General features: G+C 43.2%; 2 protein-coding genes across 5 annotated transcripts in view; one reads left to right on the top strand and one right to left on the bottom strand.

Annotated features, from left to right (window-relative positions):
* Positions 1 to 35,661, top strand: part of slc16a10 (solute carrier family 16 member 10) — a 69,899-nt gene extending 34,238 nt beyond the window's left edge. Inside the window, exons 2-7 of one of the 2 annotated variants that reach the window (XM_070549754.1) lie at positions 6,994 to 7,138; positions 19,799 to 20,222; positions 26,059 to 26,202; positions 26,382 to 26,610; positions 32,607 to 32,712; positions 34,231 to 34,404. In XM_070549754.1, coding sequence (XP_070405855.1) covers positions 6,994 to 7,138; positions 19,799 to 20,222; positions 26,059 to 26,202; positions 26,382 to 26,610; positions 32,607 to 32,668 — 1,004 coding nt within the window. In that variant the 3' untranslated portion in view covers positions 32,669 to 32,712; positions 34,231 to 34,404. Of the gene's footprint in view, positions 1 to 6,993; positions 7,139 to 19,798; positions 20,223 to 26,058; positions 26,203 to 26,381; positions 26,611 to 32,606; positions 32,713 to 34,230 lie in introns of both variants that reach the window. The other variant, XM_015958250.3, reaches the window with a different exon arrangement.
* A 7,115-nt stretch (positions 35,662 to 42,776) lies between these two features.
* cnih3 (cornichon family AMPA receptor auxiliary protein 3) lies at positions 42,777 to 121,454 on the bottom strand. Of its 3 annotated transcripts, none has more exons than XM_070549760.1 (7): positions 120,895 to 121,454; positions 99,717 to 99,785; positions 81,870 to 81,917; positions 79,272 to 79,384; positions 54,863 to 55,009; positions 49,881 to 49,936; positions 42,777 to 44,736 (listed from the first exon to the last, which is right to left on the bottom strand). In XM_070549760.1, exons 1-6 carry the CDS (start codon positions 120,973 to 120,975, stop codon positions 49,906 to 49,908), a joined length of 489 nt encoding a protein of 162 aa, XP_070405861.1. In that variant the 5' UTR covers positions 120,976 to 121,454; the 3' UTR covers positions 42,777 to 44,736; positions 49,881 to 49,905. The 3 variants fall into 3 exon arrangements, 2 of the variants coding, with proteins under 2 accessions (XP_070405861.1, XP_054589571.1); XM_054733596.2 differs by having other exon boundaries at positions 54,863 to 55,006; positions 120,895 to 121,107; XR_008559627.2 differs by lacking the exon at positions 42,777 to 44,736 and having other exon boundaries at positions 54,863 to 55,050; positions 120,895 to 121,107.
* Positions 121,455 to 134,938: the final 13,484 nt, after the last annotated feature.

Below are 134,938 nucleotides of genomic sequence, written 5' to 3' on the forward strand. Positions count from 1 at the left end.
TAAACATCTCCGACCCTTACCGTGCCCCTGGGATACTTTTTAAAAACGCCAGAAGCTGTCGGAGCGGACTTCTCACCGGCACAACACCGGACCTGGCCGGGGAACCCCTTGGGATTTACCCGGAGGAGCTGGCTCCAGCGGCTGGGGAGAGGGAAGTCACGCTACTGCCCCCGCAACCCGACTCCGGATACGCGGATGAAAATGGATGGACGGACAAATAACAGATTTACACGTAAGTAGTCTCGGTGAGACAGATAATAGCAATCCAAAGTGCTTTTTATGTGTGATCTGACAATTGATCAACCATTGCTTAAAAATTAAATACAGCTTAGCCGGTTAATTGCTGTGATCATAAAACACGTAAACGGCAGCACGCAGAACTCACGAGGCAACGTTTTACGTGACGTTTACTTGCTGCTATGAGTAATAAGACAGAAAAAGCCACGCCAAAATAAGTTTAGGAAGCCCACTAAGAATCGTGATAAAAGCATTTAAAATAAATACCATACACAGTTGAGGAAACGTTGGTTTAAGTACCTGATATGAAGCGGTCGCTGCATAAGCGAAAACCTTTACTCTCGGGATCCCACAGCTTCATTTTAGCCCGGTCACTAGCGCGTTTTATTACAATGATCCAACGTTTGCGGCGCTCCGGATCTTGGGGAATCCTGTAGATGACTCATTCCTTATGTCGTCCGCGTCTGTTCTGCATCCTGGGGCACAACAGGAATCTACCATATTTCCCGTTTGATTGAGTTTTCTGACAATAACAAATAGTCCAGCTGCCGGCTTCTGCATGCCAATATGGCGCCGTTTCGATTTGAACTGCTGCATGCCGGGAGAAGTGACGTCAACTCCCGGAGCTCTATTGGGTTTCGATCCCCAGACTCCCAGGTGAAAGTCACGTGCACTAACCAGTCACCCAAACGGAGCTCTCCCTTGTCCAAGTAGCCAGGGCGCATGATCAATCGGGTCACAGTGACAGGACACACACTGTCCCAGACACATGATGTTCTGTCTCAATCTGTCCCCCTGCTGATATTCTGCATTCCGTATTCTGCACTACAGGCTGTGTGTGTGTGTGTGCGCGCGCGTGTGCATGTGCGCGCGCGCAAGGGTTGTCACTGTAACCGGTGTAGCGGTAAACCCCGGTAAAAAAGTTGACAATAATAATAACCATCTTGTTAAAAAAAAAAAACTATATTATCTCGGTGGATTACCGTGGCTGCGGTGTAGGCGCGGTGACCCTTACCAGCCACCGTATCATCTGCTGAAGTTGCCGGCGGCACATGCACACTTTGTTGTTTACAACCAAAACTTTCTTGAAGCTAAAGCTGAAATAATGGCCAAAGGAGGAGACGGCAGCGCTCAGGACATTTATTATCCCTCAAAGAAGACAAATTGGGAAGTACGGGCATCTTTTGGATATCTGAAGAATGTCAAGGGACAGTTGATAGAAGACGGCTATCCTGTTTGCAGCACGTGCAGAAAAAGTGTCTGTGAAAGGCAGCAACGCTTCAAATCTCATGACACATCTGCGTGACCATCACCCACAACTCTACAGTCAACGCAAGGCAAGCTAACGTTAGCGTTTTAGCTAAAATGCATGATCCGAGGATTTGGGTTAAGGGAGAATGCAACGAGTCGCTATATAAAGCAGCCGCAGCGCCGCTACCTGCATATAAACCGTGTCGCGGACACCGCCATGTTGAAATGACGCTATGCATTACGGGGCTCCCAGGGGCAGATAAGAGTTGGTCTCTCTCCGAGAATAATTATGAATTTAACAATGATTAGGGCCTTCTTCCGGCTCTTGGAGGGTGCAGACGCTTTTTTCCTCCTCTCCTCCATATCTTATCCTCAAGGCCTTTGTCTGTGTGTGCTGGGTGCACGGCTGCTTCTGCATTTTTTCTGGAAACTGGAAACTGAAATACATTTAAATGGATCTCGTCAGTTGGTCACTCAACGCGATTGATAACATTTTTAACATGAGAACGGGGTAGGGGCTCCCGGATGCCCCTCCGGGACAGACCAGCTGTCTGTGGAGGACTCTGAAGGTGCGTGGATATTCGTGGTGTTGGTGTCGGGTTTCCTGCTCATTGGCCTTGGAGGCTACCTGGCTTACCGGAAAATTAACGAGCTGTCGAGGAATATTGGCCTGATCCCGGAGCTCAGAGATGGTTTGCACCGCGCTGTGAATTCAGACTCACATAATTGTCGAGATGAATCGTAAGCTTGGAACTTTGGCCGAGATTCATTCTTTGGCACAAAGATGGATGCCATCAAGGATAGAGTGGACGAATCAGCACGGATTGGGATAGGTTAATGTCCATTATTGGGATTCTGAGAGGTTGAGGACCAACAAACTGTAAGACAGAGAGGAAATTATCTCTGTCTGGCCCCAAAACCATTTCTAATCAGAATCTGGCGTCCTTGAGCCTGCAAGGCTCCAACGAAAACTCCCCCCTCAGAAGATATGTGGAATGTGCCGTCGCTATGGAAACTCAACTCTGTCTCCTTTCCCAGCCTGTGGGAAGGCCGCTGAATCGTTCCAGGGTTACTGCAACCCTCCAGCCCTCAATGCTCCTCCCCCTATCCACACTGAGGTGACATGCGCTGCTTTTCGTGGCTGCAGGAACTGAAGTGTTGATAGTCCCAACCCACCACCCCACCTAGTGGACACTTATGTTGTGCTGTCTGAAGTCTGTTGCATATATGTTTGAGGTGTTTTATTTGCAGAGCACAGCTGCCCTCCTGGTGGAGGGCAACGCTGAAGTGCCTTTTTTTCCCTCCACCTGAACCAATCCTCATGTAACCCTCTGATCTCCATTAAGGTAGCGCGACTCAGGGTTGTGAATGACCACAGTCACCAATTCTTGTCATGTGTCTTGCCCATGTATGTCTGATCTCTGAATTGTGTGTACTGAAACTCTAATTTCCCCCTGGGATTAATAAAGTATCTTTGAATTGAATTGATTTGATGACATTTTCCCAAATCTGCAAAGCTCACTGGAAGGAGACAAAACGAGGACAATATTTTCCTGATATAGGCAGGGCCGTTGCTAGCTACTTTGGAGCCCTGAGCACAAAGGCTTAATGGTGCCCCCCCCCCCCCCCCCTGCAGATAAAACAACACAATAACACAGTATGTGCAAGCGGTTCGCCTTAAATTCTCTTTAATTCTCTTGTATGCACAAACTGCTAATTATTTCCACAAAGCAGGATCGATATTTACATAATATAACACTAAACACTAAATGGCTGAAGTGAAAATAGTGAAAACAGAATTAAAGTTTTGTCGATTGCTAAAACACGTTTTTCAAAACTGCACACAAAAAACCCCAAACATCACGCACAGATTTCTAAACCCTGACATCCCTTTGTAAAAAACAACTCTGCCATCAAATCTCATAACATGTTCCCAAAATGGAACACGTGTTCTCATTTGGCAAACACAGCCATATTTTCACATGACGCACACATACCATTCATTGAATAAACACAAGTAGCTTTTGGCTTAACACTACCAAGCATGGAAAGAACACTGAAGAGCAAACTGAAAACATAATTAGAGAAATGGAACACACTGAATGCATGACAGTGCCCACTTCTCTCATGGACAAGCAGTAGACATTACACAAATTTTGAGACAAAACATTTTATTTTTATCAGCTGCTCAGACTCAGCCCAGCCCTTCTGAGTTAGCTTGCTCTATTGTAGTTTAGAAACATCTTCAGATGCGTAGAAAGTTGTCATTTAGACTTGTTCCTGGAACCAGCGGTCCACAGCGGTTCTGGAGGTCATGTCAGGGTGAGTGGGTTCATCCCAGCAGAGCCTCTGACTAAGCAGCCAGACTACTTCAGGTGATTCCTAGCATCCAGTGAAGACCCCGGGGTGCTGATGGATGTCACTGTGTTGGGGAAAACCCAATTATTATTATTATTGTTATTATTATTTGTCTGAAGCGTAAATGCTTTTGAATGGGGACAGCCAACAGACCACAGCAGCAATTTCCTGTTGACTCTGAGGCAATATTCCTGATATTTCCAACATTATGCAGCTTAAAGCAGGACATCTCCACAAATATGAGAGGAAGCAGACGGAGCTCCACTGTCGTCTCGGGGTTATGAGTCCATCTGGGTTGTCTGGACTGCCTCTGAAGAGGCTTTAACCGATTATTAGATCACACCAGGGGCACAGATAGGATTTTCAAACTGGGGGGGACAAAGTTCCAATGTACCCTCCCCCAAACACACACACACGTACACATACACAAGAGCCTTAACTAGAGCTCAGTTTGTGTAATTTCATCCAATGGTTTACGAAAAAACACTTTTATATAGCCTACATGTTTGAAGCCATTGTTCAATGGAACGCTGGCAACAAAGCTCTGCCTGATCAACACTATCCAAGTCAGTCATTTGTTATTCTCCCAATTAATTACTAACCAAATCCTCATGCTTTACGCAAAACATTAAATGATTTTCAGCATACCAATTTTTACAGAAAACATAAAAGCCCTAAAAAACTGCACATAAAATATATTTAAAAATGTACGAGATTACTATATTTTAATTAATGAGCCATAAGGCGTGGGATTCCATAGCAAATATAGAATCCACCTTACGGATCGAAGGGTTATTTAAACCAGAAGATGGGATCTTTTTATTGCAGGGATTAGGTAACCGTTACGTATTCACTCAGAGACAACAGAATAGAGAGAGTCGAGCCTAAAAGTTAAGAATTTTATTACTAACAATTTAAACTAGCCTGACTTTAAACTAAATGTATAGTGTAACTAAAAATGGATGAGGCGGTGAATGGATGACGTGTGATGTAAATCAGAACCAGCAAATCCGAAGAAGCGATTAGTTCTGACGGGAACTGAGGATGTTGTTTTGCATTAAGCTTTGGTTAGCTTCAGTAAAACATGAGACACCATTTGCCGGTCTACCTTTGCCTTCGGTGGAAGTCCTCTGTAGGTCAGGAATATCGAGGTCCAGTGAACCCTCTCTGGAAACCGAGCCGGTAGAAGAAGCCACGGTTCCGATCAGACCCGTCTCGAGTTACCTCCGGCATACGACACTTTATTGGCGTCTGTTCAGACCCAAGCCTGGGTCGGTGGAGCTTTTGTTCTGAAAGGAGCTGTTGTTGCCGCTGGTTGTTATAGCGACTGGATTTTTCAGCTTGTCGAGGTTCTTTCGGTTTAAGAGTAAAAGGTCAGGATTGGCCACTCCGTCGCTTGCTCTGGAACGCTTTGAACTGGCGTTAGAGCTGACGTGGCGTAGTTTTGTACCTCGGATGTTATTGTTTATTGTCGAATGAAAATTACCAAACACCGTCAGAAGCACGCCTCCGTCAGATCTGTAAGGTTCTGATTGGATCAGTGAAAGGAATGTGTTGTGTGCTTTTAACACGACGTGAAATGAGTCCTGTTGGAACACTTAAAGTCACAGTACCTTTATATTCTATAGGATTATAATAAAGTAATTAATATTTTGATTTCACAGGTCGGTCAGATGGTATTTGTTGACTAACACTTTGATGGATTAGCTTTATTAAAATAGAGTTCTTTGATTAATTAAAAGAAAAGAGTTCACTCTTCATTCTTCTGTTGAGCTGAAAATAAGCAGGTTAGAAGGAATGCATGAGACCTTGAGACTATCTCTCATGCAGATTAGTTCTGAGCAAAGAAGGGAAAAATAAGAGTCATTTCATTCCTTTACAAAAAACAACTTATAGGGTTGGCCATCGTTTGATTTTGAACGATTCCGGTTCCTATCGATTCCCGATTCCGATTCCTTGAAGACATGACACGCTTTACATGAGCCAGCTAACCACAGGTCCTACTTGATGAAATAATCTTAACCTCAACATGAATTTTAATTCTATGAACAACAACACCACCTTCATTTAGACAAAAACATGTTTTGGAGACTGTCACGTTGAGAGCAGGAGGTTTGGACCCAAGATGCAGAAAACCAGAACGCACAGGCAGGAGCGGTTGAAAAAGTAAAATCCTTTATTTAGGAAGATAACCAAAAATCCAAGGGGAGAAAGCAAAAACCTAAAAACTAAACTCAGACCAAAAACCAAAAGCTCACTTACTGAGCAGAGACCGGAGAGCGGAGAGCGGAGACCGGAGACAAAACAATGCTGACCTAAGACAATGAACGAACAAACAGAGTGACAACAAGGCTTATAAACACAGAGGGAGGTAATCAGGGAAACAGGTGACAGGTGTGAGGAGTGTGAGCTGAGGAGAAGCTCTGAAAAACGTTGATCACAATTTGCAGATCACGGATTCCTCTTCCGGTCGGCATTCTAGGAATCGAAATAAAAATCTTTGAACGATTCCGGGAAAAACTAACAGCTGGAACAGGTTCCAATCGATGCTCGATGCCCAACCCTACTATATTCACTTATCACTTAGAGCAGTGGTTCCCAAACTTTTCAGCCTGACCAACAGATGTTCCTTCGTATTGTTACGTTATTTAGAAAGTTTCATTACATTTGGAAAGTTTTAATTTATATATAAATATATAAATCTAGTTTTACATTTTATATTTTACTTATTTTTATGATTATGTGGCACACTTTGACTTCCATACGTAATGCATAGGCATCTGCCTCTTTTTCACAGATTTTACCATTTTACCGTTTAGATTTTGTTTTCTTTCTGGCCTTAGTGGGGAGACGGAACGGGGTCGATCTGAATCTGGGGGGACAGATCCCCCCCCCCACTCCATCCCCCCACCCTAACTGTGCGCCTGGATCACACTCAAAACCAGAACCCTGATTTAGGAGAAAGAACTGCTGCTAAATATGGACACAGACCCAGGACAGGCCTGGACACACACACATAAACACATGGACCGATAGAAACCATTAGATTGCGTTAGGAGTTTGTTGCCATGGTAACTAGCCCTGCCCATTTTAGTGTTATAAAGAGATGTGTGGTTATTAACTGTTGTTTCTGTCTGTCTCCTCTAGCGTGGGTGGGCTCTCTCTCCATGGGGATGATCTTCTTCTGCTCCCCCATCGTCAGCATCTTCACCGACATCCTGGGCTGCAGAGTGACAGCTGTGGGGGGGGCAGCTGTGGGCCTTGTTGGCCTGCTGGCCAGCTCCTTTGTTAAGTAAGGAAGCACTCCTTTTACTAGATGTGACTGTTATGCGAGCTAAGATACTTCTGGAACATCAATGTCTCATTAATGTGAGAGAGACACCTGTAACTCATACTCTCATCGGCATCATTTTAACCAGGGAGGCCGGGGACACGTCCCCAGCAATATTTATAACTGACAGATTTGTTCCCACTGAGGTTTATGGCTGACATTTCATTCCCTTTACATTCAGAAACCTATAGCAAGTGGTGCAAAAGTGGGTATGCACTGTTCACAAGGCATAGGGGCGCTATGCTGGACAGGGTGCCAAAGCACGTGGAAATAAATGTTGGTCTCAATTCATGCGCTTAATAACAGGTGTGTACGTTGTTGTTCGTGTTTCTGCAACCAATGAATCACAGAAACACTTCAGTGATTGATTCCCTCCACACACACACACACACACACACACACACACACACACACACACACACACACACACACACACACACACCTCTGTCTCCGTGTCTGGTCGAAATTACAAAGCATTCAAAAACAATACCAGGCGTGACATTAAAGCAGAATCTTTGATGCTCCACCTGAGAGTTGTAATGATTTTAAATTACATGTTATTTAATGAGCCATAAGACATGAGATTCCATAGGAAATATGAAATCAATCTTATGGATCTGTGGGTACTGTTTAACCAGAAGACTGGAACTTTTTATTGCAGGGATTAGAAAACAGCTTCGTATTCACTCAGAGACAACAGAAGAGAGAGTCGAGTTTAAAAGTTTAAAGATTTATTACTAAACAAATTAAACTAGACTAACTTTAACACTAAATGTATGGTGTAACTAAGGTGAATGAGACGGTGAATGGTGTAGTGTGGAAAGACCCAGCAAATCCGAAGAAGCGATAAGTTCTGGTGGGAGTGAAGGTGATGTCTTCACGCTAAGCTTTGGTTAGGAGATTCATAAACACATTCGACGCCATTTGTCGGTCTACGTTCCCGTAGCGGAAGTCCCCGCTAGATCAGGAGGTGTAAAGGTCCAGCTTGACCTTATGGAGCCGGAGCCTGTAGAAGCAGCCGCGACAGCCGACCAAACATCTTGAGATACTTCCGGGTCGCAACAGTTTATTGGTATCTAGTGAGACCCAAAATGGGGTCGTGATGGTTCAGCTTTTATTCTGAAAGGAACCGTTGCAGCAGTTGGAACAGCCACAGATTTTATCCAGCTTGTCGTTGGTTCTTTTGTGCTGGAAAGAAAGCAGTTTATAGCAAACACATGAGACCTTGAGGCCATATCTCATGCAGACTAGTTCCGTGTCAGAGGAGTGTGTGTGTGTGTGTGTGTGGGGGGGGGGGGGGTGACTTGTGGTGGATAACAGTCATTTCATTCTGTTACATATCCCCCCTTTTCAATGGTATGGTAGATTGTCACCAGCATCCAGACATCAGTTCTGTTTGCTTCACAGCCAGACAGGACATGGAAAAAACAAAAAAGTAAGATTGGCAACCACTGGCGTACACAACGCCCACAAGTGATAGAAAATGAGATAAAATAAGCCTAAATATTTTTTCAACAGCTTTGCTGTTAGAAATAAGCAGAAGCCTGCTTCAGTTGGACAATGTCAAATGCCAGATGTATGATTTATTAATAATAATTTTATTATTTAATTTTAAAGTATTGGATGTCTGTGAACATTTGAGCAAAAATATTCTGATAGTGTAAAGAATAGATTATTTCAGAGCAGAGAAGGTTCTGGGGGGTTCTCGTTGTAAAATAAATTATGACCCTTAGGGGGGTCTTGGAGGGTGCGTGGGAGTTTGCTCAACCAATCCATGTGTTTTGTGGATTTGGAGAAGGCATTCGACCGCGTCCCTCGGGGGGCCCTGTGGGGGGTACTTCGGGAGTATGCGGTACCACGCCCTCTGATATGGCCTGTTAGGTCCCTGTATGACCGGTGTCAGAGCTTGGTACACATTGCCGGCAGTAAGTCGGGCTCGTTCCCAGTGAGAGTTGGACTCCACCGAGGCTGCACTTTGTCACCGATTCTGTTCATAACCTTTATGGGCAGGATTCCTAGGTACATCCAAGGTGTTGAGGGGATCTGTTTTGGTGGCCTGAGGACCAGGTCTGTGCTTTTTGCAGATGATGTGGTCCTGTTGGCGTCATCAGAACGTGATCTCTTGCTTTCGCTGAAGTGGCTTACAGCCGAGTGTGAAGCAGCTGGGAAGAGAATCAGCTCCTCTAAATCTGAGACCATGGTCTTGAGTCGGAAAAGGGTAGAATTCCTTCTCCGGGTCAGGGATGAGGTCCTGCCCCAAGTGGAGGAGTTCAAGTATCTCGGGGTCTTGTTCACGAGCGAGGAAAAACTGGAGCGTTAGATCAATAGGCAGATTGGTGCTGCGTCTGCAGTGATGCGGGCGTTGTACCGGTCTGTCGTGGTGAAGAGGGAGCTGAGTCAGAAGGTGAAACTCTCCAATTACCATTCGATCTACGTTCCTACCCTCATCTACACCCACACCCTGGTTCCTCCATCTAAACAAGTGAAGAACCTGGGTGTGATTTTTGACTCTGAGCTGAATTTAATTTCTCACATTAGAAACATCACAAAAATAGGTTTTATCATCTAAAGAACATCACCAGAGTCTGCCCCATCCTCTCTCGGGCCAATACGGAGATGCTGATGCATACTTTTATCACCAGTAGAATAGACTACTGTGATGCCCTGTTTTCTGGTCTTCCCATAAAGAGCTTCTCAGGTTTACAACTCTTACAGAATTCAGCAGCACGTGTCCTGACGACGATCAGGAAGCGGGAGCACATCACTCCGGTTTTAGACTCATTGCCTTGGCTTCCTGTACGCTTCAGGATCAATTTTAAGGTTCATTTAATGTTAGTGTCTTAATGGTCTTGGGCCTTCTTACCTCTCAGAATTGATTTTACCTTACAAACCCTTGCGGCCTCTGTGCTCCTCTGGCAGCCGTCTTCTTGTGATTCCCAAAGTCAGGACGCACACCCAAGGTGAGGCATCCTTCCAGTATTACGGCCCTCGTCTCTGGAACAGGCTGCCAGAGGACCTCAGGGACGTAGACAACGTTCATGTTTTTAAGAGCAGGCTCTAGACTCACCTTTTTCACTTAGATTTTACTGATTATTATTTATGATTTACTTGCTTATATTTTAAGACAGTTTTGTTACATGCCTGTTTTCATATTGTTTTACTATTTTTACAATTATAATGATCACTATTTATTTAATTTTATGTTACCTCTTGTTATTTTATTCTATTACTTATTCTAATAGCTTACAAAATTTCCTCTGTGGGAGCCCTTTGCCTCAGGGTCGGTGGCAGTGGCATCAGTGCTCTCCAGGTAGTGGGGGCCCTCGCCCTCCCTCTTCTGGTCGCCCTGTGTCGGTGCCCTAGCTGCTGCTATTGGGACAAAAGGCTCCCCCTGATGGCGTTTCCTTACATACCTGACATCTGAGCTCAGCCCAGTGTTTACCTATGTTCTCAAGTGTGTCGTGTGTGCATGTGGGTATGTGTGTGTGCATATGTGTGTGTGTGTGTGTGTCACTTGAGAAAAGCAACGACCCTAAAAACAGATCCCTGAGGGACGTTCCATTTCAAAGGAGCGTTCTTTGATGCATAAGTGCCCACGGAGACACAAAATGACCTGTCTGATAGGATCTAATACACTGCAGGGTATCTCCAGTGAGCCCTACCCATTGTTCTAGGTCAGGGGTCGGCAACCTGTTCCCATCAAAGAGCCATTATTACCCGTTTCCTACAGTAAAGAAAACACTGGGAGCCACAGCAGCCGCGGCGTTGTGGGCGGGGCCTACTCTCAGACAGCAGAGAGCTGCTTTAACCAATCACAACAGGTGACAGCAGCAGGCACCGGTCGCTCATGTACGTCAAAGTTATCTTTCATAAGACGATAATCAATAAAACGATTTATATAAAGTGGATCCAGAAGTTGTAGCCCGTCTCTGCCTACAATATTTTGGTATTTTTCACCCTGTTGGTGGTTTTACTGAGCAGGTGCCACTTTTGTCATACGTTTCTTTTTAAAACATGTTTAGACTGTTCAGAATAGAAATCCAGGCTCTGTCACGTTTGGTTGTTGTAATTAAACTTTGTAGGTGGGGGAGGTCAGAAAAGGATCCGATCATTTTGTTTTCCCCTCGTTTACAGTGACGGAGATACCGGCGCAGTGCTCCTGACTCTGGTGGTAATCAAGTTAAATTATATCTCTTTGCAACAATTTTCACAAGAAAACAGAACAGTTAAAAGCAGGGCTTGTGTTGACCGGATAGTTCCCGTGTTTGACCGTTTATTTTGACGGAGAAAGAATAGAAAGAATTACCGACGCATGTAGACGAACTGACACTTTATCCGTTATGCACATCGCAGATGTAGCTAAATCACTCAAGAAATGATTCCCATCTGAACATCTGAGCTGGACACTGCTCAGTGCAGTTCACTATCAGCGTGTACTACATAAGGTGCACAGCGAGCTGAAGATGTGGAGAGGGGCTTGGAGCGCGTCGCAGAACCAGAGCGCATGCGGGAAGATTCCTCCGACTGAAGCGAGTCTTGTCACTTAGAAAATGTTCCTGATGATGAAACTTTGGCTGAATAGCGCTTGTTCCTGTCTCCAATGTGGCGACACATCCAGGAGCCGTCTGAGGAGAATCCCAGAATCTCACATCCTCGTCAGCTCAGGAAGCGCCTATGATTACGCACAAGCGTGACGCGTCAACCCGGTCTCACAGTAAGACCGGGTTGGACCTGTTCAGGTTTACGCAGACAATCTTTACATTTAGAATTAGCTTACAGATGTAAAATTAATGCAGTAAAATATAAAGCTTTTTATTTAAATATCCATTCATTATTTTACAAGCACAGAGAGCCGCATCAGATGGATGGAAGAGCCGCGGGTTGCCGACCCCTGAGCTAGGATATTACGGTCGCTCAAGAATGACAACAGTTGTTTGTAAACTACACTTTCAATCATCTTAGCACAAAAGGGAAGATTAGAGATCGACCTATAATTAGCTAAAATGCCTGATTCTAGCCCCTCCTTCTTCAGTAATGGCCTTTGAACTGCGTGTTTCAGCTCTCGAGGAACCATGCAAGTGGAAAAGCTGTTTTTCACAAGATTTAAAATCACTGGGGCTTAAACATTAAAAACATCCTTAAAAAACCAAGCTGGCATAGGATCACACTGAGAGCCTGATGGTTTCAACTTAGAAACCAAGTCTATCAAATCTGAGGTAGATCTGCATTTTTATGGAAACTTGAAACTGAAATTCACTTAAATGGATCTTGTCAGTTGGTCTCTCAAGGCGATTGATAAAATCTTTTCAACAATGAGAACGGGAGAAGGGGCTCCCGGATGCCCCGCCGGGACAGACCCAGTTGGACACATCATGGACTCCTGGAAACAGTCTAACTTGATCTGTCTTTCTCAGCTGTCTGTGGAGGACTCTGAAGACGTGTGGATATTCGTGGTGTTGGTGTCGGGGTTCCTATTCATTGGCCTTGGAGGCTACCTGGCTTACCGGAAAATTAACGAGCTGTCGAAGAATATTGGCCTGATCCCGGAGCTCAGAGATGATTTGCACCGCGCTGTGAATTCACACTCACATAATTATCGAGATGAATCGTAAGCTTGGAACTTTGGCCGAGATTCATTCTTTGGCACAAAAGATGGATGCCATCAAGGAGAGAGTGGACGAATCAGCACGGATTTGGATAGTTTAATGTCCATTATTGGGATTTTGAGAGGTTGAGGACAAACAAACTGTAAGACAGAGAGGAAATGATCTCTGTCTGGCCCCAAAACAATTTCTAATCGGAATCTGGCGTCCTTGAGCCTGCAGGGCTCCAACGAAAACTCCCCCCTCAGAAGATATGTGGAATGTGCCGTCGCTATGGCAACTCAACTCTGTCTCCTTTCCCAGCCTGGGTGGGACTGCGGGAAGGCCGCTGAAACGTTCCAGGGTCACTGCAACCCTCCAACCCTCAATGCTCCTCCCCCTATCCACACTGAGGTGACATGTGCTGCTTATCGTGGCTGCAGGAACTGAAGTGTTGATAGTCCCAACCCACCACCCCACCTAGTGGACACTTATGTTGTGTTGTCTGAAGTCTGTTGCATTTCTGTCTGAGGTGTTTTATTTGCAGAGCAAAGCTGCCCTCCTGGTGGAGGGTAACTCTGAAGTGCCTTTTTTTCCCTCCACCTGAACCAATCCTCATGTAACCCTTTTATCTCTATTAAGGTAGCGCGACTCGGGTTGCGAATGACCACTGTCACCAATTCTTGTCATGTGTCTTGCCCATGTATGTCTGATCTCTGAATTGTGTGTACTGAAACTCTAATTTCCCTCTGGGATTAATAAAGTATCTTTGATTGATGGATTGAAGAACTAAATCAAGAGTATGCCCATGGTTATCAGTTGGAGATGTATTCCATAAAACAACAATAAATTCCCTAACAAGTGGTTGGTCTGGACAGCACACGTGAATGTTGAAGTCACCTATGATTACTGCATGATCATAATTAGGAAGTACAGCTGCTAACATATGTGCAAAACCAGCTAAGAACTTATTATATTTTGGAGGATGAAAAATAAGAATTCCTAGAAGTTTAGAGACAGTTCCAAACTCAAATAAATAACATTCAAAACTATCAGTAGCTTCTGGGGGAACTCTGTGGTTTACAATGAAGGCAGCTCCTGACAACGCAGAGCAGCCCACCACCCTTTCCACAACTTCTTGGAACATTTAAACAGATACAGTCCTCCGGTACTAATCCTGCAAACACTGCCATTTGCTCAAGGGAGACCCAACTTTCAACTATTCCAAAAAAAATCAAGTATCTGTGTTTTAAATCAATCATGTAAAATGAATGATTTGTTCATCACAGACCTTGCATTGAGAAGCCCACATTTTACAGTGGATATGGGCAAAGTAGCACCCTGTAAAGGTAAATTGCTCATTTTAATAAGGGCACTCTCATTTCTTTTGTTTAAGTTGCAGACGTAGGGCCTATGTCCATAAATTAGCTCAATCGGTATTAAGGAGCGAGTAGAGGAACATACAGGGTGCGCTTCAAAGGGAGAATTAGTTGCTCCTAGTCATTCTTGTGGATAGGATTGTAGGTTTGCGACTAGCGATACAACACCACCTTTATTCAAGTGAATACCATCTTTCATAAATTAGACTCTCTTCCTGAACAGCTTAACTGTATCAATAAAAACAAAGTTTTGCACCTTGCAGGCAGACTGAAGTTATGAATAAAGTCCAAGAATTCTGCTAAAATGCTCTATACCACAGCCACCTGGGGGATGGGGCCTGAAATAAACAAAGCCTTTCCTCCCTGTTTTGGAAAGTGAACCAAAATCCCGTTTTGTCAGTTCAGATTGTTTTCTGCTGATGTCATTCAAACCCACATGAATGATTATCCCTTTAATGGATTCTGGAAGGGATTGAAGTAAATTCAGAGTTCATCTAACTGGGACTGTTGCTCCTGGAAGGCGTAAAGTAGTGGCATTTAAAAAAATGCACATTTTTAACGATTGAGTCACCAATAATGATAGTAGTAGGGCCAAGAGTGGCCGAGTGGAATCGGTTAGATGCTGTGGAATATCAGTTATGGAATCGACTGGAGCAGGAACCCCATCCGAATACTCAAGATTGGAATCAACAGACCTGACACAGGGTTTCTCTTCTTTGGCGCAGGATGTAGGACGTTGATCCACGGAAATTCACATCCAGTGATCTCAGACGAGAGGAATCTCCTCCATAATTCCGTAAGGCCGCCGGTCGGTCACAGCGATGGTCTAGGCTGGGATGGATTGAGGCTCCAGGCATCAGTGCATCAAGTGAGAAACCACCTGTCTGGTTCAGCCATCTCTGATAACACGGTAAAATGGTTGGAAAGATCAAGAGGCTACGATTCGATCCTATCGGAGCTCTTTTTTGTGCCTCGAACCACTTCAGACCAGAGTGGAGAAAACCCTGAAATGGGATGAATTGGAATGGAGCTTTTAATGGGGACCTTCAGCCTGGCCCCAATATATTTCCATTCATCAGCACCAGCAGGTGCTTTCATCCTGGACAAGGATCCACCCACACAACATGCTCCCGTGCTACCTGCTAGCATCCCTGGGACATCTGGATTAGCTCTTCTATGATCCATATTTACCTTAACATCAGACCCACCACCATTTCCAAGCCATAGTAGCGTGGCGCCAAGATCCTCCAAGTCTGGACCGGATCACATTTGTCCAGGAGAGGCAGCCAACACACACAGCTGTGCCTGTGAGAAATGCTTGGCTTGACTCATCAATTAGCCTATTTTTCTCCTGGATTTCATTTCTTAGTCGCTCAACCGTCTACATTAAATGTAAGTAGCCTGGTTTACACTCTTGGCAACAGGCTTGTGAGCATTCTTTGTCAAACTTTGACAAAGATAGTCGACTGCTGTGACTGCTGTCCGAACATCGTGTGTGGCAGAAAAAAGTCCAGTGTCTTAGTGGATATCACCTTAACCCAGCATGCATAATCATTTGTTCTGCATCATCCTAGTACTAGAAATATAGTATTAAATAGATTTTTATAAAGTATATCTTTTTTCTCCGTCAAATGATTATAAAGTGTTGTTCCTGTGGAATACCCAAAATACCTAGTTTAATCTTAAATCGAATATCAAAAGATTAATTATGATGTTGACAATTCATATTTATCTGGAAATCACATCTTATTGGTCATTTATTAAAACTAACCACTTACATCACATTACAGTAGGAAAGCAGCAGTAATGTCTTCTAGATCACCGGCCACTCGTGCTCTCTGCAGCGTTATCACCGAGCCCTTTTCCACAGCCCTCTATACCCTTAGCGGTTTCAGCCATGGTGGTTTTGTTCACTTGCCTGCCTTAACTTGCACTTATGGAATAAAGCTTTGACTTTCTACACCTGTCATTTACACCACATCATATTGTAATGATGCATCAAACACACAACATCTAATTTATAAATCATTAATAATAATTGTCCCGAGCTGTCCGAGAGCCACACTCAGGTTTATAGTTATTGACCCCACTAGTATTAAAAACAAACTGACGCCTTGATGCCCATATTCCTGGTTCGGTTTCAATCACGGTTTGGTTCATTTTCGGTACATTACAATAGGGCTGCTCGATTATGGCAAAAATAATAATCACGATTATTGTGACTACAATTGAGATCTCGATTATTTAAGATGATTTTTCAATTTGTGTTGATTTTATTTGTTTTTATTCTGTCATAAAATTGCTCAGGGCACAATCAGAACATGAATAAATAAGAAACAAGATGATCACTAAAATAACTCCTGATTCCGAGTATAAAAAGACCAATATGGACTTCCGGTCGGAACATCATCAAGATGGCCGCATAGCGACAACGCTCCTGACCAAACCAAGAAAATTAAAGAAATCCCCCTATAAAACTATCTGAATCTTACCACGAAAAGGTCAAGAAGGAGGGGAAAGAGCCTTAGTACCATTTTTGAGAGTGAAACGTCACCTCCGTCGTCATACGTGAGAAGAACTCAGGCCGGCTACAACTAGCGGCTACCAGGCTAAGTGCTAGCTAACACCAGAGCACGGAGAAACGGAAGAAATGGGGCAGATTCTGCAGGAGTTGAGGATTCCGCCAAGAAAATAAAGAACAATTAGAGAAAATAAGAGAGGAGATTACGCATTTAAATGCCAGAATGAGCGAAATGGAAGGGTGAATTGAGAAAACAGAAGAGAGGGTCCAGAACACGGAGGAAGTCATCACGGATTTGCTAAAACTGCATGAGAAGTTTGTGGATCTGGAAAGCCGCTCCAGACGCAACAATATAAGAATGTGTGGGGTGCCAGAAGGAAGTGAGAAAGCCTCGACATCGATGGCTTCATTTGTGGAAATTTTACTCCGCGAGGGCCTTGAGTTAACTGACGAACTGGGCGACCTGAGGATTGAACGAGCTCATCGATCGGGGGCCCACAACCACAGAGAGACGCACCGCCACACTCCACCATAATCAAGTTTCTAAGCTTTAAAACAAAGGACATAATGCTACCACTGAAGCTGCATGCTTGCTTAGTATGAGGATTGCTGTATAGTCACTGACACTAGTCAGTGACTTGATGCCACCTGCTGGGTTCCTTATATAGGAAACATTATTTCTGATTGGCTTAATGAACTGACCTGAATTGGAATGTTTATTATGTGAAGTGCCTTGAGACAACACTTGTCGTGATTTGGCGCTTTAAAAATAAACTTGAATTGAATTGAACTGAATTTAGAAAGCAGGAGCCAGGTGGTGTGGAGCCACAGTTAGTAAAACTAACTATTGTCGGACACAATAAAAAAAGAGTTTCCTGTCTTAAAGCCTCTTTCCGGAGTATTTCTCTTATTCGGTGGCACCATCTAGTGGCTGACAAGCATATCAGCACGTCACACAATAATTCTCTAGAATAATTTCTTTAAGATGGAGACTTCTCGTTTGTGTTTATAAATGTGCTTCTGTAGCGACAAACAGCTAAAGCACTTTGTTTTACGAGTATCATTCTCATGTCATGTTGTGTTCTCATATATTTATATTTTAAAGACTTTCTTGTCCGTGAAAAGTTCATCAACTCTGCATCAGCCGAGGTATTCCTTAAATTTGACGCATCTAAGCGGTAGCCTAATGCTATTGGTTAGTTCTGGTCGGCCCTCAGTTTCCTATTGCACGGAGCTCTGCGGGGCGGGGGGCGTGCTCAGCAAAAAAAAATTAAAAAAAAATAAAATAAAGTATTGCTTACATTATATCACAGCTGCTTTAACCTGCCAAAAATAAAAACAACTTCCTGAAAAAGACAAACTACAGACTGACAACACATGGAGTCTGTGACGTGGTCTCTTGTTTCTGCAGCAGCGCATTTTTCCCAGCACTTTGATTCAACATGTGCACCGGAAGCTTTGAGCAAAGTAATGTTAAATAATTCCTAAATATTGGAGCATTTTTGCAGAACTAAAGGCCCTAGACAGAAGAACGTTTTATCACAGTAGTCCAACAAGCAGCTGAGATAAACTCACATCACCTTGCATCTCCAGCCTAAAGGAACGGTAACATTCCTCTACAACAGCCCCGTATGGATTTAGAAATATTTTCAGATGTTTACAGTGTTTTAATAATAATTACTTATAATTATTTGATGATCTCTAATGACTTTCAAACTCGGTTGGGTTTTTTCTGACTGTCTAAACCTCATGGTTGAAAATGTTTTGCAAATAGCAGAAAATCACATTGATGTTTATTTTTTTTAATTATTTCAATAGCATTGTAACAATAAAAATATGTACAAAAAGTGTGTTTTCTTTTCATATTGAACTTACTAATTAAACAAAAATGACCAAAATCGTCCTTCACAAAGAAAGAGAGAGGGAAACATAATCTAGTTTGAAAACCAGATGTGGGCTTGTAAGTTGTTAATAATGTGCTGATTTACTGCGTCATGAATGTTATTGAATCGACAATTGTTGTCAAATCGTTAACTAAATATCAGCAGAGATGAATCGTATCAGCAGAGCTTCTCACCGTATTGTTAATGTCTCGCTGGTAGAGTATGGAGATGCAAATCTGATCGGCCTCAGCAGTGGGGATTCACAGGGACAGCAGCAGCTCAGGAGGTAGAGCAGGTTGTTTGTAATCTGGAGGTTGCCGGGTCAAGCCCAGCTCCCATCAGAGAATGCTGCTGTTGTGTCCTTGGGCAAGACACTTAGTCCACCTTGCCTGCTGGTGGTCGGAGGGACCGGTGGTGCCAGTGTTCGGCAGTCTCGCTTTCGTCAGTGCGCCCCAGGGCAGCTGTGGCTACATCGTAGCTCATCATTACCAATGTGTGAATGGGTATGTGAACAGGTAGATGACTGATTGTATTGTAAAGCGCCTTGGTGCTATACAGGCCGTTTACCACATCCATATAGGCTATGACTGGCTAGGCCGGGTGCTGGCTAGGTGCTGGCTAGGTGCTGGCTAGCTAATGGCTAATCTACATTGAAGAATCTACCACCCTTCTACCCTACTGACAGCCCATTATTTATGCACACGGACTTTGATGGTAGTGGTAAGCTACTTTTAACATAAGCTGCCCTGACGCAGTCTAGTGGTGGTAAGGCTGCCGTTTTGCACCATCACCCCTTCTCCCCCCAACTAATATTCTCCCACGGGCAGGACACTTTCGTCCAGGGACAAACAACTTTGGTGTTCTAATCAAACCACCTACCCTCCAGGTATTAGACGAGCGTTCTGAACCTCCTGGGCCACTGACGTCCCAGTCCAGTAATTGTTGATCAGTAGGGTTAGCATGGTCAGGACACTAAACAGTATCTTGAATCCACAAAGGTTTCACTAGTTAGGAACATCAGTATTCCCGTTCTATGGTTAACTTTAACAGTTTAGAAGGAGGGTTAAGGACCTGTTTTTCTGCTGGAGCAGACATTCTTGGTTTGTAAGAAACAATAGACAGACCTCAAATGGTAAAGGTTCACCATGACCCTGTGGAATTGATGTTACACATGTCCTATATGGTGCACATCCATCATAAGTTATTGTTACAACTTTTCGTCATGAGCTAAAGGTCTCTTTTGTGTCTCTTCGTAGGTCCCTTGGAGTCATGTATTTTACCTATGGGATAGTGTTTTCCTGTGGATGCTCCTTTGCATACCAGCCCAGCCTGGTTATCTTGGGTCACTATTTTAAGAAGCGCCTGGGTCTGGTGAATGGCATAGTGACGGCTGGCAGCAGCATCTTCACCATCACCCTGCCTTACATCCTCTCAGGTCTGCTCAAGAAAATTGGCTTGCAGCACACCCTGCGTGTCCTCTGCATCCTCATGTTCATTCTAGTTCTGGCTGGCTTCACCTACAAGCCCCTGCTGCCCATCAAACCCACCAGTTCCCGAGATGGAAAGTTACGCATGAGTCGGATCTTCAACAGGAACATCTGGAAGTCAGTGGGATATCGGATCTGGGCTTTTGGTATTCCTGCTGCACTTTATGGATACTTTGTGCCATACGTTCATCTGGTAAGTTAGTGTTTAACGCATCAAATTCAGTGAGCAGTGTGAAACTGAAGTGATGGCTGGTTGGTTTAAACCAGTCATTCCCAACTCCCTTACCCGAGGGCCAGTATCCAGCATGTTTTACTGGTTTTCCAGCTTCAACGCACCTCACTAGAGGCCATGACTGTCTTGTTAAATAACCATTTTAACGCCAATAAGAGCTAAATGAGGACTACTGAGCATTAACATGTGTTCCAGGCAGTGGAAGACATGATGACTAGTTGACTAAAAGTGTAGAAATGACAAGTTATTAATGATCTTTATTGGACTGTAAAAATGTTAAAGAGCTGATGAAGTCCAAGGGGATTAAACTGAAGGAGAAACATGAGATCTTAGTAACGATGACCTATCATCAGTATGCATTAGGAATGAATGAATGAATGCATGAATGAATGAATGAATGCAACCCTAGCCGGACTATGATGTCATTTGTGTCATGCACAGTGTGTGATGGATCATGGATAAACCAAAAGAGTCAGAATAATAGATGTTTATCATCCAAACACAATCAAACCCACCTTCTCGGATGGTGCCGCTCATCTAGATGCATTTTTGGCAAGAAGTTAAATACCGGTTATGAGGCTTTTTTATAGAATGTGAGAAGTAAAAGTAAAAAGTAGGCTAAAAGAAAAGCGCCATCCATGCTTCTACGTAAGTAAGGTAACAAAGTACTAGTGCTTTGCGGCCCTGACTGGAACCAGCAAGCGGATCACATAACCCCGGTTCTGGCCTCTCTCCATTGGCTTCCTGTCTCTTACAGGATCCATTTCAAAATGTGACTTTTTGTTTTTAAATCCCTTCATGGCCTGGCCCCAGTTTACATCTCTGAGCTGCTGTCCGCTTACGTCCCTGCCAGAACCATGAGGTCCAGCTCTCAAGCTCTTTTTGCAGTTCCAAAAACCCGCCACAAGACTCGCGGCGACAGAGCGTTCTCTGTGGTTGGGCCCAAACTGTGGAACAAGCTACCTCTCAACATCAGGACCACACAGAATCCAGAGCATTTTAAATCCCTTCTTAAGACACATTTTTTTGATTTGGATTTTAATGCAGGCTGACTTGAGCATCTTAATAGTTTTTAACAGTTTTTATTATAGATTGTGACTGTTGTGTGCTCATCTTATTTTAGGTTCTTATTGTTGTTTTGTTGTACCTTGTACAGCTCTTTGGGTGTAGCTTTGCTGCTGTAAACGTGCCCCATAAATAAAATTGACCTTGACCTTGACTGTCACTGGGCACCTTTGGAAGTCGGAAACGTGGCTACGTACTGCTTCTGCAGAACCATTCCTGCCTTTTGGGAACCTCTCATCGCTGCTCCTGTACTTCCTGTTTATGCTGCTTCAGTCATCGTGGGCATGGTTCATCAACTAATGTCAGTCTTATTGTTGGCCTCTGGCAGAATGGGGAGGCAGGTTGTGGTGCAGTTTGGGCTCAGTTTAGTCAATCTGCAGGTAAGTGTTTCAAAAACAAAAGAGGAGGAGCCAGCCGTCAGCTGTACCAACACACATCAGTGTAGTCTGCCATAAAGACAGGAAATATAACACGAACCTGCACTATTCAGAATAAGACAGGGAGAAGGAGGACCAATGTCGGCTGAGACAATAGACCTTTCCAAACCGCTGGAGCAGGGGGTCTTGAATGGCATGTGAGTGGTGTATGTGTGTCATGAGTTACTACCGTGATCATCTTCATCCCTCCAGCCCTCCGCCTTCTGACAGGAAGCAGCTTCTGAATCCTGGTCATGTGCTCGTAATATAGAACAGATAATAAGTCATCCAGAGGTTAATGCAGATAGATGTGAGAGTTGTAGAGGGCTGGGGGAGGTCACGGGAGGGCTTGTGAAGACAGCAGACAGCCCTGGCCTTTGAGCAACATGGCTGCAACCCGCCTGGAGGTGGAAGTTGCAGGAATGAAACTGAACAGCAGAGCTCCTTCTGAAAATCCTCAGACCAGAGGGATTGTAACGTCTAACATCTGGCTGCTTTTCCTCCCTCCCCCATGTCCACTCGTGGTTTTAGTGCGTGACAGATCCCAGGTCTGACTCCATGGTAAGAAGCCTTGTAGCTCTAGCTAGCGTTTAGCTTTCCATGGTTTCATGGATGAGAGACTCAAAAACAGGTTCGAATCACAGGGGAGCTAGGGGGAGCCCAGCTGCCCTGAAAGGGTGACAGGCTCCCCTGGAAGCCCTCAGCCTATACACCCAGGGGGAACCAGAATAAATATGTTATCCAGTTTCTACCTATATTGCATTAATTCAACTCTTTTCACACTCTTGCCTACCAGGACTGGATTGTTCATGTGCTCCAGGCAGTGGCGTCCTGCGCACGTCCACAGATACATTCTCAAAGTCTCGCCACCAAAAGGACATCATTAATCTGCAAGACACTAATTATTCTGTAACTGACTCAGCTACCGGGCACAACACACACACACACACACACACACACACACACACACACACACACACACACACACACACACACACACAAACACACGTTGGTATATACTTTTGAGGACATGTCAATTCAATTCAGTTCAAGTTTATTTATAAAGCGCCAAATCATGATCAGAGTTGTCTCACGGACCTCCACACCGTAAACATTCCAGTACATGTGAATTCATTAAGCTAATCAGACGACAGGTTCGTAACATCTGTGCTCACACAATAACAAGTACGGTTAAGTTAAACTCCAACACATAGCTTGCCCTTTTAACCAGTCAGAACATCCGGTATCAAAGAAGGTGTGTTTCTGAGTTGTCTTGGTAACATCTCCCAAGCTGTCAGCCTTTGATTGGCTGTGCAAATCATAACATCAAAACCTTAAAACTGGATCATGCGGAGTGATTCGTTAGTTCTGGAGAAAGCTTCAGACCGGCCATCTGTCGCAACCTCTTTAACCATCAAAGATTTTGACACGTCGTGAAAGCCTTTTTGCACCTGCAAAGCTGAGACAGCTAAACAGTTCCTGCAGAACAAAGCTGATATTCTCTTTGAACATCTTAGGTGTGTTCTTGCTGTGTCTTTCTAAATCCATGCTTTCGTTCTTTTTTAAACACAGAAACAGTTTTGTTTACCTGTTTGTAGCTACAGTTTCGCCGACGGCTGCCGGCTTCTTCAGGCTGACGCTGATGGTGGCGCGTCACTTCCTTCTCCGTTTATCTGCGGGCAGCAGAGGACGTTGTCGCCCTCTACTGCCCGCTCTCCCCTCTCCGACGATGCAGTCCCATGCGTGGTCCAGCGTGTAAACTCCGTCGTCCCTGTTCATGGTCCCACATCCACGTCTCCTTATCTCTATAGCTTCTTTTATCCATCTTTTGTAGCTACAAACAGGTAAACAAAACTGTTTCTGTGTTTAAAAAACAACGAAAGCATGGATAAAGCTGATATTATTATTAGAGTCGTCCAGACGCACGGTTCCATCCAGCTGTCGTGACCCGAGACGTGTCTGGACTGAAGAGCCGGTACACTGGTGTTCTACAGCCCTCCGGTGCCAGCGGCCAGCCGACCCGTGTGACTTTCAGATCCACCAAGAGGGTCCCTCTGAAACGGGTGAAGTAGACATGGCAGATTGTGTCTGATGTGTTTATGAAAGATAACAACTTCATAGTTTAGAGCAAACCAAATTCCTTTTCATCCGGAGACGCCGCTCTCCGAGATTCGGAAGTTCTGACCTACATCACATTGACCATAGCCTTCATCACACTTAGCGCCATCCAATCACAGAAAATGCTTAGTTCACTTATCATGTTGTAACTGTAATAAAATAACTTCTTACTTTTATAAACCCGACTCTTTTCTGAATCAAGACGAAGTGTGTATAATCACTTAATAAAGCAAAAATCCTAGAATCTTCTGATACACGTGCGTCTGGAGGACTCTTGAGTCTAATAATAATATCAGCTTTGTTCTGCAGGAACTGTTTTGTTGTCACAAGTGTTGCACATTAGCACGTGTGCTAACACACTAAACAATGCAACTGGCTCGTCCAATGTTGTGTCCGTGTCAAATAAACATCACATCATCAATTTACAATAAAGATCAAGCAAGGCAAGGAAAAGGGTGGCTTGCCCACTCCGGGTCGGGGGAGAGGTCCTACCTCAAGTGGAGGAGTTTAAGTATCTCGGGGTCTTGTTCACGAGTGAGGGTAGGAGGGATCGGGAGATCGACAGGCGGATTGGTTCGGCGTCTGCAGTGATGCGGACGCTGAGCCGATCTGTCGTGGTGAAGAGGGAGCTGAGCCAGAAAGCCAGGCTCTCGATTTACCGGTCGATCTACGTCCCAATCCTCACCTATGGTCATGAGCTTTGGGTAATGACCGAAAGAACGAGATCGCGGATACAAGCGGCCGAAATGAGTTTCCTCCGTAGGGCGGCCGGGCTCAGCCTTAGAGATAGGGTGAGGAGCTCGGACATTCGGGAGGGACTCGGAGTAGAACCGCTGCTCCTCCGGATCGAAAGGAGCCAGTTGAGGTGGTTTGGGCATCTGGTCAGGATGCCTCCTGGACGCCTCCCTGGGGAGGTGTTTCGGGCATGTCCTGCCGGCAGGAGGCCCCCGGGTCGACCCAGGACACGTTGGAGAGGTTACATCTCCAATCTGGTATACACATACACATGTTCAGTATGGACCACCAGAGGCAGACCCGATCCCACACACACCTTGAAATGCTTAAGATCCAAAACAAGAGCCAAGGTTTCCTTTTCAATCACAGAATAGTTTAACTGATAAGAGTTGAACTTCCTAGAACATAATTCACTGGATGCATATTAACATCACATTGCACCTCAGAATTGCTTAACCCCTTAAATTAGAGTGCAATGGGGTTTTGTCCCATGGGCGGGACTCAGGAATGCTAGGCAAGCAGTCATCTGGGGGGCCCATGCCTACATCTTCCTGGAAAGCAGAATTTCCCCCATTCCCTCTGAGACTGGACTTTGCTCTGGGACACTTCCAGACCCTGTAGTAGGGCTTGAGCAGGTTTACATGACAAAGCTGGGTCTTCTTCCTGCAATCAGGTGTGTCCAAGTCATAACTGAAGTTAAAGAGCCAGGTGAATCTGGTATATATCAAAATAAATCCATCGTTTTACAACCTGATTCAATTTTTGGTTCTTTTTTAAATCACAGAAAAGGTTTCTTTTCACCTTGCTTGCTGACGGTTTCGTTTGCGGCTGCGTCAGCTCTGAGGAAGTTTGCAGCCGCAAACGAAACTGTTAGCAAGCAAGGTGAAAAGAAACCTTTTCTGTGTTTTAGAAAAGAACCAAAAATTAAATTAGAAGTCAAACACAGCAAGAACGTATCAAAGATGTATTACAACCTATTATTTATTTCTGCTTTTGTTTTATTAATGAAGGCTTCAAAGGGAATCAGTTCACAGTGTCGGTTGGTGTTATTTTTACTGGTTTCTTTTTTATGTTGCTCTGGTGGGAGCAGACTTCTGGAGGTGTCAGGCTGCCTCCACACCACGTTCAGCATAAACGAGACTTTAGGCTTCGGAACAAAACCTTGATATCAGTTTCTTCTCTTTCATTCATTTGTGATTTGTAGAGAATGCAGTATAATCGAACTTTATGTTATTTATCACTTTCACCGGCATGCCTGAGTCCTACGTCCCAAAGCTGTTCCTCTGACTGGTTCAGGTTCGGCGTTTGTGGACCTTCAGCGGTGACGTGTAGATGAAACGCACCTATGAAGACACTCAGAAATAAATACTGGATCCCCCAAAGAATCTATTTAGGTTTATTTTACTTTATTTCGCCATAAAAAGTAAAATAATTCTTCTCTGGTTGACTGTTGTTACTTCCAGATGCAACACGTGGAAGAACGTTTTGGAAAAGACAGCAATAAGGAGGTTCTGCTCACGTGCATTGGCATCACTTCCTGTTTGGGCCGATTCATATTTGGCAGTGTGGCGGATTTTGTGAAAGGAGTCAACAAAGTGTTCCTACAGGTGAGTGAGAGGTCTGGAAGAGATTCCATCAACATGCAAAAGCACCAGAGGATCTGAAGAGGGGCTGAGAGGTATTCCTCTGAATACCACGATGGAGGTCAAACACCGAACGGGTCATCTCTACGTGCATATGTGATGGAGGAGCACAAAGCCTAAACTTCTCTGTTGTCTGGTTCCAGGTGGCTTCCTTTTTTGTTATCGGCTTCATGTCCACCATGATCCCCGTGTGCCAGATGTTTGGAGGGCTGATCGCTGTGTGCCTGCTGATGGGACTCTTCGACGGCTGCTTCATCTGCATTATGGCCCCCATCGCCTTTGAGCTGGTTGGGGCCAACGACGTGTCCCAGGCCATCGGCTTTCTGCTTGGCCTGATGTCTGTGCCGATGGTGGTCGGCCCCCCGATAGCAGGTAGACAGGCCAGAAGCCTTCCCTCACAGAGGTCTGGCAGGTCCGTTCCTGCTGCGGGTCAGACAGGAGCCCCGACCTGAGCAGGTCTTCAGCTCCCTCTAGTGTCTGTGTTTGACTAGGCCTGTGTGGTAAACTAGCTGGGGATGAGTTTCTGTCCCAGTCCATCCCCGACTAGACTGTTAGAACCGTTCTGCTAGTGGCTAGTGGTTCAACTCACTGCTCTGGCCTATCCATCAGGTGGTTTCAACGCTGGAACGGCACTGATTTGAAGAAGTTATCTGTTGGAAACTCACTCTGGTGCAGCTGCCAGTGTCTGTGAAACCACTCTGGCTGAGCTTGTGAGCTCCTGAAGATAAAACTCATCTATTTCTGCTGATTAGACTTTTGTTCAGGAAGACTGCAGGAATCCTACTCTCTGGCAGGCAAAAATCTAGTTTTGGTTTCTAAGCATTGTTTAAAGTGCAGCCTAGATAACAGTGGAGATTAAACAGCACATACCGTTGTATGAGCAACTGTGATGAAGATGAACAGAAGAACACAGCTCCCTCCTCAGCTCAGAGTCCAAGCCCACAGGCGCAGGTGTCTGGCAGGAGCAGGTGAGCATCACAGCGAATCAGAGCGGAGCAAACTCAGCTGGATTATTGTGGTTTTTATGCACTTTTTCTGCTCCAAAGCATGAAAGTTATTAGGTGAGGTATTTTAATTTAAGAGAATTACTATTTCTGGGCATGGACGTAATTTTCACTTTAGAAGTGGGGGTGGGGGGGCGGAGACACGGAGGGGGGGGGATCTTTACAGCATGTTCTAATGGGAAACAGGCTTCAACACAAACGGTTGTTTTCTGCCTGGTCCTAGAGCTCAACCAGTGTCAGTTTAATATAGCGTAATATTGTTTTTGGATGGTAAAAAGTGCAGGGGTCAAACCTTGACTTTGGAAAAAGTGGGGGGGGACATGTCCCCCCTGCCCCCCCCCAAATTACGTCCATGTTTCTGGGGTTTTGTTGTTGGCCCGTAAAAAAAAGATTTCACCTACTCGAAAACAGGAACTGGAAAGATTACAGATAGAAGAATAGAATAGAAACAGAGTAGAAAATCCCTTTATTGTCCCTCAGTGGGGAAAGCTTGGAGTCACCGCAGCAACAACATTCATTACAGGAGCAGGAATGAGAGTAAAAAATAAGAAAAATGAGTTAACAGCAAGACAACTTCAAATAAAAATAAAAATAAAATATATTATATATTTATATATATATATATATATATATATATATATATATATATAATATTAAAAATAAAATATTCACAACTAAAGAAATGATTTATACACAAAGAATAAAAAGAACTAGAGCATTGAAAAGTAATGAATATTATTGATTCGTGCTTTATTCAAAAAATGCACTTCCTCTTGTGTAATTAGGTTTTTCCACATTCAGTGTTACTACAAAAAAAGTTTGTTTCCAAATGAAAAGGTTCAACCGTTCATATCTGTGGAGTTTTTCATTTCGGCCCCGTGGGAGTTCGAGTTCGGTGCCCCTGAGCAAGGCAGGACAGTCCTGCATTTGAGACTGTGTCCTGAATTATTGCCGGTCTCCCATTTCATGATTAAATCTCGCATAAGCTGTGTGCAGAAAGCTGCCTGTTGCTGTCAATCAAACTAGGAGGCGGGACCTCAATGCAGGTCTGGAGAGCGTGGCGCGTGCACACAAACCACCAAAACAAAAGAAAATGACAGGGTGAGCGCGAAAGATGGAGAGATGAGTACTGTGGAGAAAACGCTGTTTGACGGAGTCTTTGTTGTTTCGGAGTCATTTTTTGTGTCACGGCGAGAAGTCCCACATGAAACGGCAGAAAATCAGACGTTCATGCAGTCACACATTCAAGGTGCCGGGGTTGAGTTGTTTTAGATACATACAAACTAAACTCTGTAACCCTCTCAGGCTCTAAATAAGTGCTGATAAAAGGACAAACAACTAAGTCCTTCAGGGAAACTCCTGAGTAAGAAAATGCTCATGAAACTCGTATGTGGAGTAACCAGGTAGGAAGGTTTTAACGTTGCAGATCTGCAACGCCCGCCTCCAGAGGGTTAAAGCACATCAAAGACACAATGAAGCCTTCATAGTTTGTTCTCTTAGAGGAAAGCTTTCAGACAAAAACTTGCAAATAACAATGAATATTTCTTCAATGGGATGATGAAGTCAAAATGAAATGGAAAATCTATTAAAAATAAACATAAATAGGTCTAAAATGCTACTGGTAGATTTTACTGTCATTCTGTTGTGGAAGGTTGTTGTAATTATTCTGTGAACAATCTAAAAAGCTGCTTAAACCTGCATTTAATGTGGGCCTACCGAGTTGAGTTCAAACAGAATGTATAGAACATGAAATATATAATAATAAATGTCTTCTTCATACATTCTCCTGCAATGCCCTGGTCCTGTAGAATGAGCCCTGGCATTTTTACTGTGATTGCCTGTTTTTCTGTAAAATCACAGAAAAAGAGAGATGCTCGGGTCGAGCAGGCTGCTTCATGCGCGTTCACGCTCAGGCATCGCCCGTAGCATTTGCTATCCGTAGCTTTAGCAGCAGAGAGAGAGGCAGTGCCACTTTGTCGCTGTTCCTAACGCCTAGTGACAAAGCTAGCTACATTTCTGAGGACCCTTAGCTACTTTCTGTAGAACTTTCTTCTAGATATTTCCTGCTAATTAGCAACAAAACAGCCATTTTCGCTCCGAACCGTTCTTTGAACGTTGTTTCAGCTGTCATCAAGGATATAAATGTTACAGAAACTGTAAATGTTACGAGTGTAGCTCGCCTAGTAAGACGTCGGACTCTCGTGCAGAAGACCTGGGTTTGATTCTGGATGTGAACATAGTTTTTTTAGAGTTTCTTTTTTACATTAATGGTGTATTTTTAGGGAGCTGAGCCAGAAAGCCAGGCTCTCGATTTACCGGTCGATCTACGTCCCAATCCTCACCTATGGTCATGAGCTTTGGGTAATGACCGAAAGAACGAGATCGCGGATACAAGCGGCCGAAATGAGTTTCCTCCGTAGGGTGGCCGGGCTCAGCCTTAGAGATAGGGTGAGGAGCTCGGACATTCGGGAGGGACTCGGAGTAGAACCGCTGCTCCTCCGGATCGAAAGGAGCCAGTTGAGGTGGTTTGGGCATCTGGTCAGGATGCCTCCTTGACGCCTCCCTGGGGAGGTGTTTCGGGCATGTCCTGCCGGCAGAAGGCCCCCGGGTCGACCCAGGACACGTTGGAGAGGTTACATCTCCAATCTGGTCCGGGAACGCCTTGGGGTCCTGCCGGAGGAGCTGGTGGACAAGGCCGGGGAGAGGACGGCCTGGAGCTCCCCAGTTGGGATGCTGCCCCCGCGACCCGGACCCGGATAAGCGGAGGAAGATGAAGATGAAGACGAAGACAAAAGAAACAAACAGTGGCCAAATTTGCAGTCTGAATGCACCAGAAAGCAGAGTTTAACACTTATTTTTCTAATATTTCTAAGGCAGTGTATACAGAATGTAATTTATTCTTAAACCGTACTGCCCAGCCCTACTTGTAATGGGATTACATATATTTAACTGTGTTCACTTATTATTACATTCAAATCTTCCTCTCATCAGCAACCTAAAACCATCTCATTCTTCACTGTAACATCTACCTGCACCTCAGCAGGTCTGGTGCTCCCTGTCTCACCCTCAGCAGGTCTGGTGCTCCCTGTCTCACCCTCAGCAGGTCTGGTGCTCCCTGTCTCACCCTCAGCAGGTCTGGCGCTCCCTGTCTCACCCTCAGCAGGTCTGGCGCTCCCTGTCTCACCCTCAGCAGGTCTGGTGCTCCCTGTCTCACCCTCAGCAGGTCTGGTGCTCCCTGTCTCACCCTCAGCAGGTCTGGCGCTGCCTGTCTCACCTTCTTCATCATTTCCTGCTGAACTTCCTCTGGTCTCTTATATGAAAAAAAAGTGACATGAATAAGGTTTAAAAATGAAATGTGATGAGAATGTCACAAACAAGCAACAATCACACTTACAAACTCCATTTTTATGTGGAGATTCAACTTTTTTATTTATTTCGTGTCAAATGGTTTTTGTCTGTTACTGTAAAATTCGCCATTTTTTGTTGACTAGTAGTGTTTAATGTTTAATGCTAACTAGCAAGATGTTTACGTTAGTCAGCCATTTTAGCGTTTGACCAGGAATACAATTATACTCTTGGACTAAATTATTACCAACTCACAATTCCTTCCTTTCTTTTTTTGCCCATGAGAAGAACTCGCTGAGCTGCTGCCGTCTGTCTCTGACACCTGTGTCTGCCCCAGCTCTGACTCCTGCTTCTCTCAGCCAGCCTGTCTGACTCCCTGGGGGGAGGGGCTGTGTCGGAGAGAAGTCCGCGGTGTCTTTCAAAATAAAAGCTCGCGAGTCAAATATTTCAAAATCAATCTTTTTCTTCTCCATGTTATTGGGGGGGACAAATGCGCGTTTGTCAAATATTGGAGGGGACACGTCCCACCCGTCCCCCCCGGTTCCTACGCCCTTGGCCAAGGCAAATCCAACTCAGCGACTTTGTCGCTGTTCCTAACGACTTTTTTTCCAAAAACCGCCTAGCGACATTTCTCAGGACCCGTTGCTACTTTCTGTAGAACGTTCATGTAGATAATCCCTACAGATTAGCAACAAAGAAACCATTTGCACTCTGAACCGTTCTTCCGGGAAAAAGGAAAGAGAATGATAATCTGCACATGTGCACGAGGACTGACCAATCATAAACCGTTTTCGGCCGGGCCGATTCGCCGAAGACAAAGGTACAGTTGCAGAGCTGGAGACCGCCGATTTACGTCTGCTGCTGCTGCAGACTCATGCTTCTACCAGAGACGGCGCAGGCATCAACCTGCGATCTCTGGTTCTGCAGCCGTCAGACACTTTGGTTTTTCCTGCATTTGGTAAATAAAGTCATCGGGAGTTTCAACTACCGTCCCGTTTACACACGCAGCTCTGTGGCTCATCTGAATTTCCTTCAGTGACACAGGGATGGTTGAACTATGAGACACCCGCTCCCTTTTGCTCGGTGCGCCGTTATTATCACGATGGAGAGAATACACAACAGAGAAGTTGAGAAACTATGAGGTGTAAAAAAAACAGCTTTTTAGGAAAATGTCTGTGAGAATGAGGAGAGCAGGAGGTCTGAGTTATATCCTACAACAGAACTGTTTGGATCACCACACCATATCTGTCTTAATGTCACTTTATTGATACTTTTGGAATTTATTGTACATATCAAAGTAATTTGGGCCATTTTAATCATACTAATTAATAACTTGAACACATTACATAGTTTTTATTTTCCTCCCTTTTAGTCATATATATATATATATATACATACACACACACACATACAGATATATATATACACACACACACATACAGATATATATATATGTGTGTGTATATACATATACATGTATATACACACACATATATATATATCTGTATGTGTGTGTGTGTATGTATATATATATATATATATATATATATATATATATATATATATATATATTGTATATATCATCAATATGTAAATTAGCATGTGACGCCATCTGGCTACATCTAGCGACTTTTGGGGGAACTTCAGCTACTTTCAGTCAAAAGCAGTTGGCAACACTGCCCCAGAGGTCCTCCTGACAGACAATCCCACACGTGGCGCCCAGGATGAAGGGGGAACTTCTTCTCTTTCAGGGTGTCCATAGATTAACTCCCATTCCACTTCTATAGAAATGTGTAAAACTTATTTTCTTCCCTTACCGGGCAGCAAAAGTTTAACTAGACAATGACGTTAGCTATTACAATCATTAGCAGGTAACATCGACTGATACCCTATTACAATATATGCTAACCCCCACTAGCGTGCTAATACGCTAATGGCATTTAGCATGGTCTACTTTATCAAACGACATCATGTGGAAACAAAAAAAAACATTAACACAAAGGTGCTTTCCTTCTGTAGGCATTTTAAAGTCTGTTACAAGCCGGCAACTCAGCATTAACCGCTGTAATGGACGTCGTTAAGCTCTCCTCGTCAACTATCAGCTGCACCGTGTGCTCGCGCTCTGGTATGCCCGACTTTTTTCTTTTTTCTTTTTTCTTTCAGCGCACCCATAGTTCGGCCCACTCTCGCTCAGTTGGTCAGAACACAAAACCTTAAGCAGTGTAAAACTTTACAGAACACGGTTGACACATAAAATAATCACAAGGATAGGTTGTAACATGCCGCTTTGCATCCACGTACATTTTAACCAAACGTGTAACATTCAAGGAGCATAGTAAACTGGATGACTTTTTTTTTTCTAACTAGTTTTTATTCAGTATTAGCAGTTTTTTATTCTCATTTTAAATGACCAATAGTCTCTGTTTAAATAACTAATTTATGTTTTTAACCTCTCAAATGTATTCACATTTTTATCTATTAATTTAGATGTTATTATTCCGTTATTTTAAAAATACCTGAGCTTCTATTACACAGCCCATCTCAACTGGGCTACATTGGAATTTCACATTGTCCCCTACTGGGCGAGTTGGGGTCCGGTCACCCTAGAAGGAGCTGAGACAGGGAACTGATATGGAAAGCCAACAATCTCGTTGGGTTGTTTTTCATGAGGAAATAAGAATATAACAGATGTGGAGTTTGCACCATATAGTCCCTTTTAAAATATTTATTGTTCTAGTTACGTTCGTTCAAGTCAGTTTATTAAAAAATGAAATGTTGCAGGTAAATAAAACCTTTCTGTGTTTTAAAAAGAACTAAAAGATGGAATTAGAATTTCAACACAGCAAGAACTCACCAAAGATGCTTAAAGAAAAATAAACGTGTATTTTGTGTCCCTCAGTGAGCAGCTGTGATCAGCAGCAACAGAGATGATGCTAGCTGCTTTATCAGCATCACAACCTGGTGAAACATTAAATCTGTCATGTTTGCTACCTAAAACCGATGTTTTAATCAGTCTATGAAGGTAACTTCAACCTGCTGCTCATCTGAAATGTTAGATTTACAGACGTCTAGAGAAAACATCCAGTCTGCCTTATGAGAGTTAAAATGGCCACCTATTAGCTTTTTAAGGGTTTCTCAAACGTCACTCCTAAAGCAGTTGCTAACATAACATGTCATTAAAATAATATATGTTAGTAATTAAATAGCTGTGGGGTTACAGGTTGGTGCCATTAGCTGCTAGGCTACTTCCACGTGTTTAAACAACTTAGCTCTGTCTCCTTTGACTTAAAACGCTGCAAAGCTTTGATTCGTTTCCAGCATTTTCTCAGTCTGCCCACCTGGAGGATTGTTAACAAGCTGAGACTCCAGCAGGGAGACGAGCTGCAGCTGCTTAACGCGACTTTTTACTGGGAAATCAACAAAGTTTAGCAGAGAAAACGATGTTTTTCTGCACCTGTTCAACAGGTGGTGTGGTTATTAACTTACTCGCTGTTTCTCATCCTGCTGACTCCCACGAGTCATAATCTTTGGATGAATAAAAACACGTAGTTCTGCAGGTTTACTTGTTTTTGATTGTGCTCTGCCTTCATTGCACAATACTATATCACTGTTAAATATCTTTGTGTGTGTGTGTGTTCCACAGGTTTTCTGAGGGACAAGCTGGGGAGCTATGATCTGGCATTCTACCTGGCGGGTATCCCTCCCGTATTCGGAGGCATCCTGTTGTGCCTCATCCCCTGGGTGGAGGCCAGACGACGGAGAAAGGAGGTGACTCTTGGCAAGGAGCAAGGTGTTGATCAAAAGATGATAGGGAATGAAAAGGATCAGGAAGAGGCCAGAACCAAAGTGGGTCATTCAGTCCTTTAAGTGTCCCCATCCCACACAGACTGAAGAGGCGGTGTTAAGTCAGACTGGGCCCAGCTGACCAGGTGTCACATATTTATGTGTTTTTAGCCAAAGTTGTGCGTGAGTACAATTCAACAATCCAAAGCAAGGAAACTTGATAAAGTCAATTTTTTAATGAATGTGATCCAAAAAGAGTAGATTAGAGCGGGCTGGTAGACTGGACCTGAACAGGAATCCTGCCCAGCAGGTCTGGAGTCTCACAGCCATCTTGTTTTTATGTCTGAGCCAAAGACGAGCCATCAGCAGTCATCCAACCTGTGAAGCTTTGCTCTCTGCTGTGGTTCATCCCCTTGTGCTGTTAGTGGATTCCAAAGGGACGCTTAGTAGCCGTGGCTTTAGAGAAGGAACCATCTGGTCTCCAAACTGAAAGGACCAGAGTATCTAAAGGCTTAGGGAAGAATCACTTCCTATCAGGCTCCAGGTAGGTACACAAAAACTGGTTTTAAACCACTTCCTGTCTGTTGGTTAGGTGGTGGTCCCTTCAACACAGCAGCCATCCCATCTGCAGCTTAGCTGAGGGAAAGACTACCTCTGAGAGGGACCACTTGACTTTGCACAAGGATTATCACTCGTTTACCTGCAGTGTGTAAACCAACGAGTGTAGCTGTCCTTTCCCCACTCAGGTGTGAGGAACTTCTCCGTGTTTACTTGAGCAGGGATTTAGTGTTGTGACCTGTCTGGTGCTTTCCAGGTGGGATTAGCTTTTTCTTCACCAAAGCTTCTTGAAGCAGTCCGTGCCACCTAAGGGAAGACTTTCTATAGAGAAGTTATGTTTAGCACTAACAACAACAATAAATTGTGATTTAGACCAAAGCCCTGGTGCCTTTCTGAGTTCATGAAATGTTCAGAATGTTTTGTACCAGATAGGAATCTTTGCCATGTTGGATTTGGTTTTTTTAATCTTTCATCATAATTTTTATTGTTTACGTAATATTTTTGACAGCTGATCTGATGACTGGCTTTCTGCATGAACATGTGTTTTCTGTATATCTCCTGGTTTTGTGGATTTTAGTCCTGATTTCTGTTAAATGCTTATTTTTGGACATAAATGATGAGTGTGGAGCTCTAGCTGGATGTTAGTTCTCTTGTTTTTGTCTGATTTTTGTATAATCTGTGTCACACCTTCTCATGTCAGTGTTTCAGAGCAATAAAGCAACCTGCAGAAGTGTGTGTGTGTGTGTGTGTGTGTGTGTGTGTGTGTGTGTGCGTGCGTGCGTGCGTGCCGGTGTTTAAAACTGTTCCAGTGAGCCATGAGACCTATGCCCTGGGTCGGAACCAGGGCGCAGCACTCTGGTCTGGGCTCCAGAGGTGGAAGGCAGTGCTGGCCAGGAGAGCTGTTCTCTGGGTTGGAAACAGGACACAGCATCACAAAACAGGCTCCAGCAGAGGACGGCTGTGTTTAAAACTGTTCCAAATGGCCACGAGACCTATACCCTGGGCCGGATACAGGGTGCTGCAGTTGCGCAACAGGCTCCAGCAGTGGATGGCTGTGTTTTAAACAATTGCAGGGGGCCATTAGAGCTGTACCCTGGGTCGGATGCAGAGTGCAGCACCTTGCAACAAGCTCAAGAAGATGATACTGTTTTAAACTGTTCCAGCTGGCCAGGAGAGTTGTTTAGTGGGTGGGAACCAGGACGCAGCATCGCACAACAGCCTCCAGCATGGACATGTATTCAACGGTTTCAGGCAGCCAGCAGAGCTGTACCCCTCCCTGGTCTGGGCTCCAGAGGTGGTTGGCGGTGTTTTTAACTGTTTCAGCGGGCCAAGAGTGTTGTAGCTTGGGTCGGATATAGGGCTCCGCATTGTGCAAAAGGCTCCAGCAGAGAATGGCTGTGTTTCAAATCAAATCAAAGATACTTTATTAATCCCAGAGGGAAATTAGAGTTTCAGTACACACAATTCAGAGATCAGACATACATGGGCAAGACACATGACAAGAATTGGTGACTGTGGTCATTCGCAACCCTGAGTCTCGCTACCTTAATAGAGATAAGAGGGTTACATGAGGATTGGTTCAGGTGGAGGGAAAAAAGGCACTTCAGTTACCCTCCACCAGGAGGGCAGCTTTGCTCTGCAAAAAAAAAAAAAAAAAACCACCTCAGACAGATATGCAACAGACTCCAGACAACACAACGCAAGTGTCCACTAGGTGGGGTGGTGGGTTGGGACTATCCCCACTTCAGTTCCTGCAGCCATGATAAGCAGCGCATGTCACCTCAGTGTGGATGGGGGAGGAGCATTGAGGGTTGGAGGGTTGCAGTGACCCTGGAACGTTTCAGCGGCCTTCCCGCAGTCCCGCCCAGGCTGGGAAAGGAGGCAGAGTTGAGTTGCCATAGCGACAGCACATTCCACATATCTTCTGAGGGGGAGTTTTCGTTGGAGCCTTGCAGGCTCAAGGACGCCAGATTCTGATTAGAAATTGTTTTGGGGCCAGACAGAGATAATTTCCTCTCTGTCTTACAGTTTGTTGGTCCTCAACCTCTCAAAATCCCAATAATGGACATTAAACTATCCCAATCCGTGCTGATTCGTCCACTCTCTCCTTGATGGCATCCATCCTCTGTGCCAATGAATGAAACTCGGCCAAAGTCCCAATGTTACGATTCATCTCGACAATTATGTGAGTCTGTGAATTCACAGCGCGGTGCAAACCAACTCTGAGCTCCGGCATCAGGCCAATATTCCTCGACAGCTCGTTAATTTTCCGGTAAGACAGGTAGCCTCCAAGGCCAATGAGCAGGAAACCCGACACCAACACCACGAATATCCACACGTCTTCAGAGTCCTCCACAGACAGCTGAGATAAACAAATCAAGTTCCACTGTTTCCAGGAGTCCATGATGTGTCCAACTGGGTCTGTCCCGGCGGGGCATCCGGGAGCCCCTTCTCCCGTTCTCATGGTTGAAAATATTTTTATCAATCGCGTTGAGAGACCAGCTAACGAGATCCATTTAAATGTTTTTCAGTTTCCAGAAAAATGCAGAAGCAACCGTGCACCCAGAGACAGACAAAGGCCTTGAGGATAAGATATGGAGGAGAGGAGGAAAAGAAGCATCTGCACCCTCCAAGAGCGAGAGGAGAAAAAACTCATGCAGTAGGAACTAGGAAATATGAAATACTAGAACCAGACACAACTTTTTTAAATTGCTTTATTTTAATTTGATTAAACAGATTTTTTTCCTAACGTTGTTGGCATTTTTCCCACACACAGTTGAACAAAACAATGTTGATTAAAATGTTGGATGTTTTTTTAAAGCTGTTCCAAAGGGCCACGAGACCTATACCCTGGATCGGAACCAGGGTGCAGCACCCTGGTTCGGGCTCCAGACCACGGTGCTGCACCTAGTGGATGGCGGTGTTTTTAACTGTTCCAGCTGGCCAGGAGAGCTGTATAGTGGGTTAGAACCAGAACGCAGCACCGCACAAAAGCCTTTAGCAGAGGATGGACATGTATTCAACAGTTTCAGGTGGCCAGCAGAGCTGTACCTTGGGTTGGAACCAGGAGACAGCACCACACAACAGGCTCCAGCAGAGGATGGTCGTGTTTTAAACTATTCCGGGTGCAGTGTGTGACGGGTGGTAGTCGAGGGTGGGGACCTTGGCGGTCTAATCCTCGGCTACAAAGCTGGCTCTTGCAGTGTTTCCCTTGCATAGCCGTGGTGGCCCGCCGCAGATGAAATCCCAGCGCCACGCCTACAAGATCCCAAGTTTTATTGATTTTTTTTCTTTGCGCCGTTTCCCGAGGAAGCAGCAGGAACTACTCTGTTGTTGCCTGTGATCACAGCCGGCAGGCAGCAAGGAGGAGGAGGCAGAGCAGGGTGGTTAAAGCTAGGGATGAGCCGCATTTTTGACGAATACGAGCATGAAATGAGTAAAACTCGTAAATATCTGTAATCGTGCTGAAGGAAAATCCTCATTGGGTAACTGAATGTCTTCACGCTCTGTGATTGGCCAGTCAGATAGAGCGCCCGCCCCTCCCTACATACAAAACTCTGCAGCCGGGAGCTCAGTCCGGCCCATGCATCCACGCACACACACACACACACATAGACAGTAACGGATCTCTCTGTGCTTGCTTCACTGTTGCTCACGTTTCTTCAGTACTCCCTAGGTTTTCTTCAACTAGCCTCTTTTTCGGTTGAATATTTAAATTGACTTTTTGTAACGTACGTGGTGCATTTGACAAGACAGAGCTGAAAACGGCTCGTGCTGCGTCAGTCACTGCCTCCGCTTCGGTCGAGTTTTTTAAAATTCTCTCTCTATCTCTCTCTCTCTCACACACACACACACACCTTAATCAACATTGTTTTGTTTAACTGTGTGTGGGAAAAACGTTAGTAAAAAATCAGTTTAATCAAATTAAAATAAAACAAATTTAAAAAGTTGTGCCTGGTTCTAGTATTTCATATTTCCTAGTTCCTACTGCATGAGTTCAGATGTATTAATTCATGCACGTAAATATTAATGTTCTGATTTTACTGAAAAACTTGATCTGTAATAGTTCCTTTACTATTAAGATCAAAAATATTTAATCTCAATTCTGAGGCTGCTCTGTAAATAGTTTTCAAATAAACAATACACATATCAACTTCTGATCAATCCATATCAATTTCAGATTTCAAAATAATGTGGTGATGTAAACCGGGGCGGATTTAGGACTGAAGAAGATCCAGGGCTTAACACACGCATGCGCGCACACACACACACACACGTAACACGCACTAGTCTTTTCATAAAACATTCGGGGCTTGAGCCCAAGTAGCCGGGCCTAACGCCGCCCCTGATGTAAACCACACCCACTACTGTCCAAATAATAAATAAGAGGTGCATTCATCTGTGTATCTCCTTTGATCTGCATTAGTGATATTTTCAGCACCAGAACAATGAAGTAAAGAAACAGATTCCTGAGTTTATGTTAGTAATTTTATTTATTAGGTGCATCTGACCTGTTCTATTTTCCTCTGAAATGAGATCAAATCAGTGCTTCTATGGGTCGTCTCCTCTCTGCACTAGAAACATGTACTTTATTATAATGTTCACTGTAATGCATCTCGATGTTCTTAACAAATACAGTAAATCAAAGATATTGGTCAATAATGCCAAATATGTAATTTTGTGTTTCAGTCATTTTTAAATGGTTTAAAAATACTTCATTAAGTCTACTAAGCAGGGGTGTAGAAGGTGTTTAATAGGGCCAGCCCAGTAATGGTCTTGGACCAAAATAAAGGGGCAGAAAGTCAAATAAAGGGGGTGGAAGGAGATGTTTTTCCAGACGCCAAGAAAAATTAAATGCCAAATCCCCCTGCAGTGTGTCACTGAGTCTCAGTTAAGAAAACACTCAACAGCTCAAACGGTGGGCAACTAATTTGTATGTTTTCTGGGCAATATACTACTGTAATAATAACTCAACTCTGTAATAATTTTTCGCTTTGTCATTTGTAAGATGGTTTCAGGTCCACCCAAAGTTCAAACTCCCCCTAGGAGGGCTCCACATCCTGTGGTGCTTCCTTCAGTTGGTCCACTTCTCTTTTTTCACCTGCCTGATTCCACTCGCATCAGCAGGCTCCCGCTTATCTTTGCTTTCCTCATGACCTCTCCCATTGTGTCCTCTTCCTTTATTACCTTCTGTGGTTCTGGCATGCGGGAGCTTGCAACAATATCGCCTTCATGGATCTTTGAGTCAATTTAATCAGAAGATCTGATCTTTTTATTGCAGGGATTGAGCAACACAGAACAGGTTATTTTAATGTAAAGCATTGGTTTGTGGTGAAGTTTTACTCCATATTAGAAAAAGTGAGTAGTTTCAAGAAAATAGTTGTTTTGTGCTGAGGTTTGACTACATATTAGCAAAAAAGATTAGTTTCATGCAAATCATTGATGCCTGTTGAAGTTTGACTCCACCTTAGCAGAACGTGGTATTTTATAAAAATAATTGATTTGCGGTGAAGTTTGTCTCCCCATTATAAAAAGTGAGTAGTTTCATGCAAATCATTGATAATTGGTGACGTTTGACTACAAATTAGAAAAACTGAGTAGGTTCATGAAAATATTGTTATGTGGTGAAGTTTGACTTGACAATATAAAAGGTTTGTAGTTTCCTGAAAATCAATGATGCCTGTTGAAGTTTGACTACACCATAGCAGAACATCTTATTTTAATGAAAATCATTGATATTGTCATGTTGGGAGTGGAGTGGAGATGGTAGACCATGTGTGGTGGAGAGTTCAGGAGGCAGGAGAGCAGGCACGGATGAAAAATAAAAATGGTTTTAATGGTGGAATGGGAACGACAGGAACAAAACAACGATGACTACAAGCAACATTGATCTGACCAAGACTGGCACAAGGAGGGAGGTATAAATACACAGGGAAATCAGGAACACATGGGCAGGTTAACGAGGGGCAGGTGAGAACAATAAGGGCTAATCAGGGCAGGAGAGAGACACAGTCAGGAAGGCAGGGGCAGAAAGTGACAGATATGTGGTGAAGTTTTACACCACATTAGAAAAAGTAATTAGTTTCATGAAAATTATTGATAATTTGTGAAGTTTGAGTTCACGTTAGCAAAAGTATTTCGTTTCATTAAATGTACTCAAGTTTGACTCCACATCAGAAAAACTGAGTAGGTTCGTGAAAATATTGATATGTGGTGAAGTTTCGCTCCACATTAGAAAAAGTTTGTAGTCTCATGAAAAACAACGAGGCTTGAGTTCACATTAGCAAAAGTATTTAGTTTCTTGAAAATCATTGAAATGCAGAGAAGTTTGACTCCACATTAGCAGAACAGGGTATTTCAATGAAAATAATTGAATTGTGGTGAAGTTTGACCCCATATCAAAAAAATAATTAGTCTCATGAAAATCATTGAAATGTGGTGAAGTTTGTTACATATACAAGTGGTCTATTTTGCACCATCCAATTGACCAGGGGCGGATTTAGGACTGAAGAAGATCCGGGGCTTAACACGTGCACGCACACACACACACACACACACACACACACACACACACACACACACACACACACACACACACACACACACACACACACGTGACACACACTAGTCAACATCATATATATTACAAATCAGAAATATTTTCAAATAAGACTCATAAACCTGAGTCAACACCAGTCTCATCAAAGCTGGGGTTCTGTCGCCGTACTTTTGGTCTAAAAAACGTCCTTATGTCCATCTTTACATTTGCGTTTCAGGCAGACTGTAGAAGAAGCCGGTGTCGGTACAAGATCGGCTCGGGGTCCGTCGACTGCCGGTGGCGTCAAAGTAGTTGATTGGCTGAACATGAACCTTACGTAATTACGTAATCACTTTACGTTGTTATCACGTTACGTTGGTCCAGGCTAATTTTCTGTTGGAAAGATGGACAACTTTTACAAAGAAATCCATCATTACCTCTTTGAAAATACACTTTTAGCATAGAGCTGCATGTATATTAGGGCTGAACGATTAACTGCATGTGCAATTAAATTGCGATGTGACAAAAGGAGATTTTCTAATTGCAAAGGCTGCAATTTGGCAGCGAGTGGTTAGCGCAATGCTAATATACGTGGAAAAACCCATAGGAACGCTAATGCTAATACCACCGATTACATTATTACAAATTATGAGTTAGAAACGTGCCAAATGATTACATTTGGAGTCTAATAGAAAGTAAAACTACCATCAATCAAATAAGTACAGACAAGTATTTTAGTAAAGCCAGAAAACTTTTAACTCCAGAGTTTTGGCTAGCAGCTATGAGCGTAACTGAACTACGCATGGACAAGACGTCAAAAACTCTAAACACAAAATACTTCAGTAAACGGGACACACTTCTTTCCTGCAAATACAATTTCACAGGTGTTGCTAATACCTATGATCCTTCAAGGGATGTGCTCAAAGAGGAGTTCAACATTATGAATACAATATAGTGTTTTATTTTACAAATACCATTATAAACACAAACTTACGTTGTAAGAAAAATTATTTTAATAATGAAACTGCTAAATTCTTTTCAACAGTATAGATGTGTAGTGTATTTTGTCCGAGTGGGTTTGCCGTACTTTGACGTCATCGGCAGTCGAAGGACCCCGAGCCGATCTTGCACCCGAGCAGATCCTGTACCGACAGCGGCTGCTGAAGGGCTTCTTCAGTGGTGGAGGCTCAGGCAGGCTGTATACAAACTACTGCCAGCTGCTCCCTCTCAGTTGGACTTTGGTACTGCATGTTTTAGATCTGGGGCTTTTCATAAAACATTCGGGGCTTGAGCCCAAGTAGCCGGGCCTAACGCCGCCCCTGCAATTGACCAACATAATAACCTTTCATCTACAGACATAAGCCCACCATCTATCAGGCCTCCAAATCCAGAAGGTTCTGGTCAGTGCTTGTTCTTGTTTTTACAAGAAGACAGAACATTGAGACGGACCCACGGTCCTGCACTCTCTGCATAAAAGCCAGACCTCAAACATTCTTCACTCTGAATAAATGAAGACTACAGGACTTTAATACTCATAAGCTTAAATAATCATATGTGATGAATTATGATGTTTAAATCAAATCTTTCAATAATCTGTACTTAAATCAATTAATTTAAAATGAGTATTGTTCTTACAATGATCCTTTTTTTCACAAATCAGTATGTGTTGATTTAACAAGTTAATCAATGTTTACACTAACATCACTATAAGATACTCGTTAAGAGTAATATTCACCTCACATAAGAGTTTTGAACATTCTCATTTAGAAAGTGTTAAAAACCTTTTGTATCTGAACAAGGCGTGTCTTCTGAGGAATGTTTGGGTAAGCCCTCTCGACATGGCAAACTGTGCCCAAGACCCACACACACAAAAAAACACACCCGTACTGGTAGCTAGTCCATCACAGGGTCACAAAGAGACACAAAAGGGATGTTTCTTTTATTTCATAAACAATATTCAACATTAGTGTGGCTGGTCACACAAACAGTGTTAAAAAAAAAAACTCAAGTCAGAATAAGAGAAAACAACAAAAACAGGGCATTCCCATGGGCTTTGAGTGCTTACAGTCGATGTGGCGATGCAGGTCCATGATAAAAGTGTGCTACATGTGGACAATGGGGTTAAATGTTCATGTCAGCCACTAGATTCATTAGCTGTGGTATTATCTTTATGACTTGAAATATTGTGTTATAAAGGTGCTGTCATTCATCTTCAGATAAAACATAGAAGTAAGTCACCAGCACATCATAATCAAACATAAATCAGCTCATGTAGTGAAAATACAACATTTTGTCCAAAGAGATAGAAAAGATTCACATTGTTCCCCATCTGACCGGGCTGAGTCCTTTACACGCTGGAAGACCTTCACCTGTCTCACTAGAACAGGACTAATTCTCTAAAAAAAAAGAGCCAAATGTTGGAAATCACGTGCAAGAGCAATGCAACCTTTTGTGCAAAGAACGTGTGCTCTTCCACCACAAAAGCCTCCGATGAGCTCTGCTCTTTAGTTTGAGTTTATAAATGTTTCTCACAACAGAACAACACGAGGACGACCACAAGAAGGCATTGGTTGTATAGAATATATGTTCTGTCAGTCAGATAGAAATGCCTTTTATTTATAAAATACAACACATCACAGAAAGCCACTGATGTCACGTTAGAAAGTAAATCCCACCGACTCGCCTGTTAGCTCGTTCAGGAGCTCATTTGTTTTCTCTGTGAGGAATCCATCTTGGTCCACCTCTCTGCTGCTGCTGCAGACTCACCAGTGAAGCTACAGTTGGTGAGACATCTGTGAGGAGGAGGCGGGCCAGACAGTACTTCAGTCAATGGGCAAGGGACGAGCTGGGCCGGGCTGGACGGTTCTCTAGTGCGCTGTGCCTGAGACAAACTGTGCAAATGCTACTGTGCTCTCTGCCCTCGGGGCTGTGGCCACCATGAGTCCACCGCATGTACAGTGGCGTGTCAGAGGACAGAGATAGGGTGTGTGTGTGTGTGTGCTTGTGTGTGAGTAATGCCAGGCAGTGTGTAACTTCAGAGCAAACTGTAAACGGCAGATTTTGTCCTCGACCATCTCGTTGTGGCGCGAATCAGAAAAACAGTTCTGAGTTCATTGTTTGGTTTCGCAGTAAAATAAATGAATAGACTTTAGTCCCTGTTTTTACACTTCCCTTCTGACTCAATGGGCAGTGGCATCAGTCTGCATGCTGTTCTGTTTGTCCCAACTCACTGAGGGTGGACGTTATGCGGTAACCAGGAAGTGGGTCTAACTGAAACACAAGAAGAGAAAACAAAACAGGAAGTGAGACAAAAAAACTATATTTTGTAAAAGCAGCAAGAAACTCATCCAACAGCCTAAGAAACAAAGGGCCAGTGGTCGGCCCCGGGCTCTGGCTGCTGGATGAGTATTTATTACGCAGCAGTTTGAGTTAAAGCTGGTTATATTGGTTGAGGTATTATGGTTTTGGTTTTAGGTTTATTGTTCCAAACCAGAGGCATAATAGATTACTGCCTTTTGGATATTTGACCTTGCAGTAAAGTAAAATATCTGAAACAAGTCAGACAAGTATTAACATTCTTCATATCAGGTTTTGGTTTTTAATTCTCTAATTTCTGTAGAAAGAAACAAAACAGTCTGTAGAAAATGAAATAAATGATGAAAAAGAAACAAGCTAATGAGCATTATGTGCAAACCTGAGTAAAGTTTGATAAAAGATTGTTTCCTCTCTTGTTTCTTCTGTCTGACCTCAGATAGTCACCATCCTTCTTTAATCAAACTTTTGATTTTGTTTCACTGAATCTGTCACGTTGTGAGCCAAGAGGAGGTCAGGACCCAAAGATGCCGGTTGACACAGGGTCGGTAGAAATAACGTAAAATCCTTTATTAAAGACTAAATCCAAAAAGGCAGCGAGCCAAAAACAAAAATCAAAAAGTCCTAATAACAAAACCTAGAGATATCCAAAACCCAAAATCTAGAGAGGGGGAACGAGACAAGGGTGACACAAACAATGACCCAACAACAAACAGAGATGCAGACAGGGTTAAATACACTGGGGCATGATGAGTGGAAGATAAGCTGCAGGTGCGTGGGGAGAGAACCAGGTGAAAGCAATTAACTAATCAGGGAGAGGAAACTAACACGACCTAAGAGCAAAACCCTAAAGACCAGAAGAGCAAGCTAAATAACTAATGTTCTAAGGGGGAAGGAAAACTACCAAAACCGGTGGGGAAAGAAACACACTAAAGAGACTAATTATATGAACAGCTGAACATTTCCAATTCCAATTCCAATTTTATTTATAAAGCCCATTCAACAAGGCATTACAACCAAACAAGGCGCTGTACACTAAAAATGTTAGTTAATTAAACCGGCGTCATACAGTCATGTAGAACACAGATAAAGGATAAAAAGGAAATACAACTAAATTCCTAAAACTAACAGTTAAAAATCAATAAAACACAGGGAGAATAAAAAATTAGAAAAACATTTTAAAAAAGAACCTCAATAATACGGAAGTTGATATTGTGAAGTCCATTTTTAAACAGTGCAGATGTAAGTGATGGTCATAATTATGTGGTATAAGCTAGGTTGAAGTAGTGAGTTTTCAGGCGTGATTTAAAAATGCTAGCTGTTGGTGCTAGCCTCACTAGCAGTGGTAATGCGTTCCACAGCTTGGGTGCACAGACAGAGAAAGCCCTCTCTCCACGGCTTTTTAAACGAGCATTCGGAACAGAGGAGCTTATCTTCAGACCTGAGAGCACGCGGCGGGTTGTAGTAATGGACAACCTTATAGAAAAACTGCAGAGGGGTGACTGGGGGAGACCAACGGGAGCACAGGACCTGGGAGGGATAATCTGGAGGGGCTGCAGACCAGGGGACACATGAGGGGATCCTTAGAGGGGGATGGAGCAACACAAGGAGACACATGAGGGAGACGCAGACATGACAAAATCATACATTTCCTCTGGTGTCCTTTTGTATAGCAGACTGTTACCCTGATGGTTTCCTGTTGTTGTACAGTGGCATGTGAAAGTTTTGTTAATCAAAATCAAATCAAATCAACTTTATTTATACAGCACTTTTCATCCAAAAAAATGCAACTCAAAGTGCTTCACAGACTAAAATGGCCCCATAGATCCCATACTCCCATCCCAGCCCCCCTCCCCAAGTATAAAACAATTGACAATTACGGTTCCCCTCCCTTGATATCCCTGTATAAATCATTGGTTGTGAGAATAAAATTTTCTGTCAAACATATCATGTAGGAGACACACACCGTGATATTTGAGAAGTGAAACGAAGTTTGTAGGATTTACAGAAAATGAGCAATAATTGTTTAAACAGAATTAGGCCGGTGCATAAATGTGGGCACTGTTGTCATTTTATTGATCCCAGAACTAATGCTAACACTTTCTAATAATGTTTTGTTATTAAACATTTATAAGTGTTTAGTAAGTTATTAGGATAATTTACAATGCATTAGACACTACATATAAATGCTTGAGTTGGCATTTACAAATGGTTAAATAATGATTAATTGAACATTTACAAACACGCTTTAACACATTTGGCAATGTTCATAGATTATTTATTACTTTCTAAAGTCACAATTGTCATTGGTTATATGTAAAATTATGTTGCCCTGTGAACACCTCATTACTTGTAAATGTTTTAGGAATCATTTGTAGCTCCACAAAAAGAATCACAGTGGCTGTTTATGTGTCCAGGGCTGCAGTACTCGAATAAGCGCTTCACAACACAATCAGTCATTCACCCCTTCACACACACATTCACACACTGGTGGGGATCAGCTACGATGTAGCTGCCCTGTCGAGCATGACACTGTGTTTGTGTTTACATTTACCAGCCAGTAGAGGGCACTAAAAAGTTCACTCAGCAAGGCAAGGACTGCGTAAAATGGCAGACTAGACAAGTCAAGCAGCTGATTCTGAGTCCAGAAGTTGTTCTAACAGCAAATAATCTAATGAGCTTTGAAAGAAAAGCGTCTGGACTTCTTTGAGTTGCTTGGAGACGTTTCACCTCTCATCCGAGAGGCTTCTTCAGTTCTACGGTCAAATGGTGGAGAGTCCCAGATTTAAACCCAGTGGGAGTTTCCCCCCCCGAAGAGGGAACAAAAGACCCCCTGATGATCTTCTACATAAACACATTGAGGGTGGGTGTGGGTCCTGTTCAGCCAGAGTTTCGGGTGAGCTCATTGTGAAGCCTGGCCCCACCCTATCATGTGAATTCCTGAGGTCAGATGGCCCAGGATATGCGTGGGCGTTGAGGCATCTGGGAAGGGATCTCAAAACTGGATTATAGATGGCAGACAGTTGGTGTCATAAACCATCGCCTCTGTTCAAAGATGGTTGCTCACAGTGGACATAAATGGCTTCCTTTTCTCCTCTTTCAAACCATCTGTCCTCTCTGTCCAAAATGTGAACGTTGGCAACCTCGAAAGAGTGACCTTTGTCCTTTAGATGCAAATGGACTGCTGAGTCCTGTCCCGTGGAGGTGGCTCTTCTATGTTGTGCCATGCGCTTGTGACGTGGCTGTTTGGTTTCTCCGATGTAGAGGTCTGGGCATTCCTCGCTGCACTGTACAGCATACACCACATTGTTCAGTTTGTGTTTAGGAGTTTTGTCTTTCGGGTGAACCAGTTTCTGTCTGAGTGTGTTGCTGGGCCTGAAGTACACTGGTATGTTGTGTTTGGAGAAAACCCTCCTGAGTTTCTCTGATACATCGGCTACATAGGGGATGACAAGGTTGTTGCGTCTGTCTTTCTTTCTGTCTTCAGCGAGGGAGGATAAGATGCATGCAGAAAGGGGCGGTGCCGGGCCAGTTGTCCGACCCATACCATATTTGGAAAATGCAACGCTTGCATTCCAGAACTGAAGAGGGTTTCACCGTATCGTTATTGTATCGTATCGCTGGCAGAGTATCAAGATACGAATTTAATCGGCCTCAGAGGTGGAGATTCACATCCCTAGTGTCAGGAACAGCTCTATAAATGCGTGAGAGACGAGATGTGGTTGAGGAAGGTAAGTTGGGTTTTAGGAGCAGGCTCAGTAATAATCAAGTCCCACAGAGCAGGTTTCAGGTTGCCTCACTTCTAATTCATTTATCCATCTTTTGTTAGCCTTTCATCTCAAACTTGCAGGCAGATCAATAGAAAAGTTCTTTACGACTTGTTGAATAATGGACTGCCCCGTAACCGGAGGGTTGCAGTCTCGGGCTTTGCTCAGCCTGTCACAGTTTGGAGTCCTCTGACTCAGAAAAGTGCTACACAAGTGCAACTCACTCACCATTCATTGTCTTTTGGGTGTTTTTTTTTTTCATTTTTCACGGATAACGTTGATTTTTGTCTGGTGCATCATTTCACATTTCTTTAATCTCTGACATATCTTGTTTTCATTAAAGAAAACGCATTAATTCTACAGGCTGTTTGAAAATATCACTTAAAGCATCCTCACTGCTTTACGTCCTAGCTTTGACAAATGCATCAGGGAAACCGTCCAAATAGTAAATGTGTGGGTCAACTGCTACTGGACAAAATAAATGAATCCGTTTCCGGATGACTCCACCAGGTAGTGAAAAGATTACATGAGAGTCTCCATATTAATATTATGATCAGAATAGATGTGAAGCTACCTGCCAGATGACATGTTGTACAGAAAAACATACACCGATAAACGCTGAATAGTCAATACGTTTTACTGTTGAATTATTTTAGCCGTTCAGGAACATTAATGGCTCAGAGTCTGCTGGTGCAGCTCGGTGTAATCACAGAAGCCTCTTCTAGTGGGTGCTCAAGACAAAAATCAAATAAATCCAGTCGTCCTAAACATCGCCATCCAGCATACAGCTAGTCACTGGACGTGCCGTGGATCACCTCCCCATTTGTTTACCTTGGGTGGGGTGCCAGGCCCGCGCCAAGGCCTGGATTGAGCCAGGCTAGTGATGTTTTTCCGATGCTGGTGAAAACTCAGTGGACGAGGGGGAAATGTACATGGATCAAAGTGGTTTGGCCAGTAAACATCAGTGTGATCTCCTTGTTGCATTATCTTTGTTAGCGGACAAGAGCTCCGCTTCCACCATTTGCAGAACTTTTTACAGTTTTTCTGTCCTCCTGGAGCTGCACGTACACATTATGATGGGAATCTGTTTTGCTGATTGCTCAGCTCCAGTAAGGATCTGAAGTGATGTTCATTCATAATATTGTCATTTCATATTTCTACTGCTTTTCTGGATGAGAAGAAAAAAAATCACAAACCCCCTAAACCTTATAATCATAAAGCTTTTTTAACCTTTCAAGAAAAAAAAATTAATCACAACTTCATTTTTTCCTGATTATTTTTTCTGCGTACATCTTGTTTCACATAACATCATGATGAAAACTTTAAGTTTCGTACCTTTGAGTGTTTTCCCTGATAAGAGCTAATAGAGGGATATATCCAGGTTCCACACACTGCAGTACCATGGGACAAATGGAACAAAATACAGAGATTAATAACAGCACAGTTAGTCACAGACATAATCATCAATCAATCAATCAATCAATCAATCAATCAATCAATCAATCAATCAATCAATCAATCAATCAATCAATCAATCAATCATTTTCATTACACAAGTTCAGTAAAAACATCAAGAAATCATTAGACGTACTTGGAGAAGAATCATACCTGTCCTCGTGAGCAAACATGTAGCTTTTTTTGGAGAAAATGGTTCTATAATCAAAGGTTTTCTCTCATGGTGGTTTACAGTTAACCGATTTAATGACTGGAATCAGTCGATCATTTTCATTTAAAGGGGACATATTATGCAAAATGCGCTTTTTGTGCTGACAAACGTGGCTCTCTACCGTCAACATAAACACTCCGAATGTAGAAAAAAACATTCACCCATTTACTGTCGGTGTTTGGTGACAGGTATCGTTTGTATGCATATTAGTGATGTTCAGTATAGGCTTTTTTTTTTTAACCAAATATTGTTCCCTATATACCAGTACTGTTTAACTCTTAATTTCCGATACCAATATAGCTGATATATGCGGTAGGAATAAGGAATACTTAAATGTTTTCAGTTACTTTTTTCCCCCTCTCTCTCCATGTCCTGTCTGGCTGTAAAGCAATCTGAATTATGTCTGAGTGCCGAAGACAAGCCTTACAGTTTTACTCACAGGTGAAGCAGTGTAGCTTTAAGGTGTAACGTGTAGCGTAGATAATCTACATACTAGAATTAACGCTGTTTGCGATCAGCTTTGTTAGATCCAGAGAAAGATCAGACAAATTAGCATATGAAGCTTGTATCATGGATAAATATCCAGGATATTTACACAATCGATAGAAGTTCATACACCAACCTGCCTGGTCTATATTTAATCCAAAGATTAATTTTTAATTTAAGATATTTAAATGTAATAGCAAAAGTTTATTTATTAAACAGAAGACTTAATGGAATCTTTGCTTATTCAATAACCAAATATACACCACTCTGTGTTTCATTTCAAAGAAGAGTCAGGTTCAAAAAGTTAAGAATTTATTATTAACTATTTAAAAATGACAATTTATAAATGACAGTTTATAACAGCTTTGATATTAAAACTTGGTATTAAAAGCAAACCTGTGTCTGAATGGAAACTAGAATGAAATGCGTGTGTTGGATGCGTGGATGGATCTCAGAAGATTTCTTTCAGAGAGAGAAACGCGTTCTGGGTGGAAAAACGTTGTTTTGCAGCTAACGGAGTCATTTCTTGTAGAGAACAGCATACAGACACCATCTGTTGGAAGTGTCTACCTCACCCAGTCAGGAGACCCTCTGTTGGATCCGAGATGTCAGGTGGAGATGATGACCTCCGAGCACGAGGTTGGTAGAGGGACCTTAGTGTGACCAAATCGGTCCTGAGATGTCTCCGGGTCACAACGACTGATGAAACTAGTTGCGTCTCAAAATCAGTAACTCTGAAGGAGTTTTGCGTCAGCTGGTTACAGGCGGCGTTTATTCGGAGCGATTCTATCGGCGTGGCAGAACAGCTTAGGTGGAGGCTTCAGGGCGGCCGACCCTTATCGTCATGGACTCTCATCGCCACGAAGAGTATCTGGTTGGTTCAAGAACTGGAGTTGAACTGAGGAGTTAAAACCTCAGGACACGCCCTCTCAGAGACAGAAAGCTTGTTGTTATGGAGCAAAGACGTGTGAGAGCAAGTTACCTTTACCCTGGTCTGTCCCCTCTGCACGGTGTGTATAAGTGCAAATGACCTTCTTGTTGCTGATCAAACATTACCGATTATCATAAACAATAATTATTATTAACCAAAGAATAACAAGTCATTTCAGTAATTAAATACATTTATACTGAACCATGATGATTATTTATGATGATCATTTATGAACCTTGTAATAAACAGTAAAAAGAGTTTATTAAAAACAATTATTTTAAATCTTGAAGTGTCCTTCATCTTGCGGAGGAACAGCAGACGGATAAAAGCAGTCAGATTAAAGATGGTTTTAGCAGACTGTACGTCTCCTGTGATGGATCATTTGTGGGCCAGAAGTTCAGCCAGGACAGCGTGACCTAGCTGGGGAAGTGTGACCTTTGGGTCACAAAATGAGGCCATTCATGTCGCTACAAACGCAATGCCTGATGTCAAAATTTTATTAGAAATATCTTCAGTAGTTTTAAAGCCCAACGGAGACAGAAATATAAGAGTAATGGGGGAGAAAAAGTGAGGTTACATAAATAAACAATAAAGGATGTACACGAATCTGCTTCTAGGCCTGCACTAACGGGGAAAAAAGGAGACACACATAAATTCAGCAGAACCAAAATATCGCTGTGCCAACCAAATGAGGATATGTAACAGTAACAATTTTTGCTGAAAAGCATTTATAATGTCTTTAGTGCCAACCACAGCGGTGGGTTGTGTGTTTAAAAAGTTCATATTTGTGAGAGCACCTGTGTGCGTACACGCGCTTGTGTATGTAAGGTTTCCCTATAGGTGTCAGAAAATGATGGATGTTGTAGCAGAACCCAAAATGCTGGTAAATCCAGGAGGCAGCCAGGAATATTGAAAAATCAAACGTTTATTTAAAGACCGTGTTCTAGAGTAGGAACTAGTGGTGGGTCCAGCGACACTGACACACCGGCGCATGCATCTCGCTCGTTAGAGCGACACCTGCGTTGGTGTGCATATTGTTTAGGAAGTAGTCACATGACCAATACAGCTGCTATTTCGCTTGTCAGTGAAGCATCAAACTGTGTTTAAATGCAGGAGCGTCTCCCTCGGTCAATGGGATGAGTTTCTGCCACAAGTACACATTCTGAAGCTAACTTATTCCACCGTTAAATCAAGGAGCCAGAAAGAAAATGAAAGGTGGTCCATGAGGGGTCATTCGGTTCTTCTATCAGCAAAGTTATTTGTTTTTATTTCCTTGTTTCCTCCTTTTCCTCTGAGTTTCTGCTTGATCCAAGAGAATTTTGTTTTTAAATTATTCTTTAAATTCACCCACGTTGCCTGCTGGTGGTGGTCGGAGGGACCGGTGGCGCCAGTGCTCGGCAGCTTCGCCTCTGTCAGTGCACCCCAGGACAGCCGTGGCTACATCGTAGTTCATCCCCACCAGTGTGTGAATGTGTGTGTGAATGGGTGAATGACTGATTGTGTTGTAAAGCGCCTTGAGGGGTTCCAGGACTCTAGAAGGTGCTATAGAGCTCCGGATGTCACGTGACTCTCAGAGAGTAGACGCCATGTTGGCAGGCAACAAATGTGAACAAAATGAACGGGATCAGCTTGGATTTTACTTCGTCGGAGTTTACTTCACACTTTAAAACCGAAGAAATCGTTTTATATAGTCAGAAATTAGACTAAACATCTCCGACCCTTACCGTGCCCCTGGGATACTTTTTAAAAACGCCAGGAGCTGTCGGAGCGGACTTCTTACCGGACCTGGCCGGGGAACGCCTTGGAATTCCCCCGGAGGAGCTGGCCCAAGTGGCTGGGGAGAGGGAAGTCTGGGACTCTCGACTTAGGCTACTGCCCCCGCGACCTGACTCCGGATAAGCGGATGAAAATGGATGGATGGATGGACAAATAACAGATTTACATGTAAGTAGTTTAAATAGAGTGCTGTGCTGTTTGAATGTATAAACTGAACACCAAGAGAAATCACTAGTTTGATTTTTTCCGTGAATAAAATAAATATGTCAGGCAGGAGCGTCTCAGGATCTGTCTGAGATCTGACTCGGTGAGACAGACAATAGCAATCCAAAGTGCTTTTTATGTGTGATCTGACAACTGATCAACCATTGCTTAAAAATTAAATACAGCTTAGCCGGTTAATTGCTGTGATCATAAAACACGTAAACGGCAGCACGCAGAACTCACGAGGCAACGTTTTACGTGACGTTTACTTGTTGCTATGAGTAATAAGACAGAAAAAGCACCGCCAAAATAAGTTTAGGAAGCCCACTAAGAATCGTAATAAAAGCATTTAAAATAAATACCATACACAGTTGAGGAAACGTTGGTTTAAGTACCTGATATGAAGCGGTCGCTGCATAAGTGAAAACCTTTACTCTCGGGATCCCACAGCTTCATTTTAGCCCGGTCACTAGCGCGTTTTATTGCAATGATCCAACGTTTGCGGCGCTCCGGATCTTGGGGAATCCTGTAGAGGGCTCATTCCTTATGCCGTCCGCGTCTGTTCTGCATCCTGGGGCACAACAGGAATCTACCATATTTCCCGTTTGATTGAGTTTTCTGACAATGTTAAATAGTCCAGCTGCGGGCTTCTGCCTGCCAAGATGGCGCCGTTTCGATTTGTGCTGTTGCATGCCGGGAGACGTGACGTCAACTCCCGGAGCTCTACATCAAATACAGGCCATTTACCATACAGGCCATTCTTTTTAAATCATTCCAAAAGTTTAATCCAGTGACCCCCAACTGGTTGAATCTTTCCACCGTTGCAACCTACCCATCAGCTGGTGCTCCCCTCCACCCCCAGCCTGACTGCGACTGCCTCCACTCCCTATTTTCAGTGCCAATGATTATATTGAAGATCTCTGATTTAATCTCTAAATGGAAAAATTATCTTTATTATTTATGTTGTTTCTTGAAGGCTAACCCACGTAACCAACATGGCTGCAGCTGTCCCTCAGAACACAAACATAAGCTCACGTGTGCTTTTCCCATGTAGTGGTTAGATGATCTGAGCTTGGGACTGCAGTCTCTGGGCCCTCTGATGTCAACCTTGCAATGTGGGAAGTATTTCATCTACACAAATTTGCAAAATAAATATTCATAATATGTCCCCTTTAACATTGAGCTCAACTAACAGGTGTTAAGTAGAGACCAGTTTCCGATAAGAGTGAGTGTTGTAGCACATGGGTTACTCACCAATAAAGATAATAGAAAAAGGACAAAACGAAGAATGACAGCTTGCACCAGGCTTCCTTCTGGCAGAACTTCAGCGTGTCTCCGTTCATCACAGACGCTGGGTCATACAGGATCTCCTTGGTATCCGTTGGGGAATGAAAGTACCTACCACAGAGGGCAAAGACCAAAACCTGGGTAGTTCACCCATTCTAGACACAGAAGAAAGAGGAGGAAGGTAGAGATGGCCTCAAATCCTCTACGTGCTGTCATATTTTTCTCAATACATTCTATATAATTTTTTTCTTTATATATCTCAAAATGACCAAATTTTTGAAAATTCTCACGTATCAGATACGCTGCAGTAGAATATTATAGCATGCAATTAAAAGAACATTTAACGTGCAAAACTTATTTTAAAAATACTAAACATTTCAAGTACATTATATGTTAGGATTATTTTTTCAAGTAATGCAACACAAAAATTATTCTAACATAAGTAAAGATTAATATATTTTAAATAAAGTAAAAATTAAATGTTGTAATAACAAAATTCAAATTTGTTTTGAACTGAAGGCAAGCTTTATTTATTTATAAAGCAAATCAATGTGCTTTCCAATTTCCAAAGAAGATGAAGAACATTAAAATCAACGTGACAGCACAAGGAAAGTACACACAATTAAATTTAGATTTTAAGATTTAAAAGAAAAAGTCAAAGTTAAAGGACGAGCAGTTACAATGCAGAACGTGCAGTATAAGAACTAGGGATGAGCAAGTACACCACTATTTGTATCTGTACTCGGAGTGGGCGTGGCCTAACCCGGAAGTGGATGTGGTTTACATCAATAGGGCTTTGGAGCGTGATGTCACGGGAGCAGGGCCACGCCCCCCGCCGCCACGACACATGACCAGACAAAGCATACAGCTTCAGCTATGGGTGGTACGTGTTGTGTGGTCGGTTGCAACATAGTGCAATACTCTTCCCCACATACCTCGCCTTGATGTCATTTCTCACTAATTCATTTATTTTAATCAACATAGTAAGGATCATATCTGGGTACCCCAGAGTTTTCACAGCATCAGCGGGCCACTGATGTCATCTCAGAACCACAGGTGTGTACTATAAATACACATAATAAACATAGTATTGGTATACTGGTTTGTTTTGAACCAGAGTGGTGCAGAACTGTCTGACTGAGAGGACGTCTGTGACCTCCTAAGATGCCCAGAGACTCTAACCTCAGCCTGATGTTGTGAGTATTTAAACATCTTATCATAATGACCCTACACACACACACACACACACACGCGCACACGCACGCACACACACACACACACACGTCAAATGGATGTATGTGAACTGAAATACAATACATTTTTCAACATGGATTTAATTAATTGGTCATTCAACGCGATTGATAAAATTTTTTCTACAATGAGGACGGAGGAGGGGGCTCACGCTTGTCCTCAAGGGACACATGCAGCGGGATATATGTTTGATTCCTGGAAGAAGTGGAATATCATCTGTCTATCTCAGCTGTCCATTGAGGACATCGAAGATGTGTGGCTATTTGGCCTGATGATCGCTGGATTTCTTCTGATTGGAGTGGGAGGATATCTGGCTTTCCGTAAAATTGGGATGACGGGAGCGATTGGAGGGCGACCCGCAACCATGGACGGCACCGTCCGTGTGGATACCTCACAGACTGGGACGTTGCTCGAGGTGAATCGCAAGCTGGACAATGTCTTAGCTGCGTTACCGGTGTTAGCGCGCAGGATTGATAACATCTCGGAAAGGGTCACCGGACGGTGTGGAGATGTTTAATCACTGAATTGGCTTCACTGGAGGACTTGAATGATCAATACAGACTTAAGGCAGAGAGGAAAAATTATCTCTGCCTGACCCAAACAAAGTTCTGTTATCGAATCTGACGCCATAAGCAGCCTTGGAGTTGCATGCAAACCCCCCACGCTGGAAGGAATGCTGACAAATGCTGTGAAACTCTATCTCTCCCCCCCCCCTCCCCCCGCCTTCAGATTGTGGTCTCTACCGAGGTCATCAAGCTAAAGGACTCACTACTCTCTATGCTTCCCCATGACCTCCCTCCCACCTGCGGAGCCAGCTGGTTGAGCGCCACACAGGCCGCCCCCGCTGGGGAAACCAGGATCCCAGCCCCTCCCCCCTACCTACCGGGTCTCATGTTGTGAACTGTGACGTTTGTTGCTTACATGTCGGGTGTTTTTTTTGCATTGGAGTGCTACACCCTGCTGGTGTAACTCTGTTAATGCCTTTTTTCTCCATCCCTGAACTTCCCTCGTGTATTCCCTTACTCATCTACAAAGGAGCGCCGTTATGGCTGCTCCCATGGTCTGCCTGTATCTGTCTTGTCTATATGTGTGTGTGTGTGTAACCTTGGTCAGGTTGTACTATGGAGTCAAGTTCCTACGCTCTGAAAGGAGCGCTGGCAATAAAATTAATCTGATTCTGATTCTGATTAAAACTCTTCAGATTAATTTCTTTGTACGCAAAGAGGAATGATTAACTTTTGCTTTTTAAACATCTTTAGACCTTCAGATGAACGTCATGGTGTAACGTACCAAACGGTCACTTTTCACCATATAACTAACAGGATGGCCTTTCATTTGCAGACATGAACCCACTATCTATTAGGCCTCCAAGTCCAGAAGGTTCTGCTCAGTGCTTGTTTACTTACAAGAAGACCGACAGTTTCACTCCAGGTCTCCTGCAGAGCTCCTGCGATCTCTGGGTAAAGCCAGACGTCAACATTCTTCACTCTGAATAAAGTGAACCTACGGGAAGCCGACATGACTTTACAACTCATGAGCTTACATAATCATATGTGATGAACGAACAAGATGCTTAAATCAATGAATTTAAAATGAGTATTGTTTTTACAATGATCCATTTCTGAAGATCAGTACGTGTTCGATTTAAAAAGTTAATCAATATTCACGCTGTTTTGTTCTTTAAGAGTTGGTGAAGGATCACACAGCAGACCGTTTCGTGTCTCATCCTGCGGCTCAGACAAACATTTCTTTATTAGACATCAACACCAACTGTGGTCTTTCTTCATGTGCTTCCCTAATGTGCTCTTTAAAATACAGCGACCTCTGCTGGTCACCCATGTAAAACCATGACTTTCTACAACATATCAACCCTTTCCTTTGAAGTATGAACAACAAGCTTAACTATAATGAATGACAAGAACATCGCTATGCATAACTAAGTCTAACCGGCTGTTTGTGCGCTGTGACCTCCTCAATGCAGCTTCTGGAGAAACATCAACTGTGTGTTTCTCATGTCCATCTAAATGTACATCAGTTAATGTCTCTACGTGGGGTACATCAGCATCTATAGCGTCCTCACATTGTCCTTCCTGAAAGGTCTCACTGCTCTTCAGCAGATGACGACGATTCCGTCCGAGCACCTGACGTTCTTCAGTTTGTACATCACACGATCTTGGGCCTGTGTCCTGAAGAACAATGGCTTTTCTGCCCCGTGCATCTTTTTTATCTATGAATTCAATGCCGTTCGGCAAGTCTCAAATAAAAATTTGGGCATCTTACTGTAAAAAATATACCATTAATGTAAAAAAAGAAACTCTAAATGTACTATGTTCACATCCAGAATCAAACCCAGGTCTTCTGCATGAGAGTCAGACATCTTACTAGGTGAGCTACACACCAGTAACCATCACAGTATCTGTAACATTTATATCCTTGATGACAGCTGAAACAACGTTCAAAGAACGGTTCGGAGTGAAAATGGCTGTTTTGTTGCTAATTAGCAGGAAATATCTAGAAGAAAGTTCTACAGAAAGTAGCTAAGGGTCCTCAGAAATGTAGCTAGCTTTGTCACTAGGCGTTAGGAACAGCGACAAAGTGGCACTGCCTCTCTCTCTGCTGCTAAAGCTACGGATAGCAAATGCTACGGGCGATGCCTGAGCGTGAACGCGCATGAAGCAGCCTGCTCGACCCGAGCATCTCTCTTTTTCTGTGATTTTACAGAAAAACAGGCAATCACAGTAAAAATGCCAGGGCTCATTCTACAGGACCAGGGCATTGCAGGAGAATGTATGAAGAAGACTTTTATTATTTCTATACATGTTTTGGCTGTCACACTTCCATAATGTCCTTTTAATATGTAGTGGTACTGTCAATCATCACGCTACAATGGAAAATATGGACCATAAATACACAAAAAAATAAACTGCAGGAAGTTCTCACCCATTATTTTCATGGTCCTAATGCACACAAATACCTCAGAAATTATTTTCGCCCCACACCCACACACAATACAAAGCAAGTCTTAATGTTGTCCAGTTCAACTATTTGAAATTACTGCTGCAAATAGTGAGAATTTTACAGTCCCAAAATGTTTCAGTCATTTCGGAAGGAAAGTTATGCTGATACATGTTTCATATCCAGCTGGCTGCTGGGTTGTCAGTTTTTCTCCTTTCAAAACAAAGGAAGGAGGAAAGTAACTACTGTTAACCATCAGTGAATGTGGAAGTGCCGTGTCTCCTGCAAGCTAACACAGCAGGGCCCACAACTGTAATTTTACAACGGCCAGCAAAAAGCTCCAGAGTTGTTTTAAAGTGGTTGCAGTTAGGCGTGGGCGGTATAAACGGTATACGGTAGAAATGAAATTAATTTGGCCAACGGTAGAGATTTTGACTATATCGGCCTATCGCGGTAGCACATGTTGATGACGTCATCAAGCGGTGTCTGTTGAGGCTGAAAGCATGGAGCCTGTGGTGGAGGAGGAGGTTCTCGTGAAGAAGACCGGTGCAACATCGGTCATTTGGACTTGGTTTGGCTTTAAGGAGTCAGATGTGGAGCAGAATTCTGCAAAGTATGCCAGAAGAAAGTATTAACGAATAGAGGGAATACATCTAATTAGTTTTACCACCTCAAAACGAAGCACGATGTGTAATATGAAGAAAGCCAAAAACTGCGTCCTCAACAAACGCCCAGTCAGTCGAGCGGTAAGAAAAAAGGTGGTCTTACACACCAGCAGACGGATATTTTACAAGCATTTGCTAAAGGCACTCAGTGTGAGAGAAATAATCAACGGTGGATTGATCTTACAAACGCCATTACCACGTACCTGTGGAAGGACACGGTGCCGTTTCTTACAGTGGAGAAAAGCGGCTTTCGGGACACGATTAAGACGCTCGATCCACGTTACGAGGTTTGCACTTTATTTTAAAAACTTTTGTGTTTTGCTAACTTTTACTTGTATTTTTATTTAAAATATCCAAAATTTTATTTTTTATTAAAGAATGGTGTGTTCCATTTTTTTGGAAATTGATCTGTTACACATCTTAAATATTACTCGTAAAGCTTTTTGATTTTTGCACAATAACTTTTCTTAAAATGGCATGTTATACTGTTTGAAGTGTGTTTATTCTGCTGCTGCTGCAATGTATCTGGTATGTGAGTATGTTTAGAAACTGTCAATTTTGACAAATACACAAAAGAAAGTCATATTTCTCAATATATACCGTTACCGCATATTTTTCTAATTATATCGCAATATAGATTTTAGGCTATATCGCCCACCCTTAGTTGCAGTAACCACGTTTTACCACAGGATGTCATTTTCCCTTCATTTCTACATAATGCACTTTTAAACATGTTTTTATTCTCTTACAGGAGGCCATGTGGATGACTTTTACAGGAAGCCATGTGATTGGTGGATGACGATCCTGGCCTGAACAAGGTGATGCCAGAAAGACGAGGCTAAACACAGATGTGCAGCACTCGTGCTGGGTGCCACGGCGGTCAGACGTGATGTTATTGGCTAAGTCGGTGGTTCTCAAGAGAAGGCAGTCCCACATGGCCGATTTCACCTCTCTAACTGCAGAAGGGAAGATAAAAGTTCTACAAAGCAGTCCTCTTTAAGGAGTTTTAGCTCGTGTAAAGTTTAAGTAACTATTTAAAAAATTCTCAACACAAGAAACAGATAAATTAAGACAAAACAAATAAAATTTACTCCTTTAAGCAGTCAGTTTTTTTTTCTCTGCCCCCGTGTCCTGTCTGGTTGTAATGCAATCAGAACTGATGTCTGACTACTGAAAACAACCCTCACAGTTTTACCCTCACAGGTGAAGTGTTATAGATTCAGCTATAATCCTCCACTTGACATCTAAACTGTGTTAAAGATGCTTTTGGTAGTTTTTAATCAAATGAGTGATTGGTGACGTAGTCCAGTGACTTCTGAGATCTTCAGCTTATTCTCCAGAATCGCAGTGAGCTTCAGTATTGGTCCACGATCAGCTGTCAGACTCTTCCTTTACCAATCTCAATAAAAAGTCTGTGAATTCTGTACAGAAGCTAAGATGGCTGCATGCATCTACACACACATGCAAAACGAGCTGTCCCCCATCTCTCTGAATCTCCTTCCTGTCAGTTCTCCCCATCACCCCCTCTCCTCCTGTTCTATGCTCTCTGCCTTTCACCCCCCCCACCTCCCAGCTGCAGCAGCTGTAGCCGCCGGTGGGCATCTGGCACAGTGTGCAGTTAATGAGACAGCAAGATGTTTTCCTCTCCTCTGAGCCTCTCCCAGCTGAGCACACGAGCTTAAATCAAACAAACTGCCAGGAGCCCACATCTAACACAGACAGTAGCAGAGAGCAAAAACTAAAACAACACACAAAGAAAACAAAGCAGCAATAGGAATCTTTACATCGCCGACTTCTGATCTACATTTCAAAAGCTATGACTTCACTGGGCTGCAACTGTTGGCCAAAAACTGGCAACAACAAGAAGACTGTTTGACTCCAGCAAGTTTCCAACATGTCTTCACGCATTCTGGAAGGTTCTTAGCGTGAGTCTCAAAGCCCTATTCTTATATCGCTGTCATGGCGAGGCAAAGTTCAAAGTTGAATCCCAAGGCTTGACTAGTATGCAAAGAAGGTCAACACTGATTGTTCCTGTAAAAGGTTTTGTTACTTTACATCCACGTTCTGGATTCACTTAATTTTCCATCAAAACAACCCAAATGACAATGTGAAAAAGTTTTTTCTTTTGATAGATTTTTACAAATAAAAAATAAAAAACAAATCCCAACAACAGAGAAATCCCGTGTACGTGAGTATCCACAACCTTTGCTAAAAGCTCGGGTGAATTTTGTTTCCACATCCTTGAGATGTAACTATAGAATCTCGTCTGCTTTCGAGCTGTTTTGATTCATATTATCTTCATCTAAACATTTAACGTGTGTATTAGACCCAATCCCAACCAAATGAGTTAAGAAGCATTCCTTTTGGTTACTGTTACCATTTTAGATATGATCAATCTATCCTTGTGGAGTACCACAGGGTTCAGTGTATGGACCAAGTCTTTTTACTACATTTTGGTAAAATCATCAGACAGCATGGCATAAATTTCCACTGTTATGCTGACTATACTCAGTTGAATTTATCCATGAACCCTGATGAACTTAAATCAGTTAGGTAGATTACAAGCTTGTCAAGAATATATGAAAGATTGGATTACTCAAATCTTTCGCATCATTATGCTAGAACTAAACTTAAAAGTATGTGTATCTATATTTGTTGAGTAATTTTGTGGAATAATACTGAGAAGAAAAAAATAATCGTTGTATAAATATATTGCAATTTTAAATATTTAATTTACAAATAATTCTCTTTGACCATCTTAGGTGTGTTCTTGCTGTGTCTTGTTTCTAATTCCATGCTGTCGTTCTTTTTTAAAACACAGAAACAGTTTCGTTACCTGTTTTTTTGCTACGTTTCGCCTGCGGCTGCAGACTTCGTCAGGCTGACGCTGATGGTGGCGTCACTTCCTTCTCCGTTTATCCGTGGGCAGCAGAGGACGTTGTTGCCCTCTGCCGACCGCTCTCCCCTCTCCGACGATGCGGTCCCATGCGCGGTCCAACGAGTAAACCCCATCGTCCCTGTTCATGGTCCCACATCCACGTCTCCTTATCTCGATAGCTTTTTTTTATCCATCTTTTGTATTTCCGTTGTTCAGTGATTATGATCCTTGTGTTGTCCCAGTCCATTACATGGTTTTCTCTTATGCAGTGATCTGTTACGGCTGACTTCTTTATTGTGCTTTCTGCTTCTTCTTTTGCTGCTCTTGTGAGTTTTCGACTTGTTTCTTTTTCGCACTCCTTTCTATGTTCTATTGTTCGTGTGTTGAGTTGGCGTCCGGTTTCTCCTACGTATGTTTTATTGCAGAGTTTGCGTGGGATTTCGTAGATGACTCCACATTTAAGTCCAGCTGATATTTTGTCTTTTGGGTGTACTAGTCTGTTTCTAACTGTTGTGTATGGCTTTGTTGGTGTGTTTATGTTGTGTTTTTTCATTGTTGCTCTTATTTTTTCTGTTATGCCTCTGATGTATGGTAGGGTTATCACTGGGTTTGGTTCTTGTCTTTCTGGGTTTCTGGTTCTTTGCTTTGGTTGTTCTTTTCTTTCAGTTTGACGGAAGTGACGCGCCACCATCAACGTCAGCCTGAGGAAGTCTGCAGCCGCAGGCAAAACGTAGCGAAAAAACAGGTAACGAAACCGTTTCTGTGTTTTAAAAAAGAACGATAGCATGGAATACAAATAATGTCTTACTTATTATTTTTACATTTTTTCAACTTTATATTTATGCTTGTTACAGACATGTAAGCAAAATTAAGAAGTGAATAAAATATTTTTGATCATTTAACACAAGTTCTTTTCTGTGAAAAATCAAGTAACTCACATTAAAAACATCTGTCTACGATCTGCTGATGTCCACTCTGTCCTGTCTCCCTGTTCTGTTCAGTCATGTGTCCCTGTTAATTGCTCCCACCTGCCTCTCGTCACCCAATCACCCAAGCTACCAGCTCCTCATGTATTTAAACCCTCTCAGTTCTGTGTGTCTTGTCGGTTCATTGTTTCCATGTCAGCGTTTTCATTATTAAAGCCTTTAATCATGTCTACCTGCCTACCTTCTTCACCCGCGTGTGGATCCTCACCTCCGCTTCACTCACCAGCGCGCGTGACAGCTGATAGGATAGAATACTGAACCCAGGTCTAAAAGTTCAAGTGCAAGCAGAATACCATACCAATAAAGGGCATTAAAATGATGTTTTAGCTTTAAGCATAATACTTCCTCATTAAATCTAGCAATAATAGGAATGCAAATAAGAAAGTGTGTAAAATCTTTAATTAATTCAATTCAGTTTATTTATAAAGCATCAAATCATGACAAGAGTCGTCTCAAGGCACTTCACATAGTAAACATTCCAATGCAGTTCAGTTCATTAAGCCAATCAGTAAAATGCTTCCTACACAGTCAGCCTAAGTCACTTCCGCATCATGGGTCCCCGGAAGAGCAAAAAAAAAAAAAAAAAAAATGAATGCAAGTCAGTGGGGCTAAAAATGCTATTTTCTAATTCCGCTTGTTTAGTTCCATGGATTTCACATATGATGTCCGTGAATTTTAAAGACACATTTTGGTACCAAGAACGAGCTTATTTTCGAACGGGGGGGGCACGACAATATTTTAGGTTTTGTGTGAAAATGAGTCCAGGAATAGAAATGCGCTTGACAAAAGTGGCGTCATCAAACCAGACACAGAGAAAACGGAGGGAAAAGGGCTGTAGGTTTAGCAAACTTCCCACCAGAGAAAAGAACCACCATAAATCTGGTCATTTGGTAAGTAGCAGCTACTTTGGGAGGAGATTTTGTGGTGACGTCACATATGCGACCTGCTGATTTCTAGTTTTTAGTCACGCTAATTACGAACTTTTACATGCTAATAAATCTCAAAGTAAGTGACTGGCATGGTCGAAACACCCATCGTTACGTTTCATTTGAATTGCAGTACAACATGTGTGCGATCCAGGGCGTAAGGCAAAGCGGATTACAAAATTGCGTTTTTAGCCCCGTTGACTTGCATTCAATTATTCGTTCTTCTGGTGACTCATGGTGTGGAAGTGACTTAGGCTCCCTATAAGGAACGCAGCTCATACTAAGCAAGCATGTAGTGATGGTGGAGAGGAAAACTCTCTTTTAACAGGAAGAAACCTCCAGAGGATCCTGGCTCAGTATAAGCAGCCATCCGCCATGACAGGGAAGACACACACACACACACACACACACACAAACACACACTTCCAGCTAAATTTCAAAAGGGTGCACAACATTTAGAACACAAAGAGACACAGCTGAAAACACCAAATGTTGGACATTGTTCACTCCAAAGAAGCAATTTGGCTTAGTCCTTCTTTGCACTCAGCCAGTTACTGAGGCAGACTTATGTTGTTTACGTTATCCAAGGACAAAAAAGCACACAACGGTGCCCTCTAGTGGTTGGCAGATGTAAACATAAACTCAGTGTCGTGCCCAACAGAATTAAAATTTCAGTTAAAGTGTGTCACAACAGAAACAAACGGTGGACGTATCCTGCCAAACAGATGCTCCTAGTTATTTTTCATAAAGAGAACTCATCTTAGAAGTAAATGTAGAACATTACATTTTATTGTTCATGCTATGTCAGAGTGGCCCAGTTCACATGGTAACAATTACGTAACCATGTAGACACCACGGTCAATTCATTTTCTATTAGCACTTGTAGAAAAGGACCATTCCACATCAAAACACGTCTTTTTTTATTTCTATGCATATATTTTTAAACCTTAAAAGCAAAATGTGGCCTAACTCTGTGAACTGCTGTATAAATATTAAATAGGTCTGCTAAAAGACACACTAATTTATTATTTTGGACAGACGCTGAAATATCTTTTGACACCACTGGTCTTAAATGATTTGATGGACTTAGGTTGTTTGTTAATAGACTTGATCTAAGTATTTCAAATGTTTTCCTTTTAGGTTACTGTGACATGCCGGAGCGTGGCTGTTGATACAAATGGACCTTCTTTCTCTCTGCCATTTTCATCCACTCCTGTGAGAAGTTTCAGGGCAGCCAAAAGACGTTGTCTGGAGTTTGAACACTTTTCCCACATATCCATGAGATATGTGGGACCCTGCACAATATACTATGGCTGGAATCGAGACGGGGACAGGTCAGCTCTGTCCTGGACTGTCCAGTGAAGTCCAGTGAGCAGGCTGGGGAGGAGAGGATGTTGTCTAAGCTGACACCCATCATGGTCAACACTTCCCACTTCCTGTAATCAAACTTTCACTTAAGAAGCCTTCTCTGGATCCAGATGACCCAATGAATTATAGACCAATATCTAACCTTCCATTTTTATCCAAAGTCCTGGAGAAAATAGTGGCCATCCAAGTATGTGAGCATTTAAACACTAATGCTCTGTTTGAGGAATTTCAGTCTGGTTTTAGAGAGTATCACAGCACTGAAACTGCATTAGTGAGAGTTACAAATGATATTCTCATGGCCTCAGATAAGAATCTTGTGTCTGTTCTAGTGTTGTTAGATCTCAGTGCTGCCTTTGACACAGTTGATCACAATGTTCTTGTAGAAAGACTTGAACATGTTGTAGGGATCAAAGGAACAGCGCTAGGCTGGTTTAAATCCTACCTGTCTGACAGATTTCATTTTGTAAATGTACATGACATATCGTCTTCATACTCCAGGGTTACTTGTGGAGTACCACAGGGTTCAGTGCTTGGACCAATTCTTTTTACTATATATATGCTCCCAATTGGTAAAATCATTAGACAGCATGGGATAAACTTCCACTGTTATGCTGACGATACTCAGTTATATTTATCCTTTAACCCTGATGAACCTAATTGGTTGGGTAGATTTCAGGCTTGTCTTGAGGTCATAAAAAATTGGATGAATCTAAACTTTTTGCTTTTAAATCAAGACAAGACGGAAGTTTTCATCTTTGGACCAGAAATCTAGAAAAGGAAATTGCTTAGCCAATCGCCTGACCTGAATGGCATTACATTAATCTCCGAGAACAAAGTAAGGAGCCTTGGTGTTATCTTTGACCAGGACATGTCATTCAAATCCCAGGTGAATCAGGTTTGTCGGATTTCCTTTTTCCACCTTCGGAATATTGCTAAGATTAGAAGCATACTTTCCAGGAGTGATGCTGAAAAACTAGTTCATGCATTTATTACATCAAGACTGGATTACTGTAATCCATTACTCTCAGGAAGTCCACAGAATGTAGTTAAAAGTCTTCAGATTGTCCAAAATGCTGCAGCTAGAGTTCTGATGAGAATTAAAAAGAGAGATCATATCTCTCCTGTCTTAGCTTCCCTACATTGGCTACCTGTTAAATTCAGAATAGATTTTAAGATCCTTCTTCTCACATATAAAGCTCTTAATAATCAAGCTCCATCATACATCAGTGATCTGATTGTTCCACACCTGTGTACATATCTCTGTAATCTTTTATAAGTATTTGTGCATTTTTATGCGTTTTTCTGTAAATACAAAATGTATTGGTTTGCCATGTACACAGAGCTACTTTGTGTCTTCTGCTTTCCTTTTGCTGTTTAACGTTCAAATTTCTAATAAAAGTTTATTCTATTCTAGATTCTTCTCAGCTTAGGTGAGTTAGTTAACGTGGTAAATTTTACAGTTTATTTAGCGCAGTGCCATCGAAAATTTATATTTTTATAATTATTAAAATCTTAATGTAAAATGTCTTCTTTGCAGTTCGGAGATATCTGAGACGTATGCATACCTGCAAATTCAGAGGGTGTGAAAAAAGTGACACATACTACTGGTGATGTTTACTCCGAACTCAACTCCAAAACAAAGCGACGAGCCTTGGGAAAAATATATAAAGGTCAATCTGCTAAAGTCCTTGACAGAAAACTGTTATTTTGTGGTGATTTTATTCGATTTGACAAGCTTTAAGCTCAAAACTGTTGCTAGAACAAAGATTGTTTGTAAATAAAAGGAGTCCTTACCCCTACTCTAATTGAAAAAACAACTAAAAACTCATTGGATCTACACGATTTACGTGAACGCCACATTTGGCTTCATAAAAGGCAATTTTATCCCAAAAGCTACGGGTTAGCAGCTATGCATATGACGCTTTAGAATTTAGAGTGTCTGATGGATGCTCTTGAGGCTTTATAAGGCACACCAGCAAAGAAAACCTTTATATATGGATGATGCTAATTAGAAAGTAGATCAGAATCACTTTTATTGGCCAAAATTGTAAAACAATGAAGGAAATCGGCTTACATTTCACATGGTCACAACCTTAAAGACAAAACGGTAAACAACGTAACCATATGATACTGAAACAAGATTATTTTTATTCAGAAATATACAAAGACTGCAGCAAAATTCCCAAAAACACTATTTGGGCAAATGCGTGTTTCAAACCTGCAGGAGGTCATCAGCCAGCTGGGGGACCAACAATGGTCATTGAGATGGTGTTTTGGTGACTGAGCATGTGAGAAAATACACCTTTTGAATCTGCTTTTTACTCATATTGCCCATGAAGCCTCAGCCCCATGTGGAAGCAGTGAGGTCAGCTCTGTCGGCAGTTTTCTGGTTCAAAGCCTGGATGGTCAGTCATGCACACAACAGAAACAAATGTTTTGCAGAAACATGTAGTAATCTGTAATTTTTGATGAAGTAACAATCATTGTGTTCCCCTTTTGGCCTTTGACCTTATCCGTGGTTCTGTTCTCCCTCTCTACATTTATACATTTATACCAGGAACACCTGAGGGATTCAAATATAAGATGACACATTACTGCAGATAAATAATTCCTATTAAAGGATGGTTTATGCTTGACGCGTTTACTTTCCGCTTGGTGATGCGGCTCGCGGATGGAACGCGCTTCACAACTCGCAGCGTTTATGGTTTGTGCGGCTCATCTCTGCGGTGAGCCAATATTCTCCCAAACTGTAGGGGGCAGCATGGAGCTCTACGGCATGCATCCAACACTACACCATAGTAGAAGTAGAAATTACTGTTTACAACATGGCATTTCAGCATTTTTTAACAGCGTCCTCGTCTTTTCCGACAGTGCGAGCTATTTCTCTCCAAGAATTATTAACAACATGTTGATCACGGTGATCTCTGAGAGCTGAATAATACAAATGTCTGTATTTTCCAACCTCTGCCATGCTAGTTCTTGCCAGTCCGCCATGTTTTTCTGCGTCCGACCGTCCACGTGGTTAGAAAATTTCCTAGGTGCGCGGTGAGGAAAGTTTGGGCCGTGCGGAGGCGTGGTGGAGGGGCGTGGTTGTTAAAATGACGCAATTTTGCCACGCGGATCCGTGCGAACATCGCGGAAGCGTCAAGCATAAACCAAGCTTAATGCATCAGACTCTGCACAGAAGTTGGTGTCTAACGCCGGGGACACACCGGCCGCGGAAACGCCGAGAAGCGAATCGCTCACGAAATTCGGCCGCTGCTCGCCGCTCCTCAGTTCAGATCAGACGCGCTCCAGTCGAGGCGTGCTTCGGCTCAGCTGTAGTTTTTCTTTTAAACACTTGGTGTCCTCCATTTCCTCTCTGCCTTTTCTCAGCTCTTTTCCTCTACGTTTGTGTGTGTGTGTGTGTGTGTGTGTGTGTGTGTGTGTGTGTGTGTGTGTGTGTGTGTGTGTGTGTGTGTGTGTGTGTGTGTGAACCTATGGTATGAACCAGTTGTTTCTGCCAGTTGAATCTCTTGGAACCCGCTCCAATTCTGCAGCTGTATCCTAGCAGTTTCTTCAGAAATGGGTACGTAAATAACCGTGTTTTTCGGGGGTCGTACAGCTCCTTGTGTTTCTCAACTTCCATAATTAATTTAAAGTCATCCATCTTAACTGCTTGCCTCAGACTTTCTACCTCTCTGTCCTATTTGCTCCGGAAAAAAGACACCCAAAACCACACCCCCTTCACTTGGTCACACACGCACACATGTGTGTGTATGTGTGTGTGTGTTCGTGTGGTTTTTCTGCAGTGTCTGTTTACGAACACATTTGACTATTGCGGAATTTTATTTTGAAATGCTTTATTTTGTTAACTTTACCGGCCTGCCTCTTATGTCTACGTTTGACTTCCTGCCAGAATTGACGCGATTCACCCGCAGCTCGCGAAAAAAATAGAGCCGACGCCGAAATGATGGCTGCACGGCGTGGGCTGGAGCGCCGGCGCGAGGCGATTCGCCGCGCTTCGGTGGCCCATGTGGTCTATAGAATAGCTTAACAAGGGCGCCGAATGAAGGCGGTCCCATTTTCGCGGCGCTTCTGCGGCCGGTGTGCCCCCGCAGTAACCATTTTAGCTGCTGCAGCTGATTTACATCAATATAAATTAAAATCTGAAACTTTGGTGTTAGAGAAGCAGCGTTGATATAAGGATTAATTATCATTGGATGCAGAAAATAGTTTCCTTCACAGAGTTATTCCGGTGACTAAACATCAATATTTATTGATGCATGCAGTAGCAGCGATTCTAACACACGTGTGCAACATGCTGGTAAAATACTGTTTCTATGACAAAAGATACAAACTTAATCTAACGTCTACATGGGTGCATGATGTTGGTAATTAGTGCTAATGTAGTTAGTTTCTTGACAGAACTCACCCATCTGGCACAGTCATTCCCAGTCTCTGGCGAATGGCTGGTTGGTCTTCAACAATTTTATTTTGAGTTGGGTTCTAACTTATAAGGTTGAATGCCAGAGGAGTCAATATTTCTAATAAGAGGTTAGGAAGACATTAGCTACTACATGCTGCCAATGCTACACACAGCTGGAACTGGAGCGTCTAGCTTCTGCCTTCGGAAGCCTTCTGAGGAGCCAACCAGTCAGCAAGCAGCTCATTATCATATTCATGTTCTCGCCAAGTGGGAGGAGAAAACAGGTCTTTTCAGAGAATGGCTGAAATTGAGAGGATAGAATGTATAAATATTAAATAGGTCTGCTAAAAGACACACTAATTTACTATTTTGGACAGACGCAATTAAAAGGAAAGACAAAAAGAAGGTGGACGTGCTTTCTGATCCAATCTTGCAGGAAGCTCCGGCCCCTCAGAGAAAAGATTCGGCCTCAAACGCAGTGACTCCTCCCACTTTGATGGCTGAGGAAATTACTCATCCCATGCAGCTGGTTGAGAAGAGGACTTCCAGTTCAAAAGAAGTGAATATGATCTCAGTGTCTCCACCTCTTATTACACACCCCTCAGAGGAAGATACCTACAACGCCACCCAGGCGTTGCAGCTAGAGTCGGATCATCGAGCATCTGAGAAAGTGCAGGAAATGAGTCATGTTGAGCCCCCTGTTCCAAAGTTTCTCTGCAACCTCACAGAGAAAGGGGGGGCCAAGAAACTCTACGTGCCTTTAACCCTCGAGAATGTGTGAACGCATGAAGCATTATTGGACACTGCTTCAGATATTACTATCATGTCCTTCTCGCTTTTCAAAACCTTGCGTTTGGAAGCCCACCCAGCTGGCAAGGAATTAAAGCTCCAACCATGTTCCTTGGAAGTGAGATCAAACTCCTCCCAGAACACCATTTTGTCCTCAGTGTCTTTGATCCAATTGTCTTTGGGTCCTATAACGGCAATTCATCCCATTTACATCTCAAACTTGGAGTCCATTCCTCTTCTGATAAGGAAAGACCTACTGAACCGGTTTGAACCGTTAATGGATTTTAAACACCTGACATTATGGGCACAGGTACACGGACCTCTGCCACTCCTTCCACACCAGAATCTTGAATGTCATGAGAGTGTGATAACCACGTTAAAGGTCGAAATCACCAACCAATCTAATTCAGCAAACCAGAGTGAGGACTCACCTGAAACCGCTGAGACTATTGAGCCCATTTCGACCTTGCTCACCCAAGAAGAAAACTACCTCCATAGTTTGGAACCATCAACTCCTGAACAGTGTTATCATGTAGAGAATGGGGTGACTATCCACGAAACTCAGGTGAGTGATGTCATGTTGTCACTTGGGACAGATGCAGAACAGGTTGCTGTCAATCAGCATCCTACCATGCAAGCTCCCATTAAAAACTTTCCGGTGGTAACTCGGTCACAAGCCGGTACCCAAGATTTAGATCCTCCACCGAAACAGCGTCAGCTGTTTCGGTGGAGCCCTGCCTGTCAGACAAGAATCTGATAGACCTACAGTCCATGGATCCAGCCATTAGTAGAATTATTGGCTACCTGTCCAACCCTAATCGCGCTGCCCCATCAGACGATGAGCTTAAGTACATACCAGGACTTAATGTGCTTTTCAAGGAACGTTTGTTCTTGACGATGAGCAACGGTGTCTTGGTGCATGTTTCCGATGCATCCCCTTTAACCACTTTCGTTGTGCCTAGTACCTACAGGGGGTGATGCTGGTACATGCCCATGATCATCCGTATGCCGGACACCAAGGTGAGGAAGCAACATTCAATACATTAGGACAAGTTGCATGTTGGCCAGAAATGCGAAAAGATGTACAGAACTACATACAAGGATACCTGGTTTGCTGCCCACTTCACCCAGCAAACCCTACACAACAAGCTCCACCATCCCATAATCTCCCACCAGGTTTGATAAAACAGTTAATCAGGAAACAGAATAAAAGGAGATTAGAAGAAGTAAACAAGCAGCTAGCTTAAATCAGCTAAAGGGTTATAATCAGACTTCAATAAACCTTAAACAAGAAACCAAGTAGACCGATTGGGTAAAAGAAACCAAAATGCCGGTCATAACCTTCACAGAAAATGAGCTGGCTACTCTGTGTGACGACAGCATGACTTTGTGACTGAATGAAATAACTCATCAACACGGCTCACTAACGGCTATCTCATGTATCTCACTAACTCAAGGCATGAAAACTCTAGGTGAAATTGACTGGCTCCATTCATCTCATAAATTTTACTTTTCTCTCTTCTCTTCTTCACTTGCTATGGTTCAAGACATTTTGAGCACAGTAATCCTGGTCTTTATTTGGCACCTAACCTATGTAGGTGTACGTGTATGCGGGACATACACCACTTCTGCCATAGGGAAATTTTTTTTAAACAACACCGCTGACAGTCTTCCAGTATGTGTGATAGTATTAGGCTACTTCCTAGTCTTTGCCATTACTTGTTTTTCCCTCTTCTTGCAAAAGAACAAAGGTCTACAAGGACAGCTTGACAAATGTACCAAACACATCACTCAACTAAGGAGACGTAGAAAACTTAGTCAGCTTCACACAATCCCACCATTAGTTCCCTTTGAAGAGGAGACAGATTTAAATGATAATCAGTGCGTTTACACGCAGCCAGTAACTCTTTTAAAACCCGAATATTCACAATAACCCGGTTCCGCAGGTCCATGTAAACACCGCCAAAAACCCGCATATGCTCATAACCGGGTTTTTAAAAACCCGGTTACTACACCTGGGGTAACCCTTTTCTAACTCGAATGTTTGGTCGTGTAAATGCATATCGGGATATCCCCATCAAAGCGTGTGTTCTGCGCATGCTCTGTTCGCAAGGAATCTTGGTCTTTTGAGTAGCGAGACGTCTTTTATGCGCCAGAACTCCGGAAGTAAACAACAAGTTGGGAGCAACATGGCGAGTCGCGGCACAGCACCGCACTTTGAGTGACGAGGAAACTAAAGCGCAAACAAACGCGGTCGCTATCTCTTCCGAACTGGGAAACATGTTGTTGTTTTCACGGATACCGGAACAAGAAGAACCGGAAATGACGCATATTGCGTCTGGACGTAGTCCACACGTCCTGACGCTACCCCAACGTCGGGTAAATCGGGTTATGCACGTTAGAGGTAACTCTTTCTATTTATGCCTGTAAACGGGTTATTCTGATCAACTCAGAAACCCGAATCCCGACCTTAACCCGATCATAACCCGGATATTGGCTGCATGTAAACGTACTCAATGATACAGATGAGACCAGCGCTCTGGTAGTGTTGGAATTAACTTACTGATCACATAGTTAGTGCATGCTTAGTCACGCACTAGAAAATAGGAATTTTAATAGTAGACAAACCCTCACATCTAGCTTTTTCTAGTAAGCCCTTTTAGGAGACGTGTTACCCACATTCACTCCCAAAATGAACTTCGCACATATAGAAGAAGCTCATTAGTTATCCTTTTGTTTTTCTTCTCGGTGTTAGATTAGAAGGGCACAAAAGCAGCCAAGGAAATGTATTCACTGTACCTAGACAACATGCTGCCCAGAAGTATGACTGACTCTTCCATACAAAGTGCTTCAACCAGGTTGCTGTCCAAGTGTGTTCATCTCCTCAGGAGGACGCCCAGGGAGGAGCCCATGCCGGAAAGGAGTATTTTTGTTGTTTCATTGAGGACGAGGGCGTTGCAGGAGTGTTATACCTTACCATATCCTACTAACAGTAGGAACTGATCTCCTACAAATGTGGATTATCATCATTTTGGAAATATTCCCCATCTTTCATCTGGAAATATCTCCAACAGGGGGGAAAATTTAGCGGAAATCCACATTTTATATCCTCAGGTCAACCTTGTATGGATTTACATGGAAAAGAACAATAACATTGTCACACAAAGGGTTCTTTCACATTCAGCAGAAGGAAATTAAAAGGGGAATTTGAAACTGGCCCACAGTTGGGCATTCTGGTTAACTCCTACATTTTTCTCCCAGGAACATAAATGTTACCAAGTGACTTGTTAAGCCGGACATTATCAGGACTTGGTCTGTCTTACCTCAACCTGCTGTAAGGGAAAGATGAGAGGTTCTTACATTTTATATAATGAGCCGGAAGGCGTGGGATTCCATAGGAAATATGAAATCCGCCTTACGGATCGGGGTTGGTTAAACCAGAAGATCGGGTCTTTTTAATGCAGAGATCATGTAACCGTTATGTATTCACTCAGAGACAACAGAATAGAACCAGTCAAGTTTAAAAGTTAAGAAGTTTTATTACTAACAATTAAACTAGGCTTATTTAAGAACAAAGTGTATAGTGCGACTAAAAATGGATGAGGCGGTGAATGGATGACGTGTCATGTAAATCAGAACCCGCAAATCCGAAGAAGCGATTAGTTCTGACGGGAACTGAAGATGTTGGTTTGGAATAAGCTGGGGTTCGTTTCAGAACTGCATGAGACACCATTAAGCCGCGCCTACCTGCCTGGTGGAAGTCCTCTGTGAGATCAGGAATGCCGAGGTCCACCGGGACCCTCTCTGGACACCGAGCTGGTAGCAGAGCTGCGGTTCCGACACGACCCGTCTCGAGATACTGCCGGCACACGACTCTTGTCTTGGCGTCTGTTCAGACCCAGCCTGGGTCAGTGGAGCTCTTATTCTGAAAGGAGCTGTTGTCGTTGCTTGTTGTTATAGCGACTGGATTTTCTCAGCTTGTTTTGGTTCTTTCGGTTGAAGAGTTAAAGTTCAGGATTGGCCACTCCGTCACTTTGCTCTGGAACGCTTTGAACTGCATTAGAGCTGACGTGGCATCTGTTTTATACCTCGGATGTTTTGGTTTATTGTTGAATGAGAATTACTAAACACCGTCAGAAGCACGCCTCCGTCAGATCTGTAAGATTCTGATTGGATCAGAGAAAAGAATGTGTCGTTTTTTTTAACACTACGTGAAATGAGTCCTGTTGGAACATTTAAAGTTACATTAATTCATTTCTAAGATCATAATAAAATAATTAATATTTTAATTTCACAGGTCGGTCACATCTTATTATATTGACTAACACTTTATTTATTTATTTATTTATTGAGAACCTCATTAGCTCACACCATAGTGTGGAGCTATTCTTCCTGAGGTCTCTTTCAATTTCATTACAAATATTTTACAAAACACCCCCCTCCCTCCCCCTCCACCCCCCCACACACACACACACCAAACAACAACAAACTCCAGGAGCTCATTATAATCATACCAGCTCAATTGCTATAATGATACACCAATAAGTTACCACACACTTCAGCGTTCATGAAAAATCTAAATAGGTGAAAACGGAGAGTTTACACAGAGCAATAAATAACTATATCCAAGAATCAAAAATCATATCACATCACATTTATAACAAACAAAAATTATAGAAGCCGTCATATCAGTCACATTTACAATTCACTGTGCAAAATTTACTGTTGTGTAAACAAAAAAAGCTTTAACTTCTTTTGAAAACATCTTCTGTTGTTCTCTAATAACAAAAATCTCGGTATGGCATTCCATGCAACCATGGCTCTGTAATAAACTGCTCTTTGCCTTTGATTAGTTCTGCAGCGCGGTAGTGCGCACCTCATGTCACTTGTCTGTCTCGTCATGTAATCATGATTGTCTGAAAAAAATGATAATTTGTCATAAATTATTTTAGGTATTTTTGTAGTTATTATATTTCTTATAAATGTGATCAGTGAATACTTTAATCTACATTTCACTGTTAACCAGGCCAACCTATCGTGCATCATACTTACATTTGTTCTATAATTACAACCCAGAACAATTCGTGCAGCTTTATTTTGAGCCACTTGTAACTTATTTAAATTCATTTCACTTGTATTAGACCAAATAACTGATGCATAATCTAAATTAGACAGTACTAATGTTTGAACTAAAGTTTTTATCTGCAAACCAGGAATAAATTTACAACAATATTTGATTGTGCCCATACTTATACCAAGTTTCAGCAGGACATGATTTATGTGACTAGTCCATGACAATCTAGAATCCACAATTTCCCCCAACAATCTTGCTTCTTCTACCTGCTCTATCTCTATGTTACCTAGCTTCAAATGCAGTCTAGGTATTGTAAGAAAAATTGGCTGGCTCAGCCATATTGTAAGGAGAAACTGTCTTTACTCAGTTATATTGTAGCGTTGTGGTTTTATGCTCTTTTATCTGTAGTGTATATGTATTCCCCACTATCATGCATTTAGTTTTTTCTGCATTGATTTCTAGTTTGTTCATTCTAAACCATTGTGTAACTAAATCCAACTCCTTTTTTAAAATATCGTTTAATTGGCCTTCTGTTTGTGCTGATGCAAATAATGTAGTGTCATCTGCATATATAGCCATGGTTGCATGTTTTAAAATCAAAGGTAAGTCATTAATAAAAATAGAAAACAAAAGAGGGCCCAAACAACTGCCCTGTGGCACTCCACAATCTAACTGACCCGTTTCAGAATAACTACCATTAAAATAGAAGTTGAATTTGCGATTCGTTAAATAACTTTCTGTCCACTTAATGGCGGATGACTGAAATTTATAACGTTCTAATTTTTTAAATAAGATTTTATGATCAATCACATCAAAAGCTGCACTCAAATCTAAAAATATAGTACCAACTAACTTTTTATCATCTATTTCTTCTAACCAATGATCAGTAATCTGAGCAAGTGCAGTAGTAGTGGAGAGACACTTTGATGGATTAGCTTTATTAAACTAGAGTTCTTTGATTAATCAAAAGAAACGAGTTCATTCTTCTGTCTTCATGCTGGAATGTAAACAGTTTAGAAACGACTGTATGACCTTCAGGCTGTTTCAGACACACTGACACTGTGTCAAAAGGAAACAGCTGTTAGGGTAGAAATGGCTCCTTCATCACGTTACACTGCCAATAACTGACTCTTCCCCCCAGGCCGGTGCTCGTTAAAGTTCTCAAGGGTCATTCTGGAAGATTCCAGGATCTCGCTTTTATCAAAACCCTGGTATTTTTCTGTTTATCTATAATCAAAGGTGTTTAGGTTGTTCACCCTTAAAATAGAAATCAAGGTGCTCCAAGTTAAAATCCTATCAGCCACAGACCTAAACTGTTTGTTTTGTTTCCTTTCATGTAAAACCTCTGTTATTTGGTGTTTCTCCAGTTAAAATTCATGCTAACTGTAAAACTGTTCAGTTTTGACATGAATTTTATTCTTTCCCCTTTAAAGTAATACTTTGATGCTAAAGTAATACTGTTTGAGGCTTTATAGAATAACTGTGTTAAATTGTGATCATGGAATTTCATCTTGGAGAAGGTAGAGTTCATTTGGAAGAGCCACAGTGCCCTCCAGTGGTTTTTGAGTACGATACAGGTGGGCGTGCCCAAAAGGTTATACAAGCACCCATCCGAACCTCGTGGCGGCAGTTTAGGAACAAAGGATGCCTTAAGCTCATTTCCCTGCGGGCTTTTTTCCATCTGGCCCAGCAGAACCCGGCGCTTTAAAGTAATTAGCTCTCAAAAGTTACGGTAAAACTTAGAAGCAACTCCGTTTGTTTTGTTTTGACTTCCTACGTGAAACCGGAAGTCTGTGTTTTCGTCAAGTCTTCATATTAAAAGTAAAAGCAATTTGGAACACAGTTTGATGATTCGGCTCCGTTTTTGGAATAATTTGGGCCCGCGATCTGGATTCCACGTTTCGAGGCCACAGAAGTGAAGGAACCTAAAGTCCAGCCACACCCGGGGAACGAGATTCTCCTGAACCCCAGACACCGTTGACCTAAGCTGAGGTGCCAAAAAGTCCTACGGCCCCTGAAGGCCGCATTCAAGCTTCTGGACCGGCTGAATTCCTGCCCATAGGACACCTCTTTGGCGACGGAGAAAAGGTCTGAGAATCATTTTCATCTGGCTGACTTTTCCTGCTAAGCCCGATTAGTGAATTCAGACTTAAACTTTTATGGCTTGTTATTTTCGATCCAAATTCTTGTTTATCTCTCAAGATTTATCTTCTTTCTCTGCTGCACACGAATCCTTATTCACACACACACACACACACACACACACACACACACACACACACACACACACACTCCTGTGTTCCTATACCCATAGGAATGCACGCACGCGCGCGCACACACACACACACTCACTTGTTTTCCTTACAGACGTTATTCCTAATAATTACTGTAATCCTATGTGTCACCAACGTTCCACTTTTATTAGACTAGTTGTGTCATTGCACTGCCATAAAGCCTTGTGTTTGTCCACTTACTTATTCTCATGCATGAAACAATAAGCTGTGTTTGGTTCTCTGTGCCAAGTGTCACTACTGATGTTTGTAATAAATTCACAAAACTTAAATCATGCCTGATTATTGCCTAGCGATCTCGAGAATAGCCGGCGCATTCTGACAAGAACTCAGCTTCAGATTAAAATGTGGTGTTAACTTTGAGAAGATATAAATATTAAGTCCAGTGTCCCAGTTCACACAGACAAAACTGGGTGGTGCCCCACTTAATTAGTATAAGATCATAAACAAGCTAAATCTACGCCACATTTGAAATATAGATATAAATCTATATGCATCGCTACAAGTGTCCACCCTGGGACTGGGAGATCAGGGTTCAAATCCGGTCGGGTCGTACCAAAGACTTTAAAAATAGGACCCAATGCCTCCCTGCTTGACTTTCACCTTTTAGGGGCTGGACTGGAGGCTTAAACCACCATATATTTTCCAACTGTGGCCACTGCTGCAGTTCACCGCTCCCCACAGGGATGGGTCAAATGCGGAGATGTTATTTCACCAGTGTGTGATGATGACTAATGGGACTCTAAAATGTGGATCTGGATGTAAAAACAAGCTTCAGTAGTTACCTCCAAGTGTTGTAGAAGAGCAGAGGGACGTTAAGGCCTACAGTAAGCCACTCCTGGGCACACAGGAACATAATGCAGAACAGGCCATGGATGGAGTACTCAGGTAGCACCAACTACAAGAGAGAGACAGATTTTAGGTCAGTAAAATAGCATGCCCAAGTCAACAGTGATTTTGTATTCCTGCCTGAATTCATCATTCAGTTCAAGCTGTTGGGTTCATGCCTGTAGCTTTCCTGACGATCAGTGAGAAACCACTCATTAATTAGGATGCAATTGTAATGGGGTGAAAATTAATTTAAGATACTTAAATTAATAGCAAAAGTTTTTTTTATTGAACACAAGATTCAGTAAGATTCTTTTCATTCGATAAAAGGAAATGCAACCCTTTTCTGTGCTTCGTTTCAATAATGAGGCAAGTTTAAAAATGAAGAAGTTTATTACTGACAATTTTTAAACTGAAAATTTGAAACGACAATTATAAAACGACAATTCATGGATGGCAATTTTAATGACAATTCATTAACAGCTTTGATATTAAACTTTGTTTAAAAGCAAACCTGTGTTGGATGGAAAACTACTTTGAGAATGATGAGTTTGGATGCGTGAATGGAGTTCTCAGAAGGTTTCATCAAAATGAACCATTCGGAAAAAACACTGAAATGCAGAGTGTACCGCGCAACGCTGTAGTTTTTTAGCTGTAGTAAAAACAGGCATCTGGCAACTTTAGCAAAGATCTATATATTTTTTTAGAAGAAATGCTTTTAGCGCTTCTACTTTTTGTGGTTTTAAAGGCATTCAAGTCATTTAGAACAGACCAAAGAGCCGCAGCGAACTCCGCTGCTGTCTTCGTTGTGTATGAGAAACCGAGCGTCGCTGTGTGTGATGTCTGCGACGCTGTAGTTTTTTAGCTGTAGTCAAAAATGGCGTCTGGCGACAGCGTAAGCATCTTTCTTTAGAGAAAGGCTTTTAGCGCTTCTACTTGTTGTTGTTTTAAAGACATGTCCAAGTAATTTAGAACAGAGGAAAGAGCCACTGCGAACTCCGCTACAATCGCCATGTTTATGACAAACTCGGCGTTATGGTGTGTGACGTACGCTACTCAGCGCTGATTGGCTTGGTTAGAATTCTCAGGGGGCGGGGTTATTTGAATTGGAGAATTCCCAGACCCAGTGTTGCCAACTTAGCGACTTTGTCACCATTTCTAACGACTTTTCAGACCCCCTTAACGACTTTTTTCTTTTCAAAAAAGCGCCTAGCGACAAATTTGGCGACATTTCTGACCTGCAGATTAGCGATGCATCTGAAGCGACAAGACCGTCCTTCCTTCCAGAGGATCAGAAAGAAAATGATCTGCGCATGTGCGTGCAGTATGATCACGCTACCACCGATGGCCAATCAAACCTTTTGTGGGTTTTCTTTCACAAGTCCATTATTTGAGATAGCCACCGGAGCTACATAAAGGGCGACCACTCCTTCCGCCATCCTGCCGCATTTCGGCCGCTGAGCTCGGCTGGCACTGGCAGGCAGCGTCTCACTCACACAAGGCTTCTCGCACCACTTGTGGTGCATTCAAGGAACATTGGAACTCTATGATGAGTTCAATAACGTAGCACATTTAAAACATTTATAAAAAACAGAAAAATACTGTAAGTCATTGGCAGGTCATTGGCAGTTTGCATGTAATGTTTCTGAATACTAAATACGACCTGCTTCTTTCTACACAAAAGTACTAAAAACAACAAAACCAAACAAAAATTATATATATATATATATATATATATTATCTTTTAGGTCAATATATGGCACTGAATCAAAAAAGAATACATCTCAAGGCACTTGAAAACTACAAGAGAAAATTCATTTGAATTCAGTCATACATACATTCCTATGAATGTAATATTTTTGTGTTTACGCGTTCCATTCTCTTCAGACAAAATATAAATATTCCTTCCATTTTTATGTGCCATTTTTTCTTGATGGCACATTCCTTGTGTTTTAAAGGGTGCTGTTTTGTATTCTATGGGGGGTTTATTTTAATAAAATGTTTAAAAAATTAAATAATTTTTTTTAAATCACGTGGGTTTTATGTGATTTACTCTACAACACCGGTGACGTCATGACGCAAACCAGTTGACGGCATAGCGTCGTATGCAAATCAGCACGTGACGTCATTTGGCGGCATCTAGTGACTTTTGGGGGGAACTTCAGCTACTTTCAGTCAAAAACAGTTGGCAACACTGCCCAGACCCTTTCTCTGTGCAGAATTAAACAGAGGAGGAGTCTGGCAGGCCAGGCTAAGGTTATCCAGAGTTATCTCTGCAGTTGTGCTGCTATACGCTTCGACTGCTGGAGGACATACTGACCATCTTCCACACTCCACTACTTTCTTCTACAAAGTGGTATTTAACTGCATTATTTCCTGCTATTTCAGCTGTTAACTTTATTTTTTTATCTAAGTGTTTTTCTCTCCAGTGGATTCCCCCCCCCCCCCCCCCCCCCCGGCTCAAAAGAGCTATGCACAAAAGTGAAAAAGTGAAACAGTCCGTCATCCATCAAGCTTTCTACTGACAAAACATGGAGGTGGTGGAGTCAGCTTACCTTCCTCAGCAGGTTGCAGATTCTCTCAATGTTTCTGAGTCTCTCCCTCTGAAAAAACAAAACACACAAAACAAAAGCAGATGAGTCGCTAGTATGTCTCCTTCATTAACTGTTATTCCTCGTGATAAAACTACATCAAGTCCATGCAAGCTGTTTGTAGAGATGTTCTGATCCAGGGTTTCCTCTGTGCCCACCTTGGGCTGGGCAGTATAGACCTAGACTTCTGAATTCCAATAGAATTATTGCAACAAATAAGAACTCTCTCTCCCTGAACCTGACATCAGTGGACTCAGTGGTCTCCTTCGCTGGGTTTCGGGACTCAGCCGACTGCTGGTTGTAGCCCCCCGGGGCAATCCTCTGCCCCTCTCGAGGGGGGCAGGGGCTTTTCTGGTTGCAGTCTCCCTGGGGTCCCTGCGCTCTGGTGCAGCTCCTGGATCTCTGGGACTTGGAGCTCGTTCCATCTCCTACACATCTTTGGGGCAGATCTGTGGCCCCTCCCACTCTCTATTGGATGCTCCTATAAAGAAACCCTACATATAAAAGCACGTGTATGCACGCAGGTGCTCACATCAAGTTGACGCATTGATATAGTTTTCTCCTGTTGTATTGTTGTGTGTCCCTTTTCTGCAGGTCTAGAAGCAGACCCCTGTTCATCATTGATTGTTTATTTTTGTGGACACCCCCCCCCCCCCCCCTTCCTTTTGTCTCTTCCTTTCTCTTTCACCTCTGTCTCCGTGTCTGGTCAGAATTACACGGCATTCAAAAAACAATAACAATAAAGTTTTAAGTATCAGGCATACCATTAAAGCAGAAGCTTTGATGCTCCACCTGACAGTAAATCTGTAAAGCTTGTCACCAGCATTCAGACATTAATTCTGTTTGCTTCACAGCCAGACAGGCCACGGGAAAACATAAATAAAAAATTTAAAAAAGGCCAGATTCATGGTGGTTCTTTCCTCCTGTGGGAAGTTTGCTGAACTTACAGCCCTTGTCCCTCAGTTTTCTCTGTTTCTGGTTCAATGATGTCACTTTCGTAAGCTTATTTTTAGTCCCGGACTTATTTTCACACAAAACCTAAAATATTATTTCCCCCTGTTTGAAAGTAAGTGTTCTTGGAATCAAAATGTGTCTTTAAAATTCACGGACATCATATGTGAAATCCATGGCACAAAACAAGCTGAATTAGAAAATAGCGTTTTTAGCCCCGTTGACTTGCATTCATTTTCTCGTTCTTCCGGAGACCCGTGGTCCGAAAGTAGGTGGGCGGGGCTTAGGCTCCCCTATATCTACTGAAAAAGTGATGGCAAATGTGCACATTTTCCTTTATCTACAGATATGTGTTTTTGAACTTTTTCATTTGGAAACCAACTTATTTTTGGAGTAACACTGAATGTGAAATAACCAAATTTCTCATGAAGAAATTGATTTAAAATAAAGCACACATCAGTGGTATTCGTTACTTAGTATGTCTCAATTTTTTCATTATTTTTATTCATTAAATTTAGTAAATATACGGCATTTTTAAAATCGTTTAAGTATTTCTGTTTTATGGTTTCTTCTTGTTTACTCTTTATTTTATACTCTCCTTTTTTACTGCTGTAATGAATGTTATTGCTGCTGTGACACCAAGCTTTTCATTTACATTGCTCACCTTCTTGGGGTGAGTTGTGAGGGGACACCTGCTGACATATCATCGGCTGCTGTAGGGACAAGGACAACAACCCATTGACCATAATCAGTTGAAACATAGTTCCTCTCACTGTGGATATCTAAACTAGCAAACAGGTTAAATTTAACCACTCACTAACTAAACCTACCTTTCTTTGAGAAAAACTGTGACATACTGACTCCCACGCTTTTCCCTGTCCTCTTTCTCCTTGTTTTCTCTCCTTTTCTGGGACCCAGACTTTGTTTTCCCAGACATAATTGCTGCAGCCTTTGGCGCACTTTGCTATCTGACTGCTGCCAGCGCGAGCTTGCACCTGGCCTGAGACACAACTGACTGCGCCACTCGGCCAGTAGGAGGACTGTACCATTTCATGCCGATGTGTCAAAATAAAGCAGAGACCTCTGAATAAATATAAAATACAAAACGACTGTTTAATATTTTCAATTAGAAAAAATACTGCAAAGTAAAGTACTTTTTTAAAATTCAAGCTTGAAACAGTTTTGGCCCCCTACAGCGGTGGGCCCTTAGAATCATCCTAACCTTTTCCCCATTTACGGCACCCCTGACTACACAGGTGGTCAGTGTGTAGGGGAGGAAAGTGCCGCAGCCACAGAGTCATACTGACTGGAGCGTGTGGCTAAACTGGAGTTAAATCATCTCGCTCTGGCATTAGGGAGTCTTGGGTCATTTATAAGCAGGGTCCGAAATTAAATTTTTTACTCACCGGCCAAGTTGGCTGGTAGATGATGAAAATCTACCGGCCAAGCATATTTTTTACCGGCCAAAATTATAAATGATTTAGATCTACCTAAAGCATGTAATTCTATGTTATGTTGATTCCAAACAGAGTGACAAAATAATTAAAACATCAATTAATAAGAAAAACAACTCTTTTGTCATTTTTACTATTTATTTATTTATTTTTAGAGATGTTTTTATGAACTCTTTCATTGAAATCTAGTCAGACTCCTTGTTTTCTCTGTCCATGAAGTCTGGCCTCCTGTTTCTGACATCGTCTTTGTGCCAAAGCATTACAGCCTCATTTGGGTCCTAGTCCTTGATCTCTGGAGAACACAGCTGCACCATGAGAATATCTGAAAATGTGTAGGGTTGTCACGGTAACCGGTGTAGCAGTAAACCCCGGTAAAAAAGTTGACAATAAATAATAACAGTCTTGTTTAAAAAAAAATATCTCGGTGGATTACCGTGGCTGCGGTGTAGGCGCGGTGACCCTTACCAGCCACCGTATCATCTGCTGAAGTTGCCGGCGTCACGTGCGCACTTTGTTGTTTACGACCAAAACTTTCTTTAAGCTAAAGCTGAAATAATGGCAGGAGGAGACGGCAGCACTTGGGACATTTATTATCCCTCAAAGAAGACAAAGTCGGAAGTATGGGCATTTTTGGGATATTTGAAGAATGCCGAGGGACAGTTGTCTGTGAAAGGCAGCAACGCTACGTGGCCATCATAATGTAGCCATTGTCTCACGACTCCGCCGTCTCCAGTGCGCCACTTTTCACAAAATCTTCTCGTTGCCACTGGTCCTGGTGGTTTTTCTTCCAGTTCGACGAGTTTTCATTTGGAAGGCTGGCTGACTCCAGTTAAAAACCGCCACATTTCACCGCTAGTTTTAACACGAAGCTAACGGCTAACTTGATAAACTGATTGAATGGGATAGGTGGAAATGACGTTGGATGCGGCGTTCATGTTTCGCGTACGTTTGTGTACGCTGCATGCAGGCGGGAGGAGTATCAGACATCCATGGAGATGACTGATAAACATAACTAATTTGGTGCAAACATTTACTCGCCAGGTGGCAGGTAGAGCTCAAAAATTTACTCGCCAAATGGAGCAATTTACTCGCATTTGGCGAGTGGCGAGTGTTAATTTCGGACCCTGTTTATAAGTGCTCAGACCGTGGGAGTAATGTGGCGCAATCATGTCCTTTTTACCAAAGATTAAACAATGGTGGTACAAAGAGGATTTGGGGGCAGCTTCTGCGCTGACTGTGATTTCCATTTATCTTGGACATAACCTGCTTTTTATTGTGATCAAAGCCATGCTCATTACGTTTTTTAACAGGCCGCTCCTAAAGGTGTCTGTTCCCCACAGTCACCATGCAGCCTCTGGTGATCTGAGCTCCAGCTGTAACGGCGTGAAGCTCCTGTAGCTGATTTTGTTCAACAGGAAAAACTTACGGCCTGTGTTAACTTTCATTTTCAATAGTGATGTCGGCTGGAGCTCAGTAGTAACTCCCCACATGATCATGACACCTCCCTCTGTAGCGCCAAGGCGCAATCGGCATTTACTGCAATATCACTACCAAGCAAGATAGAAGGAATGCCACAAAATCTGCACATCGCCATGTGGTCACATTACGCTGATTTGCCTGCAGTGTGTTTTGTAAAAAGGGCTAAACATGTTCTGTTCCACTCTAACGTACTTCTGTGACAATCCAGACCTCTTCAAGCAATTTGGTCTAAAATCCTGACAGACAGAAAAGTTGAAGTCGGAGATGTCGTCCCGCAGCCAAATCTCAGTGAAATGCAATACAGTGATCCCTCGCTACCTCGCGGTTCGTTTATCGCGGATTCACGACTTCGCGGATTTTTTCTTTGGAGCCTTATTCAAGGGAAATTCGCGGTATTTTTCACCGATTTGCGGTGTTTTTCTATGCGACATATCAAGAAATTCCTGTTTTTTTTCATCATTTTCATCATAAAAGGCACTTTTTGTAATAAAACTATAAAAAAACCAATTAAAAGTTTTTTTTCTTGAGTTTTACCCACAAAAAGAGAATGTGATCATACGATAATTCAATATAGTACTGTACTGTAAATATGGTGTCCCTACTTCGCGAATTTTCACCTATCGCGGCCAGGTCTGGAATGCATCTACCGCGATAAACGAGGGATCGCCTGTAATGCATTCTTTTTATTCTAGCCAGGTTCTCATAAGCATTTCAAGTTTGTCCATCTCATTTATGGGAGATCCACCTTATGATCAGTTAAAGCAATGGTTTAAACTTCCATTTCCTCTTAGCTCCTGCTCTGCACCCATGTCTCCTCCTTTTTGACTTGTTGGGATTTTGGGTTGCAGTTTGGATATTATTCGAACTAAAGTCTCTCGTTGCTATGGTTACAAATAAGCAGACAGCAATCTTGTGCGTTGCTATTCTAGAACACTTTTCTACAATGTTGAGCTTAAATATACCAAAGTATTAGGATGTACAGATCCGTGAAAAAAAATCTGGAATTGAAGTTGTATTCTGATGGAGTAGACGCGAGGAAATCGAGGAGAGAATGAGAAGGCAACAGTAGAATTGATAAAAAGTCTATGGGGTGTATGGATGAGTTACATTTCTATGCAGCCAAATGAAAATAAAAACAGCTCACTGTGACCGTGTTCTTGTCAAACTTCAAGTATTTCTCTGCTAGGCAGAAATTCAGTAAAGTCCATCGTTAGGTCAAAGCAGAGTGAACATTATTGTTTTGTTTTCTCGAGTCAAACTTTAAAGGGGAATGCCACGTGATGTGGATGGGTCTGTGATCTGTGTGTGTGTGAGCGCTCTAAGCAACAGAGCTAATTCATGTGTGATGGAGCGACAGGGAGGCTCCAGCACACATCCTCAAAAGTATTACAGCGGTGCATCAGACCAGCTTTTCCCACTCAGAATCACTTTCATACTTTGTCATATTTGCATATCATTATGTGATGAGTAACGCATCAAAGAAGCTGACAAGAAACGGGTGGAAAGGGCTGCACTTTCCACTTCCTTTTGCTTTGATTCTTTCAATCACACAAGTTCCCTTAACTCATCTTTCAGACTCTCTTCCTGCCCTTTCAGAGACGGATCCTTTAACTGCAAGTTAAAATGCAGCTCTGGGTTTACTTTTCACACACACAGATTGCAAAACTGACTATGAAGTGTTTTGTCAGCAGGTTCAGCCAAAGATTTTCAGTGTACTTTTATTTTTTTCTGTAAAGCTAGAATTTGTGGAATGAGAAAAAAGAAAATAAAAATACAGATTTTATACGTTAATGAAATGGAATACTTAAAGGGGACGTATTACGCAAAACTCACCGTACTTCTGTGCTGCCATGTGGGTCTGCACTGCATCTATAAACACTCCAAACGTGACTAAAATCTGTTTTCTGTCAGTGTTTGATGTTCTGGATTTGCCTAAAATGAGCTGTTTGAAAATGTCTCCATTGTGGATGTTGCAATCACAGAAATTTGCAATGACAGGTCCTGAAATGGCTCATTCTGTAGGGCACTGAAAATGTCAAGAAAAGAGCTGGTGAGGTGGCTTAACGAGAGAGGGATTTAGTGTTGAGGACTTAATAAACACCTTAGAAGAAGAAGAAGAAGAAAACATTTCTATAGCGCCTCTCAAGATAAAAACCACGAGGCGCTTCACAAAAACTAAAAATGTAAAAATATAAAAAAGAATTTAGAAAATGGTTAAAATATATTTAAAATGAGCAAAAAATAGACAACTGTGATTAAAAAATGTTAATAAAGAGAGAGAGTGAACAGGAAAGAGGGAAATCAGTGGATCCTGAGGAAGGTGGAATAGGTGGGGAGAGCAGAATAAAGAGAGAGAGGTGAAGAAGGTCATACAAAAGACAGCTTGAACAAGTGAGTCTTCAGCTGCTTTTTAAAGGAGACCACTGAGTCCACTGATCTCAGGCTCAGGGGGAGAGAGGTCCAGAGTCTGGGGGCCAAAGCAGCAGATGATCTGTCACCTTTGTCATCTTTTTATTTTATTTTATTTTTTTCGCTTCCGGTCGGTAACAAGATGGCGCCTGTGCTTGGCTTAGCCGCAGTCACCGGCCACTTTTTCAAAATTTTCTCCACCAACCTCCTCTTTTCCACCTTGCTCCTGTCTGTGATCCTCTTCATCCTAGTGTCCCTGCTACCATCTCCTATGATCGTCAGACTCTCTTGTCCTTCCATTCGTTCACGATCGCCCAAGATGCACCGAGGACGTACCTCCCTGTTTGTTTATCTGAGTGGCGCACCGGCCCAGAGCCAAACGACGATTCCAACCAGGGTGCCTCACATTTCTTTTAACAACGGTAGTTTCTGCATCTTTACTGTTCCCCAGCTGCTTCAGCCCTCTCCCCCCTCCCCCTGTGCAGCGGCCGCAAACTCACTGATACGCCTGCAGCTTCAGAGTTCCTGCTGCTCTAAACATTAAAATAATTATTTCATTTTCTGTTCCTCGTGTCTGTTTGTTGCAACCAGCAGGTACAAAAACTAACTTGTTTTTATTTGACTATTTTTCTGTCCTGCCTGTTTATTATCTTCCTGCATCTCCTCTCAGTCCTAAAGAGAAACTGCTACCTGGGTTCATATATATTCACCTCATGAGTTACCTTTGAACTGCAGTTCTAAAAGATCTACCGACCACAAAAACAGCGGAGTGCGCGCCGGCCGCAAACCTGGTGAGGTGCGTCTCCGGAGGACAAAACAGGTGATTCACCCCGCTCCACAGCAGCGAAAAGCATCAGGCACAAATAAAAGACAGAAAACGTAAAACGAAATGAGCCGACATGAACGTTCGCGTGTTAAATTTGTTTTTGAGGTGGTGACACCTAATTTGATAATGTTACTGTGGCCGTGCTCAGGACGCAGATGTCTGGAGCGCCTCAACGATCAGAGCTTTGCATGCGCAAGCTGGTTAAGGTTAGGATGGGGGTGAGGGGAATGTTAAATTGCAAGAGGGTAAAGGTCACAATTTGGTTAAATGTCCGTTTTACGGCGGGTGTCAGTACCGACGCTCTGGCACAGCGCGTCACCTCCCGACGCACAGGGGCTTGTCACCTGCTGTCTTTTCCGAGGACTGCATCTTGTCGGTCATTATCACGTGTCAGCGACTAGTCTATGAAAGTAATAAAAAGTCACTACAGAGCAGTGAAGTCAACTAGTCGACTAGTTGATACAACCCCTAGCGCAGAGCTCTGATCGTTGACGCGCTCCAGACAGATGCGTCCTGAGCACGGCCACAGTGACTTCTCAAAGTGTCGCACCTCAAAAACAAATTTAACACGCGATGGTTCATGTCGGCTCATATCCTTTCATGCTTTCTGTCTTTTATTTGTGCCTGATGCGTTTCGCTGCTGTGGAGTGGAGCGCATCACCTGTTTTGTCCTCCGGTGATTTTAGGTCACCGGTGCAGCCGGCGTGGCGCGCACTCCCGCTATTTTTGCGGTCAGAAGATCATTTTTAACTGCAGTTCAAAGGTAACTCATGAGGTGAAAAAATAAGAAGCCAGGTGGCAATTTTTCTTTAGGACTGAGAGGAAATGCAGGAAGATAATAAACAGACAGGACAGAAAAATAGTCTAATAAAAAACAAAGTTGTTTTTGTACCTGGTGGTTGCAAGAAACAGACATGTGAAAATAATCAGAAGTGAGGAACAGAAAATGAAATAATTATTTCAATGTTAAGAGCAGCAGAAACTCTTGAGAGGCTGCAGGCGCATCAGTGAGTTTGCGGCCGCTGGGGGGAGAGGGCTGAAGCAGCTAGGGAACAGTAAAGATGCAGAAACTACCGTTGTTAAAAGAAATGTGTGTTAACTTAGAAAATGTGGGCACATTTTTAATTACTTGTCAACTTGTTTCTCCAACGTTAAGACTGCTGCACAAAAAAAAATTTTTTTTAAAAAGGCTGCTGCTCGCGTGGGCCCCCTTGTGGCTGTGGGCCCCTGGGCCTGTGCCCAGTTTGACTATATTATAATCCGGTCTTGGGCTAGATCTAGCATCTATCCTTCAGCCTTATCGCTGCCTCTCCCGACTCCAACCAGGCCCATCATCCTAGATAGCTTTGCTCCTGTTTCTTTGCCTGAGTTAACCAAACTAGTTAACTCTATGAAGACCTCTGCATGCCCCCTCCACATCTTACCCTCATCTTTGTTTAAAAGTGCTTTTCAGTCCATCGGTCCCAGCGTGCTCTCTATAAATAATGCTTCTCTGGTCTCTGGTCAGGTCCCTGCTTACTTTAAGAACGCTGTAATCCACCCGCTTCTTTAAAAACCGAGTCTCGACGCCTCTCTCCATAGCAGCTTCAGACCCATCTCTAAACTTCCGTTCATCTCCAAGATCTTGGAAAAGGTTGTGGCTAAACAACTCACAGCTGCTCTTGATGAACATAACATCTATGATAGCTTCCAGTCAGGTTTTCATAGAGCTCATTCTACTGAAACAGCTCTTCTTAGGGTCTCTAATGACCTTCTGACCCACAGTGATGCAGGGGACTGTTCTGTTCTGGTCCTGCTGGACCTGACTGCAGCCTTTGACACTGTTGACCATCACCTGCTACTGGAGAGGCTGAGAGACTGGGTAGGCCTATCAGGACCTGCTCTGGAGTGGTTCTCCTCTTATCTCTCTGAGCCTTTTCTGTGGCCGTCTCCAAGTTTAGGTCCTCCACCACCTCCCTTACCCATGGTGTCCCACAAGGTTTTGTGCTGGGGCCTCTGCTCTTCCTCCTCTATCTGCTTCCTCGTCAGCACATCCTGAGCTCCTTCAAAGGAATCTCCTACCATCTTTATGCAGATGACATCCAACTGTACATCTCCTTTAAGCCCCATGAGATGTCTAAGCTGCAGCTGTTACACACCTGCTTAGACTCTATCAAAACCTGGATGGTGGGAGCTTTCTTCAGCTGAATGAAGATAAGACTGAGATCCTCATCTGTGCCCCAGACAAGCTGGTTCCCAAAGTCAGAGACTCTCTTGGTATAGACCAAACAATTATAACTTTTAAAGAAGGTACTGCAGTGGTGTTGAAGGACACCTGCCAGAAAAAACCAAAATGTCACCAACATTGTTATTAAATCACAAGCAACAATGTTTCTATTTGAATTTCACCATCACCATCACCATCATCATCATCATCATCATCAACCTTTATTTGCCTTACAGACATGAGGTATGCCACAATAGAACTGCACAGTAACAAATTAAAACATAAAAAAAATAACAAAAACAATGAAAAACCAACACGTACAAGTAGAATTAAATCATGTCAAAGATCAGCACCATCTAACCCACAGAGCTAAAAACCAAACCATAAAAGTGGGTCTTTAGCCTTGTTTAAAAACTGCTACTGAAGGAGAGACTCCCCTAACAGGGAGGGGAAAAGTGCTCCACAGTTTTGGTCCTGTAACGGAGAACGCCCTATCCCCTCTTCCTTTTAGCTGAGCTCTATAGGGGCCACCAGCCGCAACTGGCTCTCGAAGCAGAGTGTTCGAGCAGGAACATATGGCTGCAACATCTCCGCTAAATATGCTGGAGCTAGTCCAGTCAATTTACCAGTCAATTTAAGTATTTCATAACACAAAAATTCGAACGAGCTAAAATTGCTATATGTGGGGCAGAGCTGTACCAAATAAATGCTTACAAATATCTGTTACTGGTGCTCAAAGCACAGAGTACAGAGAGCTGGTGGAGCGCTTTGTGGCATGGTGTGGAAACAATCATCTGACATTGAACGTGATCAAAACAAATTAGATGATTTTAGACTTCAGAAGAAACAGGGTGGAGTCAAACACTGTTTCCATCATGGGAGAAGAAGCGGAGGTGGTTGAGGAATACAAATACCTTGGAGTTCACCTGGACAACAGACTGGACTGGAGAAAGAACAGCGAAGCCGTTTACAAGAAGGGACACAGCAGACTGCACTTCTTGAGGACGCTTAGGTCCTTCAATGTTTGTAGCAAGATGCTGCAGATCTTCTACAAGTCTGTTGTTGAGAGTGTAATCTCTTCAGCCATCGTCTGGTGGGGTAGCAGCATCTGAAGTAGGGACCTGAAAAGGCTCAACAGCCTAATGAAAAAGGCTGGTTCTGTTCTGGGGACGACTGTGGAACCACTGGAGGAAATAATGCAAAGAAGGATTCTCCAGAGAATCAAGAAAATGATGGACAACCCTGAGCATTCTCTTCACAAGACTGTCCGACAACGGAAGAGTGTCTTCAGTCAGAGGCTTCTTCAGTTTGGCTGCAACACTGACCGCTACTGGAGATCCTTCCTGCCAACAGCCATTGTAATATACAACAACTCTTTGATGACTTGATTGTTATTATTATTATTCTGAGCTACTACAGCAATCAGTTTCCCTCTGGGATTAATAAAGTATTTCTGAATTGAATTGAATGAAAACCAGTATCAGTGCATATTTCATTGGCGCTGTAAATCAATGCCTGGTTCCTTGTTGACCTGAAAGTCTGCAGATGTCTAAGCATCAGGACAGTGTGTTCACCTTGGGTTGGGAGTTGATCCGTGTCTATTGGCTGGTCACAGTTTAACCTTTATCAGATGGTCCACTCTTCTCCTAGACTGGTTGGATACTTCAATTCTAAATAACGGAAAAATCTCAGATAATTTAATAAAACTATTCTAAAGCATCTTTTCCATCGTTGCTGCTGGTCGCTCTCTCTGTTACGACTACCCTTCTGACCCATTTCTTTCTAACAGCACACAGAAGCACCATTAAATGTTAATGTTGTATTCCTTGACTAAAAAGTTGCCTTGATCTATTAAAAATTGCAGTCGCCTTCAGAGTAAAAGCGCCGCTACATGATGCATTATTAAGAGCAAAAATAAAAGCCTCCATTTAGGTGGCTCCTTAAGGACCCTCTTACCTGTGTCCAAGTAAAGTCCGCCCCCCCAACCCTACCTTCTACATGAATACACACATTAAAAATGATTCATTACAAACTCCTCCCTGAGCTGCCACCTTACCACGGTGGAGGGTGTGCCAATGAGCCTAGGAACTTCGTTGTCTGAGGCTTTCTGCCTCTGGTAGGTCCTAGGTGAGGGATCAGACAAAGAGCAGCCCAAAGACCTCTTATGATGAATAATATAAATTGAAATTGTGTTACCTCGCCCAGACATGGGCCACCGGGGCCCTCCATCTGGAGCCAGGCATGGAGGTGGGGCACGTTGGTGAGTGGCTGGTGGCCAGGCTTTCACCCATGGGGCACGGCCGGGCACAGCCCGAAGAGGAAACGTGGGTCCCCCTTCGCATGGGCTCACCACTTGTGGGAGGGGCTAAAGGGGTTAGGTGCAGTGTGTGGCGGGTGGTAGTAGAGGGCGGGGACCTTGGCGGTCTAATCCTCGGCTACAGAAGCTGGCTCTTGGCACATGGAATGTCACATCTCTGATGGGGAAGGAACCTGAGTTGGTGTGTGAGGTTAAGACGTTCCGACTAGATATAGTCGGACTCACCTCAACGCATGGCTCTGGCTCTGGAACCAGTTTCCTTGAGAGGGGTTGGACTTTCTACCACTCTGGAGTTGTTCCCACTGAGAGGCGCCAAGCAGGGGTGGGCATACTAGTTGCCCCCATCTTGGTGCCTGTACGTTGGGGTTTGCCCCAGTGAACGAGAGAGTAGCCTCCCTCTGCCTACATGTGGGGAGGCGGGTCCTGACTATGGTCTGTGCTTATGCACCAGACTATCCACCCTTTTTGGAGACGTTGGCGGGGGTGCTGGAGAGCGCTCCTTCCGTTGACTCCCTTGTTCTGCTGGGGGACTTATCTCGGGGTCTTGTTCACGAGTGAAGGAAAACTGGAGCATGAGATCGATAGGCGGATTGGTGCTGCATCTGCAGTGATGTGGGCGTTGTACCGGTCTGTCGTGGTGAAGAGGGAGCTGAGCCAGGAGGCGACGCTCTTGATTTAGCGGTCGATCTACGTCCCTACTCTCACCTATGATCACTAGCTTTGGGTAGAGACCGAAGGAACGAGATTGCAGATACAAACGGGCGAAATGAGTTTTCTCCAAAGAGTGGCTGAGCCCTCCCTTAGAGATAGGGTGAGAAGATTGGTCAATCTGGAGGGGCTCAGAGTTGACCCACTGCTCCTCCACATCGAGAGGAGCCAGTTGAGGTGGGTCGGGCATCTGGTCAGGATGCCTCCTGGTGAGGTTTTCTGGGCACGTCCAACCGGGAGGAGACCTAAAGGTAGACCCAGGACATGCTGGAGGGACTACGTCTCTCACCTGGCCAGGGAACGCCTTGGGATTCCCCCGGAGGAGCTGGCCCAAGTGGCTGGGGAGAGGGAAGTCTGGGCCTCTCGCCTTAGGCGACTGCCCCCGCGACCCGACTCCGGATAAGCGGATGAAAATGGATGCATGGAAGGATAATTGCAAACTTGATTCAGATACACAGAGTTAAAACTCTAACTATACTCTTGGGTGTGTTTTAGATCCAAGCTTCTTTAATCGTTTAACCAGCGATGCTGCTGCATCTTAACTACAGTGGCTTTGATTAAACAGTTTGTTGCAGAAGGAAAAGTATTTTTTTAAATGAAAATATTTCCAGTTGCAGAACATGTCACAAAGCTGAGAGGTGTTGGAAATCACCTAGGTTAGAAATAAAAACATATATGACTTAGATGAACTTATATCATCTTTGAATGAGACTGTGAAAAACTGCAGGGCTGCTCACTTTGCTCAGCTGAGTGGGATCTGAACTTGCAACCTCCAGTTAGCGGGCATTTACCTGATCTGCCACGACCAGATGTAACAGTTGAGGTGATCGCTCCTTTATGGAAGCGTATTTCATTCAGCCACAAATTAAACAAAAAGCTTCGTTTATCCGAAACAGCGAGATTGTTTTTACAGCTAAAAAACCGCTCTGTTGTTTTCTAATTAGCAAGATATTTTTTACAGAGAAAAATAAAAGGGCAGGACTGATAATTCAGCCCTGGAACATCTCCATCTGTCTGGCCGTCTGAGAGTGGGCATGCGGGGTTTCGAAAAACTCTTCTGAATGTAGCAGGGTGACCGGCTGCTTGGATCTGTGAGCCGATCATCAGCAGAGGGTGCTGCAGATGTCGGGCTGACTTCCTCTATCGGAGAGGTTTTCTCTTGCTGATGGTGCAGCTGCCTGCAGTCCATCAGTAATGAGCCGTGAATGAACCTGTTATCAATATGGGCGTGCCATCCCCGTCTGCTGTTGGATAAAACTACCGAACGGAGTTCTCAGAGAGGGTGATGCTGGACATTGCTGCAGTCTGCTCAGTTCAGAGACAGAAGCTATTTCAGTTTCTCAATCCCAAAACAAAGTGGAAGTGAATTAATCAACCCACCAATAATGCCTCAGAGCATAAGAAGCACTTCAGAGGGATTTGTTTTCCCGTAATAGTTATCTTCTCGTTAATTCGGAAAAACAGAACAGTTTTTTTTATTTTGTTCTGTATGAGCAACACGGTCTCACTCCCAGCACGTCAAAAACAAACGCTTGGTCAGCCACCCTCCACTTCAGACCCCGACGCCAAAAGTGCCCTTTTTGTCACTTATGTGTGAAAAGGGGTTTTCCCTTTTCTGACTGGAGATCCCAAACTGACGTGATGGGATATCCGCTGATGCGGCACCGAACCAGCTCATTTAACTGCACCTGAACCTTAATGTTTCACTATTTATAACCTTCCCCTCTCCCTCATCCTAACCTTAACCCTCTTGCTACCTAAAACGTTACTCTCACTGTGATCAAGCGTCTGTTTCCCATGCATTCTGACTGAATTTTCGTATTTGCCGCCCAAGGGGAACGTTAGAACATACCATCTGGCGAGGGGGAGGTTACAAATACCCTCTACTTTTAACCTCCACCTTGGTAGTTGAAACCTCCCCCTCGCGTTGGCTCGGTCCAAACCCGACCAATCACGAGGCAGCTCCCGCCGTTCACTTCATAGAGCCGGCTTTTAGAGCGACCGACACATCACTAACGTGTTCACTAGCAAGATGGTTAAGGTCAGGATAGGGGTGAGGGGAAGGTTAAATGAGAGGATGAGGTTAGGGTGAGGTACAATGAGCTTGTTTGGTGCCCTGGCTGCGGACATCCCATCACGTCAGTGTAACGCTGCATTGGGATCTGCAGTCAGAAAAAGGAAAAACCCTTTTCACACATAAATGATGAAAAATGGCACTTTTGGCGTCAGGGGTCTGATGCGGAGGGAGGCTGACCAAGCGTTTGTTTTTGACGCGCTGGGAGTGAGAACGTGTTGGTATAAAATGATCTCATTAATTAAAAAAACTAGAGCATTTAACTTTTTTGTGGCTGAATACAATACGCTTTCGTTCTCCTTCCAGACCGTTGCACCTCGACTTTGGAATTATCTGTTATCCTTTAAAAAAACAGCTGAAGACCTTTTATTTAAAGCTGCCTTTACCTTAATCTTTTGTTTTCTTCTTCTTATCTTGAATTTGTAATCATCCTTAATTGGTTTTATGATTTTTAAAAGTTTAATTTGTTTTTCTGATTTGACATTATTTCTGTTTAGTTTTAGATCTTTATTATTCTATGACTTTCTGATTTGTTCTGTTTTAATCTACAGTATGTGGAGCTCTCTGTGATTTTCTGTCTGCAGTGAGTGCTGCGGGGTGCTGTTAGGCTCTAGTTCAGCTGATTAAATACACACGGTTTAGTGACCGGTACAGACAGGATGACGCATGGTGCACACAGGCTGGATGAGCCCATTAAACTAGTTTATGTCCTCCACCAAACCAGCTGGACTGTTAGGATGCACGAATTGTGCATTCAACCAAGACACCTCAACGCTATGCTGGTTGGTTGCATTTGTGCATCACATGTCATTTGTACAGCGGTTCCTGTTAACAACCACAAGTTCCTATGATGTACTTGTATAGAAATGTGTGCAGTCAGTAGCTTCTTAACTCTACTTATCTGTGTGTGTGTGTGTGTGTGTGTGCGCGCGTGCGTCCGTGCACGCGCGTGCGTGTGTGTGTGTGTGTGTGTGATAGCAAGTGACTCTCAGGGCTTACATAGAAACGCAGTTTTCTGACAAATTTCATGTTTTGCTTTACTGTTTCCACTTCACTTACAATGAGCAGCTTGATTTCAGCCGTTTTTCTTGGCCCATTGATGTTTTGCTGCAACAAGCAACTGAATAAGTAAGTAAGTAAGTAAAAGTTTATTTATACAGCGCCTTTCTCAGATATAAATCACAACATGATAAAGATGAGGGCAAATACCTCTGACCAATAAAAACATCAGAAAAACAATAGCAGTGATAAAGTAGAAAATAAAATCATGAGTATAAACAAAGTGAAGGTGTAATAATAAGCACAGTACATGCTGAGGGGTTTGCACACACATGACATAATTTACAATTATTTATAAAATTATATATAACAGGTCACTACAATCATTTAGGTATAGAAAGTGTTTCTTTGGGAACTAAAGCTTGTTGACCACAGCCCACCTGTTGCTTCCACACACTGACTGGTGGTCAGGGTGATGAATGATAAATATGTGCCCTGACTGATCACCAGCCCAAAAAAACTCCAAATTAAACACCAACTTCAGATCAGCCCGCCAGGAATTGCCCCGGTCAGTGCCCGGTTATGCCTGACTAGATTCTGGAGCGTTTTCAGGAATAAACAAAAACATGTGATTTGTAGTTTGCACATATAAAACCACAATAGGGAGAGGAGGAGTGCCTAATTACTCATTCTTCTGTCATTAATTATGAGATTTGGGACAGCAGTAGCTCAGGAGTTATAGTGCGTTATCCAGTAACTGGAGGGTTGCAGGTTCGAGGGTTGTCAGCTCCCGGCAGTGAGTGCTGCTGTTGTGTCCTTGGGCAAGACACTTAACCCAACTTGCCTGATGGTGGTGGTCGGAGGGACCAGTGGGGCCTGCTGGGCAGCCTCGCCTCAGTCAGTGTACCCCAGGGCAGCTGTGGCTACATCGTAGCTCGTCACCATCAGTGTGTGAATGGGTGAATGACTCTTTGTGTTGTAAAATACCTTGGGAGGTTCTAGGACTCTAAAAGGCACTATATCAAATACAGGTCATTTACCATTAGCAGACACACATATGTCAAAATATTTACTAGTTCTTTGTGTATTTATTCAGTGTGTTTGTTCCGATTGCATTCTTTGGTTCTTTTTTTTAATTAGGAAAAGATTGTTTCACCGTTTTATTTATTTATCTTTTTGTGCTGACCGTTTCGACCACTTCTGCAGAAAATCATAGAATGGACTGGGTCAGCACAAGCATCATAAACACCGAACAACAAGATGGATTAAGGAAGCCATGGAAATAAGGAGACGTGGACACACAAACATGAACAGAGACGATGGTGTCTACACGTTGGGACTGTATCATTGGCAAGGAAAGCGCGTGCAGCAGAGGGCGACACTATCCTCTGCTGCACGCGGATAAACAGAGAGGGAAGTGACGCTGCCATTAGCAGCTACTTCTGAAGAAGACCGGTGGAGTGGTCTAATGGTGTGTCCGAATCCAAGGGCAGGACGCTTGTGAGGACGCATTTTGGGGTCGAGGCAACAGATTTTATCCAGCTTGTCGAGGTTCTTTTGGCTGAAGAGGAATCCGGATGGCCGGTCCGAGACTTCTCTAGAACGCTTTGAACTAAAGAAAAGGTGGCGTGGGATAGTTTTTATGATGGTCATATTTTGGGTTACTGGCGAATCAGAATTTGACATGCAAAAGAGGGTTTATACAAACACCACAGATAACCACGCCTCGCCCCAGAAACGAAGGTTCTGATTGGGTGAGACAAAAGGAAATGTGTCATGTGACTTTAGCATTACTCTGTCATCAGTGTCTAGTGCAGCTGTCCAAGATTATGATAACTTGTAAAATACTACTGATCACAGGATTATAATATCAAATAATAACATTGTCATTTCATACATTGATTGAACATTGGGCTCACATTATTATTGGTATTAACAAACGTTGTTGATTATGTGTTTATCAAGAGAGTTCTTCATCTTCGTCTTGAGCTGCAACAGAGGTGAAGCAGTTCAGATGAGCAGAGTGCATGAAAGACCTTGGCCACTATCTCATGTAGGTTAGCCTGTCAGAGACTTTGTGTCTCTGCTCGAGCAGACGCGGCAGATCATGACCTTTAGGTCAAAAACAGGACATTCATGACGCTACACTTTAAACCCCTGTATTAATATTGGTGTTTATGTAATTATTATGAGGAAAACCTCCATGTATACTGGTCCGTCGAGAGAGAGAGAGAGAGAGAGAGAGAGAGAGAGAGAGAGAGAGAGAGAGAGAGAGAGAGAGAGAGAGAGAGAGAGAGAGAGAGAGAGAGAGAGAGAGAGAGAGAGAGAGAGAGAGAGAGAGAGAGAGCACATGCTGATGGCATAAATAATCTAGGAGAGTAAACCTACCGCATGGAGTGGATTTCCCTGATCAATCGGCACCTTGAAGTCAGCCTGGAGTTCCTCAAAAGCTGTTATCTGTCAAAAAAGTTAAGAAAAATAATGATGACCAGACAGTGAATGACTCTCATTTGAAATCACAGTATTACTGCTAAAAGGCTAAAGTACAGACATTTTTTAACATCAAGACAGCTACAATTCAGTTTATTTATAAAGCGCTAGTTCACAACAGACGTCATCTTGAGGCAAGTAAGTAAAGTTTATCTATTTAGGCTCAATAAAAGAAACAAAATCACGGTGAATCACAAAGAAAATCACATCAAAATGAAGCCATGATGATTTAAAGACAACAACAAAGAAAAAATTCATTTAAATTTGATGGGTGATCACGTAAATTATTCCTTCAGACAGAGAGCCAAAATCAGAGGAGGTTTCCATCCTCCCTGACTTGGTTCTTAAACGTTTTCAAAGTCTTGAAGCTTAGTGCCAGGCAGGACGTCGATCAGTGCTGGCCGCCTTTGTTGAATGACTCTGGGCAAAACCAAGAGACCATACCTCGCAAATGCAGAGATCCAGGCTAGAATTGTCAGCGTTTAGGAGCACTTCTGAGCACCCAAACTCATATAGTCAAGAGATGAAAAAACTGGATATAGATTTTAAAATGGTTTAATTTTAACAACAGTGTTACATAGTGCAGCTTTAAGCAAAAGCACTTTATAATAAAAGGGTCTTTAGCTGCTTTTTAAAGGTGCTCAGACTGTCAGCACAATGTAAAAATAAAATAAGTTTGTTCCAAATTCGAGGTGCAACCGAGGTAAGTCCTCCTCATTAAAGCTTTCTGCTGAGCTTCTCTTTTCTAGGTAGGCGGTGCTGAGAAGTGGTCCCAGCTGCAGCCACTCATTTAATCAGATGGCCTGCCACAATAGGAGTGGTGGATCACATCACGACGCTTGGGTTGAGGGACCTGGTCCTGGCCTGAAGCTATCTGTGTGGGTTGTCAGCAGGGTTAACTGTGGGGGTGGTTTGAGTGGTCGGCCAACGGCCGTATAGGCCCAGTAAGAAGGCCGCCCAACTTCGCTCTGTCAGCCTTGTTTGTGGTGGTGAATTCCCCATTCCAAAGGAGCTGGAAAGACCGGTGAGGCAAATCATTTGGATGGTAAGATGGACTGTGGGGTAGCAATGGCGCCTCGGACATTGACTGGGATGCGAAGGTGAAGCAGCAGAGGCTTGTAGAGGGCAGCTTTTCGGTCCGCATCAAGGCGGTGGCTGGTGCACGTTTTGCAACCTCCAACCCATTCATGGTGACCAGGGAGCTATGTACGATGAAGGTGGATGTGCTAGATGCTAAAGTTGTGTTTCCTGGACTTTTGACAATGGTTTGACAGATGAGGGCCCAGTGCCTGAAGGCGCTGAGATTTGAAACGTTTATGGGGGTGGGGGTAACTATTTCTGAGTCGCATTCTTGTGCTTTGGTTAAGGGAGTGGTGTACGGCATGCCAAACGTTTCTGAATATGAAGTGTTTGACACCTTGTGTAGGGAGGCATTGGTGGCTGTTCAGCATCTGGGGTTTGGCGCACGTGATCCACTCCACTGTTGATTACATTTGATGCAGTGTAGTTCCCTGCCTGGGTCGTGTTGGCCTTTCTCACACTGTAAAACCTAACAGCTTAAAGTGAGTTCAAATAACTTATTTCCTTGAACATGTAGCAGTAACTGACTTCTACGAAGTTCATCTCACTGAAAAGTGACAAACTTAATTACTAACTCTGCAGATTTGAGTTCATGACCTTTATTTCAGTGTTCCAGGTGTTAAACATCTGAATATTCTTAGATTTGCTTATTTAATTTTGGCTGATGTCGATAAACTCCAGTTAAAAGAGTTGGCCCTGCTGAATTGGGTAAGTGACCCTGTGTACCTGCCCTGATGTGCCCAGCCCGAGGAATCATTTTCTTCCTGCACTGATTGGAGAAGAGCGACCAATCATCATAGTTGATTGAAAAAGACGACTACTGCCAACCATTTTTTAAATTCAAGGTAAGAATTCTCTTCCAATAGTTAAGTTACGTTTAGTTGTATCCTTGTTTCAATTCCTGAGTAAATTCTCAAACCGTAACTGGAGTGAGCTTAAATGCCTAATGTTTAATATGCTGTGTGACACGTGGTTTATCTACAAAAAGCTTTCTGGTTGAATCAAAATGCTATTGAATGTTGTTAAAATATTATTCAAAAAGTCATTTGGCCTAAAGTTGGTGATACAGTACAAGACAATCTCTTTGACAATGAAGACATGATGTTATATTACAGAAAAAAAATATTTTAGAGCCATGTTTTTGTTTGAAAATAAAGACATCATTCTATTATATAAAAATGTAAGCACCTATTTGGAATGAGTTAATAAATGTCAATCATTTCTACCTTAAGGGTATTTCTCTTAAGAGAAGCTTTGCACAGACATACAATGTGAGCTACACAAACTCTGAGTAGAAACAGTGTTTGACTGATTCGTCGTACTGTCCTATTTTTCAGAGGAGCTTCCCGGCCAATATCTTCTCACCTAGCACGCATGCGTGAATTCAGTCACATGACGGTGGGCGGGAGAAGGTCGCTGCACCATATTAACCCTTTATCATCACCCAAGCCTCTGAACTTCTCTTATATTTTAGCTGTACAAGAGCCAGACACTGTTAAATGGTTAAATCGATCTTTGGACGAATGAATCGGTCTTCATGAATTTATATGAGAATCGATTCAGAATCGGAGAATCGATTTTTTCAACACAACACTACTCTTGGTGGTGACATGCGAGCTGATTCACCTGGTGAATACGTTTAAATGTATTTATTTTATTCCTTTGCTATCAAATGTATATTAAGTAATGACTTGCATTTCTGAAGGACACTCAGCCAAATATGGCCGCTACACCAGCGCCGGCGCTTCGCACACGCACACCACGCACAGCGCGTAGGGCACCATGCCGGGGAAGGGGCACCAAACGCAAGCTTATGAAATAATATATATATATATATATTTATGATAAAGACAGATTTCAAGTAGAAGATGTGCAAAGCAAGTTAACAGCATGTTTACAGAGAGAAAACAATACAAAAAGGAAAGGAGATGGACCGTGTCCACTTTTCACTCTCTGTCCGGGACGTCCGGACTGGGGGTTCTTATTGATGAAAATGTCCGGCTTTTCATCCAGGAGCAGGGATCGAATTATGGGGGAGTTGTATATTCTACAAATCCAGGGGAGCCGGAAAAAAGTTTTCTACCTATATTACATCATTTATGGACTCTTTTGTGCAGAGAGCACAGAGAGCGGCACAGCGCGTTATTGCGCAGCGATCCAGGCAGCTGCGTCCAGCGCACGGTCCCTTCTCAAAGTGGCGCAACCAAAAAACTATAATTAGCACACGATCGTTCATGTCCGCACATGTTCTCTACTTTCTGTCTTATTTGTGCCTGAAGCGCTCTGCTACTGCGGAGCTCATCACCTGCACTGCGGTGATTTCACCTCACTGACGCAGCATCGAAACGCGCTCTCCGCTTTGCGGTCAGGAGATCCCTTTGATCTGCTCAGAAGTAACTGATGAGGTGAAAAAATAAGAATCCAGGCAGCAGTTTTTCTGGAGAGTTTAGAGGAGATGCAGGAAGATGAGAGACAGGACAGGAAAATAGTTCAATAAAAACAAGAAAACAAAACAAAGTGTTGAAAAGTAAAATGTAGGTAGATTTATCTCCACTACACGTTTTTACCAGTATAAAACAATAAGTTACACACATGTAATATTTATACATCTGATACGATTCAGATCACCTTCAACACTCAGTCACACACCCAGGGCCGTTTCAAGACATTTTGGGGGCCAAGGCAAAATGACCCCCCCCCCCCCCCACCCACCCACCCACCCACACACACACACACACACACACACACTAAATATCAATCCTACTTTTTGGAAAATAATAAGCAGTTTGAGCATACAAGAGAATTAAAGAAAATTTAAGGCGAAGCGCTTGCACATACTGTGTTATTGTGTTGTTTTTTCTGTATGTGTGTGTGTGTGTGTGGGGGGGGGGGGGCACCACGAAGCCTTTGTGCTTAGGGCACCAAAATAGCTAGCAACAGCCCTGCGCTACACTATGATGGATCTCAAAAGAAACAAAGTTATTGATATCCAACTTGTACAGGTACAACATTACCTGATGATTCCAATACATTTCATGGTTAATTATTCACAGATCAATGGAGAATTATGTTTATTTTCAGAGCAATGAAGTTGGAAATAGTGTGCGAATGGAGAAGGAGGGATTCGTGCGAAGACTGAGTACGCTTTTGGAGAGGGGGGTCGATGTGCAGCAAGTTGTGACTGACCGCCACACATGGGTGCAGAAGTATTTGCGGGAGGATAAAAAGGAAATCAGTCACTACTTTGACCCCTGGCACATGGGAAAAGGTAATCTTTGGGGATGTATATAGTGAATATTACTGGATTTTTTTTTTCTATTTTAAATGGGGGTCTATTTGGCTCTCCATGAATTGGTAAGAAAATGGAAGAGCTGGGGAAGAGAAAGGCGATCCAGGATGTGAGACTGTGGAAGCAAAGTGTGGTGAACCACCTCTACTGGTCGGCATCCAGTTCCTCCTCAGGACAGGAGGCAGTAGCAAAGTGGACTTCAGTTGCCAACCACATCCAAAATGTGCACAGCCATGACAACGCCCTGTTCCCTAGCTGTCTGTGTGCGCATCTGGATGGAGAGCAGGCAAGAGAGTGGCTCAAACCAACTATCCAAAGGTTGCGAAAGTAGGTGAGGGTAGGAACCTAGACTGACTGGTAAATCAAAGGCTGCACCTTCCGACACAGCTCACTCCACCATGACAGTCCTGTAAAGTGCCCACATCACCGCGGAGGCAGGACCAATCCGCTAATTGATCTTGCACATTATTTGTACCTCGGTTGTGCCCATCTTTAGTGGTGCTTCAGCACCTCTTAACTGTATCCCAGCACCCCTAAAACGTACAAAATTACAACATATAACTTACTACATATATTTCAAACATGTCACACACCCTGCACCCGGAAGGGTTTGATCCCGCTCATCTTGGCTCTGAGCGCTTTTTACTGCTCTGTGATGTTTGAACTGGAAGGGGTGGTCTTTCCACAACTTGTATGTTTCCTTTCTGACCTCTTTGTATTTGAAATGTTTCGTGGTCTTACAATGTCTGAAACGTCTCCTTAAACCATGAAGTAGCCAAGAGTTGCATATTTTTGTAAACAGACCTCATAAACCCTTACTGTCCTCGTAAATCACCATCATGTCATGAACTCATAAGCCTGAGAAATGCCATTTGTGAAACGTGTGTGTGTTCTGAAATCAGTTTTTATTTTTCAAGTGAGGTTTTTCTTTTATAGATAAAATAAAACATTTTGACCAAATGCAGGGAAAGATGTGTCCCTGAAAACAACCATGTGTCATAGTGGTCTCATAAGCTGTGTGTGTGTGTGTGTGTGTGTGTGTGTGTGTGTGTGTGTGTGTGTGTGTGTCTGTTAATAATTTTAAACATAGGAATTTGGGGTTATTTTTATTCTGTAAAGCACTTTGAGTCGCACATTTGTTTCATAAGCACTTTGAAAAAAGATCTGATTGATTGATTGATTGATTGATTGATTGATTGATTGATTGATTGACTGTTTTAGCCACATTACACAGATGGAAGAAGGCGGTCCCGGTGACATGTTTTTATAAGAGTTAAATGACAGATCCTGTTCCTCACAACAGCGCTGGAGGTTAAAACTAAATGTTGATCAGAACGCTTCTCAGCCTGTCCTGTTATACAGCTTCTGCTCTATCTTTAAATAACTCAGTATTTCCCTTGTTAATCATGAATGATTAAAAAAATGTCTTTGTTGAAATGTCTGTTTTACATCTGTGTGTGTGTGTGTGTGTGTAGGTGTGTGTGTTATTGTATGAGGAGCTTACGAAAGGAAGATGACAGGCTCACATAGTTAGGCTATTTCTCTCATTTCACCCCCGTATTGCAGCTTTTTACAAGTTATTTACCAGGGGATCATAATGGTGATCCTGGCTCATTGCCTTGCTCTGTTTCAGTTTTAGCGTCCCCCAGCTAGGTTCTCCTGTGAAAAACAAACACACACATGCACGCGCGCACACGTACACACACAAAGATTGTAATAAACCAAACATCCAGTGAATATGTGGAGAGGAAGATATTGTTCTACAGAGGCAATCAGCCATAAATGTTAAAAAACAGCTGTCTGGTCGTCCTAATCTACACCACAGAAAATTAGCACAAGACTGAATGCTGTGCATGCGTGTGGTACTTTAGAACTGTCCTATACTGAGTTTTATTCAGTGTTTTTCAAACATGTAGAAAACCCTTTGCTTAACATGACTCAACTGCTGACTCCAGGCTTCATTAGTTTGGTTTCTTTATCAGCTGTTTTTCCTGTGGGTAGGTTTATCCGGGCAATCTGTGAAACCGCTACTTAAAAGAAGGATGCTGCAAGATATCAAAACACCAACCACGTTTTTAGACAATGTCATCATCCAGACCAGAGACCCTGGACAGTTTGGGGAATTGCAGGCTCGTCATGTGGGAGATGATTACCTGGGTCGTTTGAAGATGGATAGGGACACTCCTGGTCTGACCATTGCATAACTACACTGGAGTACGCACTGCTAACTGACAATCCATGACGAGTATGAGCGAGTCATGATGTCAGCCCTCAGAGACTTGAACAGAGGATTGGCTTAAGGCTGAAGACCCAGCACAGGTTGGGAGGCCATTTGGGAGGGCTTTAAGAAGCTCAGCCTAGTTAGTAAAGGAATATCAATTTCTCCAAAGTGACTGATGGGAGTACATTTCTACACTCACCTAAAGGCTTACTAGGACCACCACACTAATACGATACGGTGTTTGACCCCCTTTCGCCTTCAGAACTGCCTTAATTCTACGTGGTGTTGATTCAACAAGGTGCTGAAAGCATTCTTTAGAAATGTCGGCCATATTGACAGGATAGCATCGTGCAGTTGATGGAGATGTGTGAGATGCACATCCAGGGCACGGAGCTCCCGTTCCACCACATCCCAAAGATGCTCTATCGGGTTGAGATCTGGTGACTGTGGGGGCCGTTGTAGTACAGTGACGCATGATAGCTGCATGCGGCTGATCGCTGTCCCTGACATCATGCTAGATCAGCAGCCTGTGATGACACCTGGTTCTGCTCACTCTAGGAGCCGCTTCAGATATTAAATAAATAAATAAATAAATAAATAATAATAATATACCGAAAATTAATCAAACCAAGATCTTCAAAACACTGAACCGAACCCAAACCCATTTTAGCGTACCGTTACACCCCTAATATGGGATGTTTGACTATATTGATATTAAACTGGGTTTAAATGGAAAAGATCCCTTTCCGTCTGCAGCCTCCCAGTCATTTATTTGTAATAACACGATTAATGCCAACAGTAGCAACCTGAGAAATTTCCACTTAAATGTGAAGCACTAGAAGGTCCATTTGAATTATTCAGTCTGTTTTAAATTATTCATTTGGATTCAAAATCAACTCAGTGCTGCTTGCTTCTGCCTCAAATTATTAGCCACGCATGCCTGAACAGGGTAGCGGGGAGCTGGTGTCCCTCTCCAGCAGTCACCAGAAAGAGGCAGGGGACACCTAAGACATGTCTCCGGGTCTCATCAGTAGGACTCTGTTTGAAACCATTTTCCCAAAAATTTGAAATGAATGAAATCAGCTGTGAACAGCTGGATGTGGGTGCTGATGGTGGTTTTGCTCGATTCATGCAAGTCTCTAAACACGACAACAAATTACTTCATACCATCGAAACATTGGCAGCTGCTCTAATGCAGTGGTCTGAACAGCTTTCAAATGTATTTATTAAAAAGAAACATGCACGAATATTCTTTGAAGTCGTTGGCAGTAACAACTAAAGAACTAGAAGGCCACCGCCATCTTAACTTCAAAATGTCGTGGAAAAAACTTGACAGACATCATCTCAAACCCTGGGTGCTATTCTCTCCTGTGTGGTCAGTAGAAAAGTACGCTGCCTACAGACAGCGACATTTCATTTTACAATGGTCATTTATAGGGCTGCACAATATATCGTAAATATATTGTTATCGCGATATCGGCGTGCACAATATGCATATCACAAACAACAGATAAATATCGCAATGAATGGTTAGCTTGAATGTTTGCTACACGTAATGCATTCTGTCAATCAAACGGAAGCATGATGTTTTTGAACAAATCAAGCAGAGCTCTTCACCCATTTGGCCAATTGGGTGGGTTCTCTTAGGTTAGATACCCACCCCCGAGGTGGACGGCACTTAATTTTGATGGTTAGCAAACACCTGAGTTAGCTTTGTTCTGCTCTTTCTGCTGATTCTGCTTTTCCGGGGATCCACTGATCGCCTTTTCCTTTTCATTTTCTTTTTCCCTTTCCTCACATCTTTAGCTTTTCTCATTTTTATGATTTCTTTATTTTTTATTTTTTTGTTTTTGATTATTTTTGTTCCTGAGTTAACTTTTTATCTATCGTAACCATCGCAATATTAATCATTGTTATCGAATATTGCAGGTTTTCCTAATATCGTGCAGCCCTAGTCATTTACAAAATGCATTCAAACTATGATATGGTTTGTTGCTGTACTTGACCACATATCAGTAGTTTTGGCATAATACTCCACATGTTCAGCTATGTTTCTACGTTTTCTTTCCACTCTGTGTACGGCTCAGAGTGTCGCACATTTTCTGTTCATCGTGTAATGTGATTGTCTTGCATCAGTCATGTGGTGACCATGCCGTCCCTCCACCATCTTGCCAACCTTACCAAAAGCAGCATGCTATGAGTGACGTAAACAGTTAGCATTACCCTGCTCCTTGTGCTTTGAAATATTGCTGTAAACTGGCTTAAGGAAAACCAGAAGTGGATTTAGGAGATGTAATCTCCAAGAAAAACAGCATGTCAGTCATTTGAGAGTATGTCGGGTGGAGGCTACAGACATACAACAGCAACAGGTACTTTGCAGAATGTTTCACTCTAAAGTTGCAAAATCTAGCAAAAAGTCTATCAACTTACTCTGGCTAGCACTTGAAAAATCACTGCAAACATTTGCCCAAAAAGTGCAAGAGAAAAAAGTCTGGCGAAAAGTCAAGTGAAAGTGATGCTCAGGGCCACTGCAGTAAATAGTCTACAGTTACAATTAAAGACAAGAGCCATGATACACTACATTGCCAGGACATGATGCCTGTTAATGTGGTCACTAGAGATGTCTGAAAAAACCGATGTCCATATCGTGATTCTTGTTCGTAAAGAGTCAGAATCGATCCTGTTCTTATTGACTGACAAATTAATCACATTTCATTTGGACAAAACCACCAAGAGCTGATTAGTTTACATTTAATACCTAAAATGAATCAGGTCTACTCTGTTGTCCTGATTGTATTGTACATGTGTGTGACTGAATTTACACACATGATTTAATTTTCACATCTTTATGATTAACCAGAGTGATAAATAATAGTTTGATATTCGAGAAATAAAGATTCGCTGTCACGCCTAATTAACTCTTGCTAGAATGCTAACTGATAAACCAATAAACCTAAAATATAACTATCATGTTTTCCTACTAAAGGTATTCAACTCACAATGTGAGCTTTAAACTAAAACAATTTTTAAACGGATCAATTGACGGTAGAGTAGGACGGGCTGGTCCCAGGGTTGTGCCTGTGACTCACCTCCTACACTAAATGATTCCTTCCCTGTCACAAACCAATAGAAAAGGCAAGTGTGAGGGTTAAGTACAACACAGCAAAGACACGCTCCACATCCTGTCTGAATGAGAAGTCTTTCCCATCTGTCACAAAGACACGAGGGACATCTGTCTCATCCCCAGCTTTAATGACACGTCCAGTCCTTAAAAGGACTTGTATTTACATGAGAGGAAAATTACTCCAGCAGAGCAGAGTCACTGATGTACTCTGGCATGGAGCTCAGGGGAAGGCACGGCTCACCTTGGAAGTTAATTAAAATCACTTTGTAATATCTGACGGGATCCTCCCACTGGGATTTCTCGTGTTTTACTTTCAGCAAAGAACCCCTTGATCCTGCATCTGGTTTGAAGTAAAGCATTCTCAGCATCTCGGTGTCCCAAATGCTTATTATGGACAGTCCATAGAGAGATGTATACACCATCTTATGTCAAAAGAGATTTATGACCCAGTGATTTAAGACACTGGCCAGGGTGTACCCTGCCTGATTGCCCATTGACTGCTGGAGATAGGCACCACACAACCCATAATTCTGCCACATCTGCAGATGAACTTAAAACACCTGAATTTCCCAACATGTTCACTGCCTGCTATAACTCTAGGCAACGAGGTGTAGCTATTTTAAAACACAAAAACATCAATTTCACAGTGTTGGACACAGTTTCTGATCCAGAAGGTAGATTTATATTACTAAAAATATCCATACAGAATCAAAGCTTATGTATCGTCTGCATATACTGTCCAAACAGTATGTTCAACCTAACCATAGAGAGTATACTTTTTCCTCACACGTCCATCACTCTCATTCACGTTAGGATTATTTTCTAGTCAGCAGCTCATTGTTGGCTGACATCTCAGACACTGAGATACACCCCATGGCTCTCAGCGACCATGCTCCGGTTTCTTTGACTCAAAAACTGGAGGTTTAATTCATTATTGCTTAAAGATTTTACAGAATTTTTTTAAAAGGAGTGGGCTTTATATTTAGAACATAATGACCTGCCTGGAACATTAGCTTCTGTTCTCTGGGAGGCAGGAAAAGCAGTGATGAGAGGTAAAATAATCTCTTTCTCATCACATAAGAAAAAAACCAGAAAACAAACGTATTCAGGAGTTAGAATAAATCATTAAGTCTTTAGAGGCATCCACAGAAGAAGGGTTAATGAGCAAATTACGTAAAGCTAAATTAGAACTTCATGGAATTATTGACAAAAAGAGAATTTTTAGCACAAAGACTACGAATAGAAAACTTTGAACATAGTAACGAATGAATCAGGTAAATTTTTAGCTAACCAGTTAAAAATAAACAAAGAGAAACCTACCATATCTGTTGTTAAAGACTCAATTGGTAATATAGTTTATGATCCTGACAGAATTAACATTTTCAGAGACTTTTACCAAACTTTGTACTCACTACAGATAAGCCCATCAGATAACAAGATCAATGAGTTTCTCGACAGGATAACACTTCCTAAATTATCAGATAGCCAAGCTTCAGTCCTGGACTCGCCACTAACATCAGCTGAGCTCCAGGAAGCCCTTAAATCCATGACTAATAGGAAGGCTCCAGCAGCCGCAGCGCCCGCAACCTGCATATAAACCGTGTCGCGGACACCCCCATGTTGAAATGGCGCTATGCATTACGGGGCTCCCAGGGGCAGATAAGAGTTGGTCTCTCTCCGAGAATAATTATGAATTTAACAATGATTACTGCCTGATGACATTTTCCCACATCTGCAAAGCTCACTGGAAGGACACAAACCGAGGACAATATTTTCCTGATATAGGGATTATTACTCAAGTAAGGGTAAAAAAGTATCTGATTAGAAGGCTACTTGAGTACTGAGTATCATCTGATCTAATATTTTAAAATTATGACATCAAACAGACATAAAATAAGAAGTTATGGGCAAATATTGGTATTTTAAAGACCAAAGGGGAAAAATGTAAACAAATTAACTACATAATTACAAAATAACACATTTTAGGCCAAATTTAGACACAAACTGAGGACGATATTTTCCTGATATACAGGGCTTATTTAGTTGTCTGAAACTGTAACACGTTTAAAAAAATACCGTGATAATACCGAAAACGTGATAATTTTGGTCACAATAACCGTGAGGTTAAATTTTCACACCGTGACAACCCTATAAAGTTGATCTCAAAATTATTTGTAAAGCCCTGGCAAAAAGATTAGAGAAGGTAACCCCTTTCATAATACACTCGGACCAAACTGGTTCCATTAAGGGTAGGCAGTCATTCACAAACTCACGCAGATTGATTAACTTGATAGACTTCTCTTGCAGTAATAACATAGAAACTGCATCCCTGGATGCAGAAAAGGCTTTTGATAGAGTGAACTGGAAGTTCTTATTTGCAACTTTACATAAATTTGGTTTTGGGAACTTCTTCATAAACATGCTACAAACATTATACAGTTCCCCAACAGCACGTGTCAGGACAAACGACCAACTATCAGCTAGCTTCTGTCTTCAGAGGGGGACCAGGCAGGGATGCCCACTCTCCCCTTCACTGTTTGCTATCTTTATCGAACCACTAGCAGCAGCAATTAGGCAAACAACAGGTATTAAAGGCATAAAGTGTGAGAACATAGAACATAAGATCAGACTTTATGCAGATGATGTGTTACTTTTTCTCCAGAATTCTCAATCCTCTCTCTCACATGCAATAGAACTGATAAACTCTTTTTCAACAGTTTCAGATTACTCAATAAACTGGTTAAAATCCACAGTTCTACCAATTAATTTCTCTTTTGTCAATTTGCTCAATACACAATTGGAATCAGGGAATATCACATACCTGGGAATTCATTTCTCTCCCAAGCTGGCAGACCTAACCAAACTAAACTACATCCCACTTTTAAAGAAAGTGGAAGATCATCTTGGAAATCCGTACCGATATCATTCATGGTCAATTTTTCACCATCTAATTAACCACAAGGTAACCTTTCATTTACAGACATAAACCCACTATATCTGGCCTTCAAATCCAAGAAGTTCTGCTCAGTGCTTGTTTGCATACAAGAATACATAACAAAATTGTCAAGGTCTCCTGCAAAGGTCCTGCAATCTCCGCGTAAAGCCAGACTTCAGCATGCTTCACTCTGAGGAAAGTGATCTGGAATTATAAATAACTTTACAACTCATAAGCTTTAATAATCATGTGTGTTGAGTGAACAAGATGTTTAAATCAAATGTTTGAATAATCTGCATTGATATTGTTCTGCGGGATGATTTGGGTGATGGGGCGGAGGGTCTCAGTTTGGAGTATCCAGATGCTTCTGGAGGTGGGTTCAATGGGGGTATCTGGGGCTGGGGGTGCTTGGGTTGCCTCGAGGGGTGGAGTGCTGGCGGTTGTAAGTGGTGCCCCTTGGGGGGTCTTGGCGGTGGCCATGGGTTGCTGCAAGGTGGCTGCATTGCCCCTGGGTGGGTCTGGGGGCTTGGGGTGTGGGGGCGACCGGCCCCGTGCAGGGATCTGGGCGGGACCTTGGGGTTTGGATCCTGACTTGTATGCTGTGGGGAAGAAGGCAAAAACACATGGCAGTGCCTGGCCCAGGGACCTCAGGTGGACATTGGCTCATCTGAAATAATAACAATTCTGTCCCATCACGGGGAAGTGGGATGTCCAGGAGGGGGAGGAGCCAACCTTACCTGGATGTCTTATGTCTTACATATTCTGGAAGTTGTGCAAATGCAGGGATGGGAGTAAATATTCTGCTGGGCTGGGGCTGGGTTGGTGCCCTCCAACTCCGTGGGGCTTTGCGATGCTGCTGCTTTGGGTCCTGGCAAGATGTATTGGGGTCTCACTTTTGGGGCCAGTGGGGGAGCTGGCTCCCTGGAGGGCTTAGGCCAACCAGCCATTCCTCCCCATCCCCATACATTTTTCTCCTCATGCTCCCTCACACCATCACACAAACATGCACATAGGACCTTAGGTGGTGAGCAAGTCAGGGGGTGTAGGTGTGGATCCCATTTCCGAATTCCTGTGGCAGCCTGCCCCCCAAATTTACTTGCACATTAAACACTTCCACCAACGACATTCCATGCAAACACACACTTAGGGCCTTTGGAGTGAGCACACTCAACAACATTTGGAAAGAGGATCTTTAAGCTTCATCCCAAGTGCCAGTGCCCACTTCCAACTTTAAACTGCACGTAGACACAGAGGGATGTGGGGGGAAATTGGGCTGTGTGGTGGAATTAGCTGGCCACCCCAGCCATGGAATACACCTCATCAACATGCATCAACACTGTATTGGAGCAGACGGAGAAGGAGACTAGGGGTCATACCACACCTCTGTTGTTGTTTGGCCTCCCGGGGCTGGAGGCTAGGAGGGGGAGCCGGCCATCTGGTTTGGGTCTGAAGCGGTGAGTTGCTTTGCTCGGTGTTGAGTGGGGTTGCCTGCTCATCATCACCCCAGCAGAAAGGGGCTAACTCTGGGAACCGGTGATGGTTGTACCCTTCGTGCAGCAGTACCAGGGTCAGAATGAATGGGGTGTGTATGAGGAGTGTGAGTGTGTGTGTGTGTGTGTATATATATATATATATATATATATATATATATATATATATATATATACTTTTTTGTGACCATTTTCCATCTTTTTTAAGTTCTGTCTTTAGTTGCACTTTCTGCTAAACGTTTGATAAATTTCAAATACATTCAGCTAAGTTTGACAATTGAACTCAATTTCAGCATTGTTTCAGTCCTTGGGCACATAAAAACATCAAGACAAGACGGAAGTTCTCATCTTTGGACCAGAAATCCAGAAAAGGAAATTGCTTAGTCAATCACCTGACCTGAATGGCATTAAATTAGTCTCCGAGAACAAAGTAAGGAACCTTGGTGTTATTTTTGACCAGGACATGTCATTCAAATCCCAGGTCAATCAGGTTTGTAGGATTTTCTTTTTCCACCTTTGGAATATTGCTAAGATTAGAAGCATCCTTTCCAGGAGTGATGCTGAAAAACTAGTTCATGCATTTATTACATCAAGACTGGATTACTGTAATTCATTACTCTCAGGAAGTCCACAGAATGTAGTTAAAAGTCTTCAGCTTGTCCAAAATGCTGCAGCTAGAGTTCTGATGAGAATTAAAAAGAGAGATCATATCTCTCCTGTCTTAGCTTCCCTACATTGGCTACCTGTTAAATTCAGAATAGATTTTAAGATCCTTCTTCTCACATATAAAGCTCTTAATAATCAAGCTCCATCATACATCAGTAATCTGATTGTTCCATACGTTCCTAACCGAGCACTTCGCTCCCAGACTGCAGGTTCACTGGTGGTTCCCAGAATATCTAAAATTAGGATGGGAGGCAGATCTTGTAGTTATCAGGCTCCTCTCCTGTGGAACCAGCTTCCAGCTTTAGTCCGTGAGGCAGACACTTTGTCTACTTTTAAGAATAGGCTCAAAACATTTTTATTTGATAGGGCCTATGGTTAAAATCTGATGTTAGCCTAAATCTGGACAAGTGGGGGAGTAGAGGGAGGTGGAGTGTACAGTCGGTAAAGACGGCTCTCCCTTGCCCTGCCTCCAACATGCCTCCATCTAAAAAGGCTAGGTTATCCAGAGTTATCTCTGTAGTTATGCTGCTATAGGCTTAGACTGCTGGAGGATACACTGACCACTTTCCACACTCTACTGCTTTCTTCTACTATCTGCTCTTTAACTGTATTATTTCCTGCAATTTCAGCTGTTAACTTTATTTTCTCTCTAAGTGTTTTTCTCCCCAGAAGAAGCTACAGTGATGTTCTGCTGAGCTGTGGTGGCCTCATGGAGGGGGCCATCGACTAGCACACTGCTGCTAACCACTTAAACATTCTCCCTCTCCTGATAATAACTTTTTGATTCCTTGACGTTGGATGTGCTACTACTAGTTTATCCGTTTAATTATAGATTCACCAGGATAAATACAATAAAGTTTATCTCTCACCAAATAGAATATTTACTAAGAAATCACAATGTAACTGTGTGTGTGTGTGTGTGTGTGTGTGTGTGTGTGTGTGTGTGTGTGTGTGTGTGTGTGTGTGTGTGTGTGTGTGTGTGTGTGTGTGTGTGTGTGTGTGTGTGTGTGTGTGTGTGTGTGCTCTGTCTTCTCCATCCCCAGTGAGTCGTGGAGGATGGCTGCTTATACTGAGCCAGGATCCTCTGGAGGTTTCTTCCTGTTAAAAGGGAGTTTTCCTCTCCACTGTCGCTGCATGTTTGCTTAGTATGAGGATTGCTGTAAAGTCACTGACACTAGTCAGTGACTCGATGCAATTTGCTGGGTTCTTTATATAGGAAACATTATTTCTGATTGGCTTAATGAACTGACCTGAATTGGAATGTTTACTATGTGAAGTGCCTTGAGACGACTCTTGTCGTGATTTGGCGCTTTATAAATAAACTTGAATTGAAAATTGAATTGGATTGGGCATGTTCAGCTCAGTTTCAGAATTCGGCATATGCTGCACAGTTCAGCAAATTGAGAACATTTTATTATAAAACAATCCCTACACAAATACTAGCCTGGCATGCCAGACTCTTCCTCTGTTTAATTCTGCACAGAGAAAGAGTCTGGTTACTCACAGGCAGGGAGGCAGATGAGGGGCGGGACTAGCCAGCTCGAAAATAACCAATCAGAAAATTTACGGAAATGCTGACTGTACCACACGACGCTGTAGTTTTTTTTAGCTGTAGTCAAAAATGGCGTCTGGCAACGGCGCAAACATCTTTCTTTAGAAGAAATGATTTTAGCGCTTCTACTTGTTTTAAAGACATTCATGTCATTTAGAACAGAGGAAAGAGCTGCAGCCAACTCCGCCGCTGTCTTCATTGTTTATGAGAATCTGAACATCGCTGTGTGTGACGTCTGCGATGCTGTAGTTTTTTAGCTGTAGTCAAAAATGGCGTCCAGTGTTTCCCTTACATAGGCGTAGCCGTGGTGGCCCGCCATGGCTGAAATCCCAGCGCCACGCCTACAAGATCCCAAATTAGAATTTTATTTTTTTGCGCTGTTTCCCAAAGAAGCAGCGGGAACTACTCTGTTGTTGCTCGTTCACAGCCGGCAGGCAGCAAGGAGGAGGAGGCAGGGCAGGGTGGTTACAGCTAGGGATGAGCCGCATACTCGTTTCAGACGAGTATCCGGTACGGATAAAGCATTTTTGACGAATACGAGCATGAAACAAATAAAACTCGTAAATATCTGTAATCGTGCTGAAGGAAAATCCTCATTGGGTAACTGACTGTCTTCACGCTCTGTGATTGGCCAGTCAGATAGAGCGCCCGCCCCTCCCTTCACACAAAACTCTGCAGCCGGGAGCTCAGTCCGGCCCACGCATCCACGCACACACGCACACACACATAGACAGTAACGGATCTCTCTGTGCTTGCTTCACTGTTGCTCACGTTTCTTCAGTACTCCCTAGGTTTTCTTCAACTAGCCTCTTTTTTGGTTTAATATTTAAATTTACTTTTTTCGTAACGTACGTGGTGCATTTGACAAGACAGAGCTGAAAACGGCTCGTGCATGCGTCGGTCACTGCCTCTCTCTCTCTCTCTCTCTCTCTCTCTCTCTCTCTCTCTCTCTCTCTCTCTCTCTCTGTCTCTCTCTCTCTCCTTTGCACACATGCACACACACACACACACACACCTTAATCAACATAGTTTTGTTTAACTGTGTGTGGGAAAAATGCCAACAATGTTAGGAAAAAATCAGTTTAATCAAATTAAAATAAAATGGTTCTAGTATTTCATATTTCCCAGTTCCTACTGCATGAGTTCAGATGTATTAATTCATGCACTTAAACCACTAAGACTATTAGCACAGGAGCTCCACAGGGCTGTGTACTCTCTCCTCTGCTCTTCTCCCTGTAAACAAACTGCTGCACCTCGAGCCATGACTCCGTTAAACTGATCAAGTTTGCGGACGACACCACCCTCATCGGGCTCACCTCTGACGGTGATGAGTCCGCCTACAGGAGGGAGGTGGAACGGCTGGCGTACTGGTGCAGCAGCAACAACCTGGAGCTCAATGCTCAGAAGACAGTGGAGATGATTGTGGACTTCAGGAAAGTCACAGCCCCATCTCTCCCCCTCGTCCTGTCTTACACCCCCGTTACCACTGTGGACTCCTTCCGCTTCCTCGGAACCACCATCACACATGACCTTAGGTGGGAGCCATCCATCAGCTCGCTGATCAAAAGGCCCAGCAGAGGATGTTCTTTCTGCGGCAGTTGAAAAAGGCCAAGCTGCCGGCCCAGATGATGGTGCAGTTTTACACGGCCATCATTGAGTCCATCCTCACCTCCTCCATCGCTGTGTGGTACGCTGGAGCCACGGTAAGGGACACACACAGACTGCAGTGCATTGTGCGCTCTGCTGAGAAGGTGATTGGCTGCAGCCTTCCATCTCTCCAGGACCTGTACGTCTCCAGAACTCGGGGGCGTGCAGGTCGGATAGCAGCTGACCCTTCGCACCCGGGTCACAGACTTTTTGAGCCGCTTCCCTCAGGCAGGAGGTTACGGTCCATCTGGACCAGAACCTCCCGCCATAAGAACAGCTTCTTTCCATCTGCCGTTAGACTTGTGAACAGCTTATAAACACACAACCATGCTCGTCTTCTGTACTCGACACAACGTCACGTTATCGGCCATGTTACCATTACCTGCCATTTTTTATTGCTGAAAGTTTTATTCTAGTTTTTTTTTATTATATTTTATTCTATTTTTAATCTTATTATTCATGTTATATGTAGCACATTAGTACCGAAGCAAGTTCCTAGTTTGTGAATTGTTTGTTCACTGACAATTGCAATAAACCTGATTCTGATTCTGATTAATGTTCTGATTTTACTGAAAAACGTGTTCTGTAATAGTTCCTTTACTATTGTGATCAAAAATATTTCATCTCAGTTCTGAGGCTGCTCTCTAAATAGTTTATAAATAAACAATACACATAGCAACTTCTGATCATTTCAGATAAATTTCAGATTTAAAATAATGTATTGATGTAAACCACACCCACTCATTTCCAAATAATAAATAAGAGGTGCATTCATCTGTGTATCTCCTTTGATCTGCATTAGTGATATTTTCAGCACCAGAACAATGAAGCAAAGAAACAGATTCCTGGGTTTATGTTAGTAATTTTATTTATTAGGTGCATCTGACCTCTTCTATTTTTCTCTGAAATGAGATCAAATCAGTGCTTCTATGGGTCGTCTCCTCTCTGCACTAGAAACATGTACTTTATTATAATGTTCACTGTAATGCATCTTGATGTGCTTAACAAATAAATTAAATCAAAGATATTGGTCAATAATGCCAAATATGTAAATTTGTGTTTCAGTCATTTTTATACTGGCTTAAAAATACTTCATTAAGTCTACTAAGCAGGGGTGTAGAAGGTGTTTAATAGGGCCAGCCCAGTAATGATCTTGGACCGAAATAAAGGGGCAGAAAGTCAAATACAGGGGGGCAGAAGGAGATGTTTTTCCAGATGCCAAGAAAAATTAAATGCCCACCCCCACCCCCCGCAAAGTGTGTCACTGAGAGTTTAAAACAAAAAATATTCTTGTGCAAATATTGGTGTATTCACCTTTAATACTAGTTATTAAAATGCAGCAGTTGCTGGATTGGTGCAGTTCAAAGTGGAGTGCGTCTAATAAAACAATATTAACATAAAGGTGAGACGGTCATAACCCCCCCCCCCCCCCCCCCCCACCACCACCACCACCACCACCACCATAGCTGGAAAATTTCCTAGGGGAATCCCTGGTGTCTGGCGACAGTGCAAACATCTTTCTTTAGAAGAAAGGCTTTTCGTACTTGTACTAGTTGTGGTTTTAAAGACACGTCCGAGTCATTTAGAACAGAGGAAAGAGCCGCAGCAAACTGTGTTTCAGTCGCCATGTTTATGACAAACTCGCCATTGTGTGTGACATACGCTTCAGTTCAGCCAATCAGCAGCTTCAGCCATCCGTTTCAGAATTCAGCATATGCTGCGAAATTCAGAGTTCAGCTAATAGTGAATATTTAACTAATTAACTATTCCTACTCAAATACCAGTTGCTAAAACATGTCTGTGGTCCAACCCTATAAACTAATATCAGAGATTTCAGTTTTCTGCTTGACAGTTTAGCAAAGTTTCCGCTTCACTTTAGCTATCCAGCAGCTTCAGCTATCAGTTTCCGCTATCCAGCATTCAAACAGCATTTCTGCAAGAAATTATGTGGATAATGCAGGGATTTTTAAATTTAGAGTACGTGACATTCACAGACAGAAGCTGGTTTATTAAATTTCATTATTGTAACAATAAATATCAGTATTCGCATCATGAACCACATGGCCCTTTAGATGCAGTAGCAGCAGCACCAGGGTCCTCATTCTCTCCAGATACTGTAGGTAGCACGGTGATTGTATTTGCTCAATAAATAGGTTATACTAAGATCAAATGTATTATCTTGCCTTATAGCATGACAAAAAATGTGCATGAAAGATATTAAACAGTTGAGCATGGGGGCCCAACTAGATGGCTTGTACCCAGGGCCCAGAATTTGCTGCTATGCCCCTGCCTGTAAACCCAACAAACTATTTAGGGGAGGAAGATGAGGGACTGATCGAGGTACACATGGACTTGAGTCCGGGTCTCATAGTTGCCCACACCTGCTAATTGAGCTGCTTATCCAGAGTAGAAGATGATCTCTCCAGCTTCAGCAGACAGAAGCAGAAGGGTGGAGATTCATCCTGAAGCTGCAGAGGTCCAGGTCCAGGATTCAGTCTCCTTTTATCTGATATGTTCTGCAGGTTCTGCTCCAAGCCTCTCCTCCTGGTTCTATAAGCAGACATGTACAGCTGGTTCTGATCCAGGACCAGTCACTGGAGTCCACCAGGACTGATGTCCCCTAACAGAACACAAAGTCTAGAAGACCTGACCCAAATCTGCCTTATGCAAGTTCCTGCATGATGGGGATGCGGCTCAGTGAGCAAAGATTATTCAGTCAGCAGTCAGCACTGCTGGTTCTGGTGTCTGTGGAGCTGAGCCCAGTCTCAGTTAAAGGCTAGGTGAGGGAGGATGAGGAGGGGAGATGAAGCACTGTGTAGGTCTGGACCTGATCCGGTGTGATGGGTCCAGATGTGAAGACAGTTATGACTCAATGGACTCACTGGAAACTGGACCCACCCACCAGGTCCAGTTTCTGGGTTCTGGTTCTGCCCCCCCTACACACACACACACACACACACACACACACACACACACACACACACACACACACACACACACACACACACACAATAAAGGCCGCAAACACAGAGGTTCTGCAGGGACAGTAAGCCATGGCTGCCGGGTACTCACGTGCCAGATGGCGAAGAAGATGAGGGAGACGCAGAGGACCAGAGACAGCATGTAGCAGAAGGCAGCGAAGGTGAACATCATGGAGCGGGGAGCGGCGGACCTGCCCAGAAGCACGATCCCGCTGACCAACGAAAACAGCAGAAAACGGGATGGGGTTCTCACGGCGCCGTGGGTCGAAGCGGTACCGGCACCATAGTCCGACCCCACAGCGTTTGATCCAATCTGGTACTGAAGAATAAAGCCGTGCAGACGACTCGCTGCTCGCGGACGGAGACCGATTGATCCGCCGTCCTCACGGCCGAGCACGAGACCGAACCGGCAATCCGCGTCCGCAGACTGGGTCGTCAGACTGCGCTGTACCGGGAGAAGCACGGAGCGGGGTTCGGAGGAGGTTCTGCGCTGAAGCCGTTTGCTGGAGGTGATCCATTCAGCGGCGTCTGAGGAGCCCAACCGACACCGAGCCGCTCCGCCAGCTGCAGTCTGACAGCAGAGGTGTGAACAGGTGGAGATGGCCAGCACCAGCCTGGCGTGCACGTGTGCGCGCGGGCCGGGTGCACGGCTGGATTTATTTATTTATTTATTTATTTATTTATTTATTTATGTATTTATTTATTTATTTATTTATTTATTTATTTATTTGTTTGTTTGTTGACTGAAACAAACACCAGGGTGGGTTTATAGATCAGAACTGCAGGAGCAGCAGAGATGGGGATTCTTTCTGTCCAACCTTTTTTTAAATGTCCTTGGTCCGATCTGGACCTGGACTCAGACTGGACCTGCATCCAGGCAGGACCTGTGAGATCCTGCCACTAGTCATGAGGTGAAGAAGAAAATCCTCCTGTATCAGACAGTGGATACTTCTCAGATACCTACTTGGTGTCATTACTGTGCGACCATGGTCTGACTTTAAACTCGGGTGTGCTACAGCAGTGGTTCGCAACCTTTTTTGACATGTGGACCCCCTGAGCCATTTACCAGGAGTACCCCCTGAGCCAGTCACGTTGGTAATTCCTAAAACGAGAACATACAACTGATTAATAAATGAAAATCATTTCATTAAAGGTGCATTATGTAGAAATAGGAAAAAAATGACATCCTGAGGTACACTGTAAAAAGATTTATATGGCCTAGAAGCTTTTAATTAATTATTTTCAGTAGAGGATGTTAAATAATCTTTGTAATTTGGTAAACTTTGTAATTTTGTGACAAATATTTAAATACATATTAAACAAAATTCATAGTAAAAATCTACTTATTTTAGTTATATAAGACTTATTTATGTTATTCACCTTAATTTTAAGTAAGTGAATTTAACTTAATGAAATCAGGCTCTGTTTAACGAGACAAACTTCCTTTTCAATTTATGCATTTCCTGAGCAGCAGGCACGCGGGGGGGGGGGGGGGGGGGGGGGGGGGGGGGGGGCTTGAGACCTGCCCCTTCTGTCCGAAGTGCCCTTTTTCCGATCTTTCATCAGATTTTACAGTTCAAAACTGTGATACATATCAGGCGCTAGGACCATGCGGAGGCAGCCGCCTCAAGTTGAAGCCTTTTTTCCCTTAGACCCGCCCACAAGCTCACTGATTGGCTCTGCCGCATCATGCTAACATGTGATTGGTTGTCCCTGCTGTCGCTCTACCTTGTAGCCATGGAAACGACAGGCTGGTGTTTTGCCTGCGGGCAGGAGTCTGCGTTCATCTACCTGTATGTTTTTTTCTGCCTGCTTCACGTCAGCTGGATGGATTTTAATACCGTGTTTACATGCATTTGCGTTTGTGGCTAGTGTGTGTCGAGCAGCGAGGTAGCTGCATGTCTGAGTCAGAAAATGGGACAGAGAGAGACTTCTCAGAAAGTGTTGAAGAAACACCCAAAAAAGAATCACAGATGTTAATATTTCTCACTCTAGATTCTCCGGGTCATAACTTCTGAATTAGTAATCAAATTAAACCAATTCAAACGGTTTCTAAAAGTACATAAAACGAGCTTTTCGACAACATGATGAAATTCGTGTTACTCCAAAAATCGTTATTAGCAGTGTTGGGAGTAACGACGTTTAAGTATAACGGCGTTACGAACGGCGTTCTTTTTTTGGGTAACGGAATAATCTAATTAACTACTTTTCCCACTGTTGCAACGCCATTACCGTTACTGGGGATGGAAGGTTGTGCGTTACTATGTGCTTGTCGAACGTTGAGCAACAGCGTGAGGCTTTCTGACCGCCACACTTCAGCTGCAGCCAGGGAGAGAGAGGTGTCGGTAACGCACTTACAAACACGATGATGATTGGCCGGGTGGGCGGAGACCCTCACCGTCTCAGTCGCTGCCTGCTGTAGACACAACAGAGCAGTGATGGGCATAACGCCGTTTAAAATAACCACGTTAATAAAAAAAAAATTTCTTTCAGTAACGAACAAACTAATTAATTACGTCTTCTTTTATCAAAACATCGTTTCTGTTACTGATAAGGAAATGCGTGCGTTAAGCAGCGCGGTGTGTTGAAGCTGTCGTCAGCTGATCAGGAGCTAATGAGCCAGATGTTTTCCGCATCACGGCCGTGAAGAACGAGGAAGACGTGATGAATAATGAATAGTCTACGGCTGCAGGCGTGAATCTGCAGCCAGGTATGGCAAGCCAAAAACGCCACAATACGCCACTTTCTCAAACCGTCTAGTTAAGAGATGGCGAATAAAACGCCGTTTGATGTGTCAAGACGTCCTAAAATATGGCAAAAATTCTCCCAGAATGCCATATTTGATGCCAGCCAGAGCAGTTCTTAACGTTCCTGTAGAACGCCGGAAAAAACGATGTTTTTTTTCCCAGACATTGAACACCGTTTTTTACGTCACCCTCATCCCAGACGCGTTCCCTGTGTGAGTGGCGTAAAAAAACTGCGTTTTTTACAGACCTTGAACGCTGCTTTTAACGCCACTTTGTGACAGTTTTCACGAGTTTAAAATTCAACTTTACTCTCATTTATGCAGAGCCCTCCCCATGTTCTCATCCACTTAATTTAAACTCCAGTGACCCAATGAAAGAAGAGGAGGTTGAGGCAGCACTAATTCATCCCAGATTCGCCGGGCTGTCGGGCTGACTACTGTTTTCTAATACAACTCTGCTCTGTTTCAACTAATTTCACTGTATAGATAAAGCCTTGAAATGTAGTAATATTATCAACAATGTGTCAACATTATTATTTTTTCTGTCCACCTGTAAAAGGCAGAAACGCAGTTTCAGTCAGACCTGATGATTACTTAAAAGTTTGGCCACTAGATGGCGCCCCGTATCAGCCTGTCCTCGTTTCGTGGCTCGTGAGTCCAGCTGGAACATCAGTGTTCTGTCTGTCCAAAACTCCCTTCTTCTTAAGCTCATCCACTTTCAGTATTTACTGTTTTGTTGTTGTTGTTGTTGTTGTTGTTTATTTTACTACTGTTATACTTGTCTGACAGGAGCTCCTGAAGATGTTCTGTCTTGCTTCTCCATCATCACTCTCCAGATCCTCAGACCAGCCACTCCAGAACCTTCCCAGATCCAGGATCAGAGCACTTTAATAAAAGTTTGAAACATGTCTGCTTGTTGTTCTCCTATAGAAGCCTTAAACTAGACTTTGCTAATGAGCTTTCTTGGCTAAAATATGCTCTTGAATGTTTTTATTTACATAAATGTTTCAAGAAAAACGTTTTTCATTGCTGCTTCACCAAGACATGACTCTGAAAATGTCCTCATGATCCTGAAACGCTGGTTAAAACAAATTACTTTCAACCTCTTATAAAACAAACATGTCTGTTGGTGATTATGCCCACTACAATACTGAAGCACGCATCTGCATACCTGCTAACGATTAGCTAACTTTCTGTAATATTTGATATTCAAGTTGAAAACATGAACTGCTGTAACACAAATTTCAAATGTTCTAGATGAGCACTTGTTTCTAATCAACTAATCATTATTTCTGTGATTAGTCAGCTTTTTTCTTTTCAATAAACACATGGAAAAATTACAATTATCTCACTGAAAAAATGGTTTAACAGTGTTACACATGTATAATAATCTGCACTGGTTTTGACAGTTACGGCATTCTTCAAACTATAATAATAAAATAAAGTGAAAAGTTATTTACATTTGATTACTTCAAGTTCCTACTTTGTACATTTTATGCATCGATACTGTAAATGGCTGTTTACTAAGTCATACAGAGTCAGTGCCTGTACACAGGTAGTTTGCTTGTAAATCTGCATATTTCTGTTCTTTATGATCCTGTGTCCTTCATTAATGCTACTTACAAATCCACGAGTCTGTAGAATCGCCTTGTGAACAATCCTTTTAGTTAAACTCCTGATTAACAGTAAAAAACTATAAAACTGAACCAGCTGCAAGGCGTCTTCCATCTGCTTAACTAGCACCTAACAAAAAAACCTTTTCTTCAGCAGGAGGCACTTTCTTCTTCAAAACATGTTACATATAAAATGGTAAAGGTATATAATATATAATGTAAAACAAATATAGAAATAGGTCAAATTATAAAGTGTAGGGCTGCACAGTGTAGCCACAGCTGCTCTTGGGCACACAGACAGACCGTCTCCTCTTATTGTATCCCAGTCACTGTTGTAGTTGTTTCACTCATATGAGGACTCCAGAAATGATATTAGGCCAGTGATTAGTTCCATACCATGATTCCTTCTGGGGCCACTTAGTGGATTAAACTGTGCTACAACTTGCTCCATGACATCATCCTCCACAGTATATTCAATGTTTGGCACAGTAATTCTCTGGCCAGTCAACAAGCAATGCCAAGTCATCTGTCCCATGAACATCTTCAGCAGCAGCAGCATCTAGACCTCCAGCAGCAGCAGCAGCAGCAGCATCTAGACCTCCAACAGCAGCAGCAGCAGCATCTAGACCTCCAGCAGCAGCAGCAGCAGCAGCATCTAGACCTCCAGCAGCAGCAGCAGCAGCAGCAGCAGCAGCATCTAGACCTCCAACAGCAGCAGCAGCAGCAGTGTCTAGACCTCCACCAGCAGCAGCAACGTTTACACCTCCACCACCAGCAGCAGCAGCATCTAGACCTCCAACAGCAGCAGCAGCAGCAGCATCTAGACCTCCAACAGCAGCAGCAGCAGCAGTGTCTAGACCTCCACCAGCAGCAGCAACGTTTACACCTCCACCACCAGCAGCAGCAGCGTTTGGACCTCCACCACCAGCAGCAGCAGCATCTAGACCTCCAGCAGCAGCAGCAGCAGCATCTAGACCTCCAGCAGCAGCAGCAGCAGCAGCATCTAGACCTCCAACAGCAGCAGCAGCATCTAGACCTCCAGCAGCAGCAGCATCTAGACCTCCAGCAGCAGCAGCAGCAGCATCTAGACCTCCAACAGCAGCAGCAGCAGCATCTAGACCTCCAGCAGCAGCAGCAGCAGCAGCATCTAGACCTCCAACAGCAGCAGCAGCAGCAGTGTCTAGACCTCCACCAGCAGCAGCAACGTTTACACCTCCACCACCAGCAGCAGCAGCAGCGTTTAGACCTCCACCACCAGCAGCAGCATTTGCACCTCCACCAGCAGCAGCGTTTAGACCTCCACCACCAGCAGCAGCGTTTAGACCTCCACCACCAGCAGCTGCGTTTAGACCTCCACCACCAGCAGCTGCGTTTAGACCTCCACCACCAGCAGCTGCGGTTAGACCTCCACCAACAGCAGCTGCGTTTAGACCTCCACCACCAGCAGCTGCGTTTAGACCTCCACCAACAGCAGCTGCGTTTAGACCTCCACCAACAGCAGCTGCGTTTAGACCTCCACCACCAGCAGCTGCGTTTAGACCTCCACCAACAGCAGCTGCGTTTAGACCTCCACCAGCAGCAGCGTTTGCACCTCCACCAGCAGCAGCGTTTAGACCTCCACCATCAGCAGCTGCGTTTAGACCTCCACCACCAGCAGCTGCGTTTAGACCTCCACCACCAGCAGCTGCGTTTAGACCTCCACCACCAGCAGCTGAGTTTAGACCTCCACCACCAGCAGCTGCATTTAGACCTCCACCACCAGCAGCTGTGTTTAGACCTCCACCACCAGCAGCTGCGTTTAGACCTCCACCACCAGCAGCTGCGTTTAGACCTCCACCAGCAGCAGCGTTTGCACCTCCACCAGCAGCAGCGTTTAGACCTCCACCATCAGCAGCTGCGTTTAGACCTCCACCACCAGCAGCTGCGTTTAGACCTCCACCACCAGCAGCTGCGTTTAGACCTCCACCACCAGCAGCTGCGTTTAGACCTCCACCACCAGAAGCTGCGTTTAGACCTCCACCAGCAGCAGCGTTTAGACCTCCACCACTAGCAGCTGCGTTTAGACCTCCACCAGCAGCAGCTGTGTTTAGACCTCCACCACCAGCAGCTGCGTTTAGACCTCCACCAGCAGCTGTGTTTAGACCTCCACCACCAGAAGCTGCGTTTAGACCTCCACCAGCAGCAGCGTTTAGACCTCCACCACTAGCAGCTGCGTTTAGACCTCCACCAGCAGCAGCTGTGTTTAGACCTCCACCACTAGCAGCTGCGTTTAGACCTCCACCAGCAGCAGCTGCGTTTAGACCTCCACCACCAGCAGCTGCGTTTAGACCTCCACCAGCAGCTGTGTTTAGACCTCCACCACCAGCAGCTGCGTTTAGACCTCCACCAGCAGCAGCTGCGTTTAGACCTCCACCACCAGCAGCTGCGTTTAGACCTCCACCAGCAGCTGCGTTTAGACCTCCACCACCAGCAGCTGCGTTTAGACCTCCACCACCAGCAGCTGCGTTTAGACCTCCACCAGCAGCAGCGTTTAGACCTCCACCACCAGCAGCTGCGTTTAGACCTCCACCACCAGCAGCTGCGTTTAGACCTCCACCAACAGCAGCTGCGTTTAGACCTCCACCAACAGCAGCTGCGTTTAGACCTCCACCACCAGCAGCTGCGTTTAGACCTCCACCACCAGCAGCTGCGTTTAGACCTCCACCACCAGCAGCTGCGTTTAGACCTCCACCAGCAGCAGCGTTTAGACCTCCACCACCAGCAGCTGCGTTTAGACCTCCACCAGCAGCAGCTGTGTTTAGACCTCCACCACCAGCAGCTGCGTTTAGACCTCCACCAGCAGCAGCTGCGTTTAGACCTCCACCACCAGCAGCTGCGTTTAGACCTCCACCACCAGCAGCTGCGTTTAGACCTCCACCACCAGCAGCTGCGTTTAGACCTCCACCAGCAGCAGCGTTTAGACCTCCACCACCAGCAGCTGCGTTTAGACCTCCACCAGCAGCTGCGTTTAGACCTCCACCACCAGCAGCTGCGTTTAGACCTCCACCAGCAGCAGCGTTTGCACCTCCACCAGCAGCAACTCTGGTCTCAAAGATGTCCTGCATAGCAGTTGATGGTCGGCCATGTTGTTCAAGGCTTCCTCGAACAAACATCTGTAATGGGCTTAAGTGTCTCTCTGTCCGTAGACCATGATTATTCCACTGTTGAGTAAAGTCAGTCAAATCTCTGTTGATTCTTGGGGGATAGATGCAATGGAGCGCCCAAAGGTGCATCTCATTGTCAATATCAATGATGCTTTCATCCTCCAGGTGGTGAAATAAGTCCCAGTAGACATTCGTCATTCCACGCCACAGATCACGCCAGAGTCTTTCAATTCTCTGGTTGTGAGTACTCCTTCCTCTAAGGGCAGTACCATGATCAAACCCCAGAAAATGTTCATCATCAGGCATATGGTGTTGTTCTCACCTCAAAACCAACAAATAACTGTATCTGCCTGGATTCATCTTTATCTTTCACCACTCGAATCAACAGTCTGCAAACAAAAGCAAAAGAAAAACTAGCTTTTATGTTTCCTAATAAAGCTTCGTTCACTCCTGCTGCCAAACACTAATGTGTTCAAATTAAATTCCTCCCGATTCTGGATTACCATGCAATCCTCTACAGAACGGCGTCATGCTGTGGCCACAGACAAAATGTACATCCTTCATCAGTCAGCCATCTGTTAGTCACTAATACTCTCTTTCATACTCGCCACTGTGATGTCTATAAACTTGTGAGCTGTCCCTCCCTTCATACCCAGAAACACCATCACGGGCTTCTTTTTATGTAAAAGAAAATTCAGGGCAAGACACCTCTATCTGTCCTCTCGTCTTCACCTGATCCATAAAAAATATCACACTGGTCTAGTGAATGTATTAAGCTAATCATCCCAACACCTTCTTTAGCCCTTAATCCTTGTGCGCAGCAGCAGCATGGGAGTGGAACACTCACTCACGTTCCTTTACAATGTAATCCTTCTGCATGCATTTGTGTGTGTGTGTGTGTGTGTGTGTGTGTGTGTGTGTGTGGGTGTGTGTGTCAAATCCAGATTCTGATTTTCTAATGTCTCAAACACTTTACCTGGTTAAATAATGGTTGATGGCTTTTTTACTTAACTTTTAATTGTAAAGTTTTCCTCTGTTATTAAATCTCATCCTCGGTACGTAATATGATCGTATTAAATGTGATATTTGTATAAAATGAAACTGCACATATACTTTATGTATGACCAATATTCATTTTGGTTAAAACAGAAGTTCGTGAAATCGTTTTGCTTGTTTAACTCATCAGCTTGTGATTTCCATCAATGTGCCATAACGAGTTAGGGCCAGCCACGCGATATGACCGGCGTTCAGGTCGCTGCATAACTGCTCCAAGTGCAGCTGCTCCAGGATTTATCTGTAGCATGCTTGCTTGAACCCTCCTTCTTTGTACACGTAGTCCTTGTGCTCGAAGGGATGCTCCGACAGCCTCTGGTCCAACTAGTTCATTGCCAGCAACGATGTCCTGCACAACCGCATCCTGTCTGTCATTTCAGCATATGTTGATGCACGAGTTAGGTGAACCTGTCTGAGGAAAAATGAATTCACAAAAAAAATAATACATTTAAACACCTTCACAAATACACACACACACACATGCACACACTTACACGTGCACAAGCGCGTGTGTCCACATCTAGACCTTTGCAATATAATTACATAGTGTGTTGTTATAGTGTCCCTCCCTGGGCGGCCACCTTACCATGGTGGAGGGGTCTGAGTATCCAAATGATCCTAGGAGCTAAGTTGTCTGAGGCTTTCTGCCTCTGGTAGGGCTGCCCATGGCAAACAGGTCCTAGGTGAGGGGTCAGACAAAGAGCAGCACACATTCCTCTTGTGACAAGTACCAGATATGGATCATCGGGGCACACCTCTGGAGCCAGGCCTGGAGTTGTGGCATGTTGCCGAGAACCCGGTGGCCGGGCTGTCAGCCATGGAGCCCAACTGGACACAGCCTGATTATGAGGAGGGGGGCCCATACTATTTGCTCCCCATCTTGGTGCCTCTATGTAGGAGTTTACCCCAGTGAATGATGCTGCAGATCTTCTACAAGTCTGTAGTTGAGAGTGTAATCTCTTCAGCCATCGTCTGTTGGGGTAGCAGCATCAGAAGCAGGGACCTGAAAAGGCTCAACAGCCTAATAAAAAGGCCGGTTCTGTTCTGGGGACGACTGTGGAACCGCTGGAGGAGATAATGCAAAGAAGGATTCTCCAGAGAATCAAGAAAATGATGGACAACCCTGAGCGTTCTCTTCACAAGACTGTCCGACAACGGAAGAGTGTCTTCAGTCAGAGGCTTCTTCAGTTTGGCTGCAACACTGACCGCTACTGGAGATCCTTCCTGCCAACAGCCATTGTAACATACAACAACTCTTTGATGACTTGATTATTATTATTATCCTGAGCTACTACAGCAATCAGTTTCCCTCTGGGATTAATAAAGTATTTTTGAGTTGATTGAATTGAACTGATTCATGTTCTAAAGTGTTTTTGCAGTGCTTCAACTTTAGCTAGAAATTAGTGTGACGTAGAAAAATTTCAACATTTGAAATTTTAGCCAAAAAAAAAAAACCTCCTGCAACACTTCCACCTTCTGATAAGCCTCCATAAAACACCTGACTAATGTTTACATTTTAGTGGACAATAACAAATTAGCCTGAACGCTGTTTAGAACGAGGGACGAAGCTAGAGAATGAAGAAAGGAGAGGGACATTACTGTTCACAAGCTGAGCCTGTTGTCTCTCATCAGTCTTTTATCTGAACTGAAGAAAATATGAAAAAGTATAGCTCTCAGTATGGACAAATAACTAAATAATGTGATATAGTGGCTGTGGTGATAATATTTTTAGGTGACATTACCACCCCCCGCCACCAGGAGGCAGGAGAGAGTTGTAGCTGTAGCCAGCCCAGTGGACCCGCTGGATAAGTGTTCTAGAAATAAACTAACAACAGTTCCACACCCTGCTTCAAGTTGGTTTATTGTGATAGTGACGACATAACAAATGATATTACTAATTATTGATTTGTAGCTTTTGTAACCTGGTAGAGCTGTATCACACTGTGTGTGTGTGTGTGTGTGTGTGTGTGTGTGTGTGTGTGTGTGTGTGTGTGTGTGTGTGTGTGTGTGTGTGTGTGTGTGCAGCAACACAGGTGATTTAAATTATAACTCAGGCACTGCTCTATTTGAGGGGAAGGCACACATAGCTCTGCATCTGCGTACGTGTGACGTTGACTGCTTTCCCTGGCCCCTGATTGGTTGAGCTCTTGTTGGTGGTGTCGAGGCTGACAGCTGATTTTGTATGGATAAAGTTTCTTTTCATTTGCTGTATGAGAACTTGGTTTGTGTGTGGCAGATTGCAAGGTTGTGGTATTATTTGTTTGTTTTTGGGTGGGAAGGGGGAAGTGGTGGGAGCGCCGGCCGACGGGCCTGTATAGGCCTGGTAATACGGTGTGTCCTTGCACCGGTCCTCTTTCCTTCCTGGTGTACTAGCCTGTGTTCTGGTCATGCCTTCTGTGTCAGGGGGTGGCGTGAGGGACAAGTTAATGTTGGGAAAACGGGATAGATGGGACTCTCCTCGTGAGAAAGATGGAGGGAGAGAGGATAAAATGGTAAACTCATTCACTGAATTTAAAGTGGTTTTTAAACTTAAAGAGCCAACTGGAGAAGGATTCGGGGCTTTGAATCCATTAAAACTTGCGGAATCACTGAGGTGTATTGGGGATAACCTGAAAGCTCAAACTCTTCCTAATGGGGCACTTTTGGTGTTTTGTGCCACTGCAGATCAGCTGAAGGATCAGAAACTGGGGAAATTATGTGGGAAAAAAGTGGAAGTTTCTGTTGCAGAGCAAAGGGAGGTGGTTAGAGGTGTAATTTATGATGTGTGTGCTGACATGTCAGAGAAAGAACTCAGGGAAAATATCAATGGTGGAGAAGTGGTGGAAGTAAGACGCTTTAAAGCTCGTGAAGGAGGTAATCCCAGTTCTCCAGTTTTGATTTCATTTAAAGGGACTGTTTTACCGACGAGAGTGTTCATTGGTTGTTTGTCATACCAGGTAAGGGCCTTTATAAGACCTCCAATGAGGTGCTTTAAATGCCAACACTTCGGTCATATGGCAGCTGTCTGTAGAGGTGTCAGGAAATGTGCAAAATGTGGAGGTGGTCATGATTGATCTACTTGTACAGGCTCTGTTCCGAAATGCTGCAACTGTGGAGGGAGTCCCATGGCATCGTCTAAAGAGTGCACACATTTAATGAAAGCTAAACAGGTCCAAACAGTTAAGGAATGGAACAACATCTCATATGTTGATGCTTTGAAAAGGGTGGAAGGTAGGGTTCGTCCTGTCACTACTGGTGTTGCTATGGATGTTCCTTTGTTGTCACAGCAGACATTAGATGTACCTAGAGGTCATAACTGTTTTATGGTCCATAAGGAGGCTTTTCTGGCCTTCATGGTTGTTGTGATGCATGGGGTTAGGGAGAAAAGATCCAGGTCTGATATCATTAAGTTGGTTACTGAGGCTGCTTGGGACTTGGGGTTCTTGGGACTTACGAACTCTGCTCCCCAGACACTACATGAGTTCATGAGGATGAGTCGGGTGGCTGAAGCTGAGAGGGAAATGGAGGTTACAGAGGAGATTGTTCCAGATGATGGTGACTTCACCGGTGATGATGATGATGATGATGGTGGTGCCTAGGCTTTGGGATTTGGTTTGTATTTTGCAATGGAATGCAAGAAGTCTTACTGCAAATGGACAAGAGTTTAAAACGTTTGTTCGGGACTCTCAGCCGAAACCAGATGTTATTTGTGTCCAGGAAACTTGGCTTAAGCCGAATCTTGATTTTGTCATTCCAGGTTTTGTGTGTCTCTGTAAAGATAGACTGAGTAGGTCAGGTGGTGGATGCGCCACATTTATGAAATTAGGTATCCAATATAAGCGCTGTGAGTGGGAGGGGTTGTTGGAATGTATGATTACTGTAGTGTGGTCTAATGGAGGTAAGATAGTTTTAGTCAATTGTTATAATCCATGAAAACCTTTAGTTTTGGCCGAGTTTGAGGATATTGTTAGTAAGATAGGATCATCTGCAATGTGGATGGGAGATTTGAATGCTCATAATCCATTGTGGGGGAGCCCGGACAAAGATTCTAATGGCGCTGTGATCGAAGAATTTTTGGATATTGCAAATTTAATAGTTATGAATGTCTATGTGCCACCTTATTTTCACCTTAATTCCGGTTAAGGATCTTATTTGGACATTGCTTTCTCTTCTCCAGGACTGGCGTGGGTCGGGGACTGGAGTGTTGAGGGAGGACTCACAAGGCAGTGATCACTTTCCTGTACTCAGCCACTTTGGTAGGTCAGATTTTGTAGATAGTGGGGAGAAAATTGCCAGGTTTAATTTCTCTCTGGCGGACTGGCCTAGATTTAGTGAGGGCACAGCAGTGGGTGTAGAAGAGATTGATGATAGTACAGTGGATGTAATGAGTGAGTCTTTAACAGCGATGATGATGAAGGTTGCTTCTGAGACAATTCCCAATAGGAGGAATCCTGGAAGTAGAGCTATTGTTCCCTGGCGGAATAAAGAGTGTGAGACTGTAGTAATAAAAGAAAGCTGGCTTTTGCTAAGATGTGTAAACATACCACTCAGGAAAATGTAATTGATTTTAAGAGATGTAGGGCAATAGCACGAAAAACAATAAAAACAGAAAAGAAGACGTGCTGCAGAAAGTTTTACTCTGGGTCCAGAGACTCCTGTACAACAGTTGTGGAAGAGGATTCATCGTATGTCTGGTAAATTTGTGAGTTCAGCAATGCCAGTTCTTAGTGACGGGCAGAGGACGGCTGTTAATAGCAAAGAGAAAGCGGACATTTGTGTTGAGGTTTTTCAGGAGGTTCATATCTCAGAGTTCTTGGGTGAAGAAGTGCCAAAGTTACGAGAAGTTACGTTGTCAGGAAATGTCTTTAAACTGGCCGGAGCGGCAGGAACGGAAAATGAGTATAACTTGTTTTTCTCCTGCAAGGAGTTGAAGGATGCTATTAAGGCAGGCGCTAATACTACGCATGGGCAGGATGGGATTTGTTATAAGTTGCTTTAACATCTTGATGAAGAAACAATGTGTGAAATTTCGCTGCTGTTTAATCATGTCTGGGAGGAAGGAGTCTTGCCAAAATCCTGGAAGCATGCTGTTGTTGTGCCTTTTGTGAAGCCAGGAAAGGATCCCTCTTCTCGGTCATCTTACAGGCCAATAGAGCTCCGGGAGTTGACGTCACTTCTCCCGGCATGCAACAGTTCAAATCGAAATGGCGCCATATTGGCAGGTAGAAGCCGGCAGCTGGACTATTTGTTATTGTCAGAAAACTCAATCAAACGGGAAATATGGTAGATTCCTGTTGTGCCCCAGGATGCAGAACAGACGCGGACGACATGAGGAATGAGCCATCTACAGGATTCCCCAAGATCCGGAGCGCCGCAAACGTTGGATCATTGTAATAAAACGCGCTAGTGACCGGGCTAAAATGAAGCTGTGGGATCCCGAGAGTAAAGGTTTTCACTTATGCAGCGACCGCTTCATATCAGGTACTTAAACCAACGTTTCCTCAACTGTGTATGGTATTTATTTTAAATGCTTTTATTACGATTCTTAGTGGGCTTCCTAAACTTATTTTGGCGTGGCTTTTTCTGTCTTATTACTCATAG

This window comes from Nothobranchius furzeri, chromosome 3 (genome assembly GCF_043380555.1).
Source record: "Nothobranchius furzeri strain GRZ-AD chromosome 3, NfurGRZ-RIMD1, whole genome shotgun sequence".
Taxonomy (NCBI): Eukaryota; Metazoa; Chordata; class Actinopteri; order Cyprinodontiformes; family Nothobranchiidae; genus Nothobranchius; species Nothobranchius furzeri.

Bases quoted from the DNA above. Each gene is read 5' to 3' on its own strand.
- cnih3 (XM_070549760.1), bottom strand. From the start codon at position 120,975: ATGATGTTCACCTTCGCTGCCTTCTGCTACATGCTGTCTCTGGTCCTC. The intron at 79,385-81,869 runs GTAAGCTGACTC...TCTCTCTTGTAG, and splicing joins TCTGCAACCTGCTGAGGAAG to TTGGTGCTACCTGAGTACTC. The intron at 49,937-54,862 runs GTGAGTAACCCA...ATGGTACTGCAG, and splicing joins TTTTTCTATTATCTTTATTG to TGTGTGGAACCTGGATATAT.